Source organism: Microchirus variegatus, assembly GCF_963457635.1.
Source record: "Microchirus variegatus genome assembly, chromosome: 15".
NCBI lineage: Eukaryota > Metazoa > Chordata > Actinopteri > Pleuronectiformes > Soleidae > Microchirus > Microchirus variegatus.
The window spans coordinates 5,919,169-6,063,347 of record NC_139816.1 but is presented as its reverse complement, the minus strand read 5'-3'; the positions used below and the strand labels follow the sequence as shown (position 1 = coordinate 6,063,347).

Here is a 144,179-nt window from a genome sequence, read left to right as displayed (position 1 = left end):
ACGGCCGTGAGAGCTGCCCGGGTGTAAGTGAGTGAGTGAGCGGCCCCCGAGTGGACCTCTTCTCCTTCCCCTCGTTCCTCCGCTAATCCCTTCCATCTCACTCTTCTGTCGCCTGTCATCTCGAGGAGGGGGGCACCATGCTGATCCAGTGGCTGGCCTGCTTCGCCCTCCTGTCGCTGGCCTGGGCTCCGGGCAGCGGGGCCTTCACCACCACCAGGGCTCAGAGCCTGAGGGGTCGCATCCAGAGAGACCGCAGAAACATCCGGCCCAACATCATTCTCATTATGACTGACGACCAGGATGTTGAGCTGGGTAAGGCCTGGCACATGTCCTGGGTTTCCTGGAATTACAGTATATGTAATTCAATTGGTTCCTTATTTACAAAAAATAGTTCACAGTTTTTTTTGTTTTTACATATATATGTTTATTTATGTATGTGCATATATATATATATATATGTCTGTATGTATGTGTATGTATATATGTATGTATTTATGTATGTATGTATATGTATATATATATATACATACATATATATACATATACACATGTATATATGTATATATATATGTATATATGTATATATATACACATGTGTAGAAATACATGTGTGTATATATATATATATATATATATATATATATATATATATATATATATATATATATATACATACATACATACATACATACATGTACATTTATATGTTCTTTTACAGTCCATGCTGTCCTAATCACTGTCTTTGTCTTCATGTGTTCTTCCTCCACACATGAAATATTAACTAGAGGCCATAAGCCCTAAGCTGAATGGCCATCTGGCCTCCTCTTTACTGCTGTATTGTAATTATTCTGCCACTGACAATTCTCTAAAGAAAAGGTGAAGTTTTGACAAATCAATAGTATTTTCCTATTATAAAACCCTATGTAACTTTTTTTACGCCTCTAACGCCGACCTTCATGCCTCGCCCTCCAGGTTCTCTCCAAGTGATGAACAAAACCCGTAAAATCATGGAAGACGGCGGCACGTCTTTCACCAACGCCTTCGTCACCACGCCCATGTGCTGCCCGTCTCGATCCTCCATGTTGACGGGCAAGTACGTCCACAACCACAACACCTACACCAACAACGAGAACTGCTCGTCCCCCTCCTGGCAGCAGCAGCACGAGCCGCGCTCGTTTGCCGTCTACCTCAACAACACCGGCTACAGAACAGGTCAGTGATGCTTTTGGTCGCTCTGGTGTCTTATCAGACCGTGTTTGTGTGTGAGCGATGGGCAGGCGTTGGAGTGGGCAGCTCAGTGGGGTCTCTGTGGGCTTGCAGCATGGCCTGTGGTTTTTGTGCTGATGTGTTGGTTTGCAATTAGCCGTCTCTGGGGCAGACTGGCCTCCTGCCCAGCCTGTCCGAGAATCCTGTGCAGCAGCGAAGCCAGGGGCAAGGGAGGCTCGCAAAGAAACGTTGTACAGTCAGACACAGAGAATTAAGAGCTTCATAAATGAACGAGCAAACAAATTTAAATGTCTGCCAGGTGCCTGAGACTACCTAATGAAATAATGTCTCCTCTTCTCTCTCCTCTGCAGCCTTCTTCGGGAAATATCTCAACGAGTATAATGGCAGCTACATCCCGCCTGGGTGGCGCGAGTGGGTCGGATTGATCAAAAATTCCCGCTTCTATAATTACACCGTGTGTCGGAATGGTTACAAGGAGAAACACGGTGGCGATTATTCCAAGGTATGTGTTTCCCTAAGAGGGAACTGTTAATGCAATCTCTCATTTGTTTCCCATTCGTGACTCAGTGTGAAGACACTTGCCTGTCAAATTACAGGCTCCGCTCACTCATAAATACAGACAGTAAAACACTTCACTTATCACGGTGTCATGATCCAGGCGCACAGGAATTTTCATTTGTGAATTAAAGGGAAAGTGACTTTAGATGGCATCTCCCTTAATTATGATTTAGACGCTGTGAGATTGAAGCGTCTTTGGGCGACGATGATAAATACCACCCTGAACATGCTTTGCCCCCTTCCTCCTCTCCTTCTTTTCTCTTTTTGTGTCACCGTGACATTTTGTTATATGCCATATAATAAAAAAAATCCCGGAGAACTTTCACTTTATCACTGTCAGACTCAGGAGAAGGACACTGGGGTTACACTGTCTTCTTGTGGCCCCTGCTTGGCACCGGTCATCAATCTTCCCCCAAATGTTTTTAGTCGAGCTGTCAGTTTTTGTTTTTGCAGCTCCATGCCAATATCTGTTCATGTAGCATATTCCTGAGTACATGAGGAATCCACACGAGGTGGCTTTAGAGTTTGGATGCATGTCAGCTTTCAGGATAGGCTGCTTGAAAGATGGGCAAACAAATGTTTGGACTGCTGCGCCTCTGCCAACTTGGACTGAGGTGTAACATTACCCACAAGGTGAAGCCTAGGTGTTTACACGGCATGTGTTTTGTCAGCACTTGTGGTTTCACACCAAATGGTTACATTATTTGCTGTTTAGTGACAAAACCCATCAGCCTGCCACCACAAATCCTCCTTTCAGATTCACACTGGGCGACAAGATCATGATGGTCCACACATAGTGCATCTGGCACACCGAGTCATTGTTATTAGACGAGGCACTTACCCAGTGATTTCATCCAATTACATCCCATCTGATTTTCCATCTGTGGGAGGATGAGTTCATCGAGGTTATAGCTTTTGTTTAGTGAGCCATTTAGAATGAGAATATGATCCATTCACTGTTTCTCCTTTTAATTCCATGACATACGACGACCGTCACAGAGACACAAAGCAGCCTGTTTCGCAAGCCAGATTTAATGTTTTTAATAGTGTTTAGTTATCAGGGATTAACTGAAAACCGACAGTCGACCCATATAGGTCTAACATTTCAGAATCACATTTTAATGCCATCCGGAAATGAAAGCACGTGTGAATGTGTCTGTGTTATGTGACGGCCACTTACTAATAATCATCTCCAAATGGTTCTGAGGAAAGTGATACCCCTCAGCTCGCGGACCGTGTCATAGCTGGTGCCCAGGCATTCCCCATGACACTGTCACTTCCCTCTGACCTGCCAGAGGCCTTCGCAGCAGTGCACATGGCAGCGCTTTGCCATGTGCACACAATCACCAGCCTCCATGGGCACGTTACAGCTGCCAGGCCATTAAAGCTGCCCTGGCTATAAAAGCCTATTAATAGAGACAGGATGAATCAGCCAAAGCCACATCTGACATTTCAGGGAAATCACCCTTTACCCTTTCATTCTTAACCTGGCACTCCCTCGTTCATGTTGTATGCCAGGCAACAACAGCCAAAACTGCAGGTAGAACGGTTAACTTGCTAATATAAAAGTTTTGAAATGTCTACAAACTATCTATCTATCTATCTATCTATCTATCTATCTATCTATCTATCTATCTATCTATCTATCTATCTATCTATCTATCTATCTATCTATCTATCTATCTATCTATCTATCTATCTATCTATCTATCTATCTATCTATCTATCTATCTATCTATCAGTCAGTCCATTTCATCCATTCAGTCGTATTCTTCTCACTCACAGAGAGTTCAGGACCTTGTATACCCTCTCACTTCAAATTTGTTTTCCTCAAAGTTAGCGAGGCGTACAGCCTTTTCAGCTTATTGGGTCTGATTTGATTTTGTTTCCTAGTTTGTTTCCTTATCTCCGTGAGTGAATCTGCGGCGAGAGAAAACCAATGAAATCAAATTAGGCTAAATGGGAGAAAGAGAATGGATAGAGGCACTGGGGGGGGGGGGGGGGTTGTGAGCTGTCATAACAACATACCATTTGAGCGCACCAGGCTCCTCTCACCAAGTGGTGTCACATTCAATAGTGCAGAGATTCATTGATGAAGCAACAGCCCATGTACTGTATGCACACACACACACTCACACACACACACCGGCAGGCTGCCAGCTGTTGACTCGACAGATTGGTAGTGTAGTGCACTCAATGGCCCCAGTTCATATCCCCACTGGCCCCTCTCCATTTATTTGAAAATGACTGGACGAAGGAAAACAACATGTCATGTTGATTGGACTGAGAGTGAATTTTATCAAGGCTTGTGTTGTTTTGCAGTCCCACCTTCATTTTTCAGCCTCCTGTAGATTTGCGGAATTCACTCAGGCTTTGCGGCGATTATTCATCACATTGCTTTTTTTGCTCTTTATTCCAGGACTATTTCACAGACTTGATCACCAACGACAGCATCAACTTCTTCCGCATATCGAAGAAGGTGTACCCTCACCGCCCTGTGATGATGGTCATTAGTCACGCCGCTCCTCACGGCCCGGAAGATTCTGCACCTCAGTATTCCGAGCACTTCCCCAACGCTTCTCAGCACATGTAAGTTAAAATGCCTGCTCTCAAGTGCATGGGAATTTAACCCACTTATGACCATGCCTGGATTTATATTGATGTTAGGGCTGTAGAATTGTCAAAAAATGCTCAGTGAGTGAGTTCTTCTGCTCCTTTTTTTTACCAAGATAACTTTCACTTTGGACGGGCGTTCTGCGGAATTCTGGGAGTCCTTGAAGGGCTACCGTAATGACAAGTGCAAAGCTCTAGTTCTCTGCTTTCTGGAATCCATCCATTTCTGCTTGAAGATGCTTTATCGTCCACATGAGGGTCACGCGGGGTTTGCTGTGCCAGTCTCAGCTGACATAGGGCGAAAAGTGGGGTCACACCCTGACAGATCGCCGGTACATTTTCTAGATCTCACAAACGGTCTATAGGAGTTATGGTACGAGAAGAACGCAAGTAAACATTCATGTTCCAAATTTAGATGTTGTATACGGTGGCAATGTAGAAGCTTTCATCTGCTGCTGTGTGGAATTTGTCTTGTTGACATCCAATGAGCCTTTTTTTACGATTCGAGGAACCAAAAAAAGATTACAGCACGAGCAATCTTCAATAATTGGGGTTGCTGAAAACCTGCTGGGGCTGCGTGAAATCAAAATAATTTATTATCCAAGAATAGCTGCAAAAACCTTTCGAGATAGATCAGCACTACCCCCATGCCAAGCTCACAACTCTTCGTCGCTGAGTTGTGGCAGCGTTGCAATACTCCGGTTCATTCCATGGCAACGTGCCCTGCCATCTCTGGGTAGGCACTCCAGCTTGCTCCCAGGGTGCATTACTCCACGAGGCGGAGGGGGGGGGGGGGGGGGGGGGGGCAGGTGGAGGAGGGAGGACGATGTCAAAGAGAAGCAGGAGGTTCAAGGCTGCGAGGCTCTTCAGAGTGTTCCTCTGTCTTGTGCGTTTCCTCTCGTTCTATCCCCACTTAACATTCCCCACTGTCTTGTTTTCTCTGTGTCTGTCACTCCATCTGTGTATCACTGTCTCTTTATCTCTCCCGCTGTGTCTACAGTGTCTGCTCTCGTTTTTTTTTTTTCCCTCATCTCCACTACCCTCCCCTCCTCCCCTCGTGCGTAATTCGCAAAGGACTTCCTGACCCTGTCCATATCAATCAGTCGTTTTTTTTTTTCCCTTCAGCTCCTGCGATGAGAAGAATGCATTGTGTGTTTTGGAACACCCTTTGTGACATTATTAATCTATTTTTACCCCAAGCCCGCGGGTGAAGGGGGTGGAGTTGGGGCCCGAGGGTGACTGAATGGGTTGCCTCAGTGATTTTGTGTAGGTGCAGTGTGTGTGGAATATGTGGAATAGTTAGTGCAGCGGCCCAGGTACTTCAAAACAGATATGGAAAGAGCTTTTTTTTCCCACACTTCCTTCATACATTGTGATTACACTACCGTTCAAAACTTTGGGGTCACTTAGAAATATCCTTATTTTTGAAGGAAAAGCACGTTTTTTCAATGAATATAACATTAAATTAATCGGAAATACACTCTATAGATTGTTAATGTGGTAAACGACTATTCTAGCTGAAAACGTCTGGTTTTTAATGGAATATGTACATAGGTGTATAGAGGCCCATTTCCAGTGTTCCAATGGTACATTGTGTTTGCTAACTAGATTTTCTTTTCATTTTGCAACTCTTTTGATGAATAAAAGTGTGACTTTTAATGGAAAATACAATAAAATTGTATAGGTGACTCCAAACTTTTGAACGGTAGCGTATATTTTTTTTGACATTGTTCCATTTTGAGTTCACGGATTGTAGATCTTTATTTGACCAGTCGTTTTTTTGCAGTAGATCACACATTCAGCTATTGTGTAATGCACAGACTCTGGGAGAGACTGCGTGGCAGTCGAGGAGGAGGAGCTGCCTCCATAAATCAAAGAAGCGTAGGTACTTCTGACAGCGACAATAGCAGGGGGAAGGTTTGATGTTAATGTCATTAACATTCTTTAGTGTAGGTGTTTTTACCCCCTGTTTCTTAGATATAAGTCACCCCCTTCACTTCTTTTAAACACTACAGAGGTTGCGGTTTTTTGACAGTCTCTATCTGCCTAGCAGGGGCGTGAATTGATGGTCTCATCAGGATTCATGTATGTTAAGTTTTAAAATGTCAGGAGGTTTCCTGAGGTGAAGAATGGGCCCTGGGCCTCTGTAGTTCAGGGCTTATACAGAGCACAGGCCACTGACCTGTAGTCGGCGGAAATGAGGGCAGAAGGCAGATCATCAATCATTACGTTACTGTTAATGCTGGTTATTTAGACATAGAATGTGTTTATAAAGCACTTCAAAGGGAATAAAAATCATCAGTTATTGCCATATTAGCACTTTACATTATTTACATATGATTTTGCTTTAAATTGCAACTTTTTTGCAGTATTTGTCTGTGGTATACCTTCCTCCTTTACTTTATAGCTGCTACCACATCTTTAAATCCACAAACAACACGACCTCTCTCCCTGCCATCGCTGTTTATCCTCTCTTGTTATTCCCTCATCTGAAATGACCGTGACCTATTGGGTTTTAGGTCCAGAAGTTGTTGCAAACATGACTTTGGGGCCCATTATTTTTCTTAAGCATGTGCCAACCCTCAAATGACTCGTCTGTGCCAAGAGCGCAGTGGAGCGAGGAGACTCTCGTCTCTGTGTGAGCGGGGGAGAGAGAGATGGTCAGGGAGAGGTGTGGAAAAACAGCAAAGGTGCTGGCTGCTGAGTATTAAGACATTTCCTTCAACAAACAGAGTAGCTATTGATGCGTGTCAGTGGCAGGAGACAACTGTGGCACCTGTTACTGAGCAGTAGCTCGCGAAAAGTAGCAGACAGGTGGTTGTAAATGAGCTTTTCGTCGCTGTTACACACTCTTATTTAGCTCAATGACCATTGTTTCCATCAAACCTTAATACAAATGTCTTTTTTTCATCCTCTTCTGTGCCATCATAGTACCCCCAGCTACAATTATGCCCCAAATATGGACAAACACTGGATCATGCAGTACACAGGCCCCATGAAACCCATCCACATGGAGTTCACCAACTTTCTCCATCGGAAAAGGCTGCAGACGCTCATGTCTGTGGATGACTCCGTGCAAAAGGTATGTTCTTTTAACGCACATTAACGCATGATGCGTTTCCATGACGACTGACTGGAAAAAGACGTGCGTGACGTCATGTTTACGTGACTCCCGATTGTTAAAATAAGTCTCTAAAGTAACGCTAAACTTTAAAAACAGAGGCACACATATGCAGTTACACAGGTACGCTGGTTATTTGTAGCGCTGATCTTTTAATAAACAGACGGCTCCAGTTCGACTGTAGGCACGCTAACGATGCTAAAGGGGCTAACACAGCTAAGTGGTAAATGGTGCCTGGACTCTAGTGCCGTGGGACGTAAACTTGAAGTCACGCACGTCATCGTGGAAATTGACCCTTTGTTAACTGTTGCGTATATACTGTATATTCCTACATTCTTATTTGTACGCTGTATATACATTTCACCCAGGTGTATGAGATGCTGGAGGAAACTGGGGAGCTGGAGAACACTTACATTATTTACACAGCAGACCATGGCTACCACATTGGTCAGTTTGGGTTGGTCAAGGGCAAGTCGATGCCGTACGACTTTGACATCCGCGTGCCGTTCTTCCTGAGAGGACCCAACGTGGAGGCGGGGGCAGTGTGAGTACAAAAATCATTGTCAACAAAAGAGTTGTTGTTCCTCTCTTCACTTGCTCCAGTTGCTTACATTTTCTGTGTGTTGCACTTCTCCAGGAACCCTCATCTGGTGCTGAACATCGACCTCGCTCCTACGATCCTCCACATCGCCGGGCTGGACACCCCTGCTGACATGGATGGCAAGTCCATACTCAAGCTGCTGGAGCAGGACAGGACTGGCAATAGGTCTGTATGAATCGGTCAGGCCGTTGCTGTGTAATCTATATTTTGCACAGTTTGCATTTTATGTGCGTAATTAAAGTTTGGTAATCATCGCTGAGCAAATGCATATGTTCAAAACCAAAATGATTATTTTGACTGCAGCTGTGCATTAAGTGGGTTCAGGGCAATTTGTCATATGTTCTTTGGCTGAGATGAAGTCAGATTCATTTGTTTGTGAATCTGAATCATCCTCATTTCTCCTGCAAACCCGCTATAAAATCATTGTTCTTTACTCTCTGCATGAAAAGGGCGTCGTTGCCGAGCAATATAAGAGAAAAAAGTTGGGTCGGTTTCATTGTTTTGTTAGAAAACATTTCCATAGAAACGGAAAAGCAGTGAGACAATCCATCGAATGCTCAAAGTTTGCAAGCGACGCACCGTCAACGACAGGGTGAGTGCGTATCGGCCATATGAGTTCTATAAACTCGATGTGTTCTGTCTTCCCAGATTCAAACCCAACCGGAAACCCAAAGTCTGGAGAGACACATTCCTGGTGGAAAGGGGGTAAGCTCCACTTCTTTATTCCCTCTCCACACCACAGGCACATCCATGTCACTGCAGAGCATTGTGTGACACAGACTTCAATGAACCAGAAACATTGCCTTGTGCAACACCAACGACGGAGGTTTTTATCCCAATTATTCCTTATCTGACAGACATTTCCTGACCACAGTCACGGTGCAGGAGGTTGAAATATTGTTTGGTGAAGCTGTGACGGCTCACAGTGGAGGCGCTGACACATGTGCAACCATTGTCGTTTCCTCATTTTCAAGAAAAACAAACAGTCTCTGTGTTCTTAAGGGGGTCTTGCATATGTTGACCACATGATCGGGAGCCCTAAACCTGACTCAGCCTTCTGTTTGTGCACCGGGGGGGGGGGGAGACAGGCCAGGATACATTTCAATAACACGGTGAAGCTAGATGCACGCAAAATAAACAAAAGCGAGCCAGGGTTAGGATGATGTTACCTGAGGAATGGCTGCAGGGTTCACACTCGGTCCACTCACAGGACGTGTCACCAGCCCTCCCCGGTGTGGAATGCAGCAGCCACACTACAGCCAAGGCATCTCTGCCCCCACCCCACCCTGAAGACTTCTTTCTGTTTTGTGCACGCAATCGCATACCGTAGATGTCTCTCTCACGAAGCCTGTCAGTTCTTCGTTTAACCTCTCCTCCGCTGCCAGATATGTTGCAGAAAAACGATACCTCCAATCTGACAGCCCCCGCTTTTGTTCACTTAACTTGTTAACCTGCGCTAATGCCAGGGGTAAACTGACAGAAACCTGACAACGCGGCGAGAAATAATACCGTCGAGCTGATCCTCGCGTGACGCAGGTACCCAAAGGCGAGACAATGAGTGAAATGAGATAAATGAGAACGCAGAGAGAGAGACTGAGGCGTTCGTTAAAGGATGACAGATGTGAAAACAGTTACAGTGGTTAAGACCAGATTGTGCTGGCAGCCTGGGTAATGACACTGTATATTACAGTATGTCACGTTCTTTCATACACCCCCCCCCCCCACTTACAAACTATCATTTACTCACAATCCCTGTTTTTTTTTTGTCCTGGCCCCTGCATTTACTTTCCAATTATTTGCTCATTCGCCAGCAACTGCGTCAACATCTGCAGCCGCGTAGCCAAGAGTACAAAAGGAAAGAGCCAGGCAGTCTCCCACTGGCATATGTTTGTGCGATGGCTGCGCCGTGGACCACTGTGTGTGAAATGGAAAGAGTGTGACCTTAGACCTGTCACAGCATTAGCTCTTTTAATCCATTCTGCCATTCATCCACGCTGTTTATATGAGCTGTCTGCTGGTGCACTTGTCTCTTAATGGCGAGATTAGCCTCCACGGACCTTTTTCCTCTGTTGCTCCTGCACAGATGGGGAAGCACAGACGCACACACACACACACACACACACACACACACACACACACACACACACACACACACACACACACACACACACACAGTAGTTAATGTTTTTTTGTACAGTTCTCTCACGGATCATGTGACATGCTCTATGATTTAATATCCCCGCATGGCCTCAGAGAACTGTACCTCTGAGCCTGTGAAATCCTGACTGACAGCTGGGACTGACTGTTTTATTTGAGAATCTTAATCATCCACGTAACGCAGCCATCAGGGACCAACACCAACAGCAACTGTTAGCTCTTTAATCACCCGTGGCTAAAGGCGTGAGACTACAGCCAGGCCAGTGTGTGAACATTGGCTGTTCTCTCCGGGAACAGTGGTGGCAGACGGGAACTGGACAAAACAGCCGCCCCTCTCTTGAAAGGGGACAGGTTGTTCTTTGCTACGTTTGTCGCCGTCATTCTGTCTGTGGGTCACGAGCAGCCAGGCTGCGTTGGCAGGGAGTCGGGGATACAGCAGGGGATAAGGGGGTTGGCGTGGCCTGAGCCAGTACTTGCGGCGGTGGCAGCGGAGAAGGCGACTGGGCAGTTGACAGTGATGCCAAGCCTGAGGTCAAACAGCTTGGAGCTGAAGTCCATGCCCAGACCCCTCTGGCATACATGGATGCTGCATAACCCATCCATTCACTGGCTGCGAGCATGAGACACACACAGTGCTGTGACAGAAAGTACAAAACAGGAAATTAAACAACGCTTAAACGCAGCTTTCTTTTCGTTCAGTATTAACAGTTAAATTGCACGTCGACTCCCTAAATAGGTTTGTTTGTTGATGATGATTTCCTCTTGGTTTCTTCGTGCAGAAAGATCCTGAGGAAGAAGGATGACTCTGTGAACGCTCCACACACCAACAGTCTGCCCAAGTACAAGAAGGTCAAAGAGACCTGCCAGCAGGCCGAGTTCCAGACGGCCTGTGAACAGCCCGGACAGGTAAAACAAACGCACCAATGTGAACACAAGAGAACTTATTATAATATTTCTGCTCGACCATAGTGAACAGAAATAGTGTGGAAAAGTGGAGTCAGTTTTTTCCCTAACAGTAACGAGTACCATTCTTTGAAATCACCTCCATGCTGACTGAGCTGAGCTGTTCTGCAGAATCCTCAGTCCAAGTCTATTTGTCCATAATTGGACCCTCTTTCTTTTTTTTTCCTTCCCCCCACTTTTTTTGCGGTGCATTAATTTGTTGGTGTTTTGCGGCTGCTGCTTTCATCCTTGCCCCCATTAAAATTTTCTGGCAGACCGACATCCAAGTGGTACAGCGGCGCATGGCCTCGGAACAGACGGACCAGAACAATACAAATTGTTACAAGTTTCAGGTAGCGTTAAATGACGGACGAGGGGTTTCAGCTGCGGCTCGCTAATTCAACCCAGATCCATTTTTATGGTCCAAAAAAATGTGTGTTTGTAACAAACGGTGATTAAAGACGGCATTGGGAGAATTCTAGATGAGCTCATCAAGGGATGTTGTCTTCTTGTCGCTGTACTCGATACCAGACGCCGCCACGGGACTGGCATTGTTTTCTTTGTGCTTTATTTAGTGCTGGGCACGCTAACGGCGCTAACGATCACATGCTACGATCACATGTGTGACAATAAAACTAGTGCTAGACACGCAAACGGTGGTTAACGGCGTCAACGTTAACGCACATTAGTGCATTAAAATTAGTCTCTAAACTCACAGGTACGCTGGTTATTTGTAGCGCTGCTCTTCTCTTCTAATAAACAGACTGCTCCAGTTCGACTGTAGGCGTGCTAATGGCGCTAAATGAGCTAAGAGAGCTAACTGGTAAACGGTGACTGGACATGACGTCGTGTGTCTTTTTCCGGTCAGTCGTCAGCCGTGTTTTAATGTCAAGCGTGCGATCGTAGCATGTGGTCCTGAAGACGCAGGTGTTGAAACGCAACCGTGCAAAATTACCGTGCGTGTGTCGTTCAACATCAACATGAAGGATGGGTGTGGTCCAACCCGTGACTGCTGATGTTACGTGTTATCACACGATGGTGATAATAGTATACATTATGGTGTATATATATATATATGTTGCTGCAGTATAGGATTCGGTCACAAATGGCCCTTCTGGTATGATTTATCATGACCACCCAGGGAGCAAACCTTAGACAGGGGAATGTTTCCGACACAATTACAGGGGAAAGCGCTCGATCTCTGTCTTTGTTTCCCTGAGCTCGTTCAGAATATTACAGCATATTTCATCAAGTGTGTAATTTATGCCCTTGAATGCCACCTCACCTCCCTGTCGCTGAAGAACACCCTTGCCCTGCATCTCTGTGGTCAAAGTGCGGCCTTCAACAAGGACGTCCATTCTTGTTTTTCGGAAAGACGTCCTCTGAATACGACGTGGTTCACTCGGTTCAGACAGACCAGTGTTGTGTTGTGTTTTTGTTGCGGTCCTTGAGAATCAATCATGTGCTAACTGTACGGGTTTGTTGTGGGTGCGCCAGATTTACTCACCAGGGACGAGGAACAACCTCTGCTAACGCATGTTTTTGGGGGTGTACGACAGTGTGAGTGTCTTGTGGTTTCCGCTCTTGTTTCAGCTTGCATGGTCATTCATGTCTGCTTGGGTTTCTCATCCGTCTTTGTCCCACCGCTGCTGCGGCGGCGACGTTACTGTTGTGCCTCAAAAACGAGTGGAGAAAAGGCCCTGACGCTCTTAGTCATCGTATGAATGCTCCAAAAGAAACCTGATTTGACTTATTTAAGACCCTTATTCCCACATTCACCGCTGATTCGTTGTGCTCCACTGTGCAGATGTGTCTGCTCCATTTATTCAAGACCGAACCCAGGGCGCTGCTCACAGCAATTAGCCTCAACTTTCCTTTCCTGCTGGGAACGAGTGTTTAGAATGACAGAGGATGGAGGCGAGTGCTCGGATACGTATTTACACAATTTCACTGGTGACGCATTTGGCATCGCCGTGCTCCGTGTGAGAGTGATAGGGGTTTCCACTTTTGTTTTCTAGACACCAGACAGAACCAATTCATCTCATGTGGTCATCTTGGTTTATCTTTCCTGCTTCTTTTGGATGTCATGCTTTCCCACACGCTCAGATTTGTCTGTCAAACGCTTGATTTTCTCGAGGAGTTTCTAAGATCCCGACAAAACCAGAGGCTTTGCTGTGAAACCAGAGATTACAATTTTCACACTGTTAACATCTTTAACACCTATCAGCCATGCCAAGTAAAATCTTGCCATATGGGACTCTCTTTAAAGAAATTAAATGAAGGACACTTTTTAAATCGATTTTCCTTGTTTATTTTTTTCCCTTGCAGAAATGGCACTGCGTGGAAGAGATCACGGGGAAGTGGAGGATACAGAAATGTAAAGGTGGCGTCAAAGATGGCTCCAGTAAAAGGAGTCTGAAACCTCGCAGAAGTTATGACAACAGAGAGAGAGGCTGCGACTGCGGGGAAGGTCTCTTCAAATCCTCCAGGGCGGAACGCCGCTCCCATCGTCAGTTCTCTTCGTCAAATGGCCAACGTACGTCTCTTTAAAAATTATTGTATGAAAATAGAGATGTGAGATTGATGTCTGTGTCCAGTGCGACTTATCAGCCATCTTTAAAACCTGTTACCCATTTGAATGTTTTTTTTCCCTCATTGATGTATTTATACCCTAAAAAGAGACAGATGCACAGAATATGCAAAAGTCCTGCACCAAGTCTTGGAACTTGCTCTGCTCCTAGGATTGTGCTTTCACGCCCTCTAGTGGCGTTTAGAAAAAGGTTCAGTTCTAGCCATGCTGTATATGAAGTAAAAAAAAAAGTATGAGAGAAGCAGTAAAAGTTCAAAGCACTTAACTAATCAATCAATGATGCTAATTTTTTTATTTTAATAGGTTATCGGCCACGTTTTGTCCACACGCGGCCGACCAGGTCTCTGTCTGTGGAGTTCGAAGGTCAGATTTACGACATTGACCTTCAAGCGGACGACCAGTCGGCCGTGCGCCGCCGCGTCATCTCAAAGCGTCACTACAACCAAGAGGGACCGGAGTTTGACCTGGGGACGGACGACGGTTCGGAGGAGATGTTGGCCGACGACACGAACGCCGTGGGATACCCGAACTCTGTGAAGGTCACCCACAAGTAAGAATCAGGGTTTTTCAAGTCTGGTCTGTCAAGTTTTTCCTCGCATTTACGCACAAGGTCTTAACGGTTTGTTTTTTTGCGTTTGTTTTAGGTGTTATATTCTAATGAATGACAGTGTCCACTGTGAAAGAGAGCTGTACCAGTCCTCCAGAGCCTGGAAAGACCACAAGAGCTATGTGGACCAAGAGGTGAAGATACAACTGTGAAATTCAGAGGACTTGTCTAGGGTTTTCTTTTACATACATGTATATATAATTTATATTTTTGGTTTCGTTGTACTAGATCGAAGCACTTCAAGACAAAATCAAAAACCTCAGAGAAGTGAGAGGCCACCTGAAGAGGACACGGCCCGGTGAATGTGACTGTGGAAAGAAGAGGTCAGTTATTCAGATTTAATCTCAAGGAAATCTGTTTTTAATGTAGTCATGTAAAAATGTTGTCTGGTACGTTGTTTTAATCCGTGTTTGTGTCTGCGAACCCAGCTATTACATCAAAGGAGACAGAAACAAGGCAGAGAGAATGAAGGGCAGGAACGATCAGCTTCATCCGTTTAAGTGAGTTTCTCCTCACCTTTGAATTCTAGTTGTCTTCCATTTACTCTAAATGACTCCTGACCATGGATATTAACTCAAAGCATAAATGTCTGCATGGCCACTGCACGTCAGGTTCTCTCTAAACCAGTGCTGCATGTTTGTTTTTGATGTGTCGACGTTTGTGAACCCAGAACACACACACACACACACACACACTGTGTCAGACTCTGTGAATTCTCCAGACACACGGTGTCTGGAAGTGATCGAGTCGCATGGAAAGATGAGGGATGACTCAGCACCGGGGGAAATCAGTCAGTCCCTCAAACACGGCAGGAAACATTGGAAACAGATTATGCCAATACACAGCAGCTATTTTCTTTTTCCCCCCTTGCACTGTCTTTCGTGTGAGGCTGTAATGTCATTGCAGAATAAACACACTGTCATATCCTTATGTGTTCACACAGAGAGGCCACGCAGGAACTAGACGGGAAGACCCAGTTGTACAACGAGATCCGCCGGCGGAAGAAGGAGAGGAAGGAGAAGAAGAGGCAGAGGAAGGGAGACGACTGCAGCCTGCCTGGACTCACGTGCTTCACACACAACAACGACCACTGGCAGACTCCGCCTTTCTGGTCATGTACGTACAGCACGCTCACGTCAAGACACACAATACATTATTTTTGTTTGTTTTTAAAGCATCATGGTCTTTTAAAATTAGAGGTGGGCACTAGGTACTAGGTTACTATGTTTACGTGCCGTGACACCGGAGTCCAGGCACCGTTTAGCAGTTAGCTCCATTAGCTCCGTTAGCTGCGTTAGCTCCTTTAGCGCCGGTTAGCACACGTTTTTTTTCCGGTCAGTCGTCATGGAAACGGCGGCATGCATTGACATTGATGCCGCTAACGTGTTAACGTGCCCACCACTAATTAAAATGGATACACAATGTAGCCTGTCGACTCCACACAACTCTGTATTTCTCAGTATGGTTGTGTGAGATGGATGTCGTTTGACGTCTGAAAATAAACCTCTCGCCTCTGTATACACACGAGCGCTCCCTCGGTCGGGTCCGATGGCCCGTTTGCATTTTGTTGACGAACAAGCAGAGGCTGAAACATACAACAACAAAAATCAGCAGAAGTTACGCACTACAGCTTTAAGAATACATTTGAGAAAAGGAAAATAGGCCTTCATGCCCGCTGTTTTACAATGAAACTTTGACAGAGAAGAGGATGTTATATAGAATAACATTATATAGATGTTATATAGAAGCCTTGCTAGTAAACAGCTCTTTTGGGACATTACTGGTGTCTGTAAAACTGACAAACTCTTAAATCACTGTCCAGTGGGTGGATTCTGTGCGTGCACCAGCTCCAACAACAACACCTACTGGTGCCTGAGAACCATCAACGAGACCCACAACACGCTCTTCTGTGAGTTTTCCACTGGCTTCCTGGAGTACTTTGACCTCAACAGTGACCCCTATCAGGTGGGTGATCGTGTGTGTGTGTTGTCATTCAACCATGTCGCTCTGCTCTCTCTCTCTAAAGAGAAACCATTTTCATTGGCTCCTGCGTTGTGAAACCCAGCCATTAAAAATTCCCTCATTAGTAATTGTGAAGTGTTTTTGTTTTGTGTGTAACTTTATCCTGCTGATTTTTCAGTACTGTATATACACTAAAACGAGGTCTGTGTGCGCCCTGCGTGACTCTGTTTACGTTGCAGCTGACCAACGCGGTGTACTCGGTGGATCGGGAGGTTCTCAACGCGCTCCACGCTCAGCTCATGGAGATGAGGAGCTGTCAGGGGCACAAGCAGTGTAGCCCTCGACCTAAAGGCGCGGAAACAGGTACAACACTCAATCACTACCTTATGATATAAAATCATGAATTAATGGTGGTTCTTGACATTTCTTGATGTTCTTATACTGTGTTTTGAATCTATTCCAGTCTTTCTGGTTCTATGTGTGTGTGTATTTGTGTGTGTGTGTGTTTTTCACATACTGTACCTGCATGCTGCATGTGTTTGGGGGGATTACAGGTGGAGGTGTAGGAGTTATCACCGAGTCTTTGTCTTTGTGTGTCCTTTTGTTGTTGACGTTCCTCATGATGACTCTCGTTGACCCTTCTCTTTCTCAGTCCAGGAATATTTCCCCCTCCTCGTCACACTAAATTGTCAGTACAGTGAAATTACAGCAGATTTTCCCTCCTTTTATGACTCACGTAGTCTTAGAGATGTTATTTGAATGATGCTGTCAGCGCCGCCACATTAACGTTGTGTTAACGACCACTACATGGTCCAATTATCCTCACAGGGCGGGCAGTTCAGTGATGGTTAATAAGTGATAATATGCCACGATGACCTAAGCCTGGTAGTAATGCTGAGCTGTGGCTTTCATTTGTGTGTGTGTGAACTGGCTGCATTGGTTATGCCCTGGGGATTAAAAAAACCCAACAACTTCATGTCTATAATTACCAGAGTGGAGCACGGCGGCGTCCAAGCTGCAACTGAGAAAACTGATAGTGTTTCAGTGTTGTCACGGCGTCACATGTTCAGAAGTTGTTGTTTCTTTTAATCCAGTCCAGTCATAGATTGTTTTTCCTTAAACTCTGGCACAGATTTAGCTGCATCTGTTTGCAGTCTGACTTAAACCAGCATTAATTATCACCTAATGGGATAACACTGTGTTTTATTTTGAAGGGGGGGAAACCCACTTGAGCTCTCCACCTCTAAAAAAACACTTTAATCTCTTTACTCCTCATCTCTCCATCCAGCCCGACCTCCTGAGTTTCTCCTCCTTGTTTTCCCTGCAGTTAAATTCTCCTCATTCCTCTCTCTGATCATCCAATGATTGCATTTCTCCATAGGGAGTAGCAGCTGTGCATGAAGGAACCTCCAATATAAGAATGATCTCACACACACACACACACACACACACACGTCTCCTTGAATCAAAGCATTAACAATGGATTGCTTCTATTTTTCCGATCAGGAGGTAAAGATGGAGGAAGCTATGAGCCACACAGGTATCCATCCAATTTTATTTATCTTCAGTGGCTTTTTTTTTGTTTTGTTTATCTTTAACAAATCTGCATGGCTCCAATTGCCTCATTCCCACTAATAACATCCATGCGCGTGGTGTCGGCGCTTCATCTGATCTGTGGCTGCATGCTGGGGACACGCTAACACGTCAGAGCATTCGTTTTTGTTTTTGTTTGTTTGTTTGTTTGTGGTTTTTTTTTGTCTGCCTTCACCTTCACCTGCTCTCTCTTTCTCTTCTTCAACATGGAATTAGCACTCGGGATATTCTGTGCTGCACATGTCCACCCGCTGTGCTCGATAGTGCAGCGTTTACAGCTAAAGTTGATGCTTTAAAGCTGTTTTGCGTAACTTTTAAAAACAAATAAATGTCTGTTGTTGTCGAGTCAAATCGCTGTCAAATGAGTTGACACAATACTAATGAATCAGTCCCACATGACTCTACCTGTGTTTCTCACTTTGTTGGTGTTTAGATCAGTCTGGCTCGATGAAGGACACGGCATAAAAATTACTTTTTTTTTCGCAGAGACCAAGTGGCAGCAGAAAAATAACATAAGATAAAAACAACAAAATAAAAACAACAAAAGTTACGCACTACAGCTTTAATGTAGCATGGCTAACTAAATAAGAAATGAAGTCATTCATGATGGGAGCTGCTCAAGTTGTGCTTCGACTTGACAAATATCAAGGTGCACGTGAAAGACACTGCATGACACGGCATCATCCCTCCTCCTCATCATCATCTTCATCACACACTGTACATCTACATGAAAAGCTTAAAGGAGCAGTTTGACGTTTTGCCGACAAACCAGATTGTTCACTTTCTCTTTCCCAAAAAGGAAGCTACAAAATAAGAATCTAAACGTTGAACTGCTCCTTTTTAAAATCACCCTCCATGCAATTGTCAGCCATCCCCCATATGTGTAATGCCGCTTTTCCACTACACGGTACCGGCACGCCTCGCCTCAGCACGGCTCGACTCTACACGGTTTGGTTGATTTTCTATTACCGTATAGTTCCTCTTCAAAGTGGGCGGGGTCACCATAGCTCGGCTGCGTGAACCTGCCGTGACTTTGTTGTTTTACACACAAACGAGTGACTTGTAAAGCAGTTGTTTTCAGTGTAACTGAATCATTAGAATCGGTTCATTAAAAAGATTTGTTCAGTCGTTTAATACACCATGCTCTTCTGTTAAATATTGAGAATATTCCTTTGCTAAATGAGATTAACGCTAAAGTTTCCAGCGCTACAAATAACCAGAGTACCTGTGTACTGCGTATATATTTTAACGTTAACGTGCGTTAACGTTGACGCAGTTAACGTGCCCAGCGCTACTGTTTAACTGATCTACAGTTCTCAATCGTGCGGAGATGAGTCGAGTCGTGCCGGTACCATGTTGCGGAAAAGCAACGTCACACAGGCTAGCTGTCACATTAACTCGTGGTAGAAGGGACGCTTGAGTTGCCGTGACCTCTGACTGTTTGACCTCTGTCTCTGGCACATGCTAACCAGGCAACAGCAGCACCGAAAGAGGTCAAAGAGGAGACCGAGCCGCTCCTTCCTGTGAGTCAACGACGAGCCTCTGTCCAAGCTGACTTCTTTTGATCCTCGGGTTTAACTTGACAGACACCAAAAACTGAGCCGGACATAAATTTAGCATTTTGCTTCTCATTTGCTTAATTTCTTTATCTTTTCTACCTGGGGATGCACTGTTCACCGGGGAAGATCACTTTCTTTTCTCTTTTGCTTCTGAGAAATGTGTTGTTTTTTATTTTTTCTGCTGCTCTTTTATTCTTTTATTCCAGGTTTGCCCGACTTGGCATTTCAGTCCAGTTCAAGCCTATCATTTACATTTTTTTTTAAAGCCCATTGTGATTCTCTAATTCTAAGGCAGCATGTGTTTTTGCACTACTCATAGCTTGAGCTTCATGTGGATGCTGTTTATCTAATGCTCCTTATAAGTGTGTGTGCGTTTGTGTGTGTGTGTGTGTGTGTGAGAGTGATAGGTGTGAATAATTAAACATAAAGAATTCATATCTCAAAGTTAGATTAGAGTACAGTAGCTTCATCTTGATGAAAACCTAAAACTGTAACTCTGGGAGCCATGTCTTGTTTTTATTTGTGAGATTTTCCCTTCCAACCACTAGGGGGCTGTATTTCCTTTCATATATTCAGGTGTTGCTGATTGGCAGGAGAACTGTTTTCTACCGTTTTCTTTTTTGATTTATTTATTGGAAATAGAAAAATAAGCGGACATTGGAAGAAAAATAAATCGCTGGTATCATTTCAGACAGAAATCTCTGACAGAAGCAGATTCAAAGAATGCGGCCATCTGCCTAGACAGGTTGGGGTGAAAGGAAATGTTTACAGAACTACAGTCATTTCTACAACAACAATCAACAATCAGCAGCGCCACACTACAGTTGCTATATTTACATTAGCTTAAAACACAATTATATATATTAGCCAAATTGTTGAGCCCTAGCGTGTGTGTGTGTTTGTGTGTGTGTGTGTGTGTGTGTGTGTGTGCTTGTTTAAACGTGATGGAGCTTTGATGCAGAAACAGAGCTTTACTGAATGCTGTGAGTCAGGGTGAAAAAAGGCCTCTGTGTTGTTTCTGCTCCAGCTCTTTACACTCGTCTCTCTCTCTGTTTGGCAGCACACTGCCCGTATGGGACGGACGACAGGGTTAAGCTTCCCAACTTGACGGACGAGGAGGTGAACTGGCAGGGACTGGAGGATCTGTACAGCATCAACGAAAGCCTTTATGAATGTAGGCCTGACTTCAGCACCAGCCCAGACAACTGGGCCAACTTTCAGAAGGATGTAGATAATATGTTTGCACTGCAACACCTTTTTAACGAATTCAACCGAACCCATAAGCTTGACGACTCCACCCTGCCAGAGCTGGGCTCCGGGGCCGGGGGTGGGGGCTTTGAAGAGGGCAGCGGAGGCAACATCTGGCCGGGCATGGCCGCGGAGGCTCACCTCACCACCCCCGCCCCCAGCAAAACACCATCAGCACCACACACAGCCAGGCCTCTGCTGGAGAGCAAACTGGAATCTGTCGCCAACGACCTTCCAGAGAGGGTCAACGAGGCGCCCGTGGCGGCATCATCACCATCATCATCATCATCATCATCAGGTCCGAGGAGAGACGCGGTCGTCTTCCAGCGCGACATGTGGGCGCAGCAGCTGGAGGAGATGGAAGGAGACGCGTTCAGCGGTAACGGACTGACGGAGCTGGAGACGCGGCGCGGCAGCCTGCTGGAGCCCGGGCTGGGTCACGTCGACGCGGCGCGCCCACTTGGTCTCGGCCTGGGCCTGGACCCTGAAGAAGAGGAGGACATTTTTCAGGCGCAGGGCTACCTCCCTCTCTCCCCACAGACGCTGAAGCCCAAGGTGCAGGGCAGCACCACCGGGAGCCCCCCCACCACACAGACTAGCGCCCCGCAGAGTGTCGGGGTAGTACTGCGGGTGCCGCCCCTCACCTCGGACTACGAGGGCAGCGGCTCTCTGCCGCCGCCCTCCAATCGGATGCTCTGAAGCGGAACGCGTGCACCGGCCGGCCAATCAGCCGCTGCTCGCCACAGAGATGCGGCAAACCCGGGAGACGTGCTCGCCGAGAGCTACGGGCGGCGAGTGACGCCACCTCGTGTCAGTCAGAGTTGTGTAATGAGTATTAAAATTGTTTTATTTTTTTACAAGTGCCTACAATTTGAGTCAACAGTGTTATGTTTTGTTTTTCAAATATATATATAAATATATATTTAGAAAAGAGAGAGAGAGAAAAAAAAAGCCTTAATACAGATAAACTTAAAACTGGGAGTTAAAAAATAAATGAGATTCCATTCAGAGAGAACAGTTTTTTTTAGTACGTGTTTTTTAATAAAAAAATAATAGAAAAAGTATGAGTGGTTTTAACAGTTTTGAGCGTTGAACATATTAGTCATTAGTTTAGGTCCAGTTTTTAAAGACACCATTATTCATAAACCTGCTCTATATTACAGGATGATGATTAGGAAACTGACCCCAAATGCACTTTTGACTTTTCCACATTGTAATAATAATAATAATATTGTAATCCTCTGCCCTCCACTGCTTGTGAAAAAAAGGATTAATACAAACGACTACTATCAAAACTGAGAGAGGACCATTTAGATCTTTTTTACAAATAACTTTTTTTTTTTTATAAACGACTAACTCTCCCTCCAGTAGGTGTTTTTTTAAACTTCTGTTTATATGCCAATAAAAGGATCACAACGTTTAGACAATCATTGGATCCGATGAATCGTCCAGATGCAACAGTCCCATCTGAGACTCAGAATAACAGTATAACAACAAAGAAATTTTTTTATTTTTTTCTTAATTTGGCACAATTAAGTGATGAAATGCACCGACTTACTTTGTAGGGTTGCACATTTGGCACCGTGCACGGCGTAATTGAAATTTAAAAAAATCACAAACAAATGCTTTACACAATCACCAGGGGATCAAAAATATTCACCATGTACCATTTTTTATGTCCTTGAATGCCATCTGGAGCTGTGTGATGTAGTGCTTTGATAATCCTTTTCTGCATCTCCAAGACACCACTTCTGGACAGGTTCTGCAAAGGTTCAAGGACACCGAGATGTTTGAGAGCAACTCTGTTTTTTTAGGAAAGCCATGAAGCTATTAAAAAAAATAAATTAAATCCTTTTTTCTCCTTCCCTTTGATGTTTCAGTGTCCAGTTTTGTTCACCACGTTCAGCTGATGAGTGAAAGAATCTGGAGTTATGAAACGACTTTTAACACGTTGTTATTGTTCCTAATGATGCGATCATGAGTCTGACTTTATTTTCATATTTTATGATCATTATATTAACAGCAACTATAACAGTAAGTTAGCTTTATCTGTAAACCACCGATCCAAAATTGGACCAAAAACACTTTTTCAAAAATGTTTTCAGATTTTGGACAACATAGTATAGTATGTCATATAGTGTGGCATAGTATAGTAGGACGTACTACATTGTACAATATGACGTTTTTGTCAAGTTTTGGACCAAAAAAACGTTTTTCAAAAAAATGGTCAGATTTTGGACGACATAGTATAGTATGTCTTTTTTGTCAAACTTTGGACCAATTTTTTTTTTCAAAAAATGGTCACATTATGGACGGCATAGTATAGTAGGACGTACTACAAAGTATTGTATGACGTTTTAGTCAAGCTTTGGACCAAAAAAACGTTTTTCAAAAAAATTGTCAGATTTCGGACGACATAGTATAGTATGTCGTTTTTGTCAAATTTTGGACCAATTTTTTTTTTTTCAAAAAATGGTCACATTATGGACGGCATAGTATAGTAGGACGTACTACATAGTATAGTATGACGTTTTTGTCAAGCTTTGGACCAAAAAAAAGTTTTCAAAAAAATTGTCAGATTTTGGACGACATAGTATAGTATGTCTTTTTTGTCAAACTTTGGACCAATTTTTTTTTCAAAAAAATGGTCACATTATGGACGGCATAGTATAGTAGGACGTACTACAAAGTATTGTATGACGTTTTAGTCAAGCTTTGGACCAAAAAAACGTTTTTAAAAAAATTGGCAGATTTCGGACGACATAGTATTATACTATGTCGTTTTTGTCAAATTTTGGACCTATTTTTTTTTTTTCAAAAAATGGTCACATTATGGACGGCATAGTATAGTATGACGTACTACATAGTATAGTATGACGATTTTGTCAAGCTTTGGACCAAAAAAACGTTTTTCCAAAAAATGGTCAGATTTTGGACGACATAGTATAGTATGTCGTTTTTGTCAAATTTTGGACCAATTTTTTTTTTCAAAATATGGTCACATTATGGACGACATAGTATAGTAGGACGTACTACATAGTATAGTATAACGTTTTTGTCGTTTTGGACCAAAAAAACGTTTTTCCAAAATATGGTCAGACTTTGGACGACATAGTATAGTATGTCGTTTTTGTCAAATTTTGGACCAATTTTTTTTTCAAAAAATGGTCACATTACGGACGGCATAGTATAGTAGGACGTACTACATAGTATAGTATGACGTTTTTGTCAAGCTTTGGACCAAATAAAGTTTTTCAAAAAAATGGTCAGATTTTGGACGACATAGTATAGTATGTCGTTTTTGTCAAATTTTGGACCAATTTTTTTTTTTTTTAAATGGTCACATTATGGACGGCATAGTATAGTAGGACGTACTACATAGTATAGTATGACGTTTTTGTCGTTTTGGACCAAAAAAACGGTTATCCAAATATTGGTCAGATTTTGGACGACATAGTATAGTATGTCGTTTTTGTCAAATTTTGCACCAATTCTTTTTTTTCAAAAAATTGTCACATTATGGACGACATAGTATAGTAAGACGTACTACATAGTATAGTATGACGTTTTTGTCAAGCTTTGGACCAAAAAAACGTTTTCAAAATTTTTTTCAGATTTTGGACGACATAGTATAGTATGTCGTTTTTGTTAAATTTTGGACCTTTTTTTTTTTTTCAAAAAATGGTCACATTATGGACAGCATAGTATAGTAGGTGGACTACATAGTATAGTATGACGTTTTTGTCAAGCTTTGGACCAAAAAAACTTTTTCAAAAAAATGGTCAGATTTTGGACAACATAGTATAGTATGTCGTTTTTGTCAAATTTTGCACCAATTGTTTTTTTCAAAAAATGGTCACATTATGGACGGCATAGTATAGTAGGACGTACTACATAGTATAGTATGACGTTTTAGTCAAGCTTTGGACCAAAAAAACGTTTTTCAAAAAAATGGTCAGATTTTGGACAACATAGTATAGTATGTCGTTTTTGTCAAATTTTGCACCAATTTTTTTTTTCAAAATATTGTCATATTATGGACGACATAGTATAGTTAGACATACTACATAGTATAGTATGACGTTTTTGTCAAGCTTTGGACCAAAGAAACGTTTTCAAAAAAAATGTCAGATTTTGGACGACATAGTATAGTATTTAGTTTTTGTCAAATTTTGCACCAATTTTTTTTTTTCAAAAAATGGTCACATTATGGACGACATAGTATAGTAGGACGTACTACAAACTATTGTATGACGTTTTAGTCAAGCTTTGGACCAAAAAAACTTTTTCAAAAAAATGGTCAGATTTTGGACGACATAGTATACTATGTCGTTTTTGTCAAATTTTGGACCAATTTTTTTTTTCTAAAAATTGTCACATTATGGACGGCATAGTATAGTAGGACGTACTACATAGTATAGTATGACGTTTTTGTCGTTTTGGACCAAAAAAACGTTTTTCCCAAAAATTGTCAGATTTTGGACGACATAGTATAGTATGTCGTTTTTGTCAAATTTTGCACCAATTTTTTTTTTCAAAAAATGGTCACATTATGGACGGCATAGTATAGTAGGACGTACTACAAAGTATTGTATGACGTTTTAGTCAAGCTTTGGACCAAAAAAACGTTTTTCAAAAAAATGGTCAGATTTTGGACGACATACTATGTCGTTTTTGTCAAATTTTGGACCAATTTCTTTTTTTCAAAAAATGGTCACATTATAGACGACATAGTATAGTAGGACGTACTACATAGTATAGTATGACGTTTTTGTCAAGCTTTGGACCAAATAAAGTTTTTCAAAAAAATGGTCCGATTTTGGACGACATAGTATAGTGTGTTGTTTTTGTCAAATTTTGGACCAATTTTTTTTTTTCAAAAAATGGTCACATTATGGACGGCATAGTATAGTAGGTTGACTACATAGTATAGTATGACGTTTTTGTCAAGCTTTGGACCAAAAAAACTTTTTCAAAAAAATGGTCAGATTTTGGACGAGCTAGTATAGTATGTCGTTTTTGTCAAATTTTGCACCAATTGTTTTTTTCAAAAAATGGTCACATTATGGACGGCATAGTATAGTAGGACGTACTACATAGTATAGTATGACGTTTTTGTCAAGCTTTGGACCAAATAAAGTTTTTCAAAAAAATTGTCAGATTTTGGACGACATAGTATAGTATGTTGTTTTTGTCAAATTTTGGACCAAGTTTTTTTTTTCAAAATATGGTCACATTATGGACGACATAGTATAGTTAGACGTACTACATAGTATAGTATGACGTTTTTGTCAAGCTTTGGACCAAAAAAACGTTTTCAAAAAAATTGTCAGATTTTGGACGACATAGTATAGTATGTCGTTTTTGTCAAATTTTGGACCAATTTTTTTTTCAAAAAAATGGTCACATTATGGACGGCATAGTATAGTATGACGTACTACAAAGTATTGTATGACGTTTTAGTGAAGCTTTGGACCAAAAAAACGTTTTTCAAAAAAATGGTCAGATTCTGGACAACATAGTATAGTATGTCGTTTTTGTCAAATTTTGCACCAATTTTTTTTTTCAAAATATGGTCACATTATGGACGACATAGTATAGTTAGACGTACTTCATAGTATAGTATGACGTTTTTGTCAAGCTTTGGACCAAAAAAACGTTTTCAAAAAAATTGTCAGATTTTGGACGACATAGTATAGTATGTTGTTTTGTCAAATTTTGGACCAATTTCTTTTTTTCAAAAAATGGTCACATTATGGACGGCATAGTATAGTAGGACGTACTACATAGTATAGTATGACGTTTTTGTCGTTTTGGACCAAAAAAACGTTTTTCCAAAAAATTGTCAGATTTTGGACGACATAGTATAGTATGTCGTTTTTGTCAAATTTTGCACCAATTTTTTTTTTCAAAAAATGGTCACATTATGGACGGCATAGTATAGTAGGACGTACTACAAAGTATTGGATGACGTTTTAGTCAAGCTTTGGACCAAAAAAAGTTTTTCAAAAAAATGGTCAGATTTTGGACGACATAGTATAGTCGTTTTTGTCAAATTTTGGACCAATTTTTTTTTTTCAAAAAATGGTCACATTATAGACGACATAGTATAGTAGGACGTACTACATAGTATAGTATGACGTTTTTGTCAAGCTTTGGACCAAAAAAACGTTTTTCAAAAAAATGGTCAGATTTAGGACGACATAATATAGTATGTCGTTTTTGTCAAATTTTGGACCAATTTTTTTTCTTCAAAAAATGGTCACATTATGGACGGCATAGTATAGTAGGACGTACAACAAAGTATTGTATGACGTTTTTGTCGTTTTGGACCAAAAAAACTTTTTTCCAAATAATGGTCAGATTTTGGACGACATAGTATATAGTATGTCGTTTTTGTCAAATTTTGCACCAATTTTTTTTTTCAAAAAATGGTCACATTATGGACGGCATAGTATAGTAGGTTGACTACATAGTATAGTATGACGTTTTTGTCAAGCTTTGGACCAAAAAAACTTTTTCAAAAAAATGGTCAGATTTTGGACGACATAGTATAGTATGTCGTTTTTGTCAAATTTTGCACCAATTGTTTTTTTCAAAAAATGGTCACATTATGGACGGCATAGTATAGCAGGACGTACTACATAGTATAGTATGACGTTTTTGTCAAGCTTTGGACCAAATAAAGTTTTTCAAAAAGATGGTCAGATTTTGGACGACATAGTATAGTATGTTTTTTTTGTCAAATTTTGGACCAATTTCTTTTTTTCAAAATATGGTCACATTATGGACGACATAGTATAGTAAGACGTACTACATAGTATTGTATTACGTTTTAGTCAAGCTTTGGACCAAAAAAACGTTTTCAAAAAAATTGTCAGATTTTGGACGACATAGTATATAGTATGTCGTTTTTGTCAAATTTTGGACCAATTTTTTTTTCAAAAAAATGTTCACATTATGGACGGCATAGTATAGTAGGACATACTACAAAGTATTGTATTACGTTTTAGTCAAGCTTTGGACCAAAAAAACGTTTTTCAAAAAAATTGTCAGATTTCGGACGACATAGTATACTATGTCGTTTTTGTCAAATTTTGGACCTATTGTTTTTTTTCAAAAAATGGTCACATTATGGACGGCATAGTATAGTAGGACGTACTACATAGTATAGTATGACGTTTTTGGACCAAAAAAACGTTTTTCCAAATAATGGGCAGATTTTGGACGACATAGTATAGTATGTCGTTTTTGTCAAATTTTGCACCAATTCTTTTTTTTCAAAATATGGTCACATTATGGACGACATAGTATAGTTAGACGTACTACATAGTATAGTATGACGTTTTTGTCAAGCTTTGGACCAAAAAAACGTTTTCAAAAAAAATTTCAGATTTTGGACGACATAGTATAGTATGTCGTTTTTGTCAAATTTTGGACCAAATTTTTTTTTCAAAAAATGGTCACATTATGGACGGCATCGTATAGTAGGACGTACTACATAGTATAGTATGAAGTTTTTGGACCAAAAAAACGTTTTTCCAAATAATGGGCAGATTTTGGACGACATAGTATAGTATGTCGTTTTTGTCAAATTTTGCACCAATTCTTTTTTTTCAAAATATGGTCACATTATGGACGACATAGTATAGTTAGACGTACTACATAGTATAGGATGACGTTTTTGTCAAGCTTTGGACTAAAAAAACGTTTTCAAAAAAAATTTCAGATTTTGGACGACATAGTATAGTATGTCGTTTTTGTCAAATTTTGGACCAAATTTTTTTTTCAAAATATGGTCACATTATGGACGGCATAGTATAGTAGGACGTGCTACATAGTATAGTATGACGTTTTTGTCGTTTTGGACCAAAAAAAGTTTTTCCAAAAAATTGTCAGATTTTGGACGACATAGTATAGTATGTCGTTTTTGTCAAATTTTGCACCAATTTCTTTTTTTTCAAAAAATGGTCACATTATGGACGACATAGTATAGTAGGACGTACTACAAAGTATTGTATGACGTTTTAGTCAAGCTTTGGACCAAAAAAACGTTTTCAAAAAAAATTTCAGATTTTGGACGACACAGTATAGTATGTCGTTTTTGTCAAATTTTGAACCAAAGTTTTTTTTTCAAAAAATGGTCACATTATGGACGGCATAGTATAGTAGGACGTACTACATAGTATAGTATGACATTTTTGTCGTTTTGGACCAAAAAAGGTTTTTCCAAAAAATTGTCAGATTTTGGACGACATAGTATAGTATGTCGTTTTTGTTACATTTTGCACCAATTTCTTTTTTTTCCAAAAAATGGTCACATTATGGACGACATAGTATAGTAGGACGTACTACATAGTATAGTATGACGTTTTTGTCGTTTTGGACCAAAAAACGTTTTTCAAAAAAATTGTCAAATTTCGGACGACATAGTATACTATGTCGTTTTTGTCAAATTCTGGACCTATTGTTTTTTTTCAAAAAATGGTCACATTATGGACGGCATAGTATAGTAGGACGAACTACATAGTATAGTATGACGTTTTTGGACCAAAAAAACGTTTTTCCAAATAATGGGCAGATTTTGGACGACATAGTATAGTATGTCGTTTTTGTCAAATTTTGCACCAATTCTTTTTTTTCAAAATATGGTCACATTATGGACGGCATAGTATAGTAGGACGTGCTACATAGTATAGTATGACGTTTTTGTCAAGCTTTGGACCAAAAAAACGTTTTCAAAAAAAAATTCAGATTTTGGACGACATAGTATAGTATGTCGTTTTTGTCAAATTTTGGACCAATTTTTTTTTTCAAAAAATGGTCACATTATGGACGGCATAGTATAGTAGGACGTGCTACATAGTATAGTATGACGTTTTTGTCGTTTTGGACCAAAAAAGTTTTTCCAAAAAATTGTCAGATTTTGGACGACATAGTATAGTATGTCGTTTTTGTCAAATTTTGCACCAATTCTTTTTTTTCAAAATATGGTCACATTATGGACGACATAGTATAGTTAGACGTACTACATAGTATAGTATGACGTTTTTGTCAAGCTTTGGACCAAAAAAACGTTTTCAAAAAAAATTTCAGATTTTGGACGACATAGTATAGTATGTCGTTTTTGTCAAATTTTGGACCAAATTTTTTTTTCAAAAAATGGTCACATTATGGACAGCATAGTATAGTAGGACGTGCTACATAGTATAGTATGACGTTTTTGTCGTTTTGGACCAAAAAAGTTTTTCCAAAAAATTGTCAGATTTTGGACGACATAGTATAGTATGTCGTTTTTGTCAAATTTTGCACCAATTTCTTTTTTTTCAAAAAATGGTCACATTATGGACGACATAGTATAGTAGGACGTACTACAAAGTATTGTATGACGTTTTAGTCAAGCTTTGGACCAAAAAAACGTTTTCAAAATGTTTTTCAGATTTTGGACGACACAGTATAGTATGTCGTTTTTGTCAACTATACATAGTATAGTATGTCGTTTTTGTTACATTTTGCACCAATTTCTTTTTTTTCAAAAAATGGTCACATTATGGACGACATAGTATAGTAGGACGTACTACAAAGTATTGTATGATGTTTTAGTCAAGCTTTGGACCAAAAAAACTTTTTCAAAAAAATGGTCAGATTTTGGACAACATAGTATAGTAAGACATACTACATAGTATAGTATGACGTTTTTGTCAAGCTTTGGACCAAAAAAACGTTTTTCAAAAAAATGGTCAGATTTTGGACGACATAGTATACTATGTCGTTTTTGTCAAATTTTGGAGCAATTTTTTTTTTCAAAAAATGGTCACATTATGGACGGCATAGTATAGTAGGACGTACTACATAGTATAGTATGACGTTTTTGTCGTTTTGGACCAAAAAAACTTTTTTCAAAAAATTGTCAGATTTCGGACGACATAGTATACTATGTCGTTTTTGTCAAATTTTGGACCTATTTCTTTTTTTCAAAAAATGGTCACATTATGGACGGCATAGTATAGTAGGACGTACTACATAGTATAGTATGACGTTTTTGTCGTTTTGGACCAAAAAACGTTTTTCCAAAAAATTTGCAAATTTTGGACGACATAGTATAGTATGTCGTTTTTGTCAAATTTTGCACCAATTTATTTTTTTCAAAAAATTGTCACATTATGGACGACATAGTACAGTAAGACGTACTACATAGTATAGTATGACGTTTTTGTTAAGCTTTGGACCAAAAAAACCTTTTTCAAAAAAATTGTCAGATTTTGGACGACATAGTATAGTATGTCGTTTTTGTCAAATTTTGGACCAATTTTTTTTTTCAAAAAATGGTCACATTATGGACGACATAGTATAGTAAGACGTACTACATAGTATAGTATGACGTTTTTGTCAAATTTTGGACCAAAAAAACGTTTTTCCAAAAAATTGTCAGATTTTGGACGACATAGTATAGTATGTCGTTTTTGTCAAATTTTGGACCAATTTAGTTTTTTTTTTAAAATGGTCACATTATGGACGACATAGTATAGTAGGACGTACTACAAAGTATTGTATTACGTTTTAGTCAAGCTTTGGACCAAAAAAACGTTTTTCAAAAAAATGGTCAGATTTTGGACGACATAGGCAAGGCAAGGCAAGTTTATTTGTATAGCACCATTCTTACACAAGGCAATTCATAGTGCTTTACAGGCAGGAAATACATTTGAAATTAAAACACAATCAATTAAAAAATCAAGTAAAGAAATTAAAACCATTTAAAACCTCAAACAATTTAAAATCAAGCAGAAATGAGTGTAATATAAAATCATTTGAAATTTAAGCACAATAAATTCAAAAATCAATTATGAAATTAAAACAATTTAAAACATTAAACAATTTAAGATCAACAATTTAAAACATTTAACAACTTAAAATCATGCAAAAAAAATGCAATTTAAAATTATTAAAATCATTAAAAAGGAAAGTTAAAGTGGTTAAAATTAGTAATATTAGAAAGCTGCAGTAAACAATAATGTTTTTAACCCTGATTTAAACAAGCTGACAGTTTGTGCACGCCTCAGGTGTTCAGGGAGCTTGTTCCACAGGTGAGGACCATAGAAGCTAAATGCAGCTTCGCCCTGCTTGGTTCTGACCCTGGGGACGCTGAGTAAACCGGTTCCTGATGACCTGAGGGGTCTGGACGCTTCATAATCAATGAGCAGCTCTGACATGTATTTTGGCCCAAGACCATTCAGCGACTTGTAGACTAGTTGCAGGATTTTAAACCCGATCCTTTGACTCACAGGGAGCCAGTGCAATGATTTAAGGACAGGTGTGAAATGGTCCATTTTCTTACTGTTGGTCAGGACTCTGGCAGCAGCATTCTGGATGAGCTGCAGCTGCTTGATTGATTTTTTACTAAGACCTGTGAAGACACCATTACAATAATCTTACCTACTAAGAATAAATGCATGAACAAGTTTTTCCATGTTCATGCATTTATATTTATATGCAAAAACGGCATAGTATAGTATGTCGTTTTTGTCAAATTTTGGACCAAAAAAACCTTTTTCAAAAAAATGGTCAGATTTTGGACGACATAGTATAGTATGTCGTTTTTGTCAAATTTTGGACCAATTTTTTTTTTCAAAAAATGGTCACATTATGGACGGCATAGTATAGTAGTACGTACTACATAGTATAGTATGACGTTTTTGTCAAGCTTTGGACCAAAAAAACCTTTTTCAAAAAAATTGTCAGATTTTGGATGACATAGTATAGTATGTCGTTTTTGTCAAATTTTGGACCAATTTTTTTTTTCAAAAAATGGTCACATTATGGACGGCATAGTATGGTAGTACGTACTACATAGTATAGTATGACGTCTTTGTCAAGCTTTGGACCAAAAAAACGTTTTCAAAAAAATTGTCAGATTTTGTACGACATAGTATACTATGTCGTTTTTGTCAAATTTTGGACCAATTTTTTTTTTCAAAAAATGGTCACATTATAGACGACATAGTATAGTAGGACGTACTACATAGTATAGTATGACGTTTTTGTCAAGCTTTGGACCAAAAAAACTTTTTCAAAAAAATTGTCAGATTTTGGACGACATAGTATAGTATGTCGTTTTTGTCAAATTTTGGACCAATTTTTTTTTTTTTTTTAAATGGTCACATTATGGAGGGCATAGTATAGTAGGACGTACTACATAGCATAGTATGACGTTTTTGTCAAGCTTTGGACCAAAAAAACCTTTTTCAAAAAAATTGTCAGATTTTGGACGACATAGTATAGTATGTCGTTTTTGTCAAATTTTGGACCAATTTTTTTTTTTTCAAATAATGGTCACATTATGGACGGCATAGTATAGTAGGACGTACTACATAGTATAGTATGACGTTTTTGTCAAGTTTTGGACCAAAAAAACGTTTTTCCCAAAATTGTCAGATTTTGGACGACAGTATAGTATGTCGTTTTTGTCAAATTTTGGACCAATTTGTTTTTTGTCAAAAAATGGTCACATTATAGACGACATAGTATAGTAGGACGTACTACATAGTATAGTATGACGTTTTTGTCAAGCTTTGGACCAAAAAAACGTTTTTCCCAAAAATTGTCAGATTTTGGACGACATAGTATAGTATGTCGTTTTTGTCAAATTTTGCACCTATTGTTTTTTTCAAAAAATTGTCACATTATGGACGGCATAGTATAGTAGGACGTACTACGTAGTATAGTATGACGTTTTTGTTAAGTTTTGGACCAAAAAAACGTTTTTCAAAAAAATGTCAAATTTTGGACGACATAGTATAGTAGGACGTTTTTGTCAAGCTTTGGACCAAAAAAACGTTTTTCAAAAAAATGGTCAGATTTTGGACGACATAGTATAGTATGACGTTTTTGTCAAGTTTTGGACCAATTTTTTTTTTTTAAAAAATGGTCACATTATGGACGGCAAAGTATAGTAGGATGTACTACATAGTATAGTATGACGTTTTTGTCGTTTTGGACCAAAAAAAAGTTTTTCCAAAAAATGGTCAGATTTTGGACGACATAGTATAGTATGACGTTTTTGTCAAGTTTTGGACCAATATTTTTTTTCAAAAAAATGGTCACATTATGGACGGCATAGTATAGTAGGACGTACTACGTAGTATAGTATGACGTTTTTGTTAAGTTTTGGACCAAAAAAACGTTTTTCAAAAAAATGTCAGATTTTGGACGACATAGTATAGTAGGACGTTTTTGTCAAGCTTTGGACCAAAAAAACGTTTTTCAAAAAAATGGTCAGATTTTGGACGACATAGTATAGTATGTCGTTTTTGTCAAATTTTGGACCAATTTTTTTTTTTTTTTTAAATGGTCACATTATGGACGGCATAGTATAGTAGGACGTACTACATAGTATAGTATGACGTTTTTGTCAAGCTTTGGACCAAAAAAACGTTTTTCAAAAAAATGGTCAGATTTTGGACGACATAGTATAGTATGTCGTTTTTGTCAAATTTTGGACCAATTTTTTTTTTTTTTTTAAATGGTCACATTATGGACGGCATAGTATAGTAGGACGTACTACATAGTATAGTATGACGATTTTGTCAAGTTTTGGACCAAAAAAACATTTTTCAAAAAAATGGTCAGATTTTGGACGACATAGTATAGTATGTCGTTTTTGTCAAATTTTGGACCAATGTTTTTTTCAAAAAATTGTCACATTATGGACGGCATAGTATAGTAGGACGTACTACGTAGTATAGTATGACGTTTTTGTTAAGTTTTGGACCAAAAAAGCGTTTTTCAAAAAAATGTCAGATTTTGGACGACATAGTATAGTATGTCGTTTTTGTCAAATTTTGGACGAATTTTTTTTTTTTTTTAAAAATGGTCACATTATGGACGGCATAATATAGTAGGACGTACTACATAGTATAGTATGACGTTTTTGTCAAGTTTTGGACCAAAAAAACGTTTTTCCCAAAAATTGTCAGATTTTGGACAACATAGAAAAGTATGTCGTTTTTGTCAAATTTTGCACCTATTGTTTTTTTCAAAAAATTGTCACATTATGGACGGCATAGTATAGTAGGACGTACTACGTAGTATAGTATGACGTTTTTGTTAAGTTTTGGACCAAAAAAACGTTTTTCAAAGAAATGTCAGATTTTGGACGACATAGTATAGTAGGACGTTTTTGTCAAGCTTTGGACCGAAAAAAACGTTTTTCAAAAAAATGGTCAGATTTTGTACGACATAGTATACTATGTCGTTTTTGTCAAATTTTGGACCAATTTTTTTTTTTTTTTCAAATGGTCACATTATGGACGGCATAGTATAGTATGACGTACTACATAGTATAGTATGACGATTTTGTCAAGTTTTGGACCAAAAAAACGTTTTTCCCAAAAATTGTCAGATTTTGGACAACATAGTATAGTATGTCGTTTTTTGTCAAATTTTGCACCTATTGTTTTTTTCAAAAAATTGTCACATTATGGACGGCATAGTATAGTAGGACGTACTACGTAGTATAGTATGACGTTTTTGTTAAGTTTTGGACCAAAAAAACGTTTTTCAAAGAAATGTCAGATTTTGGACGACATAGTATAGTAGGACGTTTTTGTCAAGCTTTGGACCGAAAAAAACGTTTTTCAAAAAAATGGTCAGATTTTGTACGACATAGTATACTATGTCGTTTTTGTCAAATTTTGGACCAATTTTTTTTTTTTTTTTAAATGGTCACATTATGGACGGCATAGTATAGTATGACGTACTACATAGTATAGTATGACGATTTTGTCAAGTTTTGGACCAAAAAAACATTTTTCAAAAAATGGTCAGATTTTGGACGACATAGTATAGTATGTCGTTTTTGTCAAATTTTGGACCAATTTTTTTTTTCAAAAAATGGTCACATTAGAGACGACATAGTATAGTAGGACGTACTACATAGTATAGTATGACGTTTTTGTCAAGCTTTGGACCAAAAAAACGTTTTTCAAAAAAATGGTCAGATTTTGGACGACATAGTATAGTATGTCGTTTTTGTCACATTTTGCACCAATTTCTTTTTTTTCAAAAAATGGTCACATTATGGACGACATAGTATAGTAGGACGTACTACAAAGTATTGTATGACGTTTTAGTCAAGCTTTGGACCAAAAAAACGTTTTCAAAATGTTTTTCAGATTTTGGACGACACAGTATAGTATGTCGTTTTTGTCAACTATACATAGTATAGTATGTCGTTTTTGTTACATTTTGCACCAATTTCTTTTTTTTCAAAAAATGGTCACATTATGGACGACATAGTATAGTAGGACGTACTACAAAGTATTGTATGACGTTTTAGTCAAGCTTTGGACCAAAAAAACTTTTTCAAAAAAATGGTCAGATTTTGGACAACATAGTATAGTAAGACATACTACATAGTATAGTATGACGTTTTTGTCAAGCTTTGGACCAAAAAAACGTTTTTCAAAAAAATGGTCAGATTTTGGACGACATAGTATACTATGTCGTTTTTGTCAAATTTTGGAGCAATTTTTCTTTTCAAAAAATGGTCACATTATGGACGGCACAGTATAGTAGGACGTACTACATAGTATAGTATGACGTTTTTGTCGTTTTGGACCCAAAAAACTTTTTTCAAAAAATTGTTAGATTTCGGACGACATAGTATACTATGTCGTTTTTGTCAAATTTTGGACCAATTTTTTTTTTTTTTTCAAATGGTCACATTATGGACGGCATAGTATAGTATGACGTACTACATAGTATAGTATGACGATTTTGTCAAGTTTTGGACCAAAAAAACGTTTTTCCCAAAAATTGTCAGATTTTGGACAACATAGTATAGTATGTCGTTTTTGTCAAATTTTGCACCTATTGTTTTTTTCAAAAAATTGTCACATTATGGACGGCATAGTATAGTAGGACGTACTACGTAGTATAGTATGACGTTTTTGTTAAGTTTTGGACCAAAAAAACGTTTTTCAAAGAAATGTCAGATTTTGGACGACATAGTATAGTAGGACGTTTTTGTCAAGCTTTGGACCGAAAAAAACGTTTTTCAAAAAAATGGTCAGATTTTGTACGACATAGTATACTATGTCGTTTTTGTCAAATTTTGGACCAATTTTTTTTTTTTTTTTAAATGGTCACATTATGGACGGCATAGTATAGTATGACGTACTACATAGTATAGTATGACGATTTTGTCAAGTTTTGGACCAAAAAAACATTTTTCAAAAAATGGTCAGATTTTGGACGACATAGTATAGTATGTCGTTTTTGTCAAATTTTGGACCAATTTTTTTTTTCAAAAAATGGTCACATTAGAGACGACATAGTATAGTAGGACGTACTACATAGTATAGTATGACGTTTTTGTCAAGCTTTGGACCAAAAAAACGTTTTTCAAAAAAATGGTCAGATTTTGGACGACATAGTATAGTATGTCGTTTTTGTCACATTTTGCACCAATTTCTTTTTTTTCAAAAAATGGTCACATTATGGACGACATAGTATAGTAGGACGTACTACAAAGTATTGTATGACGTTTTAGTCAAGCTTTGGACCAAAAAAACGTTTTCAAAATGTTTTTCAGATTTTGGACGACACAGTATAGTATGTCGTTTTTGTCAACTATACATAGTATAGTATGTCGTTTTTGTTACATTTTGCACCAATTTCTTTTTTTTCAAAAAATGGTCACATTATGGACGACATAGTATAGTAGGACGTACTACAAAGTATTGTATGACGTTTTAGTCAAGCTTTGGACCAAAAAAACTTTTTCAAAAAAATGGTCAGATTTTGGACAACATAGTATAGTAAGACATACTACATAGTATAGTATGACGTTTTTGTCAAGCTTTGGACCAAAAAAACGTTTTTCAAAAAAATGGTCAGATTTTGGACGACATAGTATACTATGTCGTTTTTGTCAAATTTTGGAGCAATTTTTTTTTTCAAAAAATGGTCACATTATGGACGGCACAGTATAGTAGGACGTACTACATAGTATAGTATGACGTTTTTGTCGTTTTGGACCCAAAAAACTTTTTTCAAAAAATTGTTAGATTTCGGACGACATAGTATACTATGTCGTTTTTGTCAAATTTTGGACCTATTTCTTTTTTTCAAAAAATGGTCACATTATGGACGGCATAGTATAGTAGGACGTACTACATAGTATAGTATGACGTTTTTGTCGTTTTGGACCAAAAAACGTTTTTCCAAAAAATTTGCAAATTTTGGACGACATAGTATAGTATGTCGTTTTTGTCAAATTTTGCACCAATTTATTTTTTTCAAAAAATTGTCACATTATGGACGACATAGTACAGTAAGACGTACTACATAGTATAGTATGACGTTTTTGTTAAGCTTTGGACCAAAAAAACCTTTTTCAAAAAAATTGTCAGATTTTGGACGACATAGTATAGTATGTCGTTTTTGTCAAATTTTGGACCAATTTTTTTTTTCAAAAAATGGTCACATTATGGACGACATAGTATAGTAAGACGTACTACATAGTATAGTATGACGTTTTTGTCGTTTTGGACCAAAAAAACGTTTTTCCAAAAAATTGTCAGATTTTGGACGACATAGTATAGTATGTCGTTTTTGTCAAATTTTGGACCAATTTAGTTTTTTTTTTAAAATGGTCACATTATGGACGACATAGTATAGTAGGACGTACTACAAAGTATTGTATTACGTTTTAGTCAAGCTTTGGACCAAAAAAACGTTTTTCAAAAAAATGGTCAGATTTTGGACGACATAGGCAAGGCAAGGCAAGTTTATTTGTATAGCACCATTCTTACACAAGGCAATTCATAGTGCTTTACAGGCAGGAAATACATTTGAAATTAAAACACAATCAATTAAAAAATCAAGTTAAGAAATTAAAACCATTTAAAACCTCAAACAATTTAAAATCAAGCAGAAATGAGTGTAATATAAAATCATTTGAAATTTAAGCACAATAAATTCAAAAATCAATTATGAAATTAAAAAATTTTAAAACATTAAACAATTTAAGATCAACAATTTAAAACATTTAACAACTTAAAATCATGCAAAAAAAATGCAATTTAAAATTATTAAAATCATTAAAAAGGAAAGTTAAAGTGGTTAAAATTAGTAATATTAGAAAGCTGCAGTAAACAATAATGTTTTTAACCCTGATTTAAACAAGCTGACAGTTTGTGCACGCCTCAGGTGTTCAGGGAGCTTGTTCCACAGGTGAGGACCATAGAAGCTAAATGCAGCTTCGCCCTGCTTGGTTCTGACCCTGGGGACGCTGAGTAAACCGGTTCCTGATGACCTGAGGGGTCTGGACGCTTCATAATCAATGAGCAGCTCTGACATGTATTTTGGCCCAAGACCATTCAGCGACTTGTAGACTAGTTGCAGGATTTTAAACCCGATCCTTTGACTCACAGGGAGCCAGTGCAATGATTTAAGGACAGGTGTGAAATGGTCCATTTTCTTACTGTTGGTCAGGACTCTGGCAGCAGCATTCTGGATGAGCTGCAGCTGCTTGATTGATTTTTTACTAAGACCTGTGAAGACACCATTACAATAATCTTACCTACTAAGAATAAATGCATGAACAAGTTTTTCCATGTTCATGCATTTATATTTATATGCAAAAACGGCATAGTATAGTATGTCGTTTTTGTCAAATTTTGGACCAAAAAAACCTTTTTCAAAAAAATGGTCAGATTTTGGACGACATAGTATAGTATGTCGTTTTTGTCAAATTTTGGACCAATTTTTTTTTTCAAAAAATGGTCACATTATGGACGGCATAGTATAGTAGTACGTACTACATAGTATAGTATGACGTTTTTGTCAAGCTTTGGACCAAAAAAACCTTTTTCAAAAAAATTGTCAGATTTTGGATGACATAGTATAGTATGTCGTTTTTGTCAAATTTTGGACCAATTTTTTTTTTCAAAAAATGGTCACATTATGGACGGCATAGTATAGTAGTACGTACTACATAGTATAGTATGACGTCTTTGTCAAGCTTTGGACCAAAAAAACGTTTTCAAAAAAATTGTCAGATTTTGGACGACATAGTATACTATGTCGTTTTTGTCAAATTTTGGACCAATTTTTTTTTTCAAAAAATGGTCACATTATAGACGACATAGTATAGTAGGACGTACTACATAGTATAGTATGACGTTTTTGTCAAGCTTTGGACCAAAAAAACTTTTTCAAAAAAATTGTCAGATTTTGGACGACATAGTATAGTATGTCGTTTTTGTCAAATTTTGGACCAATTTTTTTTTTTTTTTTAAATGGTCACATTATGGACGGCATAGTATAGTAGGACGTACTACATAGTATAGTATGACGATTTTGTCAAGTTTTGGACCAAAAAAACATTTTTCAAAAAAATGGTCAGATTTTGGACGACATAGTATAGTATGTCGTTTTTGTCAAATTTTGGACCAATTTTTTTTTTTTTTAAATGGTCACATTATGGAGGGCATAGTATAGTAGGACGTACTACATAGCATAGTATGACGTTTTTGTCAAGCTTTGGACCAAAAAAAACTTTTTCAAAAAAATTGTCAGATTTTGGACGACATAGTATAGTATGTCGTTTTTGTCAAATTTTGGACCAATTTTTTTTTTTGCAAATAATGGTCACATTATGGACGGCATAGTATAGTAGGACGTACTACATAGTATAGTATGACGTTTTTGTCAAGCTTTGGACCAAAAAAACGTTTTTCCCAAAAATTGTCAGATTTTGGACGACATAGTATAGTATGTCGTTTTTGTCAAATTTTGCACCTATTGTTTTTTTCAAAAAATTGTCACATTATGGACGGCATAGTATAGTAGGACGTACTACGTAGTATAGTATGACGTTTTTGTTAAGTTTTGGACCAAAAAAACGTTTTCCAAAAAAATGTCAAATTTTGGACGACATAGTATAGTAGGACGTTTTTGTCAAGCTTTGGACCAAAAAAACGTTTTTCAAAAAAATGGTCAGATTTTGGACGACATAGTATAGTATGACGTTTTTGTCAAGTTTTGGACCAATTTTTTTTTTTTTTAAATGGTCACATTATGGACGGCATAGTATAGTAGGATGTACTACATAGTATAGTATGACGTTTTTGTCGTTTTGGACCAAAAAAAAGTTTTTCCAAAAAATGGTCAGATTTTGGACGACATAGTATAGTATGACGTTTTTGTCAAGTTTTGGACCAATATTTTTTTTCAAAAAAATGGTCACATTATGGACGGCATAGTATAGTAGGACGTACTACGTAGTATAGTATGACGTTTTTGTTAAGTTTTGGACCAAAAAAAGTTTTTCAAAAAAATGTCAGATTTTGGACGACATAGTATAGTAGGACGTTTTTGTCAAGCTTTGGACCAAAAAAACGTTTTTTTAAAAAATGGTCAGTTTTTGGACGACATAGTATAGTATTTCGTTTTTGTCAAATTTTGGACCAATTTTTTTTTTTTTTTTAAATGGTCACATTATGGACGGCATAGTATAGTAGGACGTACTACATAGTATAGTATGACGATTTTGTCAAGTTTTGGACCAAAAAAACTTTTTTCAAAAAAATGGTCAGATTTTGGACGACATAGTATAGTATGTTGTTTTTGTCAAATTTTGGACCAATTGTTTTTTTTCAAAAAATGGTCACATTATAGACGACATAGTATAGTAGGACATACTACATAGTATAGTATGACGTTTTTGTCAAGCTTTGGACCAAAAAAACGTTTTTCAAAAAAATGGTCAGATTTTGGACGACATAGTATAGTATGTCGTTTTTGTCAAATTTTGGACCAATTTTTTTTTTTTTTTAAATGGTCACATTATGGACGGCATAGTATAGTAGGACGTACTACATAGTATAGTATGACGTTTTTGTCAAGCTTTGGACCAAAAAAACGTTTTTCAAAAAAATGGTCAGATTTTGGACGACATAGTATAGTATGTCGTTTTTGTCAAATTTTGGACCAATTTTTTATTTCAAAAAAATGGTTACATTATGGACGGCATAGTATAGTAGGACGTACTACGTAGTATAGTATGACGTTTTTGTTAAGTTTTGGACCAAAAAAGCGTTTTTCAAAAAAATGGTCAGATTTTGGACGACATAGTATAGTATGTCGTTTTTGTCAAATTTTGGACCAATGTTTTTTTCAAAAAATTGTCACATTATGGACGGCATAGTATAGTAGGACGTACTACGTAGTATAGTATGACGTTTTTGTTAAGTTTTGGACCAAAAAAGCGTTTTTCAAAAAAATGTCAGATTTTGGACGACATAGTATAGTATGTCGTTTTTGTCAAATTTTGGACCAATTTTTTTTTTTTTAAATGGTCACATTATGGACGGCATAGTATAGTAGGACGTACTACATAGTATAGTATGACGTTTTTGTCAAGCTTTGGACCAAAAAAACGTTTTTCAAAAAAATGGTCAGATTTTGGACGACATAGTATAGTATGTCGTTTTTGTCAAATTTTGGACAAATTTTTTTTTTTTTTAAAAATGGTCACATTATGGACGGCATAATATAGTAGGACGTACTACATAGTATAGTATGACGTTGTTGTCAAGTTTTGGACCAAAAAAACGTTTTTCCCAAAAATTGTCAGATTTTGGACAACATAGTATAGTATGTCGTTTTTGTCAAATTTTGCACCTATTGTTTTTTTCAAAAAATTGTCACATTATGGACGGCATAGTATAGTAGGACGTACTACGTAGTATAGTATGACGTTTTTGTTAAGTTTTGGACCAAAAAAACGTTTTTCAAAGAAATGTCAGATTTTGGACGACATAGTATAGTAGGACGTTTTTGTCAAGCTTTGGACCGAAAAAAACGTTTTTCAAAAAAATGGTCAGATTTTGTACGACATAGTATACTATGTCGTTTTTGTCAAATTCTGGACCAATTTTTTTTTTTTTTTTAAATGGTCACATTATGGACGGCATAGTATAGTATGACGTACTACATAGTATAGTATGACGATTTTGTCAAGTTTTGGACCAAAAAAACGTTTTTCCCAAAAATTGTCAGATTTTGGACAACATAGTATAGTATGTCGTTTTTGTCAAATTTTGCACCTATTGTTTTTTCAAAAAATTGTCACATTATGGACGGCATAGTATAGTAGGACGTACTACGTAGTATAGTATGACGTTTTTGTTAAGTTTTGGACCAAAAAAACGTTTTTCAAAGAAATGTTAGATTTTGGACGACATAGTATAGTAGGACGTTTTTGTCAAGCTTTGGACCGAAAAAAACGTTTTTCAAAAAAATGGTCAGATTTTGTACGACATAGTATACTATGTCGTTTTTGTCAAATTTTGGACCAATTTTTTTTTTTTTTTTAAATGGTCACATTATGGACGGCATAGTATAGTATGACGTACTACATAGTATAGTATGACGATTTTGTCAAGTTTTGGACCAAAAAAACATTTTTCAAAAAATGGTCAGATTTTGGACGACATAGTATAGTATGTCGTTTTTGTCAAATTTTGGACCAATTTTTTTTTTCAAAAAATGGTCACATTAGAGACGACATAGTATAGTAGGACGTACTACATAGTATAGTATGACGTTTTTGTCAAGCTTTGGACCAAAAAAACGTTTTTCAAAAAAATGGTCAGATTTTGGACGACATAGTATAGTATGTCGTTTTTGTCAAATTTTGGACTAATTTTTTTTTTTTTTTTTAAATGGTCACATTATGGACGGCATAGTATAGTAGGACGTACTACATAGTATAGTATGACGATTTTGTCAAGTTTTGGACCAAAAAAACCTTTTTCAAAAAAATTGTCAGATTTTGGACGACATAGTATAGTATGTCGTTTTTGTCAAATTTTGGACCAATGTTTTTTTCAAAAAATGGTCACATTATGGACGGCATAGTATAGTAGGACGTACTACGTAGTATAGTATGACGTTTTTGTTAAGTTTTGGACCAAAAAAGCGTTTTTCAAAAAAATGTCAGATTTTGGACGACATAGTATAATATGTCGTTTTTGTCAAATTTTGGACCAATTTTTTTTTTTTTTAATATGGTCACATTATGGACGGCATAGTATAGTAGGACGTACTACGTAGTATAGTATGAAGTTTTTGTTAAGCTTTGGACCAAAAAAGCGTTTTTCAAAAAAATGGTCAGATTTTGAACGACATAGTATAATATGTCGTTTTTGTCAAATTTTGGACCAATGTTTTTTTCAAAAAATGGTCACATTATGGACGGCATAGTATAGTAGGACGTACTACGTAGTATAGTATGACGTTTTTGTTAAGTTTTGGACCAAAAAAGCGTTTTTCAAAAAAATGTCAGATTTTGGACGACATAGTATAGTATGTCGTTTTTGTCAAATTTTGGACCAATTTTTTTTTTCAAAAAATGGTCACATTATGGACGGCATAGTATAGTAGGATGTACTACATAGTATAGTATGTCGTTTTTGTCAAATTTTGGACCAATTTTTTTTTGTCAAAAAATGGTCACATTATAGACGACATAGTATAGTAGGACGTACTACATAGTATAGTATGACGTTTTTGTCAAGCTTTGGACCAAAAAAACTTTTTTTTAAAAATGGTCAGATTTTGGACAACATAGTATTATATGTCGTTTTTGTCAAATTTTGGACCAATTTTTTTTTTGTCAAAAAATGGTCACATTATGGACGGCATAGTATAGTAGGACGTACTACATAGTATAGTATGACGTTTTTGTCAAGTTTTGGACCAAAAAACGTTTTTCCCAAAAATTGTCAGATTTTGGACGACATAGTATAATATGTCGTTTTTGTCAAATTTTGCACCTATTGTTTTTTTCAAAAAATTGTCACATTATGGACGGCATAGTATAGTAGGACGTACTACGTAGTATTGTATGACGTTTTTGTTAAGTTTTGGACCAAAAAAACGTTTTTCAAAAAAATGTCAGATTTTGGACGACATAGTATAGTAGGACGTTTTTGTCAAGCTTTGGACCAAAAAAACGTTTTTCAAAAAATGGTCAGATTTTGGACGACATAGTATACTATGTCGTTTTTGTCAAATTTTGGACCAATTTTTTTTTTTTTTAAATGGTCACATTATGGACGGCATAGTATAGTAGGATGTACTACATAGTATAGTATGACGTTTTTGTCGTTTTGGACCAAAAAAAAGTTCTTCCAAAAAATGGTCAGATTTTGGACGACATAGTATAGTATGTCGTTTTTGTCAAGTTTTGGACCAATATTTTTTTTCAAAAAAAAATTGTCACATTATCGACGGCATAGTATAGTAGGACGTTTTTGTCAAGTTTTGGACCAAAAAATCGTTTTTCAAAAAAATAATCAGATTTTGGACGACAAAATGTATCATTTTGGACCAACATTTTCTTTTTTTTTAATTTTGGAAGACATATTGTAGTATGACGTTTTTGTGAATGACAATTAACAAAAATTAACAAAATGTCCCTTCAGTTTAACAAAAAAAATAGCCCCTCCATATAATTCTTGGTCAACAAATATATCAATATCTCATTGCTTAATGAGAGAGATGGCATATTGTGTCTGTCGCTAAGGCTCTGAACTTTGGCACAAATGGTGTGATGGCCAGGCAGAGACACTGATACAAGTCTTCGTTTGTGAGTCCACTGCAGTACTTGTTCTTTTCCACGTTTATTGTTGAGAATGCATTGAATGAGTCACAGCTGTTGGTTGAGCCAAACATTGTCGGAATGTGAAGTGCCATCTTCTTCAGCAGAGGGAAATTAGCTGCAGTTACTATCTTTGTCCAGAAGGTGGTAATGCTATACCAAGTCTCTTTCAATGCAATGTTTTGTTGAAAAAAGTCATTGTGTAGTAAGGTGTCCAAAATGAGACAAAAAAGTCATTGTGTAGTAAGGTGTCCAAAATGAGACAAAAAAGTCATAGTATAGTAAAGCGCCCAAAAGGAGACAAAAAAGTCATAGTATGGTCAGGTGTCCAAAATGAGACAAAAAAAAGTCCAAGTATAGTAAGGTGTCCAAAATTAGACAAAAAAGTCATAGTATGGTCAGGTGTCCAAAATGAGACAAAAAAAAGTCACAGTATAGTAAGGTGTCCAAAATTAGACAAAAAAGTCATAGTATGGTCAGGTGTCGAAAATGAGACAAAAAATGTTAAGTATAGTAAGGGGTCCAAAATGAGACAAAAAAGTCACAGTAAAGTCAGGTGTCCAAAATGAGACAAAAAAAAGTCACAGTATAGTAAGGTGTCCAAAATTAGAAAAAAAAGTCATAGTATGGTCAGGTGTCGAAAATGAGACAAAAAATGTTAAGTATAGTAAGGGGTCCAAAATGAGACAAAAAAGTCATAGTATAGTCAGGTGTCCAAAATGAGACAAAAAATGTTAAGTATAGTAAGGGGTCCAAAATGAGACAAAAAAGTCACAGTATAGTCAGGTGTCCAAAATGAGACAAAAAAGTCATAGTATAGTCAGGTGTCCAAAATGAGAAAAAAAGTCATAGTATGGTCAGGCGCCAAAAATGAGACAAAAAAGTAATAGTATGGTAATGTGTCCAAAATGAGACAAAAAATTCATCATATAGTAAGGCGTCCAAAATGAGACAAAAAAGTCATAGTATGGTCAGGTGTCCAAAGTGAGACAAAAAAGTCATAGTATGGTCAGGTGTCCAAATTAAAGACAAAAAATCATAGTATGGTCAGGTGTCCAGAATGAGACAAAAAAGTCATAGTATGGTCAGGTGTCCAAAATGAGGCAAAAAAGTCATAGTATGGTCAGGTGTCCAAAATGAGACAAAAAAGTCATAGTATAGTAAAGCGCCCAAAAGGAGACAAAAAAGTCATAGTATGGTCAGGTGTCCAAAATGAGACAAAAAAAAGTCCAAGTATAGTCAGGTGTCCAAAATTAGACAAAAAAGTCATAGTATGGTCAGGTGTCCAAAATGAGACAAAAAAAAGTCACAGTATAGTAAGGTGTCCAAAATTAGACAAAAAAGTCATAGTATGGTCAGGTGTCGAAAATGAGACAAAAAATGTTAAGTATAGTAAGGGGTCCAAAATGAGACAAAAAAGTCACAGTAAAGTCAGGTGTCCAAAATGAGACAAAAAAGTCACAGTATAGTCAGGTGTCCAAAATGAGACAAAAAAGTCATAGTATAGTCAGGTGTCCAAAATGAGAAAAAAAGTCATAGTATGGTCAGGCGCCAAAAATGAGACAAAAAAGTAATAGTATGGTAATGTGTCCAAAATGAGACAAAAAATTCATCATATAGTAAGGCGTCCAAAATGAGACAAAAAAGTCATAGTATGGTCAGGTGTCCAAAATGAGACAAAAAAGTCATAGTATGGTCAGGTGTCCAAAATTAAAGACAAAAAATCATAGTATGGTCAGGTGTCCAGAATGAGACAAAAAAGTCATAGTATGGTCAGGTGTCCAAAATGAGGCAAAAAAGTCATAGTATGGTCAGGTGTCCAAAATGAGACAAAAAAGTCATAGTATGGTCAGGTGTCCAAAATGAGGCAAAAAAGTCATAGTATGGTCAGGCGTCCAAAATGAGACAAAAAAGCCATCGTGTAGTAAGGTGTCCAAAATGAGACAAAAAAGTCATAGTATGGTAATGTGTCCAAAATGAGACAAAAAAGTAATAGTATGGTCGTGTCCAAAATGAGACAAAAAATTCATCATATAGGAAGGCGTCCAAAATGAGACAAAAAAGTCATAGTATGGTTGGTCAGGTGTCCAAAATGAGACAAAAAAGTAATAGTATGGTCAGGTGTCCAAAATGAGACAAAAAAGTCATAGTATGGTCAGGTGTCCAAAATGATACAAAAAAGTCATAGTGTAGTAAGGTCTCCAAAATGAGACAAAAAAGTCATAGTATGGTCAGGTGTCCAAAATGAGACAAAAAAGTCATAGTGTAGTAAGGCGTCCAAAATGAGGCAAAAAAGTCATAGTATGGTCAGGTGTCCAAAATGAGACAAAAAAGTCATAGTATGGTCAGGTGTCCAAAATGAGACAAAAAAGTCATAGTATGGTCAGGCGTCCAAAATGAGACAAAAAAGTCACAGTAAAGTCAGGTGTCCAAAATGAGAAAAAAAAGTCATAGTATGGTCAGGTGTCCAAAATGATACAAAAAAGTCATAGTGTAGTAAGGTGTCCAAAATGAGACAAAAAAGTCATAGTATGGTCAGGTGTCCAAAATGAGACAAAAAAGTCATAGTGTAGTAAGGCGTCCAAAATGAGGCAAAAAAGTCATAGTATGGTCAGGTGTCCAAAATGAGACAAAAAAGTCATAGTATGGTCAGGTGTCCAAAATGAGACAAAAAAGTCATAGTATGGTCAGGTGTCCAAAATGAGACAAAAAAGTCATAGTATGGTCAGGCGTCCAAAATGAGACAAAAAAGTCATAGTGTAGTAAGGCGTCCAAAATGAGAAAAAAAAGTCATAGTATAGTCAGGTGTCCAAAATGAGACAAAAAATGTTAAGTATAGTAAGGGGTCCAAAATAAGACAAAAAAGTCACAGTATAGTCAGGTGTCCAAAATGAGAAAAAAAGTCATAGTATGGTCAGGCGCCAAAAATGCGACAAAAAAGTAATAGTATGGTCAGTTGTCCAAAATGAGACAAAAAATTCATCATATAGTAAGGCGTCCAAAATGAGACAAAAAAGTCATAGTATGGTCAGGTGTCCAAAATGAGACAAAAAAGTCATAGTATGGTCAGGTGTCCAAAATTAAAGACAAAAAAGTCATAGTATGGTCAGGTGTCCAGAATGAGACAAAAAAGTCATAGTATGGTAATGTGTCCAAAATGAGACAAAAAATTCATCATATAGTAAGGCGTCCAAAATGAGACAAAAAAGTCATAGTATGGTCAGGTGTCCAAAATGAGACAAAAAAGTCATAGTATGGTCAGGTGTCCAAAATGAGACAAAAAAGTCATAGTATGGTCAGGTGGCCAAAATGAGACAAAAAAGTCATAGTATGGTCAGGTGTCCAAAATGAGACAAAAAATTCATCATATAGTAAGGCGTCCAAAATGAGACAAAAAAGTCATAGTATGGTCAGGTGTCCAAAATGAGACAAAAAAGTCATAGTATGGTCAGGTGTCCAAAATGAGACAAAAAAGTCATAGTATGGTCAGGTGTCCAAAATGAGACAAAAAAGTCATAGTATGGTCAGGTGGCCAAAATGAGACAAAAAAGTCATAGTATGGTCAGGTGTCCAAAATGAGACAAAAAATTCATCATATAGTAAGGCGTCCAAAATGAGACAAAAAAGTCATAGTATGGTCAGGTGTCCAAAATGAGACAAAAAAGTCATAGTATGGTCAGGTGTCCAAAATGAGACAAAAAAGTCATAGTATGGTCAGGTGTCCAAAATGAGGCAAAAAAGTCATAGTATGGTCAGGTGTCCAAAATGAGACAAAAAAGTCATAGTATGGTAATGTGTCCAAAATGAGACAAGAAATTCATCATATAGTAAGGCGTCCAAAATGAGACAAAAAAGTCATAGTATGGTCAGGTGTCCAAAATGAGGCAAAAAAAGTCATAGTATGGTCAGGTGTCCAAAATGAGGCAAAAAAAGTCATAGTATGGTCAGGTGTCCAAAATGAGACAAAAAAGTCATAGTATGGTCAGGTGTCCAAAATGAAGCAAAAAAGTCATAGTATGGTCAGGTGTCCAAAATGCGACAAAAAAGTCATAGTATGGTCAGGCGTCCAAAATGAGACAAAAAAGCCATAGTGTAGTAAGGTGTCCAAAATGAGACAAAAAAAGTCCAAGTATAGCAAGGCGTCCAAAATGAGACAAAAAAGTCTTAGTATGGTTGGTCAGGTCTCAAATGAGACAAAAAAGTCATAGTATGGTAATGTGTCCAAAATGAGACAAAAAAGTCATAGTATGGTCAGGTGTCCAAAATGAGACAAAACATTCATCATATAGTAAGGCGTCCAAAATGAGACAAAAAAGTCATAGTATGGTTGGTCAGGTGTCCAAAATGAGACAAAAAAGTAATAGTATGGTCAGGTGTCCAAAATGAGACAAAAAAGTCATAGTATGGTCAGGTGTCCAAAATTAGGCAAAAAAGTCATAGTATGGTCAGGTGTCCAAAATGAGGCAAAAAAAGTCATAGTATGGTCAGGTGTCCAAAATGAGGCAAAAAAAGTCATAGTATGGTCAGGTGTCCAAAATGAGACAAAAAAGTCATAGTATGGTCAGGTGTCCAAAATGAAGCAAAAAAGTCATAGTATGGTCAGGTGTCCAAAATGCGACAAAAAAGTCATAGTATGGTCAGGCGTCCAAAATGAGACAAAAAAGCCATAGTGTAGTAAGGTGTCCAAAATGAGACAAAAAAAGTCCAAGTATAGTAAGGCGTCCAAAATGAGACAAAAAAGTCTTAGTATGGTTGGTCAGGTCTCAAATGAGACAAAAAAGTCATAGTATGGTAATGTGTCCAAAATGAGACAAAAAAGTCATAGTATGGTCAGGTGTCCAAAATGAGACAAAACATTCATCATATAGTAAGGCGTCCAAAATGAGACAAAAAAGTCATAGTATGGTTGGTCAGGTGTCCAAAATGAGACAAAAAAGTAATAGTATGGTCAGGTGTCCAAAATGAGACAAAAAAGTCATAGTATGGTCAGGTGTCCAAAATTAGGCAAAAAAGTCATAGTATGGTCAGGTGTCCAAAATGAGACAAAAAAGTCATAGTATGGTCAGGTGTCAAAAATGAGGCAAAAAAGTCATAGTATGGTCAGGTGTCCAAAATGAGACAAAAAAGTCATAGTATGGTCAGGCGTCCAAAATGAGACAAAAAAGTCACAGTAAAGTCAGGTGTCCAAAATGAGACAAAAAAGTCATAGTATGGTCAGGTGTCCAAAATGAGACAAAAAAGTCATAGCATGGTCAGGTGTCCAAAATGAGACAAAAAATTCATCATATAGTAAGGTGTCCAAAATGAGACAAAAAAGTTGCAGTAAAGTCAGGTGTCCAAAATGAGACAAAAAAGTCATAGTATAGTCAGGTGTCCAAAATGAGACAAAAAATTCATCATATAGTAAGGCGTCCAAAATGAGACAAAAAAGTCATAGTATGGTCAGGTGTCCAAAATGAGACAAAAAAGTCATAGCATGGTCAGGTGTCCAAAATGAGACAAAAAAAGTCATAGTATGGTCAGGTGTCCAAAATGAGACAAAAAAAGTCATAGTATGGTAATGTGTCCAAAATGAGACAAAAAAGTCATAGTATGGTCAGGTGTCCAAAATGAGACAAAAAAGTCATAGCATGGTCAGGTGTCCAAAATGAGACAAAAAATTCATCATATAGTAAGGCGTCCAAAATGAGACAAAAAAGTCATAGTATGGTCAGGTGTCCAAAATGAGGCAAAAAAGTCATAGCATGGTCAGGTGTCAAAAATGAGGCAAAAAAGTCATAGTTTGGTCAGGCGTCCAAAATGAGACAAAAAAGTCACAGTAAAGTCAGGTGTCCAAAATGAGACAAAAAAGTCATAGTATGGTCAGGTGTCCAAAATGAGACAAAAAAGTCATAGCATGGTCAGGTGTCCAAAATGAGACAAAAAATTCATCATATAGTAAGGTGTCCAAAATGAGACAAAAAAGTCGCAGTAAAGTCAGGTGTCCAAAATGAGACAAAAAAGTCATAGTATAGTCAGGTGTCCAAAATGAGACAAAAAATTCATCATATAGTAAGGCGTCCAAAATGAGACAAAAAAGTCATAGTATGGTCAGGTGTCCAAAATGAGACAAAAAAGTCATAGCATGGTCAGGTGTCCAAAATGAGACAAAAAAAGTAATAGTATGGTCAGGTGTCCAAAATGAGACAAAAAAAAGTCATAGTATGGTAATGTGTCCAAAATGAGACAAAAAAGTCATAGTATGGTCAGGTGTCCAAAATGAGACAAAAATTCATCATATAGTAAGGCGTCCAAAATGAGACAAAAAAGTCACAGTAAAGTCAGGTGTCCAAAATGAGACAAAAAGTCATAGTATAGTCAGGTGTCCAAAATGAGACAAAAAATTCATCATATAGTAAGGCGTCCAAAATGAGACAAAAAAGTCATAGTATGGTCAGGTGTCCAAAATGAGGCAAAAAAGTAATAGTATGGTCAAGTGTCCAAAATGAGACAAAAAAGTCACAGTATAGTCAGGTGTCCAAAATGAGACAAAAAAGTCATAGTATGGTCATGTGTCCAAAATGAGACAAAAAAGTCACAGTATAGTCAGGTGTCCAAAATGAAAAAAAAAGTCATAGTATGGTCAGGCATCCAAAATGAGACAAAAAAGTCATAGTATAGTAATGTGTCCAAAATTTGACAAAAAAGTCATAGTGTAGTAAGGCGTCCAAAATGAGACAAAAAAGTCATAGTATGGTAATGTGTCCAAAATGAGACAAAAAAGTAATAGTATGGTAATGTGTCCAAAATGAGACAAAAAATTCATCATATAGGAAGGCGTCCAAAATGAGACAAAAAAGTCATAGTATGGTTGGTCAGGTGTCCAAAATGAGACAAAAAAGTAATAGTATGGTCAGGTGTCCAAAATGAGACAAAAAAGTCATAGTATGGTCAGGTGTCCAAAATGATACAAAAAAGTCATAGTGTAGTAAGGTGTCCAAAATGAGACAAAAAAGTCATAGTATGGTCAGGTGTCCAAAATGAGACAAAAAAGTCATAGTGTAGTAAGGCGTCCAAAATGAGGCAAAAAAGTCATAGTATGGTCAGGTGTCCAAAATGAGACAAAAAAGTCATAGTATGGTCAGGTGTCCAAAATGAGACAAAAAAGTCATAGTATGGTCAGGCGTCCAAAATGAGACAAAAAAGTCACAGTAAAGTCAGGTGTCCAAAATGAGAAAAAAAAGTCATAGTATGGTCAGGTGTCCAAAATGATACAAAAAAGTCATAGTGTAGTAAGGTGTCCAAAATGAGACAAAAAAGTCATAGTATGGTCAGGTGTCCAAAATGAGACAAAAAAGTCATAGTGTAGTAAGGCGTCCAAAATGAGGCAAAAAAGTCATAGTATGGTCAGGTGTCCAAAATGAGACAAAAAAGTCATAGTATGGTCAGATGTCCAAAATGAGACAAAAAAGTCATAGTATGGTCAGGTGTCCAAAATGAGACAAAAAAGTCATAGTATGGTCAGGTGTCCAAAATGAGACAAAAAAGTCATAGTATGGTCAGGCGTCCAAAATGAGACAAAAAAGTCACAGTAAAGTCAGGTGTCCAAAATGAGAAAAAAAAGTCATAGTATGGTCAGGTGTCCAAAATGATACAAAAAAGTCATAGTGTAGTAAGGTGTCCAAAATGAGACAAAAAAGTCATAGTATGGTCAGGTGTCCAAAATGAGACAAAAAAGTCATAGTGTAGTAAGGCGTCCAAAATGAGGCAAAAAAGTCATAGTATGGTCAGGTGTCCAAAATGAGACAAAAAAGTCATAGTATGGTCAGGTGTCCAAAATGAGACAAAAAAGTCATAGTATGGTCAGGTGTCCAAAATGAGACAAAAAAGTCATAGTATGGTCAGGCGTCCAAAATGAGACAAAAAAGTCATAGTGTAGTAAGGCGTCCAAAATGAGAAAAAAAAGTCATAGTATAGTCAGGTGTCCAAAATGAGACAAAAAATGTTAAGTATAGTAAGGGGTCCAAAATAAGACAAAAAAGTCACAGTATAGTCAGGTGTCCAAAATGAGAAAAAAAGTCATAGTATGGTCAGGCGCCAAAAATGCGACAAAAAAGTAATAGTATGGTCAGTTGTCCAAAATGAGACAAAAAATTCATCATATAGTAAGGCGTCCAAAATGAGACAAAAAAGTCATAGTATGGTCAGGTGTCCAAAATGAGACAAAAAAGTCATAGTATGGTCAGGTGTCCAAAATAAAAGACAAAAAAGTCATAGTATGGTCAGGTGTCCAGAATGAGACAAAAAAGTCATAGTATGGTAATGTGTCCAAAATGAGACAAAAAATTCATCATATAGTAAGGCGTCCAAAATGAGACAAAAAAGTCATAGTATGGTCAGGTGTCCAAAATGAGACAAAAAAGTCATAGTATGGTCAGGTGTCCAAAATGAGACAAAAAAGTCATAGTATGGTCAGGTGGCCAAAATGAGACAAAAAAGTCATAGTATGGTCAGGTGTCCAAAATGAGACAAAAAATTCATCATATAGTAAGGCGTCCAAAATGAGACAAAAAAGTCATAGTATGGTCAGGTGTCCAAAATGAGACAAAAAAGTCATAGTATGGTCAGGTGTCCAAAATGAGACAAAAAAGTCATAGTATGGTCAGGTGTCCAAAATGAGACAAAAAAGTCATAGTATGGTCAGGTGGCCAAAATGAGACAAAAAAGTCATAGTATGGTCAGGTGTCCAAAATGAGACAAAAAATTCATCATATAGTAAGGCGTCCAAAATGAGACAAAAAAGTCATAGTATGGTCAGGTGTCCAAAATGAGACAAAAAAGTCATAGTATGGTCAGGTGTCCAAAATGAGACAAAAAAGTCATAGTATGGTCAGGTGTCCAAAATGAGGCAAAAAAGTCATAGTATGGTCAGGTGTCCAAAATGAGACAAAAAAGTCATAGTATGGTAATGTGTCCAAAATGAGACAAGAAATTCATCATATAGTAAGGCGTCCAAAATGAGACAAAAAAGTCATAGTATGGTCAGGTGTCCAAAATGAGGCAAAAAAAGTCATAGTATGGTCAGGTGTCCAAAATGAGGCAAAAAAAGTCATAGTATGGTCAGGTGTCCAAAATGAGACAAAAAAGTCATAGTATGGTCAGGTGTCCAAAATGAAGCAAAAAAGTCATAGTATGGTCAGGTGTCCAAAATGCGACAAAAAAGTCATAGTATGGTCAGGCGTCCAAAATGAGACAAAAAAGCCATAGTGTAGTAAGGTGTCCAAAATGAGACAAAAAAAGTCCAAGTATAGTAAGGCGTCCAAAATGAGACAAAAAAGTCTTAGTATGGTTGGTCAGGTCTCAAATGAGACAAAAAAGTCATAGTATGGTAATGTGTCCAAAATGAGACAAAAAAGTCATAGTATGGTCAGGTGTCCAAAATGAGACAAAACATTCATCATATAGTAAGGCGTCCAAAATGAGACAAAAAAGTCATAGTATGGTTGGTCAGGTGTCCAAAATGAGACAAAAAAGTAATAGTATGGTCAGGTGTCCAAAATGAGACAAAAAAGTCATAGTATGGTCAGGTGTCCAAAATTAGGCAAAAAAGTCATAGTATGGTCAGGTGTCCAAAATGAGACAAAAAAGTCATAGTATGGTCAGGTGTCAAAAATGAGGCAAAAAAGTCATAGTATGGTCAGGTGTCCAAAATGAGACAAAAAAGTCATAGTATGGTCAGGCGTCCAAAATGAGACAAAAAAGTCACAGTAAAGTCAGGTGTCCAAAATGAGACAAAAAAGTCATAGTATGGTCAGGTGTCCAAAATGAGACAAAAAAGTCATAGCATGGTCAGGTGTCCAAAATGAGACAAAAAATTCATCATATAGTAAGGTGTCCAAAATGAGACAAAAAAGTTGCAGTAAAGTCAGGTGTCCAAAATGAGACAAAAAAGTCATAGTATAGTCAGGTGTCCAAAATGAGACAAAAAATTCATCATATAGTAAGGCGTCCAAAATGAGACAAAAAAGTCATAGTATGGTCAGGTGTCCAAAATGAGACAAAAAAGTCATAGCATGGTCAGGTGTCCAAAATGAGACAAAAAAAGTCATAGTATGGTCAGGTGTCCAAAATGAGACAAAAAAAGTCATAGTATGGTAATGTGTCCAAAATGAGACAAAAAAGTCATAGTATGGTCAGGTGTCCAAAATGAGACAAAAAAGTCATAGCATGGTCAGGTGTCCAAAATGAGACAAAAAATTCATCATATAGTAAGGCGTCCAAAATGAGACAAAAAAGTCATAGTATGGTCAGGTGTCCAAAATGAGGCAAAAAAGTCATAGCATGGTCAGGTGTCAAAAATGAGGCAAAAAAGTCATAGTTTGGTCAGGCGTCCAAAATGAGACAAAAAAGTCACAGTAAAGTCAGGTGTCCAAAATGAGACAAAAAAGTCATAGTATGGTCAGGTGTCCAAAATGAGACAAAAAAGTCATAGCATGGTCAGGTGTCCAAAATGAGACAAAAAATTCATCATATAGTAAGGTGTCCAAAATGAGACAAAAAAGTCGCAGTAAAGTCAGGTGTCCAAAATGAGACAAAAAAGTCATAGTATAGTCAGGTGTCCAAAATGAGACAAAAAATTCATCATATAGTAAGGCGTCCAAAATGAGACAAAAAAGTCATAGTATGGTCAGGTGTCCAAAATGAGACAAAAAAGTCATAGCATGGTCAGGTGTCCAAAATGAGACAAAAAAAGTAATAGTATGGTCAGGTGTCCAAAATGAGACAAAAAAAAGTCATAGTATGGTAATGTGTCCAAAATGAGACAAAAAAGTCATAGTATGGTCAGGTGTCCAAAATGAGACAAAAATTCATCATATAGTAAGGCGTCCAAAATGAGACAAAAAAGTCACAGTAAAGTCAGGTGTCCAAAATGAGACAAAAAGTCATAGTATAGTCAGGTGTCCAAAATGAGACAAAAAATTCATCATATAGTAAGGCGTCCAAAATGAGACAAAAAAGTCATAGTATGGTCAGGTGTCCAAAATGAGGCAAAAAAGTAATAGTATGGTCAGGTGTCCAAAATGAGACAAAAAAGTCACAGTATAGTCAGGTGTCCAAAATGAGACAAAAAAGTCATAGTATGGTCATGTGTCCAAAATGAGACAAAAAAGTCACAGTATAGTCAGGTGTCCAAAATGAAAAAAAAAGTCATAGTATGGTCAGGCATCCAAAATGAGACAAAAAAGTCATAGTATAGTAATGTGTCCAAAATTTGACAAAAAAGTCATAGTGTAGTAAGGCGTCCAAAATGAGACAAAAAAGTCATAGTATGGTAATGTGTCCAAAATGAGACAAAAAAGTAATAGTATGGTAATGTGTCCAAAATGAGACAAAAAATTCATCATATAGGAAGGCGTCCAAAATGAGACAAAAAAGTCATAGTATGGTTGGTCAGGTGTCCAAAATGAGACAAAAAAGTAATAGTATGGTCAGGTGTCCAAAATGAGACAAAAAAGTCATAGTATGGTCAGGTGTCCAAAATGATACAAAAAAGTCATAGTGTAGTAAGGTGTCCAAAATGAGACAAAAAAGTCATAGTATGGTCAGGTGTCCAAAATGAGACAAAAAAGTCATAGTGTAGTAAGGCGTCCAAAATGAGGCAAAAAAGTCATAGTATGGTCAGGTGTCCAAAATGAGACAAAAAAGTCATAGTATGGTCAGGTGTCCAAAATGAGACAAAAAAGTCATAGTATGGTCAGGCGTCCAAAATGAGACAAAAAAGTCACAGTAAAGTCAGGTGTCCAAAATGAGAAAAAAAAGTCATAGTATGGTCAGGTGTCCAAAATGATACAAAAAAGTCATAGTGTAGTAAGGTGTCCAAAATGAGACAAAAAAGTCATAGTATGGTCAGGTGTCCAAAATGAGACAAAAAAGTCATAGTGTAGTAAGGCGTCCAAAATGAGGCAAAAAAGTCATAGTATGGTCAGGTGTCCAAAATGAGACAAAAAAGTCATAGTATGGTCAGATGTCCAAAATGAGACAAAAAAGTCATAGTATGGTCAGGTGTCCAAAATGAGACAAAAAAGTCATAGTATGGTCAGGTGTCCAGAATGAGACAAAAAAGTCATAGTATGGTAATGTGTCCAAAATGAGACAAAAAATTCATCATATAGTAAGGCGTCCAAAATGAGACAAAAAAGTCATAGTATGGTCAGGTGTCCAAAATGAGACAAAAAAGTCATAGTATGGTCAGGTGTCCAAAATGAGAAAAAAAAGTCATAGTATAGTCAGGTGTCCAAAATGAGACAAAAAATGTTAAGTATAGTAAGGGGTCCAAAATAAGACAAAAAAGTCACAGTATAGTCAGGTGTCCAAAATGAGAAAAAAAGTCATAGTATGGTCAGGCGCCAAAAATGCGACAAAAAAGTAATAGTATGGTCAGGTGTCCAAAATGAGACAAAAAATTCATCATATAGTAAGGCGTCCAAAATGAGACAAAAAAGTCATAGTATGGTCAGGTGTCCAAAATGAGACAAAAAAGTCATAGTTTGGTCAGGTGTCCAAAATTAAAGACAAAAAAGTCATAGTATGGTCAGGTGTCCAGAATGAGACAAAAAAGTCATAGTATGGTAATGTGTCCAAAATGAGACAAAAAATTCATCATATAGTAAGGCGTCCAAAATGAGACAAAAAAGTCATAGTATGGTCAGGTGTCCAAAATGAGACAAAAAAGTCATAGTATGGTCAGGTGTCCAAAATGAGACAAAAAAGTCATAGTATGGTCAGGTGGCCAAAATGAGACAAAAAAGTCATAGTATGGTCAGGTGTCCAAAATGAGACAAAAAATTCATCATATAGTAAGGCGTCCAAAATGAGACAAAAAAGTCATAGTATGGTCAGGTGTCCAAAATGAGACAAAAAAGTCATAGTATGGTCAGGTGTCCAAAATGAGACAAAAAAGTCATAGTATGGTCAGGTGTCCAAAATGAGGCAAAAAAGTCATAGTATGGTCAGGCGTCCAAAATGAGACAAAAAAGTCATAGTATGGTAATGTGTCCAAAATGAGACAAGAAATTCATCATATAGTAAGGCGTCCAAAATGAGACAAAAAAGTCATAGTATGGTCAGGTGTCCAAAATGAGGCAAAAAAAGTCATAGTATGGTCAGGTGTCCAAAATGAGACAAAAAAGTCATAGTATGGTCAGGTGTCCAAAATGAGGCAAAAAAGTCATAGTATGGTCAGGTGTCCAAAATGCGACAAAAAAGTCATAGTATGGTCAGGCGTCCAAAATGAGACAAAAAAGCCATAGTGTAGTAAGGTGTCCAAAATGAGACAAAAAAAGTCCAAGTATAGTAAGGCGTCCAAAATGAGACAAAAAAGTCTTAGTATGGTTGGTCAGGTCTCAAATGAGACAAAAAAGTCATAGTATGGTAATGTGTCCAAAATGAGACAAAAAAGTCATAGTATGGTCAGGTGTCCAAAATGAGACAAAACATTCATCATATAGTAAGGCGTCCAAAATGAGACAAAAAAGTCATAGTATGGTTGGTCAGGTGTCCAAAATGAGACAAAAAAGTAATAGTATGGTCAGGTGTCCAAAATGAGACAAAAAAGTCATAGTATGGTCAGGTGTCCAAAATTAGGCAAAAAAGTCATAGTATGGTCAGGTGTCCAAAATGAGACAAAAAAGTCATAGTATGGTCAGGTGTCAAAAATGAGGCAAAAAAGTCATAGTATGGTCAGGTGTCCAAAATGAGACAAAAAAGTCATAGTATGGTCAGGCGTCCAAAATGAGACAAAAAAGTCACAGTAAAGTCAGGTGTCCAAAATGAGACAAAAAAGTCATAGTATGGTCAGGTGTCCAAAATGATACAAAAAAGTCATAGTGTAGTAAGGTGTCCAAAATGAGACAAAAAAGTCATAGTATGGTCAGGTGTCCAAAATGAGACAAAAAAGTCACAGTATGGTCAGGTGTCCAAAATGAGGCAAAAAAGTCATAGCATGGTCAGGTGTCAAAAATGAGGCAAAAAAGTCATAGTATGGTCAGGCGTCCAAAATGAGACAAAAAAGTCACAGTAAAGTCAGGTGTCCAAAATGAGACAAAAAAGTCATAGTATGGTCAGGTGTCCAAAATGAGACAAAAAAGTCATAGCATGGTCAGGTGTCCAAAATGAGACAAAAAATTCATCATATAGTAAGGTGTCCAAAATGAGACAAAAAAGTCGCAGTAAAGTCAGGTGTCCAAAATGAGACAAAAAAGTCATAGTATAGTCAGGTGTCCAAAATGAGACAAAAAATTCATCATATAGTAAGGCGTCCAAAATGAGACAAAAAAGTCATAGTATGGTCAGGTGTCCAAAATGAGACAAAAAAGTCATAGCATGGTCAGGTGTCCAAAATGAGACAAAAAAAGTAATAGTATGGTCAGGTGTCCAAAATGAGACAAAAAAAAGTCATAGTATGGTAATGTGTCCAAAATGAGACAAAAAAGTCATAGTATGGTCAGGTGTCCAAAATGAGACAAAAATTCATCATATAGTAAGGCGTCCAAAATGAGACAAAAAAGTCACAGTAAAGTCAGGTGTCCAAAATGAGACAAAAAGTCATAGTATAGTCAGGTGTCCAAAATGAGACAAAAAATTCATCATATAGTAAGGCGTCCAAAATGAGACAAAAAAGTCATAGTATGGTCAGGTGTCCAAAATGAGGCAAAAAAGTAATAGTATGGTCAGGTGTCCAAAATGAGACAAAAAAGTCACAGTATAGTCAGGTGTCCAAAATGAGACAAAAAAGTCATAGTATGGTCATGTGTCCAAAATGAGACAAAAAAGTCACAGTATAGTCAGGTGTCCAAAATGAAAAAAAAAGTCATAGTATGGTCAGGCATCCAAAATGAGACAAAAAAGTCATAGTATAGTAATGTGTCCAAAATTTGACAAAAAAGTCATAGTGTAGTAAGGCGTCCAAAATGAGACAAAAAAGTCATAGTATGGTCAGGTGTCCAAAATTAGACAAAAAATTCATTATATAGTAAGGTGTCCAAAATGAGACAAAAAAGTCATAGTATGGTCAGGTGTCCAAAATGAGACAAAAAAGTCATCATATAGTAAGGTGTCCAAAATGAGACAAAAGTCAAACTAAGCTCTGTGACTGTTCATGTCTGAGTGTTGTGTGTCCGTTGTCGCCCTCTAGTGGCAAAGGCAACCACCATTTCAGTAAAGTCACGTGATTTCCGAGAAAAGGAGCGACGGGGCTGAAGGCAGAGGAACACATACACACACACCCCTACACACACACACACACACACACACACTGGAGCAGCAGCAGCAGCAGCGTCGTCAGTTCTGTTTGCAGAAGAAGAAACTCAGGTAAACGAAACTTAAAAAAACAACTTCCGTTATTTCACATGTTTATATTTGTGTGTGTGTTTGATATTTTTAATCATGTCTGTAAAAACAGCTGTATGTGTGTGTGTGTGTGTGTGTGTGTGTGTGTGTGTGTGTGTACTTATAAACCAGACTCCATTTTAAAACTATGTCAAATTTGGAAACAAAACAAATGCGTTAAAATCTCGCGACACGAACTCGTTTAACTGTAATTGGCTGCGCGTGCTCATTCAGAACTCTGTTTTAAACATGTTTTAATCACGTGAATAAAGTCGACAGAAGAATTTTGTGGGAACATCTGTGGATAAAGAGAGTGTGTTTAAGTCACGAGACATTTGTTTGTTTATGTTTGTTTGTCAACAGATTGGACAGAGTTATGTCTGCAGGACGGATGCGGTGCACGCGCCGACTCAGAGCCTGGATAGTCGAACAGGTGTGTGTGTGTGTGTGTGTGTGTGTGTGCTTGTGTGTGTTTTCTGTCAAAAACACTAAGGACTAAGATTGGAGGTGTGGTTATGGTTAGGGTTAGGGTTAGTTACTAACTGGTTATGGCTACTAACTGGTTATGGTTAAGGTTAGCGTTAGTTACTAACTGGTTGTGGTTAAGGCTAGCGTCAGTTACTTACTGGTTGTGGTTAAGTTTAGCGTTAGTTACTGACTGGTTATGATTAAGGCTAGCTTTAGTTACTAACTGGTTGTGGTTAAGGCTAGCTTTAGTTACTAACTGGTTGTGGTTAAGGTTAGCGTTAGTTACTAACTGGTTATGGTTAAGGTTAGCATCAGTTACTAACTGGTTATGGTTAGCGTCAGTTACTAACTGGTTATGGTTAAGGTTAGCATCAGTTACTAACTGGTTATGGTTAGCGTTAGTTACCAACTGGTTATGGTTAGCGTTAGTTACTAACTGGTTGTGGTTAAGGTTAGCGTCAGTTATTTACTGGTTGTGGTTAGGGTTAGCGTTAGTTACTAACCGGCTGTGGTTAAGGTTAGCGTTAGTTACTAACTGGTTATGGTTAAGGTTAGCTTTAGTTACCAACTGGTTATGGTTAAGGTTAGCTTTAGTTACAAACTGGTTATCGTTAAGGCTTTGTTTAGTTTGTTCAAATGAATGGAGTCCTGACAAGAATAGCTGCACAAACCTCTCTCTCTCTCTGTGTGTGTGTTGCAAACTGGAGGGAGGAGGGAATATGGGAGGAAGGGAAACGATAAACGAGGGAGGAGGAGAAGGAAAGGGAAACAGAGATAACACATGCACAAGTAAAAACATTAAAGGGTTAGTTCAGGGTTGTTGTTGTTTTTTAAAGTAATGCTTTTACGAGTTTGTGACCCACGGTCTCTGAAAATATGGCTGATTTTTATCCAAATAAAATCTACGTCAGTTTCAGTCTACGATATCTTAGGGACATGTTCACGTCTTTATTTCACTGACAGACTTTTACAGCAGGAAACTGAAGTTTATAAACCACTCACTCTCCCACACCAAACCTCATAGAGAAAATCAGTGATTTTAACATCACAGCACACAGGAGTTCACAGGAGTTGTTGATCCACTGCTGCCTCCATCACTAAGTTCAAATGTCTTATTATGTCAATTCGGCATTCATAATTCTTTGTTCAGATGTATTTTAGTAACACAAAACTGACCACACGAGGCAGCAGTGGACCAGCAGCTCCTGTGTCCCCGTGAGCTAAAATCACTGATTTTCTCTATGGGGTTTGGTGTGGGAGAGTGAGTGGTTTACAAACTTCAGTTTCCTGTTGGAAAAATCTGTTTAACAGTGAAATAAAGACGTGAACATGTTCTTAAGATATCGTAGACTTAAACTGACGTAGATTTTATTGTTGTCTTTTGTTAAGTAGATACAAATCAGCCATATTTTCAGTGACAGTGAGTCACAAAGTTGTTATTGTTAAAGCATTCTTTTGAACTTAATGGTTTTAATTGTGCATGTGTCATCTCTGTTTCCCTTTCCTCCCTCCCTCCTTTCCTTTCCTCACACGTTCCCTCCTCCCTTCACACACACACACACACACACACACACACAGGTTTGTGCAGCTATTCTTCTCAGGACTCCATTCATTTGAACAGACCAAACAAAGCCTTAATCATAACCACAATTCAAACAGGTGTTTTATAGTTGAAGGATTAAATCTGAAATAAATAAAAAAAAGTCTCAGGTGTTCTTTTCCATCGTTTCCTTTATTTAAATAATCTGTTTTAAGACAATATGAATGTATTTATTCTATTCATTTGCTGTTTTTGTCTGAGAAAAACTGCCCAGATTTAATTTGATCTAATTTTTAGCATCAAACAAACATTCTCTGTGTTTTTTTACAGGTCAGCAGTGGGAAATATCCCGGCCTGGTTTGGGACGACGAGGCTAAAACGATGTTCCGTATCCCGTGGAAACACGCGGGGAAGCAGGACTTCAGAAAAGACGAGGACGCCGCCATCTTCAAGGTCCACACGCCTGACCCTGTTTCCTGACCTCGTTCAGTGACCAGCGCTGAGAAATCATCCCGTCCTTGAACACAACATGTGTTTTTGTTCCTCCCCGCAGGCGTGGGCGGAGTTTAAAGGGAAGCTGACAGACGGGAGTCAGGATAACCCCGCCTCCTGGAAGACACGCCTACGCTGTGCGCTCAACAAGAGTCCAGAGTTTGAGGAAGTGATGGAGCGAGCTCAGCTGGACATTTCTGAGCCATACAAGGTTTATCGTCTGGTTCCTGTCAGTGAGCAGGGTAAGACACACACACACACACATTACATTTAAAGGGACAGTTCGCGTGTTTCAAAGTTGTTTCACGATTTTAGCTTCTTAGGGCGAGAATTTCCCGATTTTTTTTTTTTCAATGAAAATTTCATATCTATAAAGTCTGATTTAGTGATTATTTTATTTCGTTTTTTAACACATTTGGTCAATTTTATGGAGAAAATGAACGAAAAATTCAGTTTTTTTGCGATTTTAGCTACTTAGGGCAAGAATTTCCCCCAAAAAATGTATTCCCCTTTAATAATTTAACATTTAATATCAACCATTTTATGTACATTTTCAGTAAATCGATGGACATTTGGACAATTTTAGAAAAAAAAGAAAAACCACAAAATTAAGATTTTTGCGATTTTAGCTTGTTCGGCGAGAATTCCTTTTTTCTCATTGAGTTTTACATTTAACATTTATCACCTGTGAGATACTAAAAAAATACTTTAGTTTCCAGTAAATCAAAGGACATTTGGACAATTTTATGGAGAAAATGTAAACAAAAATTCAGATTTTTATTTTTGTGATTTTAGCTTCTTAGGGCAAGAATTTCCCCAAAAAATGTCTCCCCCTTTAATAATTTAACATTAAATATAAATAATTGTATTTACATGTTCAGTAAATCAATGAACATTTGAACAATTTTAGAAAAAAAACCATACAAAATTAAGATTTTTTTCGATTTTAGCTTGCTCAGCGAGAATTCCATTTTTCTCATAGTTTTACATTTAACATCTATCACCTGTGAGATACTAAACATGTTTTAGCTTTCAGTAAATCAAAGGACTTTTGGACAATTCCTGGAGGAAAAGTTTTAAACAATAACAATTTTTTGTGAGTTTAGCTTTTTAGGGCAGAACTTAACTGATTTCATGTTTTTTTTCCCTCTCTCATATAATTATAATAATAATAAAAATACATGATCCATCAGGTCTGATAAAGTGACATTTTAAAATTGAGTTTTCAGTAAATTGACGGACATTTGGACAATTTCATGGAAACAAAAGAAGTAAAAACTAATGTCAGAATTTCCTGATTTTTTTTGCTCCGATATACTGAAAATAAATCTTTACATTTTTCAGTGCATTTTTAGACATTTGGACAATGGTGACATTGACAAACATTAAAGTTTGGGAAAATTTTGCACCTTTTGTTTTGGGAGCCAAAGAAAATCCCCTGTGACCCATCTGTGGGTCCACGAGCCAGTGTTTGGGAACCACCGCTTTGAATGATGGAGTACTGTGGGAAAAACAAGTGTTAGTATAGTCTAGTTACCAACACAACAACATCCTGTTGTTGACAACACACAAACACACACACCTTTATATTTCGTGTGTGTGGGAGCAGCTGGAACCAAGTATGTGTTTGTTCTCGTTCACTGTTGTGTAACGAAAATTAATTTGTGTTTGTGTTGTTGTGGATTATTAAAAACCTCTTTTATTGATCGGTGTCATTTCAGGTCAGGTTTGTTTGACACAGATTTATAACAAACATCATCTCAGAGCTTTTTACACAATAACAATGATATCAGTGTTTCTCCCTGAGGAAAAACACACACTTAACAGCAACACACACACACGCACGCACGCACACACACGATTAACAGCAACACACACACACACACACACACTTAACAGCCACACACACACACACACACACACTTAACAGCTACACACACACACACACACTTAACAGCCACACACACACACACACACACACACACACACACACACACACACACACACACACACACACACACACACACACACACACACACACACACACACACACACACACACACACACACACACACACACACACACACACACACACACACACACACACACACACACACACACACACACACACACACACACACACACACACACACTACATGATAACAATAACATCCAGAATTATTTCACAGTGTTTCTCCCCCAGGAAAAATACACACTTAACAGCAACACACACACATTTAACAGCATCACACACACACTTAACAGCAACACACACACATTTAACAGCAACACACACACACACTTAACAGCAACACACACACACATAACAGCAACACACACACACATTTAACAGCAGCACACACACATTTAACAGCAGCACACACACATATTTAACAGCAACACACACACACACACGAGACCGGTGAATCATCATCAGGATAAAAACAGTTTAAATTGTTTCATCATGTTTTTGTACCAACTTCACTTCCTGTTTCCTCACTGCTGTTGATGCTGCTGTAGGCACCTCCCTGTATCTAATCTCTCTAATGTGTTTTTACCTTTGTGATGTTGAGGTTTATAAGTTTTATAAGACGACAGGGTCAAAGGTCAAAGTTCAACTCTGACTCTGTTTCACTACAGTCTGCCACCGCATCAGTTTAAATACTTAAATCTCCTTAAAAAAACTAAAGAAATGCAGGATTGTGAGTTATTTGAAGGATAATCTGAGATCTGTTTGTTTGTGTCTGTTCAGGGTTGTTACTTCCTGTGAAGAAGAGCAGAGAGAAAAGTGTGAGGAAGTCAAAGAAGAGGAGGAGGAGCAGCAGCAGCGAGTCAGAGAGCGACGACGTGAGTCAAGTCAAGCAGATAAAGACGGAGGAGGTCACGTCTCAGACGGTGAGTCAGCTGACCACATATTACACATTCTGCCTGAGCTCGTCTCACTGTGTATAAAAGACATCTGAGATTTTAACATTTTTAACATTAACAACACGCAGGAGTTGTCGATCCACTGCTGCCTCCATCACTGAGTTCATGTGTGTTATTTTGTCAATTCGGCATTTGAAATTCTTTGCATAGATTAACCTCAGTGACACAAACTGACCACATGAGGCAGCAGTGGACCAGCAGCTCCTGTGTCCCCATTAACTAAAATCACTGGTTTTCTCTATGAGGTTTGGTGTGGGAGAGTGAGTCCATCTCAAAACAATCGTGATTAACCACCTGTAGATTTAGAATGTGTTTCAAATTGTATTTTTAAATGTGTCTGGACGTTAAACTGCACGGCTGAAGAAGCTAAAAACTCCTTCTCTTTGCTGTGTTTGTCAGTGCGTGGATGACACGCAGCTGCAGAGCAACGTCACCGTGCAGACGGAGGAGCCTGTTCTCCACAGCACCACCATCATCCAGAGACACCGTGAGTTCACCGACACACACACAGTCACACTCATGCAGGGAGGAAAATATGATACACAACACGTGCATAACAGAGTCTTATATACACAATATGTGGGAAATGAGCGGAAATCTAAAAACTCATAATCAAAATGACTGGGTTTCTGTATGACCTCGTTCCAGTCGGCAGAGGTGGAAAGTAACGAAATTCATTTACTCAAGTTACTGTATTAAATACTTTTTTTGTGTATTTTGTATTTTTTAAGTACAATTTAAAATCAGGATTTTGTATTTTACTTGAGTACGTATTGACTCAAGTGTTGTACTTAGTTCCTCTATAAATCCTATCCGTTACTGAGTAAAAATAAACATTCAGCACAATGAAGACCTACAGGGGGAAAACATACAGCAGAACCAGACCAATGACCATGTGATTAGCACCAGCACTGGCCCGTGAACATAGAGGGCGTGGCCAAAAGTGACGTCATGTCCTGTGTCGCGCCGGGCGCATGAGCTCCAAAATAGTTTTGGATTTCTGACCCCTTGTCATATTTCTACTACCCTCACACCCCACGCAAAGTAACTAAGTAACTTTTACTTAAAGAACATTTCAAATGAACTACTTTTTACTTCTACTTGAGTACATTTTTAAATGACTACTTTTACTTCTACTTCAGTAACATTTCATCAAAGTATTGGTACTTTTACTTGAGTACAATATTTTAGTACTTTTTCCACCTCTGCCACTTGGTGACCTGGATTCTTCAGGTTATCTTTTATTTATTTATTTATTGTTTATTTGTTTTTGCTCTGCAGCGGTCGACGAGCTCAGACTGGATGTGCGAATCGAGGAGAACGTCCCCGTTCAAGAAAATGGTAATAAAGACGATAGTGTTTATTATATTATTTCTTCTCTTCAGTAACAACTGTGTGTATTTGTCTGTAGGAGGCTTTTTTTAATATAGGTGAGAGTTCGGGTTATATTTGATTGTGGTTTTGACTCATAACAGCTTGCTAAAATCAGTTTTTCCTGGTTTTTAACCACTATAATCTTTTATTTCGAAAGTAAAGACATGTTTCCCGCCTCTCCGTCTCCAGTCCAGGACTCCTTCAACGTGGTGGTTCACTACTTAGGACAGGAAGTCCTCAAGCGTCACATACAAGGAACAGACGTGAGGATAAAGTACCTTCCGTCCTCGCTCGTCCCCCCGACGCCGGCCGTCCTGAAGGACAGGTTTCCACGCATCCACCTGCCGGAGCCTCCGTCCTCGCTGCCGGCCGGCGAGGAGCTGCAGGGTCTGCTCACGCTGCTGCCCTTCATGGAGAAAGGCGTGGTGCTGACCTCCACGCAGAAGGGCGTGTACGCCAAGAGGTACTGCCAGGGGCGGGTCTTCTGGACGGGGCCGCACACGACCACGCCGGGCGCGCACAAGATGGAGAGAAACAACGAGCCAGTGCTGCTGTTCAGCAGGGACGTCTTCAAACAACGTGAGTCAGGTCCTCCATGAACCACAGCTCATTTAACACCACGGAGGAAGATGTGGTTTTTGAAACCTGGTGACAAAGAAACATGAACTTCATCATCAGATTTAAACATAAACGCCCATTTTGAAGCAAAGCATCTCAAATAACTCATGGAATGTTGATGTGGTTTCACGTCTCACGCTTGTTTTTCTCATGTGTTGTGTGCGCTCAGAGCTGGATCACTACTGCGCTAACAGCGGCGAGCCTCCACAGTGCAGCGTCACTCTGTGTTTTGGAGAAGAACTGTGCAACGACGAGGACCCGTCCAAGAAACTCATCATTGTCCAGGTAAAACGACTGGAGATGATTATGTCATCATATATAACTGAAACTTTGAAACTCTCTTTATTATATTACTTATTCTATTTACTATTTATTATTAAATATTTATTGTTGAATATTTTACTGGAAACTATATAATTCTCTAAATTTGTGGATCTACAACATGTGGAAGTTCATAAAGATAATATTTCAGCCATTTTTTAAATTAAAATTGATATAATTATCCCATTTTTTTTTTTACATAATTTAAAGTTTGATTCCATAGAAATTTTAATTTTTAAAACATTGATTAATTCTTTTTTAAATAATAATTTTGTATTTTCTTTCTTTAAGAAAACAGAAGGTTTAGCTGAATATTGATATTTAATCATTTAAAGGCCTCATATTTCATCGCAAAATTTTCTAGTTATCTTAATATTATTATCTCCAATTTATTTTTTATTAAATTAACACATTATTAATGTGATGTTTACAGATGTAAACCTAAAACATTTATGGATACATGCAGCCTTTGTCTTTTAACGTTTATAATGTAATTATTACGTTCTTTTCACTTAATTTAGCGTTTGATTCCATAAAAACTTTAATTTTACCAGAAAACTCCACGTTTACCTGCGTCTTCCTCTGTGCGCAGATCACATTTCCGTGGGCGGAGCTTCAGGTGGCACAAGCCCAGTCCTTCTTCGACTTCTTCCAGACTCTGGCCGGTCAGTCTCCGCTCGGGGAAATCACCCTCAACCTGGTGGCCGTGCCGCCACAGACGCTGGAGACTGTCGTCAGCTGAGGGACTAAACTCCACCCACCACCACCACCACCCAGTGAAAACGGGGACCATCTTAAAGCCAGGCGATAACAGATGAGCCGATACCGTACTCTGGACAAGTATCAGTCCAATAAGTGCCAAAAAAATTCCAAAATTATGGACGAATCGGCATCAAACTGATACCGTGTACCCATGTGATACTGGACAAAATTACAATTCAGTGACTGATGAGCCGATATGATACTCGATATCGGTCTCCTCCATCATCTGAAACTTGGTATCAGTATTGGCCTGATATTGGCCAAAATCGCAGATTGAGATCGAGTCAGTTTGATATTTGGTACCATTATTGGCCCGATACTGGCCAAAATCTCCAATGATGGGAGCCAATACGATACAAAGTACTGGTATAGGCCCGATACTGGCCAAAATCGCAGATTGAGATTGAGTCAGTATGATATTTTCTACCGATACTGGCCAACATCAATGATTAAAGATGAGCTACTACGAGACTCAATATTAGTATCGATCCAATGTTGGCTAAAATCTCCGATTCAGGACAAGCCGATACGATATGTACTACCACTATTGGTCCAATACCAACCAAAATCACTGAAAATGAGCCACTATACTAGTGAATTTTGGTAATGGTCCAATATATATCCAGTAGGGTAAGGGTTAGTAGGGTCCAGTATCATTCTACTGCGATATCGTTCTGCTGCTGAAGAAAAGTCTTCAATAAGCACAAGACGCCTTGTTTTTTAAATGGCTGCTTCGTTGAAAAGTTTTTTAAAGAAAGGCCCACACTGGAGTCATATCAGTATCTATATCGGACACAAAAACTTAGCACGGCTCCACCTCGCTCGTCTCTGATGCCCGTCATGTGACCAAATCATCTCATCAAGTTTGAAATAGACAGTAGTTTGTGAGGTTATTATATATTTAGAAACCGCTCAGCACTAAACAAATGGACGGCACTTACAAAAAAAAGACGATAAAGAGCTAAAAAAAGTGAACTTCCGTTTCCTGGAAGTGGATTTCTTCGTTGGTGTTTGACTGAGACACTACATGAAAAACAAACACTGAGGCGTCGTCGACACTCTTAAAAAAAAAATAAAATAATGTGACCGTAAATGTTTTTTTTCCTCAAAGTTTGTGGCGCCAAAGAAACAAAACATTGGACTGTTTTTGTTTGGGAACCACAGCTTTTAAACCACTGTGTTCATGTTTTAGCACTATAGAAACCTTTACCTGTTCAAATATTCATAAAAGATCTATAAAATTAAAGGGATACACATCGTTAGTTATAGCTGCAATAAAATAACATAGTATTTCAGTATAACCTCCAAAAAAAAGCATCTTTAGAGTTTTATTCTGTAATCTACGTCTTCATATATTCACATCTAGGGCTGCAACTGTTACTATTCATTTATTAATTACTCATCATTTTGATGAATTGGTTTCTTAAATGGGAAATAAAATCATATTTCTTTAAAACAACTCACCGATGAGTCAGGCTGTGATACCAGCTCTTTAGTTGCAGCTCTGCTCACACAAATCAAAGTCAATCTCTCAAAAATTAAGTTTACTTACTAATAATGTACGACCGCGTCGACGAAACAGGCACGATCGCAGATTTCCTGCCAAGTACGAGCTAAATTTTAGTTTAGTTGCACATTAATTGTGACATTTTGAATGTTTTTCCACCGTTGAAAAAAAAAAAATGGGTTGAAGGACGACAGACGTCACAGATGTAGTTGTAAATATTCTGTTATTTAAGCGTGTTCTATGTCATATACATGTTCATTTGACAAAATGCATTAAAAATAAAAAGTGTTCAACACGTTTGTGATGTCGGGGGTTACTTTTCCACATCGTGTCGGGGTCAGAACATAAATAAAAATCCGGCTCAAACCGGTCCTACAGTCTAGATGTTCCCGTTGGCCGGCGACGCCAGCTCCGCTATCTTGGTGTTCAGTTTCTGATTGGTCCAGTCCTTAGTGATGTCATCCAGGTGGCAGTCAAAGTCCACCAGTGTCATGTGATCGTTGGCCTCCAGCATCTGAGCGGCGATGGCCCGAGTCTCCTCCCACTGCCTCAGCATGATCCTGAACAAGACGGGAGGACAGACGCGTTAGTGACGCCGTCATCTGCGTGTCCTTAAACGGACAGTGTTCCATCTCACTGATATGCAAATTCATGTGTAGAACATGTATGTTAGTAAAGGGATAATTCAGACTCTTCCACACCAAAGTCCATAGAGAAAATCAGTGATTTTAGCAGCCGTGTTTTCACTAAAGTTGTCCTTAGAGATATGTTGGGAGTAGTAACAGAGGACGTTTCTTACGTGTGTTTGTCTTTGAGCGTCCATCTTGAGTCTTTGCGCTCGTACATGACGATGGGAGGAACCCGATAGTCTGGAGACATCTTACTGCCGTCAAGCTGCGACGTGAAATACGCAGACAAATATTGATGATGTCCAGAATTATGATGAAGACAGGATTAATTACAAAAAAGTCACAGCAACATTTGTCATCAGACTCCCTGATTTGTCAGCTTCTTATCACACGTATACGTTTGTCACATGAACCAAAGAAACAGGGAAGATTCAACTCACCATTAATAAAACTGCATTGTCAAACTGCTCGGCGATTTTATCAGCTACCTTCAGCGCACACGGCGTCGGACTGAACACACGGGGAGACGTGAGCGGGAAAAGAAAAATGGCAGAAATGTTTTCTTTGGTGACCAACATGTGGATATATCCGTCCACTTGAAATACAGACGTAAATCATTCAGAAAATGTTGTTTAAAGGTGCATTATGTAATAAATCTAAAGCAACTGGTCATCAAATCCTCCTAATATGTCACAGAGACTCAGGAATAATGTTCATATAACAAACTGAACTCACCAACAACAACAGTACAGACAAAATATTTGCATTAAAAAAAATATTTTGCAGACTGCAAATCATGTTTATGTTTTGGAATCATGTTTTGGCATGTGGCGCCACCTACCGCCGTCTACCAATCATTGCAGTCAGTAGAGTCTCAGCTGCCGAGCAACCACGGGTTGCCAGTTACGTCAGAATACGAAACCTTAAAGACCTCGGTATTTTGAATTTAAATGTAGTAAGTGTTTTTGGCCACATTCTTACATATGGCACCTTTAAAGCTAATATTAAAATGGGGCTGAAGGAGAGAAATCAGCTGCTGGATAAACTCACTTGCTGTCTGATACACAGGCATTAGCTTGATAATATCCCACAATCCTCTGCTGCGTCTGTGAACACCACACGTCCACCTGAAACAGACAGTTTTATCATTTATCTACACAAAGCTCCTGGGCACAGTTTATACGTACCTTATATAAAACTGATTTAAAAACCGACATATTCATGTTGTTTTTTGTGATTAAAAAACCGAGTTGAGACCCAGTGACATGTTTACCTGTGTGAGAGCCAGCTGAGTGATGGGAGCCAGCGGCAGGTGCGAGTGAAGCAGCGGCACACAGTCCGTGACGCACACAGCGCCACCTGCCGGGCCGGACGACAGCAGCAGCCCGTTGATGCTGCACCGTGGAAACAGAGAGGCGTGAAGGTACATCTTCACGAAGGCCCGACAGGAGAGCTCCACTTCACCCATGACCAAACCGCTGAGTGGACACAAACACGACAGCTAACAGCACAAGCAACATGTACATTAATATTTTTCCGCTTAGACGGATATAAATGATATAAAAATAAATACAAATAGAGAAGAAGCGCATCCGTTAGCTTGTATTTTTACAGCTGAATGCTAGCCGGCTGTTGCCAGGAGTGTTAGCTTTAGCATACGAGCTAAACGTAGCAGCGCTTAATTAATCTCACCTGAAGAAGGAAAATAAGCAAAGGCCGGCGTCGAAGCTTCGAGAAGCAACTGTGGGATTGACTCGATTTAAAATCCGACACTTTACAGCCGTTTTAAAGACGTTCTCAGAGCAGATTTAGCGGCTAACTCTGTCACTCAGCTGTTTCATTTACTGAAGCGTCTGAAAGGCCACTTCCGGTCACGCCCACACGTCTTAAATCTCTTCCGTGATTGGGTGAGACGTCGATGCATTGACATCAGATTCGAGCAGCGACAATGTCAATCATTTTTAAGTCGGCCTTCTTCACTTTCGGGTGTTTTGTTTACAACAGCGCTTCCTCTGGTGGCGAGGATGTATAAAAGTATGTTTAAAGAATAAAATAAAATGGGTTTAATTTAGAAGAAATTAAGTTTAAATACTGAAATAAATAATTGAAAATTATGTAAACTGTAAAGAGGTAGAATTTGTTTATTCGATTTGTATATACATTTTTAGTGGTCAAATGTTGCTTTATAACTAGGGATACATTTGATTTTGATTCAGAAACATGACATTAATTGGGTCATACTAAATAAAAAAAAATAAAAAATGACCAAAATGAACTTATGGTGTAAAATTATGTTTTCATTTTTTTTAAACATAATTGGTTATTTGGAGTCACAAGGGGGATGCTTTTTTATTATAAAGGATTACATGGGTTTTAATTCACACATAAGTGAAAGAAGTGTCTTTCATATTCATAATGTGGGATATATTCGTTTTAAATTTGGTAAAAATTATCCTCATTATATTATATTACTGCAATAAACATTTTAAGACATACATTTCAGTTACAACAAATACATGTGGTGTCCAGCAGATGTCCCTGTTTTACCACAACTTGAAAAGTTTGTTACAAATCACTTAAGATATAAATTTTAAATCCACTTTTTTCTGTTGTTCAGGGAGTTTCTTTCTCTGCACACACAAGGAAAGGTCAGCGTGAGGTCACCAGAAGCTTTCTTATCTACAGAATGGAACAGGGCCCCTTTATCTTGAGCAGTAACCGTAGCAACCAAGGTTGATCCAGGGAGTTTTATAGATAACAGACGAAGGAGGCTCGAGAAACTTTCTTGGAAATATGCTAACAATCCCTTTTATTTTCAGGAAACGGTCCAGGGACGTTGATTTAGGTGAGACGCGAGCGCAACGTTTGGATTAGTTCCATATGATCACAACGTTATTCAAGGTTAAAGAGCACTTTACCAGGGACAGCTGAGATTTAGGGGTGGCACTGCAGCTCGTCTCTGTGAAGATGACTCTCTCTCCTGCAGCTCTGACGTTTCCCCACCACCACGTAACGTCCAGACATATGCACACAAAAGGGAAAAAAATGACAAGTTTATTTCCTTTAATAAATAACAGTCAGTTATATATATATATTTACAAGGTAGAAATTGTGCCTCATAGTGGTTTTTAATGTCTTCAATAAGAGAAAACTGCATTTATTCTTAATAGTCTTAAATTCAGCGTAGCTGGAAAAATGTGGTTATATTTGAAGGCTGAATTTTGCATTACACCACGCCTGAGGCTGAACCTGCTCACCATACTGTTGGTATTTGGTCTTTAAGTGTATTTGAACACAGTTGAAATACAATAAAACTCTGTCTTTATGTTCAGGATCGTTTACCTCGTCGTTTCTTTATTGCTCTTCACTCTGTGGCCTCGTCATCTCTCTCAGATGAGGGAGCAGCACCGTCATGTTTGCTTTGTCAGTTCTTTTTAAATGTTCTGCATATTCTTTTTTTTTCTTTTTTTTAATTGCTTGTTAGAAACCAAACAAATATCACTTTGGCACAAAACTGAACGTCATTGGAATTTTTATCCTGATGCGTTTTGAAAATTTGCAGGAAATTACTTAATGAATTATTAAAATGACACCAAGACACTGTAAATAGGGGAAGATATACTTTAAACTGGAATACTTCCTCTGGATGATTTATTATATTTGTTATTTCTAGTCCCTAGATCTCCCCTTCTCAGCTTTTGCTTTGATCTTATTTGACTATCTACGGGTATTTATACTTTTGTTGCACTGATGGTTTTATGTGATTTATTTAGGTATTTTAAATTGAATTTTATTGTTTTTGTTTTCATTTCATTTACTTATTTATTTTTCTTAACACCTTCCACCCTGTTCGGGACTTTTTCTTTCTTTAAGATTTATATGTATGCATATATATATGTTTAGATTTTATTTTAATTAATTATTATTTTTGGGGTAAAGACAGTCATGAGCTACCTGAAATTATTTTGCTTATGGGAATTATGCTGGTTTTTGAACGTGCATACAATACGTATGGTTTATTTTGTGTGTCCAAACTCCGTGTTTTGTACGTGTTTACGTCCCGTTTCTCACTCAATTTTGATAAAAATAATTAAAAAAAAGTATTAAAAAAAAATGACACCAAGGGCTGTAGTACATATTATGCTAGACCTGTATGTGGTGCTGTAGCATTATTCAAATAAGAGATGGGATGACGAAAACCAGGACGACTAAGAAAAGTAATCCAAAACGCAAAAAGAATGAAGATTAGCATAAGAGAGCTAGGACTAGGACACTGTTGCCTACGCTAAGTTCCACAGTCAAAACGCTGCGTTAACTGGACCAGGCAAGCATCAACTGAGACGAGTCTCAGATGCTACGATACTTCAACAGCTCAAGTTCCACACAGACCCAAGACCCACATTTCCCCTTTAAGCTGTTACTTTAGCAAAAACAGCTTCAAAGCTTTACATCAGTTTGATGCAATGCAACTCAAACCCATTTTGTAACAGCATGTGCTTTTAAGTCAGAAAAAAAGTCAGAGCAGAGCGCCACAGGGTGTTTTCATATCAAGATTCTCAGGCAATTCAATTAAAGTTAGTTTTTTTATTTAATGACAGATGCATTGCTCAGCTGAAAGCAGTCTCTGAAGCATCCATGAACCAGCACCTGAAAGAGAACAGAGGAAATGTCAAAGCTTTGTCAATTAGTCAAGAACAACAATGTACTCCCTGCCCTTTGACCACCACAGTCATACAGATGCTTGCAAATGTGCCAGAGATAACTCACCATTTGAGTCACGCCCGAGATTTAGGATGAGCATGACATTTGGTTTTAAAGACTGAACTGCTGTGATGAGTAATGGAAAGGCTGAAGTTGCTCGTTCCAGATCTTGTTGGGCTGCTTGGGGGGCGAAATGCTGGCTGCATGGTGCAGTAGTGCGACATGGGGCTTCTGCTGGTGGGGCTACTCGTCCAAAGACACAGGGCTCTGGGGACGATGCCTCTGCGACTGTCGATGGACCTGCTTGGGTGGTGAGTTTGCAAACTCTGGCAGCTGTGGGAATGGCTGCGTCTCCAAGAGTGGCGGCGTCTCTGGGAATCCCGGCAGAGCTGGGAATTGCGGCAGCGCTGGGAATTGCGGCAGCACCATTAACCTTGAAAAGTCGTTTTGCCGCCAAGGCCTTTGCCAGGAAGCCGGCTGCTGGGGCGGGGAAGCAGAGTTCTGGGGACTCTGGGCCGGTTGCTGGGGAGGGGCCGCCTGCTTCTGCGGACGCTGGGCCGCCTGCTTGGGAGGGGACGCCGGCTTCTGCGGGCGCTGGGCCACCTGCTTGGGAGGGGACGCCGGCTTCTGCGGGCGCTGGGCCACCTGCTTGGGAGGGGACGCCGGCTTCTGCGGGCGCTGGGCCACCTGCTTGGGAGGGGACGCCGGCTTCTGCGGGCGCTGGGCCACCTGCTTGGGAGGGGACGCCGGCTTCTGCGGGCGCTGGGCCACCTGCTTGGGAGGGGACGCCGGCTTCTGCGGGCGCTGGGCCACCTGCTTGGGAGGGGACGCCGGCTTCTGCGGGCGCTGGGCCACCTGCTTGGGAGGGGACGCCGGCTTCTGCGGGCGCTGGGCCACCTGCTTGGGAGGGGACGCCGGCTTCTGCGGGCGCTGGGCCACCTGCTTGGGAGGGGACGCCGGCTTCTGCGGGCGCTGGGCCACCTGCTGGGGAGGGGGAGCCGGCTTCTGCGGCTGTAGGGGTGGGTAGGCAGACCACTGAGGAAGCTGTGACTGTTTGGCGAACCACCATGGATTGTGGGCCTGCTGTTGAGGCACCTGGGCCTGCTGTTGAGGCACCTGGGCCTGCTGTTGAGGCACCTGGGCCTGCTGTTGAGGCACCTGGGCCTGCTGTTGAGGCACCTGGGCCTGCTGTTGAGGCACCTGGGCCTGCTGTTGAGGCACCTGGGCCTGCTGTTGAGGCACCTGCGCCTGCTGTTGAGGCACCTGCGCCTGCTGTTGAGGCACCTGCGCCTGCTGTTGAGGCACCTGCGCCTGCTGTTGAGGCACCTGCGCCTGCTGTTGAGGCACCTGGGCCTGCTGTTGAGGCACCTGGGCCTGCTGTTGAGGCACCTGGGCCTGCTGTTGAGGCACCTGGGCCTGCTGTTGAGGCACCTGCGCCTGCTGTTGAGGCACCTGCGCCTGCTGTTGAGGCACCTGCGCCTGCTGTTGAGGCACCTGCGCCTGCTGTTGAGGCACCTGCGCCTGCTGTTGAGGCACCTGCGCCTGCTGTTGAGGCACCTGCGCCTGCTGTGGAGGCACCTGCGCCTGCTGTGGAGGCACCTGGGCCTGCTGTTGAGGCACCTGGGGCCGCTGTTGAGGCACCTGGGGCCGCTGTTGAGGCACCTGGGGCCACTGTTGGTTGTTTGGCACCGGAGGTACCCGTTGCCCTTGTGGCAGCTGGTTGGGGGGACTTGAATCCAATGAAAATGGCCAATAAACTGATACTGGCACATCGCTCTTCTGCTTCTGCATAGATCCAAAACTGTAAGCTGTTTAAAAAAACAACACATATTAATCAATGCATTTTACCAACTAAACGATTTTAAAACTTTAAAAACGCACTTACCATCTGATAGATGTCTGCCTACAGCAAGCATGGACAACAGCACCCATCTATAAGATACATCAGGTTAACATGCACTTCACTTGTAGCATAAAAACAACAATCAGCTAAAACTCACCTTAAGAGAAAACCCATAGTTTGAGCCAGTTGCAGTTCAGTGAAGCAGCAAAAATCACTCCTCTCAGCTTCAGTCAAACCACAGAGCTGAACCTGACTGGAGGTGATGAGTGTGTGAGGTCATTGTGGAGCTCTTTTAACATCTCCTCTCTCTGATGTCCTCATGGACACAGGTGTGTGAGTGTCATTAAAGGCAGGTGTGCACAGTTAAACTAACATGAGCGCTGCACTTAACTGAACACCCAGGAAAAATGCTGCCATCAGTTATTTCAGCACTGGAACGACTCCTCTTTTCAATCAAGGTCAGGAAAAATAATCACTTCATCATGCATTCTGAATGTCAGAAAAAAAAACATATATTAAGAGTGGAATGTGATATATGCAGGTATATTTAATATGATATAGCACAATTTTATTAATATAAAGGAGAAGGACATGAAGGAAGGAAATGAATAAAAATGTTTATTTTCTTCTAAGTATTAATAAAAAATGGGGAAAGCAATGATTTAAAAACAATATAATTATATAAACAATAAATGGTGCATTTATATGGAGGACCATACCTGACATATCAATAAATAAATAAATAAATGTAGGTGAACAGAAATGTAGAAATAAATATAAAGCATTTATTTATGCATTTCTATATTTATTTATTTCTGTATTTATTTATTTATGTATTTATTTATTTCTGTATTTATTTATGCATTTATTGGTGCATTTATTTATTTATTCCTGTATTTATTTATGCATTTATTTATGTATTTATTTATTTATGCATTTATTTATTTATTTATTTATTTATTTCTTGATATGTCAGGTATGGTCCTCCATACATTCATTGTTTGATTATAATATAATATAATATAGTATAATATAATATAATATAATATAATATAATATAATATAATATAATATAATATAATATAATATAATATAATATAATATAATATAATACAATAAAAGGTAGTTTCTTAATGACCATCCAAAAGACTACATTTCCCGTCGTCATCCATGTTATGAAATGCTTATGCAACTTCCGGAAGTGCCATTTCAAAATAAGAGCACCGTAGCGTCTTGTCTCGCAGCGCTCGTATTGAAACAGAAGCAGAAAAGTGGTTCACACTCCCCGGTGTGTCGTGTTTCCTGTGCAAGATGTGGCCGTGTTTCAGTGCGACCTGAGTGGGAGGGAGTCAGTAGTGAATGAACGGTCGCCTCCTGGCAGCAGGTACACCTCGCACCGCCGCGATGAGGTTCCAACTGGCCGGAGCTGTGCTGCTGTCGGCGGCCGCCTACTACGTCTACCTGCCGCTGCCGAGCGGCGTGTGCGAGCCGTGGAAGCTGATGCTGCTGGACGCGGTGTTCCGGACCTTCATGCAGGCGGTGAGAGCGGAGGGATGCGGGCGGGGAGAGAGGACAGAGGGTGGCGGGCAGGTAGACGAGAGGGACACGGCTGTGACTGTAGAGACAACCAGAGAAGAAGAAGAAGACGAGGAGGAGGAAGAAGAAGAAGAGTTTGTATAAGTTCGATCATGGAGGTTATAACAACAACACGTCACAGTGATGATGTCACTACTGTAGAGTTCACTTTAGTTGTTCACAGACTTAATGTATAGATGATATTAATGTATATATTTATATTATAACATCTCACTTTACTACTATACTCTACTATAGAATACTCTTCATTTACACTGTACTGTGGCCCAGTGTACTTTACCATATGTTGACTAAATTATACTATACTATACTCTAACTAGACAATACTACTAAACTATTTACTACAACTACTGTTGTATAGTATACAATAGTATATACACAATATATTACTGCTGCCTGACTATACTATACTTCACTACATTATGCTATACAGCATTATACTTTTACCTGACTATGCAATCATATAATATACTAAATACTGCAGTAATAATAGTAATATACTATACCATACTATAATATACCTGGCTATACTATACTATAGTAACACAGTGTACTATTATCTGACTCTACTAAAATATACTATATTGAATTAAACTGTACACTGCACTTTTTCAAGGAAGTATACTATTACCTAACTGTACTATACTATAGTGTACTATTACCTGATTATACTATATTGAATTAAACTGCACACTGCACTATTTCAATGAAGTATACTATTACCTAACTGTACTGTACTATACTATAGTATACGATTACATGATTTTACTATATTGAATTAAACTGCACACTGCACTATTTCAATGAAGTATACTATTGCCTAACTGTACTGTACTATATTATCCTATATCCTATACTATACTATAGTGTACTATTAAATGATTATACTATAATATAAGTTATACACTTACACACTTAGAAGTAGTTAGAACATGATAAAATTAAGTAAAGTGTAGGTATTGTGTTTGTATGACAATGATGATGAGATCAGGGGATCGTGACCTTTGACCTGTAACTGATTAGTGGCTTTGTACCATCACACTGTTCTATTTTGTGCTTCTTTTAATTCTGCAGTTAAAACACACACACACACACACACACACACACACACACACACACACACACACACACACACACACACACACACACAGGACAGGTTTTTCAAGTCCTGATGAGAGTTTCTCCTCCACCTCATCTCATTATTTCCAACACAATGTCAGGGAGCGGCTTCACTAATATACAGTGATTCAAGTCAAACAAGTCGTCATAACCCTTAAATATCTCAAATGTCAGCACAGCCCGTGTTTTGTTTTGTGTCACCCGGTGACAAAGACATTTCTTGAAATGCCATGTTTACGTAACACCCTCATACCTCCTCAGAAAGCCTCGTGACAATTTTCTTGTTTTTAACCGTAGTACGTAATTTTTAAATATATCGGGAATCGTGTTTTGTTTTCCTGTCACCCGGCGACATTTTTTTTTTTTTGGCGTATTCTTGAGGCAGCGTTTTAGCGCCACACACAGGCCGGACACGTACTACAGCATTTAGATTAATTTCTCGGGGAGGGTTTCTTGAATATTAGGTTCACGTAAAACTACCCAAGAACGAAAAATATCGCGTATATTTCCGTGTGAATAAAGTCTTTGTTGATGACCGTTAAAAAATTGCAACTTTCCTCTCATACCTCCTCAGAAAGCCTTTTTTTTAAACGTATTTCCAGCGTTACAGCACCGCATACAGGCCTGACACATGTACTACAGCATTTAGAGTCATTTTGGGGGAGGGTTTCTTGAACATGAAGTTTACGTAAACATTTTCAAGAACGATAAAGAAAAAGATCGTACAGGGAAAGATCTGTCTCTGTGTGGTTAAGGACTTATTCGATGACCATTTAACAAAATCACGTTTTTTCCCGTCGTAACTACTCACAAAGCTTTGTGACTTTTGTTTTTCTTTTTAACCGTAGTACGTAACTTTTAAATACCGCAAATGTCAGTATAGCCCGTGTTTTGATTTCGTGTGTCACCCGGCGACATTCTAGTTTTGGCGTATTTCTGCGGCATGCGTTGCAGCACCACATACAGGCCTGACACATGTACTACAGCATTAAGAGTCATTTTGGGGAAGGGTTTCTTGAACATGAAGTTAACGTAAAAATTTCAAGAACGATAAAAAAAAAAGATCGTACAGGGAGAGTTCTGTTTCTGTATGGTTACGGACTTAGTCGCTGACAATTTTACAAAATCGTCATACCTACTCACAAAGCTTTGTGACTTTTGTTTTTCTTTTTAACCGTAGTACGTAACTTTTAAATACCGCAAATGTCAGTATAGCCGTGTTTTGATTTCGTGTGTCACCCGGCGACATTCTAGTTTTGGCGTATTTCTGCGGCAGCGTTACAGCACCACATACAGGCCTGACACATGTACTACAGCATTAAGAGTCATTTTGGGGAAGGGTTTCTTGAACATGAAGTTAACGTAAAAATTTCAAGAACGATAAAAAAAAAAGATCGTACAGGGAGAGTTCTGTTTCTGTATGGTTACGGACTTAGTCGCTGACAATTTTACAAAATCGTCATACCTACTCACAAAGCTTTGTGACTTTTGTTTTTCTTTTTAACCGTAGTACGTAACTTTTAAATATCGCAAATGTCAGTATAGCCGTGTTTTGATTTCGTGTGTCACCCGGCGACATTCTAGTTTTGGCGTATTTCTGCGGCAGCGTTACAGCACCACATACAGGCCTGACACATGTACTACAGCATTAAGAGTCATTTTGGGGAAGGGTTTCTTGAACATGAAGTTAACGTAAAAATTTCAAGAACTATAAAGAAAAAAATCGTAAAGAGCTTTGTGACTTTCGTTTTTCTTTTTAACCGTAGTACGTAACTTTTAAATATCGCAAATGTCAGTATAGCCTGTGGTTGGATTTCGTGTCACCCGGCGACATTCCATTTTGCCGTATCTGTGGCAGTGTCGCAGCGCCACATACAGGCCTGGCGCATGTACTACAGCATTCAGATTACATAATTTTTTTAGGGGTTCTTGTACTTTTATTTTTACGTAAAAAGAAAAAAAGGTCTTATTTGATGACCATTTAAAAAAAAAAAAAAACTAAATTTAAGCTAAATATCTAAGAAAATAGCTAAATATGGTAATTATCGTAATGTTTGTGCGGTTATTTGTTCCAGAGCGATGTGGCTCACACGCTGGGCCTCTGCCACCGCGTCCACCTGCTCAACAACTTGGTTTCCTGGGTCGAGGACATCGACGCTCGCTCCTGCGCCGCCGTTCACGTTAACGACCGCAAGCTGGGGGGCGTGTCTACAAGAGTCTTCCAGCCAAAGGGCGGGGAAATGCTGAAAAGGGGAGTCATCTATTTCCACGGAGGCGGGTGGGCCCTCGGCAGCGGCCGGATGAGATCCTACGACCGCCTTTGCCGCAACATGGCGAAGGCTCTGGACGCCGTCATCATGTCTGTGGAGTAAGTCTCGTCATGTCACGTTACAACGAATGAAAGTTTAATTAGACGGAAGAAACTCGATATTGAAGCTGGCGGAGCTTTAATATTTAATTCATTATCTCTGTTAATTAAAGGCCCAGTGTGATGAAATTAGTGCCACATAGAAGTGAAAATGCAGATCGCAAAAACATTGGCAGAGGAAGTTAATGAAAATAATTCATTTTATATTTATATTTTAATATTACAGCACAATTCTGTTGATTTGTCAAACTCAAGGCCCGGGGGCCAGATGTGGCCCGCCACGTCATTTTATGTGGCCCGTGAGTGATTAATTGGTCTTAAAAATCTTTGTTAAAATAGGTCTATTCTGCTTTAAGGCGTGCGTTAACCATAAACTACATTTCCCACAATGCATGGCGATGGCGTTACCCGCAATGTGACGGCATCACCATCGCGGACCAGGTTACATCTACAATGCATCATATTTGTAACTTGAATACGATACAGAACGTTATTTAGCAATATGTTATGGAGTAGTTACCTTTATTTAACACTATATTTGGTTACATTCAGTAACATTTATATTTAAGTGAAAATGAGTTTGAAATGCCCTAAATTACACATACTGGATCTTAAATTCGAGTAAACGACATCCTGTATTGACATTATTGTCAGGATTTAAACATTTACAAATAAACTTTGTGTATGACAGAATCATTTATTGTTCTTTTATTGCTTTTGTAGTAACCTTCTCGAGCAAAAACAGAATATAATCATTGTTTTAAGTCAAGTTAGAAGACATTTGAATTAGAAATTACCCAAGTGTTAAATCAATTATCATAATTATTGCTGATTAATTATTGCTTTAAATATGTGTCTCCTCCTGTGATGTCTTGTTGCCATAGTTACCGGCTCGCTCCAGACGCCGTGTTCCCAGATCAGTTCAACGATGCGTTGGCGGCGTCGTGGGACTTCCTGTCCCCCGAGGTGTTGGCGTGGTACAGCATCGACCCGGAGCGGCTCTGTGTGTCCGGGGACAGCGCTGGCGGGAACCTGGCTGCTGCCGTGGCTCAGGAGGTGAACAAAACAAACGCACACCTCGCTGTATCTTTGGTGCGAGAGAGTGAGTGCTTTACAGACAAAGTCCATAGAGAAAATCAGTGATTTTAGCTCACGGCGACACAGGAGCTGCTGGTCCTCTGCTGCCTCGTGTGGTCACTTTGTGTCACTGAGGTGAATCTGGACGAAGAAATCACAAATTTGAACTCACTGATGGAGGCAGCAGTGGATCAACAACTCCTGTGTGCTGTGATGTTAAAATCACTGATTTTCTCTATGGGGTTTGGTGTGGGAGAGTGAGTGGTTAAGCAACTAGCATCTAAAGTAGAACCAGTGCATGACATGTCACGTGATCGATGCGTCCACAGCTCAGCTCAGATGAAAGCCTCACTGTGAAGTTCAAGCTCCAGGCGTTGATCTACCCGGTGCTGCAGGCGCTCGACTTCCACACGGCGTCTTACCAGCAGAACCAGGCCGTGCCCATCCTCTACAGGCCGTACATGGCCCAGTTCTGGCTGCAGTACCTGGGCGGCGACTCCTCCCTGGAGCCCCTCCTCCTCGCCAACAACCACAGCTCGCTGGACGAGGCGGCCATCGACGCCGACACCCGCTCCCGACTGGACTGGACCACTCTGCTGCCGCCCGAGCGCAGGAAGCACTTCACGCCAGTCGTCGTCAAGGGAACGGGCTCGCCGCCGGGGCTGGCGGGCGAGCTGCTGGCGGCGCTGACGGACGCGAGGGCGGCGCCGCTGCTGGCGGAGCGGAGGACGCTGGCCCGGACGCCGAAGGCGTACGTGATGACGTGCGAGTTCGACGTCCTCCGGGACGACGGGCTCATGTACGCGAGGCGTCTGCAGGACGCCGGCGTCCCGGTGACCAGCGACCACTACGAGGACGGTTTCCACGGCTGCATGGTGTTCGCGTCACTGCCGATGAAGTCCGACGTCGGACAGAGGAGCTTAAACAACTACATCCAGTGGTTAGACCAGAATCTGTAGCGCCTTTAATTATCACTAATGTAAATATAGATATTTAAAAATAGAAAAAATTCTGAGACAAAAAGTCAAAATTCTGACTTTAATTTCAGAAGTGAGGCTGTTTTACTTTTTTTTTTTTTACATTTGGCCCCAATCCTCTTCCATAGTGGTGTGTGTGCGCAGGCTAATGACGCATAATGTCTTTTATTTATACTTGAAAATCATCACTTAAGGCCAAATCAGTAATGAAGTCGTGAAAAAAAGAAAATAAAATTAGTAAACATAGCGACGCCCGGGAAGAGCAGTTCTAATATTAAAGTGGTCGTTCGGGTTTTTTCTTTGTTTTGTTTTAAAGTGTGGTTGAATAAGGAGCAGCTCATCACATGAGGATGAGTTCAGGAGAATCCTCAAAGCTTTCACATGTCGTTAAATCATGATTCAGTATCTGCTTCTAAATCCTGGTTTTAAAGCAGGGGCCTCAAACTCACAATGACCGAGGGGGCAGTGAACTCATCGTCTGGTCAGGAACAGAAACCACAAAATCAACATCAATTTCACTTAAAAAGTCACTTAATAATTCATTGTTTCTAACACATGTAAATATACTTCATTTAACGTTTAAAAAGCCAAGGAAATAAATTATTTCTTATGAAATGAAAGATCCCCAACACCAAACCCCATAGAGAAAATCTGCATTTTTAGCTCACAGGGAAACAGGAGCTGCTGGTCCACTGCTGCCTCGTGTGGTCACTTTGTGTCACTGAGGTTAATCTGAAGAAATAATATCAAACACCGAAGTGACAAAATAAGACATTTGAACTCAGTGATGGAGGCAGCAGTGGATCAATACCTGTGTTAACTGTGATGTTAAAATCGCTGATTTTCTCTATGGGATTTGGTGTGGGAGAGTGAGTGTAGAAAACTCATCACTGAGTTTGTGTCAGTGCCTCAAACAACCACACTAAAAAAAAACAAGCCTGAATTATGCATTTAAACACAAGATCGAGGCGTTAAAAGCAGCAGATTTCACGTTAAACTGATTATTTAAGCATTTCAATAAAAATGTTAAAAAAAAAAAAAAGGTGGGATAAAACCAAAGAAAAAGGTGTTTCTGGAAATAAAAACAGTAAATATATACATATATATTATATATAAAATCCAGGGATGTAATGTCTAGAACTTAAAAAAAAATATATAAATATATATAAAACAAAAAACTAACTACTGATCTGTAAACTGTGACTCTGTGACTCTCTAACCCCTGCCAACAGTTTTATAAGCAAAACAAAAACTAGAGAAAATTTCATGTTTAAAATATAAAATTTTGCATTTTTTGTTTTCAAAATTCCTTATTTGGCTGTTTTTGTTTTTAGAATTCCTTCATTTTGCTTTTTTGCTTTTTAAAATCACCTCATTTTACTTTTTTTTTTTTGTTGGTTTGTTTTTACCCAGAATATACCATACGTATTGTTGTTGGATTCTGACACTGAAAGAAATGTAAAAAATTGCGAAATACTCGCAAGATTAATTTCATCAGATGAATTCCAGCGGAGACAAATCCAAAGAAAAAGGTTCACGTCTGTTTTTATGTGATTATTTATTCAGAGATTAATAATATTTTGGTTTCACTCGTACAAACATCTGAGCGCGGCGTAATATTATTTAACCACTTGTTCATTTTCAGGGATTATCAACAGCTTTTAAGTTATTTTCTATAATCTGAGCCTTTCTTGAAGAAAAAAATAATCTCCTCAAAAAAAAAAAACACAAACAAACAAACAATGTCTTTCTGTGAAAACGGTCAAAAAACAAGAAGATAATCTACGATAGAATATGTCACATACGACCGATTAATCTGATTTAAGTTTAAAATGATCTTCAGCATTTATTTTGTCATGATCCACTGAAGCAGAGAAGTTTGTGTGTGTGTGTGTGTGTGTTTGTGTGTAGTTAAAGTGTGTCAGAGTTCACAGCTGTGCAGACTCACTGGATTGTGCAACACTCTACTGTATGTTTGAAACAGTCCTTCACTCTGTCACGACGATGATGATGAAACACATGAATCACTGTTTCAACAAACTGTCTCTAATAGACTCTCATGTTTCCACCACCATCACCACCTCTTAAAGGGACAGTTCATGCTTTTACTTAAGTGTGTGGACGTTTGCTCTGAGTGAGAACACGGCTGCCAGGTTTTTAGCCTCGCAAAATGAAAGTTTGTCTCCCTCACTCTCCCACACCAAACCCCATAGAGAAAATCAGTGATTTTAGCCCACAGGGACACAGGAGCTGCTGGTCTACTGCTGCCTCGTGTGGTCACTTTGTGTCACTGAGGTTAATCTGAACAAAGAATTTCAAACACAGAAGTCACAAAATAACACATTTGAACTTAGTGATGGAGGCAGCAGTGGATCAACAACTCCTGTGTGCTGTGATTTAAAATCACTGATTTTCTCTATGGGGTTTGGTGTGGGAGAGTGAGTTTAAAGGCGCCATATGTAAGAATGTGGCCAAAAACGGTTACTACAATCAAATTAAAATTTCTGACGTAACTGGCAACCTGTGTTAGCTCGGCAGCCGAGACTCTACTGACTGCAATGATTGGTAGACGGCGGTAGGTGGCGCCACATGCCAAAACATGATTTCAAAACATAAACATGATTTGCAGTCTGCAAAATATTTTTTTTAATGTGAATATTTTGTCTGTACTGTTGTTATTCCTGACATAGGTTTTTATTAGGTTAGCCATTTGTCATGTTTTTATTAAATCAATGTTTTTTATGCCAGAAAACTGAAGACTACTCACTCTCCTGCACCAAAGCCCATTGAGAAAAGCAGTGATTTTACGTCATGGGCACACAGGAGTTGTTGATTCACTGTTGCCTCATCAGTAACTTCACGTGTTATTTTTCAGAAATCTGCATTTAAAATTCTTTCTTCAGATTAAGCTCAATGACACAAACTGACCACACGAGGCAGCAGTAGACCAGCAGCTGCTGTGTCCCCGTGAGCTAAAATCACTGATTTTCTCTATGGGGTTTGGTGTGGGAGAGTGAGTGGTTTTACAAACTTCAGTTTCCTGTCGTAAAAGTCTGTCTAACAGTGAAGATAAAGACGTGAACGTGTTCTTAAAACACCGTGGACTTAAACCGACTGATTTTGAATATGGTTTAGTTGCTGGCGTCTCCACTGGCAGCCATGTTTCCAAAAGAGTCAAAAACTGGAACTATCACTTTAAATAAAACTGGACCAAGTCTATTGCAACACACCCACACACACACACACACACACACATGGGGGGGGTTGGCTCTTAGTCCAAATGGCTGCGAGCCAAGTGTAAATCTGCGTGTCGCTGATTACGACGCAGTTTCACATCACTCAATGAAAGAGTCCACTGCAGGTTCTAATGTTCTCTCCTTTGTTTCAAGGTCTGTTTATTCTGCAGAGAAAAACCTCACCACATGCTTCATGTGTACATTAAAATAAGTTATTTGTGGATTTAAACTGTGGAGAAAGACTTGAATGTTTCTCACTTGCTGCTGCAGCTTCAAAGCTGTGTGTGAAACGATGCGTCCAACGGCTTTATATTGGATAAATAAGGTTTTAATAGACACTGGGGTTTAGTTACAGGTTGTTAACGCACTAAACTGAGCCCAGATGTTATTTTTCTGCGGCTCAATATTAATCCCATCACTTAGCGTTCAGTTGTGGTGATGACTGTTTGTATGTCGGGAGTGGAATCACAAGATATTCATGTCTTTCTTGTTTTATTTTCCCAAAATGTCCCATATGTTCTATATTATTACAGTGTGTGTGTTAAAGTGCTGGTGTTGGTGTGTCCGTTTGTCTGTGATTGCAACAGCAGAGGGTGGACTTTTTTTGTTTTTACAATTAATTTGATCTATTTTACTTGATTAATTGTGAAAATAAATCAATGTTTTGTCCATAAAATGTTGAGAAATAATGTAAAATGTTGATTTTGGTTAACATTTTAAGCTAAAACTTAATTTCATGCACATACAGTAATTAATTCTCCCATCTGTGGGTCCCGATCTTGTGTTTGGGAACCATCAATTTACAGGATTTATACTGACAAATTAATTCAATAAATTAGCTAAATTAGCAATTCCATACTTTTGTTTCTGACATTTTTTGCTCGCTAGCGCCATCCACTGTTCAGATCAAAGACAGGCGTTCCATTCATTTTTAGTAGACGGATAGAATGATATATGTCATATACGTCTATCTATGCTAGCTAGAAATATATTTACTAAGCCATTTGCTAGCTAGCTATCAAAGGTATCTATCTCAGCTAGTTAGCTATCTATGTATGCTAGCTAAAAAGCTAGACATATCTCTATCTATGCTAGTAAGCGATCTATCTAAGCTAGCTAGCTAGAAATATATACATATATACATATATATATATATATATTTATGACAGAAAAAGTTGAATATATAGTTGTTGAAACTGGCTGAAAAAAGCAGGAGACGACACATAAATAATGGAACTACTGGGAAAACAAATCAGCATTTTAAACTGATAATAATAATATAGTCGTATGTTGACACCATAGTATTTTATAAATGTTGGGGATTTTGTCAGGTTTTTTAAAAAAAATTTTAGAACTTTTTTTTTTTTTTTTTTAACATTTAACATTTGCAGTCATACATTTCGTCACAGATAAAACTTTTGATGGTACAGTAAGGTCCACGAGTAAGTCCATAGAAAAGTTGGATTTTGTCAAGTTTAAAGGTGCATTATGTAATAAATCTAAAGCAACTGACCATAAAATCCTCCTAATATGTCACAGAGACTCAGGAATAATGTTCATATAACAAACTGAACTCACCAACAACAACAGTACAGACAAAATATTTGCATTAAAAATATATTTTGCAGACTGCAAATCATGTTTATGTTTTGAAATCATGTTTTGGCATGTGGCGCCACCTACCGCCGTCTACCAATCATTGCAGTCAGTAGAGTCTCAGCTGCCGAGCGAACCACGGGTTGCCAGTTACGTCAGAAAATGAAACCTAAAAGACCTCAGTATTTTGAATTTGAACGTAGTTTTTGGCCACATTCTTACATATGGCACATTTAAAGCACTATAAACATGTTTTAAGTGTTAATTATTAAAAACAACTGTTGAGTTTTCTCACATTTAATTCATCATGAAATCATGATTGATTGTGAGAAATTTATGAAAAAAGTGGTGACGTGAGAAATGTCGGTTTATCACGTATAAACTGCACATCGCGTGGCGAATGACGTGCAGACGTGATTTTTTTCACGTGTTGCACAGATACACGCTCGATGAAGGTCACATGATCAATAAAACATGAATCTTCTCAAACGGCGGATCATAAAAAAAAATGCATTTTCTGCTAAAATGTTGCCACGTGTGTGTATGTGTGTGTATGTATGTGTGTGTGTGTGTTAGATGATGGGAGGCTGTCACCGCGGCAACGAAATTCCTTCTCTGCTGTAATAACTCATCAATAACTGTGTCCTGTTTAGGATTCTTTAATAAGAGGAGAATGTATTTTTAAAGGCCTCGTGACTGTTTCTGCACACTGTTAAACATTCAAGTTTATTGTTTTGTGATTTATTTATATTAAAAATAGTTTTTTTTTGTTTAATTTACTGTCACGCATGTAAGTTTGAACAGAAATAAACGGAATCACCATCTATTATTAACAAAAAGTGTAACTTGTTGATTTATTTTATATTTACTTTTTATATTTACCAATGTTGTAATACCTTTTTAAACAATTTTAAATGATGAATTTTATGTTTTTATATGTATATTTTTACACAATAATGTCTTGTTTCCAATCAAATTATGGCCTGTGTTTCTTATTATTTTATTAGTCACAATTTTCAGTTTGTCATTATTAATACTTTATAAGAAGAAAATAGAATAACAATAACAGTAGAATAAAAGTATTTGTGAAGTACTTTATTATTTCTTTATAATTAATTGTTATTAATTATTCATAATTATTTATTTTCATTTTAAGGTGATGTAACTAAGATATTATGGTATCACATATATATACATATATTGTAGTATTTATTGTATTCATTTATATTTAGTTAATTATTACCTATTTATTTTTTTTAGTTTATTTTTATTTAGTTTTAATTCATATACATATACACACAAAATAAAGTTAAGTTATCAGAGTTTCTATATTACTATATTCCATTTTATTACATTACTATACTACACTATTAAAATTAAAAAAACAATATAGTGTTAATTTTATTAAGAAAATATATATAACAAAAAAATGGTTAGTTTAGTTTCTATAATAGGAGTTTAATATTTTTAGTTATATAATATTATTGTGAACAGTTTAAATGCACTTATGTAGATTCATATATTTATTATAACATGTTTTTGATTTTTACAAAGAAATTCACAGAAGGTGGCGCCAGATCCTCCCGGTGATCAACATCAGCCTGGACTCAGTAAATCAGCCGTTCTGAGTATGTGTACTTATTATTTATCACATGAATCATGTGCCTTTTATTCCTCCTCTCCTTGTTTTTATCTCAAAGTTTTATGAACATCATGAAACTTTAACGGTATCTCTTTGAGTCGGAGCATTAAAGGAAAGTGGCGACGTGTAAATCCATCAGAAGTCTGAGCGTTTGTCAGGGATTTATGCCTCTGATCTGAGATAGTGGACGCTAATAAAACCATGATTCTCTCCATCTGTCAACCTGCTGCTGATGCTCTTTACCTCTTTAAAGTGCTGCTGCTCTCTCCTCTGCTCTTCGTCCTTCTTCACCTCTTTTTGCTCTTTCATCTCATCGCTCTTCAAGTCAAAACCTGCAAAAACTAAACACAAACCGAGCGTTTTATTCATTTGATTTCAATTAGACGGGACACAGCACAGCTTTATATTGTGATTATTTTCTCAACTAAAGGAGGAAATTAATTTTTGTTTTGTTAAAAGAATGTGAACAAATCTATCTATCTATCTATCTATCTATCTATCTATCTATCTATCTATCTATCTATCTATCTATCTATCTATCTATCTATCTATCTATCTATCTATCTATCTATCTATCTATCTATCTATCTATCTATCTATCTATCTATCTATCTATCTATCTATCTATCTATCTAAGCTTAATGTTAGCTAAAATAAGACATTGCTAGCTAAGAGAAGACATTTCTATCCATCTATCTGTCTATGTTTAAGAGGTCAGTTACATACATTTATATCAATATTTACTGTATATAAAACTATTGATTTTATTCTCTGATTTATTTATCTGTCCATCTAGCATAGTTTTATCTATCTATCTATCTATCTATCTATCTATCTATCTATCTATCTATCTATCTATCTATCTATCTATCTATCTATCTATCTATCTATCTATCTATCTATCTATCTATCTATCTATACTGTACATACAACTATGGATTTACTTTTCTATCACAGTTAAAGAGATAGATAACCTTTCTAGCTTGCTAGCTAACATACGTTGATAGATAGCTTACTAGCATAGATAGACATGTATACTTTTAGCTAGAGATCGATAGCATAGATATCTATCTATCTTTTTAGATAGATAGATAGATAGATAGATAGATAGATAGATAGATAGATAGATAGATAGATAGATAGATAGATAGATAGATAGATAGATAGATAGATAGATAGATAGATAGATAGAAATTTCTTCTCTTAGCTAGCAATGTCTTATTTTAGCTAGCATTAAGCTAACATAGATAGATAGATAGATAGATAGATAGATAGATAGATAGATAGATAGATAGATAGATAGATAGATAGATAGATAGATAGATAGATAGATAGATAGATAGATAGATAGATAGATAGATAGATAGATAGATAGATAGATAGATAGATAGATAAAACTATGCTAGATGGACAGATAATAAAAAGTAAATATGTAATGTATTATTATATACACATATGTGTTACAGGGATATGGAGACATTTCTTATTTAATATATTCTGTGTTTACGGAACACTTTAACAGAACAACAAAGACTCCCTCTGTCCCTCACAGCAGAGCAGAAACCTTCGTCCCTCCATAAATTTGTCCACAGATCAGTCGTTGGATCAGTTCAGGGAAAACAATTCAAAACAGAACAATGTCACAACAAACGCTGTCACATCTCATTTGACCAACGGGACACAGATTTGAAAGATAAAAGCTGTTTTCTTCTTCCATCGTGAACCAGTCAATCTCAAAAAGGGTAATCTCCTGAAATCTGGAAAAGCTGTTCTGTCATTTTGACCAGATTACACGTTTCATGCTGGAAATAATAAATAAAAGATATATTATTGTTTAATTTACTGCTGACGCAACAAAAATATATGTTAAACTGAACGGACAAATCAAACATTATTGATCATACAATGATAATTATTCATGAGTTTGTAATCGTAAAGCAGCGTTAATTCACATTATATTCTTGATTATTCAGAAAACAACGAGATGTTTTGTCCAGAAAATGACAACATCCTCAAATTAATAAAGAGATTCAAATTTACTAAAGAAAAATATTTGTCAGAAATCGAAACATATAATGGAATTTCTGCTTGATGAGGTTTATAATAAGCACTAATACTTCTTTAATACTGAGCTTTGTGTTTGTACAAAGCTATAATGACGTTTTAAGCCGTTATCATTAGCAAAATTAACAATTAATGTACTCTGTAAACGTTAGGATTTCCTGAATTTCATACGTTGACACTCTGGTTAAACATTGTTGTGACCACACAGTGTGAAAGAGCGTCTTTGTGTGAAACTGTGAAAACAAAGCAAACATAAATCAGGAGTGGTGTGCAGTGAACTGTGTCTACTGTACGTGATCGTTATCTTAAAGTGACAGCACAGGAAATATGTGTGTGTGTGTGTGTGTGTGTGTGTGTGTGTGTGTGTGTGTGTGTGTGTGTGTGTTTGGTACAAAGGGGCCCAACAGCTCATATTTTGCCCCTGGCTTGACTGTTAGGTTCTTTAGGTTTCATTTGCATGTTTCCATGAAACAGCACAGATGGGATTTTTTAGAAAAAGATGACTTCATGCTGGTTTTTCTTCATGTCTTCGGTTTGATTTTAAAATTTGAGGCTATGATTGACAGGTATGAGTTCAACACATGTCGGGAAATTAAAAGCAGAGACGCGTCTTCCACGCTAACTGTTATATTTATATATTATCAAGGACTGTTGGTCATCTGTCCAATTAAACCTTTAAAATTGCATCCTTTACTGGGTTTTTATGACACAATAATTGTAATATTATCACCTTTTCTTTCTTTTTTTCAAATGTTGCACCTGGCAAATTTTTCCATTTGCCAAAACGAATAAAAAACTAAACTAAAACTAAGCATTCACAACAATAAAAACTAGCAAACCTACTATAAAAACTACTTAAAACTAGTAAAACAAGTAAATAAAAACTAATATAACCTTGATGGTATTGTCTTATGCTGGTGATTTCTGTACTAATTTATACTGTTTTGTTTAAGACTTTATTTTAGGATTTTCTTGCATAGAATTTCCATATTTTACTGATATTAATCTGCACTAAGAAGTTTTTTTAAGCTTTTTGCAGATATGTGTTGTTATGATGTTGGTCAATAATGGCTAACAATGGTTAATGATGTAAAACAATAGCTAACAATGTAAAACTATGGCTAACAATGTAAAACAATAGCTAACAATGTAAAACAACAGCTAACGATGTAAAACAATAGCTAACAATGTAAAACAATAGCTAACAATAGTTAATGATGTAAAACAATGGCTGACAATGTAAAACAACAGCTAACGATGTAAAACAATAGCTAACAATAGTTAATGATGTAAAACAATGGCTCACAATGTAAATCAATGGCTAACAATTGCTAACATTGGCTCACGATGTAAAACAATGGCCAACAATGGCTAACGATGTAAAACAATAGCTAACAATGGCCAACAATGGCCAACAATGGCTAACGATGTAAAACAATAGCTAACAATAGTTAATGATGTAAAACAATGGCTCACAATGTAAATCAATGGCTAACAATTGCTAACATTGGCTCACGATGTAAAACAATGGCCAACAATGGCTAACGATGTAAAACAATAGCTAACAATGGCCAACAATGGCCAACAATGGCTAACGATGTAAAACAATAGCTAACAATGGCCAACAATGGCCAACACTGGCTCGACTGACATATTTATGTGTCCACGCTTTCCCCCCCGACTTCTCAACTGGAACGCGGAGAACTGGGAAGCGATTTTTCAGAAATAAATGGAAGGCAACATAGTGTATGTGGTTGTGGCTGTAAAAACACAGACGACTGAATTATGCGTCTTTACCAAAAAAAATTAAGACGAAGACGTGAACGCTAATTTAACACTTTCACGCTGGTGAAAAAACGCTTCACTCCCGGGATTAAGCAGATTATTTACAGTGGGAATGTGTTAATGCAGAGTTTTGTGCATGTGTGTGACCCAGTGAAGGCCTGACTTCCTCCCCTCTGCCCCCTGCTGCTGCTCCTGCTGCTGCTCCTTAATCACCGGGTGCGCACACACACACACACACACACGCACACACACACGATCATTTCTAAGAAAAACAGAGTGAAAACATTTCGGTGAGAGCGTGAAAGGAAAGTCTGAGCGACGGGGAAATTCATGAGGGAGAATGTTATCACTGAGACTAAAGGTCATATTGTTCCCTTCTTCCTGAGAGAGAGAGAGAGAGAGAGAGAGAGAGAGAGAGAGAGAGAGAGAGAGAGAGAGAGAGAGAGAGAGAGAGAGAGAGAGAGAGAGAGAGAAGGGAGTGTACTGCAATTTGGATAAGGGAGGAGGGCGAGAGAGGGAGGGTGAGAATGTAGAAAAAGAGGGAGAGAGAGAAAGAGGGGGGACAGAGAATGATTGGTAGGGAGGAAAAGAAAATCACAACGTGGGCCTCACACACACACACACACACACACACACACACACACACACACACACACACACACACACACACACACACACACACAGACTAAACAAAGTCTTATCACTAACCTTAACCATAACAACAACACAAATCTTAGTCCTGAGCAGACACATGAGGTTCTGCCTCATTAGGACCAGGTTTTGGTCTCCATGAGGACTACTGGTCCTGACAAGGTCAGTGTTTCTGACAGAAGAGGTCCTAAAGAGGCAACAAACACAAGAACAAACACATTTTCTCACACAGCCACTCACAGATATACGACCTTCGCTAGCTCATTAGCTTAAGTCCAGTTCTAACCCTTGAACCAGGTCTAAAGTTGGTGTATATGTTCTTTGGTCCTCACAAAGACATACAAACAAACAAGAAAACACACACAGACTAAACAAAGTCTTATCACTAACCTTAACCATAACAACATATCAAATCTTAGTCCTAAACTCAGACATGAGGTGCTGCCTCATTAGGTTTTGGTCTCCATTAGGACTATTGGTCCTGACAAGGTCAGTGTTTCTGACAGAAGAGGTCCTAAAAAGGCAATAAATACAAGAACACACACATATTCTCACACAGCATCCTTACTGAGGACACTCAGATATACGACCTTTGCTAGCTCCTTAGCCTAAGTCTAGTTCTAACCCTTGAACCAGGTCTAAAGTCGGTGTATATGTTCTTTGGTCCTCACAAAGAGATACACCAACAAGAACACACACACACGTAGCTATTCAAATCTTAGTCCTAAACTCAGACATAAGGTTCTGCCTCATTAGGACCAGGTTTTGGTCTCCATAAGGACTACTGGTCCTCACAAGGTCAGTGTTTCTGACAGAAGAGGTCCTAAAGAGGCAACAAAAACAAGAAGGACCTTCGTTAGCTCCTTAGCCTAAGTCTAGTTCTAACCCTTGAACCAGGTCTAAATTTGGTGTGTATGTACTTTGGTCCTCACAAAGACATGAGGTTCTGCCTCATTAGGACCAGGTTTTGGTCTCATGAGGACTACAGACAGACGGCACACACACACACACACACACACACTCCACAGCGTGGACATTACCGTCCTCTCTCTACTGTCACTCTCTTCTGTCTCGTGGTCTTTGCGGCTCAGTCACATGACCACGGTCCAGCTGTGAGGGGGCGTGTCCAGCGGTGAGGGGGCGTGTCCAGCGGTGAGGGGGCGTGTCCTCACGTGTCCACGCGGCGTTGGACGTCGCTGTCGTGTTTGGAACAGGAAACAGAAGAGTGTGTGAGCCCACGATGACGTTCAAACCAAAACACTTTCAGCTTCTCTGGCAGAGAAACTGTGGTGGAAGAAAAAATACAAAATCTGATGAAGAAAACGTGTTTGTTTTTTTTTTGTTTTGTTATGGATGTTGATTTTTTTAACGTAGACAACGACTCTGTCATCTGGAGGAGAAATTGAAAAAGTCTTGGGCGAGTCGTGCATAATACAAAACATTTCCTACTTCAAACAGAAGATCATAACGAGGTTTTACATCTTTAATGTAGAAAAAGAACGATGTTAATCAAGTCCAACTATTTCAGCAGTCTTCATATTTAAAATATCAACAACAGTGAACGACCTTCAGACTGATTCAAGCAGCTGCTCCAGGTTCTTAGGAAAAAACACTTAAACTTAATTTAAAAGTGATTTTAACCAAACTTTTCCAACTATTTCAGACACATTTTGAAGCTATGACAAAAAAATATTGGTATTTATTTGATCCATATTGTATTACATCACGTTGTTTTCATTTTACTTACTATTTTAACCAAATCCTGTTTTTTTTAATTTATATATATATATTTTTTAATTCTATTAATAAAGATATAATATATACAATACACGATAGATCAATAATAAGAAAAGTAAACAAATGAAAATATGGTGCACTGTGTAAAGACTTCAGCGTTTATGATGATAATAAACTGTTCCTTTCAAAGTAAAAGTCTTTTTATGAGCGCTAATTGAGACAAATTTTCATTTTAAAGTGATTTTAACTTAACTCTTCTAACATTATAAGTCCTTATATACATTTTTTAACCAAAAACATTTTAATGAATTTGATCCATATTGTATTAAGTATATGTTAAGTAAGATTTTTTGCCTAATACTGTTTTATAACGTATATATTTACCCTATTTTTTAAGACTTTTTAATTATTTGTAGGCCTTTTACCTCTTTAAGGCACTCTTATTATTGTATTTATTTTATGCTGTGTAGCTTTTGTGTTTTTTAAGCTTCCTTAAATCTCTCTAAATGTCTTAAAGGTGAATTATTTTCTTCCCTCCAATTTTATTAGTGTGTTTTTATGTATTATTGAGGCTTAGTTGTGTTCCACTGTTTAATCTAATCTTATTTTTTACAGTTTATTTCATAGGGACAAAAACAGTAAACATGATGATTAAAATACACAATAGAATAATAAGAAAAACGTTAGCATATAAAAATATGGTCCACTGTGTAAACAGACTGGAGTGATGATTCTCATAAACTAAACTCAACGTGTCAGTAAAGTCTGTTTTTTTTACGAGCGTTTTCGTCTGCTGGAGAGAAAAGACTCTCAATTTACGTCTGCTGCTAATTCAGGAGCTGCAGGAAGTGAAGTGAAGAGAAATGAAGGCCGAGGTCGAGGAGGCGACGCAACGAGTCTCCGGAGATTCACCGCGTCGAGTCCAATCACAGAAAACACGCTGGCGAACGCCAGGCGCGTCATCAATCAGTGAAGAAGAAGAGTTTCTGTACAAACACGTGTGAAAACACAACTGACGCTCACACTGTTTGTTTTTCCAAATACGAGGAGAGGACGTCGGCCATTTTTCACTTAAAAACGACTTTAATATCACATCGTTCATCATGTTTGTGGAGGTAATTGCTCAGTGTGGAGGGAGCAGCACTTTACCGCTCATACTAATGCTAACGCGCTAACGTCTCACAGTTATGGACTCAAGAGGGACGTGAAATTATAGCAAACTAACTCGTTTCCTTTTAATTAAGATTAAAACGAGCACTTTTTTGACTGTTTTCACAGCTTCTCCCTGAATCTGCAGCCGTTTTAGAGACGAATGGAGAAAACAGACTTACATTCAAACAAGTGGAGGCGCTCCCCTGGTGGCCGCTCAGGAGAATACAGCTGTCAGTTATGTCCATTATTATTCTTTGGCTTCAGTGTGGAGAGCCATCATGTCCTCCATCATGTTGTCCATCATGTCCTCCATCATGTTGTCCATCATGTCCTCCATCATGTTGTCCATCATGTCCTCCATCATGTTGTCCATCATGTCCTCCATCATGTCCTCCATCATGTTGTCCATCATGTCATCCATCATGTTGTCCATCATGTCCTCCATCATGTTGTCCATCATGTTGTCCATCATGTCCTCCATCATGTTGTCCATAATGTTGTCCATCATGTTGTCCATCATGTCCCATGTCCTCCATCATGTTGTCCATCATGTCCTCCATCATGTTGTCCATCATGTTGTCCATCATGTCACCATCATGTTGTCCATCATGTCTTCCATCGTGTCCTCCATCATGTTGTCCATCATGGTGTCCATAATGTCCTCATCATGTTGTCCATCGTGTCCTCCATCATTTTGTCCATCATATTCTCCGTCATGCCCTCCATCATTTTGTCCATCGTGTCCTCCATCATTTTGCTGTAATGCTGTAACCATGACAACAAAACTCCTCCAACATAAACAAGCTGCTGTGAAACCTCAGCATTTTTCGATCCCAGTGTCTGAATCTGACCAAACCACATTAATGAGCGTTACCACGACGACGGAGGCTCTCAGCGCCTTCACGTACGTACATGTTTACGTTTAAAGCCGCAGTACGTTCAACTGTTTCTGTGACTGATGCTGGGTTTGTGACAGAAGACGAGAACGTGAAGACTGGGGAGTCCATCTTCACCTTCATCATTTTCATCTTCATCATCATCATGTTCATCATCATCATCTTCATTATGTTCATCATCATCATCATCATCATCATCATGTGACTGTGTACAGCAACAGATCAAAGGTTTGTGAAGTATGTGGAGAGTGATGTTCACTTATGACCAGACAGAAGACACACACTCACACACACATGCACTCTCTCTTTCACACACTCACATGCACGTGCACACTCTCTCTCACACACACACACACACACACACTCACTCACATGCACACTCTCTCCCTCTCACACGTGCACTCTCTCTCTCACACACACACACACACACACACTCACTCACATGCACACTCTCTCCCTCTCACACGTGCACTCTCTCTCACACACACACTCACTCACATGCACTCTCTCCTTGTCTCACACGTGCACTCTCTCTCTCACTTGTGCACTCTCTCTCACACACTCACATGCACATGCACTCTCTCCCTCTCTCATACACACATAGACACACCCATGCACATGCACTCTCTCACACACCTGCACTCTCTCTCTCACACACACACTCACTCACATGCACTCTCTCCATCACTCACACGTGCACTCTCTCTCATACACACACACATGCACATGCACTCTCTCCCTCTCTCACACGCGCACTCTCTCTCACACACACTCACATGCACGTGCACTCTCTCTCACACACAAACTCACATGCACGTGCACTCTCTCCGTCTCTCACACATGCACTCTCTCTCACACACACCCATGCACATGCACTCTCTCACACGTGCACTCTCTCTCCCACACACACACTCACATGCACACGCACTCTCTCTCACACGCACACACTCTCACTCACATGCATGTGCACTCTCTGTCACATGCACACTCTCTCCCGCTCTCTCTCTCTCTCTCTCTCTCGCTCTCTCTCTCTCTCTCTCTCTCACACACACACACACACACACACACCTGGTCATACTTTAGAAATAACACACACACATATGTAATTGTATCTGGTGTGGTGGGAGTCGCCCTCTCTCTCTCACTCGCTCTCGTCCTCCCTCTCTCTCTTCTCGATCGCCCACTTCACTCTGACCTCATGATTCCTGAAATGAAATGAAGCAGTGAGAGAGAGAGAGAGAAGCCTCAGACCTCAGCACTGTGTCACACACACACACACACACACACACACACACACACACACACACACACACACACACACACACACACACACACACACACACACACACACACACACACACACACACACACACACACACACACACACACACACACACACACACACACACACACACACACACACACACACACACAGAGTGAGAGGAGCCAAAAAAAAGTTAGGAAACGTTGGAAAGTCCCCAAAAGTTTCCCTTCAGCTCATTGGTCAGTTCTCAGGTTTCTGGCGTGTCCATTGGTCGACTTCACCCTCCTCTCTGTTCTCGAGGTGTGTGTGCGCGCGCGTGCGTGTGTGTGTGCGTGTGTGCGTGCGTGCGTGCGTGTGACGTGGGTAAACTTAGACTTTGAACATATTAGTTTAACAGTTTTGATAATTCAGAGTTAATATTGTTCTACAAACATCAGAAATAGTTAGTGTTTACACAGTTAATCTAATCTAAATGAAGCAAACACATATAGAGACGTACGGTTCAGTCCTTATCTTTGGGTTTACTTTTGGATTTATTAAAGGGACATTTCCGGTATTTGTATGAGGCTTTGACACCTTCAGCTTCAGACAATGAGGCTCATTCACGGAGATTTAAGCCACTTCACAAGATATGATATTTTAAGAACACGTCTTTATCTCAATGTTAGACAGACTTTGTGAACCACTCACTCTCCCACACCAAACCCCATGGAGAAAATCAGTGATTTAAACATCACAGCACACAGGAATTGTTGATCCACTGCTGCCTCCGTCAGTGAGTTCAAATGTCTTATTTTTTTTAATTCGGCATTTGAATATCTTCGTTCATATTTACCTCAGTGACACAAAGTGACCACACGAGGCAGCAGTAGACCAGCAGCTCCTGTGTCGCTGTGCGCTAAAATCACTGATTTTCTCTATGGACTTTGGTGTGGGAGGGGAATTTTTTTTTGGCAACTTAAGAAAAGACTCACCTCATAAAATCTACATCATCTTAAGTCTATGATGTCTTAAGAACATGTTTATGTCTTTATCTCACTGTTTGACAGACTTTTTCAACAGGAAACTGAAGTTTGTAAACCACTCACTCTCCCACACCAAACCCCATTGAGAAAATCAGTGATTTTAGCTCACGGGGACACAGGAGCTGCTGGTCTACTGCTGCCTCGTGTGGTCACTTTGTGTCACTGAGGTAAATCTGAGCAAATAATTTCAAATGCCGAATTGACAAAATAAGACATTTGAACTTAGTGATGGAGGCAGCAGTGGATCAACAACTCCTGTGAACTCCTGTGTCTCTGTGATGTTAAAATCACTGGTTTTCTCTATGGGGTTTGGTGTGGGAGAGTGAGTGGTTTAGTTTTAAATAACTCAAAACTTCTAAGAATTATTAACACTTTAAAAAAGAAGAAGCACATAATCGTCAACTATATATTGAAGAGAGATTTTTTCATTTACAGTGAAACTGTAAACAATAACCACTGACGACTGACTGTGATTTATAGAAAAACTCCAGAGCTTCTTTCTTTCTGCTGCGTTTTTTTTTTTTTTTTTTTCATTTAATTTTTTTGGCTCACAGCACAAACCCCTGGCACCGGAAAAGAAAATTCTGGCCTGGTTTTCAAATACTTAGATTGAAATAAAGTTTCTATTCCTGGCCTCCTGTTGTGCTGAGGTTCTGGTTCCTGGGCCAAAGCTGTAATGGGAACATTTGGAATAATTAGACCACGACAGTCAAACTGTGTTTTTATAGCAAACAGAGCAGCTCAGGGTCACGTTCAGATTTGATAATATCTGGTTCCTTTTAGTTCTTTCACATAATCACAGTTGTATTGACAGTAAAACTGGACTGACTTTATCTTTTATGAGCATTGATTATTCTGGGACCGAGGCTGGCGTCAATTATGACAATATCCATTTGTCACAGCGGCCATTTTGGCTCTGGGTCCTGGACCAGATTCCTGATTTCCTGATAATATTGTTTTTCCAGAATCTTGATGATTGATTTCAATATTTTACACGGGTAACAATAATAAAAAGAATATATATGCGATATCATTTTATGTAATTTTGAGCTTTATGTTAAGTTAATACTTCATTATTTATTCAAAAATAATATGTGGGAAAAAAAACCCAGAACATTTTGTCTGCGGGTCCAGATTTTCCTGATAACGTTGTTAATCCACTTTCTGTGATTAATCTCATGATTTACACGTGTAATTCTACCTTCCGTGACATGAAAACAAGTTATAACTCAATAACAATATATGTCGCAATCACATTCTTCAACATCAGGCTGAGGTAAACAAGCTGTTTCTCAGAAATGTGATAAATGTTGCGAAATAACTCAAACTTTTCTTTTTCATCCAGTTTATTTCATACGATTTAGTTTTGTTCTGAGTTTTTGTCGTCAATGTTTAGATTATATGCTATTTTTGGGTAAAACGAAGAATAAGTCTTTACTTTTTAGTAATTTTGTGAAGAATCATTTCGGCTCCAGGTCCAGATGTTCCTGATAAATATTGTGATAATATCGTATCATGACTTAATTATCGGGATAATACCGTGACTTAAATATTGTGATAACATATGTTGACGTTAATATCATGATTATATCGTATCGTGACTTAATTATTGTGTAAATATTGTGAATTAAACTCTGTGATAATATCGTATCATGACTTAAATATCGTGATAATATCATACTGTAACTTAAATATTGTGATCCTATCATACTGTGAATTAAATATCGTGAGAATATTATGTCATGACTTAAATATCAGTATAATATCGTGACTCAAATATTGTGATATCGTATTGTGACTTAAATATCCTGATAATATCGTAACGTGACTTGAATATTGTGATAATATAGCACCTTGACTTAAATATCGTAATAATATCGTATTGTGACTTAAATATCGTGACAATATCGTATCATGACTTAATTGTCAGTATAATATCATGACTTAAATATTGTGATAATATCGTATTTTGACGTAAATATCATGATTATATCGTATCGTTACTTAAATATTGTGAGTTAAATATCGTGATAATATAGTACCTTGACTTAAATATCGTCATAATATCGTATTGTGAATTAAATATCGTGATAATATCGTATCATGACTTAAATATCGGTATAATATTGTGACTTAAATATTCTGATAATATATATAATTATATATAATAATAATAATAATAATAATATAATATTTTGTGGACATTTTCCTCACAGTGGACATTTTGGCTCCATGAAAACAAGAACAAGCTATAAATCAGTAACAATATAAGTCACAATCAAATTGTGGTCAATATCAGTTCCAGGGAATATTTTTCAACAATCAGTCTTGGCCAATCCTTAAATAATTACGGCTTATTTCTTACTTATGTAAGGTTTTTTTCTCAGAAATCTAATAAATGAGGCTAAATCATAAAAACTATTGTCTTTCAACCACTTTATTCTGATGCAATTGAGGTTTTTCTTTTCTTATTTTTGTGGAAAACTGACCCTCAGTGACGCAATAGTTTTTTTTTTTTTTAATAAAGTCCCTCAGTGGCTGAGCAAAGTGAAAAGTTTAGAATGAGGGACAAAGACTCGTCATATTTCACGGCGGACATTTTGGCTCTGGGTCCAGATGTTCCTGATAACGTTGTTATTCCAGAGTCTCTGTGATTAATCTTGTGATTTAGACGTGTTGATTTTCCTTTTTTGTGACGCGTCCTGACTTAGTCTGCTGACAAAACAGCAGACGTTAATAATGCGGCGAATTAAAACGTAAAGTTTTGCGAAGGAAACTGAGCGGAATTATCGGTGCCAAAGGCCTGAGATTAAGAGATTTAGAAGAAGGACAAAGAAGCTGAGAGACAAACAGAGTGAGACAGAGAGAGGAGGGAGTGGACTCTGCGGGGGAGTCGGTCAAGCTCTCCTCGTCCTTGTAACGCTGTCAAAAGTTGGCCGACGTTCAGGAACACACACTCACGGGGAGTGTGTTAGTGTGTTTGAGCCTGTGGAGAACGCACTGTGGGGCCTGAAATCCTTTCTACATGGGATTAAAATCTGATCCCTGGACAAACGACTGGTCCTCGGGGGGAGGGGGGAGGTGGACAGATTAAAATCAGGTTCTGGTTCAAGGTTGAGGTGAAACATGTAACAGTTGTGGTTGAGATCTTCAGGGAGTTCATGTGAAGTCAGTGGAGGTCAAGAAAAAGAAGAAAAATCAGGTTTAATTGGTGAAACGTGAGGACGTCTCACGTATCCTCAGGTCCACCGCGCGGACGCTCACCGAGGCGTTTACCCCCCGCAGCCCCTGAAGACACACCGCCACTGCAGCCCAGTGAAACCTAAGCAGAGTGTGTGTGTGTGTGTGTGTGTGTGTGTGTGTGTGTGTGTGTGTGTGTGTGTGTGTGTGTGTGTGTGTGTGTGTGTGTGTGTGTGTGTGTGTGTGTGTGTGTGTGTGTGTGTGTGTGTCCCGGGGGGTTTTCTGGGGCGTAGGAGCCAGATTGAGGCCAGATGTTGCAGATGCAGGAACGAGCCAAACAGGCCCAGGATCCATTTATAGGCTCAGACTAAAAGTGCACAACAATACACGGATAATAACAAAAAAAGACGGGTTATTACGACACTGAGCTTCACACCACAGGGGGAAAAAACGTTGTGCAAAACCTCAAAATGTCAAAAAAGAAAGAAAGAAAATCCTCCCTTCTCGGCTTCTAAAGTTCCCGGTTTGAACAGGTTTGAACAAGTTCAGGACGAGAAGACTTCTTCAGACGTCATTTTAGACGTCTTTCATGTCCACACTGGCAACAATCTATCAAGCAGAGGCAGGAACATCTCAGAGGTACGTTTGACACTTTCTGAGAACGACTGCGCGCCCAGTGCTGACATCCAATAATATCAATATAACGGATCTATGAGGATAAGCAGGGGCCCTAAGCTGATTTAAATATTGTGATAATATCGTGAATTAAATATTGTGATAATATTGTTGATTAAATATTGTGATAATATTGTGAATTAAATATTGTCATAATATTGTGAATTAAGTATCGTGATAATATTGTGAATTAAATTTCGTGATAATATTGTGAATTAAATATCGTGATAATATTGTGAATTAAATATCGTGATAATATTGTGAATTAAATATCGTGATAATATTGTGAATTAAGTATCGTGATAATATTGTGAATGAAATATCGTGATAATATTGTGAATTAAGTATTCTGATAATATTGTGAATTAAGTATCGTGATAATATTGTGAATTAAATATCGTCATAATATTGTTGATTAAATATCGTGACAATATTGTGAATTAAATATCGTGATAATATTGTGAATTAAATATCGTGATAATATTGTGAATTAAGTATCGTGATAATATTGTGAATGAAATATCGTGATAATATTGTGAATTAAGTATCGTGATAATATTGTGAATTAAATATCGTGATAATATTGTGAATTAAATATCGTGATAATATTGTGAATTAAATATCGTGATAATATTGTGAATTAAATATCGTGATAATATTGTGAATTAAGTATCGTGATAATATTGTGAATTAAATATCGTGATAATATTGTGAATTAAGTATTCTGATAATATTGTGAATTAAATATCGTGAATTAAATATTGTGATAATATTGTGAATGAAATATCGTGATAATATCATATCATGACTTAAATATCGTGATAATATTGTGATTTGAATATTGTGATAATATCTTATCATGACTTAAATATCAGGATAATATTGTACATTAAATATCATGATAATATGGTATAATTACTTAAATATTGTGATAATATTGTGAAATAAATGTTGTGATAATAATGTGGATTAAATATTGTGATAATATTGTGAATTAAATATTCTCATAATATCATAGCATGACTTAATTATCAGGATAATATTGTGAGTTAAATATCAGGAAAATATTGTAAATTAAATATCGTGATAATTTCGTATCATGACTTAAATCATGACTAAAATATCAGGATAATATTGCGAATTAAATTTCATGATAATGTTGGGAAATAAATATCATGATAATATCGTACCGTGACATATCGTGATAATAATGTGACTTAAATATCATGATAATATTGTGAATTAAATATCGTGATAATATTGTGAATTAAATATATTGATAATATTGTGAATTAAAAATCGTGATAATATTGTGATAATATCGCATCATGACTTAAATATCGTGATAATACTGTGAATTAAATATTGTGATAATATTGTGAATTAAAAATCGTGATAATATTGTGATAATATCGCATCATGACTTAAATATCAGAATAATATTGTGAATTAAATGTAACATTATTAACATGAATGCCGTCATTTTTTTTCAACAGGAAGTGACCAGTTTTGACAGGAAGTAGCCGTAGTTCGCACATCTGGTTGAAAGCGCATGGTCGTCATGACAACCTTTTGTTACTTGCCTCCACGTCATCAAATTCCTTTTTCTTCCTTATCAGTGACGTAAACTGCAGCTTCACGCCCTTTTCTTTTCTTTTCTTTTCTTTTTCACAGTTAAAGATCAACTCTATGAAACAATGTGGACGTTTATTTTCCAACAGAGCGTGAGGACAAAAGTCCTCGTAAGGACACTTGATAACGAGTACAAAAACTTTCTCTCAAACGCTCTCTTTTTCTCCTCACAGATGTTTTTCCTGACATCTTCAATCACTGCTGTTAGTTTTCAGACAAATGATTTTCTAAAAAGCCGCTCGTGTCCATGAAAGTGTATTTTCTTACTCACCTCAGCTCAGGCAGCTGATGGACGCACGCAGTACAACGACGATGACGATGATGATGATGATGATGATGATGATGATGATGATGATGAGACCTGGAGCCAAAACAGATAAAACTGTGGAAATAAATGTCTGGAACATCGGTGAATGTTTTTTTTTTCCTCTTTCATTTAAACATCCTGACATCTTGAGTACATGTGGCGGTGGCAAAACAAGGCCTTTGAAGGAGCTGAATTTATGTTTCTCCCCTTAAAGAAAAACCTTTGGACATAATAACCTAAATCAGGGAGCTGCCGCTCGGTGAGAGAACATGGATAACTTCATGTCACGGAGGTGGAGATGAGGTTAAAAAATAACAGAGAGGATGATTTAAAATGTGCTTACACACAAGGAATTAACACATTATCAACACAACTAACCAGCCTGGAAACAAAAACTGCTGGTCCACTGCTGCCTCGTGTGGTCACTTTGTGTCACTGTGGTTAATCTGAACTAAGGATTTTAGATGCGGAATTGATAAAACAACACATTTGAACTTAGTGACGGCAGCAACAGTGGATCAATAACTCATGTGTGCTGTGATGTAAAATCACTGATTTTCTCTATGGGGTTTGGTGTGTGAGAAACATGGCGTCACAAGAAGGCTAATCTAAAGTACAAATATAAGCTTTAATCTTAAACATTAACATTAACTCATACAAACATACTTTTATTATAAAAGATTTCATTTCTGCAAATCCCTTTTGTGTAAATGTTACACTCAGCACCTTTGGGACATTTTTGTGCACACTTTTCTTAACCTTCACATCACGTCTATTTTTGTATTTTCTTTTACAATATTTGATTTTTTTATTGTATTGTATATAACTCATATATCTAAAGGAGTGTAACAATATTATTTTTGCAGATTCCGATATATATTTATGTACGTTTTTTTTTAACTGCAGAGGTCATTTCTGTCGTGAAATGAACGTAATATTTTTCATACTAAACATAGCTGTAGAGGGCGCTATCATACAAGTGAATGAGATAGCAGCTTATTTAGCTAGTTTTAGTCCGTATTTTGCCGATATCCGATAATATTACTTTAAAGCCAATATTGTCCTATTCCGATATCACACTGCTATTATAGTGTTTCTCTATTACATTAATGATTAAAGGCGCCATATGTAAGAATGTGGCCAAAAATGGTTACTACATTCAAATTCAAAATACAGAGGTCTTTTAGGTTTCGTTTTCTGATGTAACTGGCAACCACGTGTTTCGCTCGGCAGCTGAGACTCTACTGACTGCAATGATTGGTAGACGGCGGTAGGTGGCGCCACATGCCAAAACATGATTTCAAAACATAAGCATCATTTTCAGTCTGCAAAATAATTTTTTTAATGCAAATATTTTGTCTGTACTGTTGTTGTTGGTGAGTTCAGTTTGTTATATGAACATTATTCCTGAGTCTCTGTGACATATTAGGAGGGTTTTATGGCCAGTTGCTTTAGATTTATTACATAATGTACCTTTAAAAGCGGGTTTTATGTGGATTTTTTTCATCTTTTACTTTAATTTTGAAACTTTACTGGAGCAGCTGATGTTGCTGCTGGTGTGAAAGGTGTTGTTCGTGGTCTCTCAGATCCACAGCTGTGATATGAACCTTCACAATAAACTATGGAAGCTAATCTGTGTTTTTGCAGCGTGAATATGAAACAATCATCTCAGCAGGAGAAATTCAAGAAAGAAAAAAAAAAGGCGCTTGTTCTTCAGGTCGGCCCCGCCCCCTCCTCCTCCTCCTCCTGTGAACAGGGACTGGGAGGGTAAGAAGTGAAGGAGCAGCTCCTGCCATTGTTCTCGGTCTGGAAGTCCGGGTTCGGGTTCGGGGCTGGAGGCTGGAGACGGGACGGCGCTGCTCGGGGAACCGGACGGCGCTCTGTCGTTATGACGGGCTCCGGTCCGAAGCTCGGGCTCCTGCTGCTGCTGGCGGTTCTGCTGCAGACCGTGGTCGTCACCATCACCGTGCTGCACTTCACCACGGCTCTCAAATCGGTAAGAAAAACGCACACAAGTTCGGCGGCGGTGACGCGCGGCGAAAGGCTTTTACGCATGGCGCAGCGCGCGGTTGCGGCGCTGGTTTTCAGCCGCACGCACATGAAATGCAGCGTGAACGGACCTTGAACGCATCACTGTCATGAACACGGACTCTTGGTGTCAGAAAAGTGATTGTTGACAGATTTGGAGGAAAAGTGGTTCCCCCGTTGATTTGGCGCAGTGGTCAGCGCCAAAACACACAAACAAATCCAGATTTAGTTTCATATTCTCACCGCGCCTGCACGATACGAATCTTTATCGATAATAAACTTTCGTTTTAACCCTTAAAATTGTAGTTGTATACTTTTTATGTTGAAATTAACTTCTATAAACAGAAATAGCAGGTAAAATATTAAAAGTCGTTGCATTATATGTTGTGTTTGTGCAATATTTTAACATTATGTCAACATAAAGTTAACCTCTGTTACACTAGCAGTGAATAAAGTGATATTGCAGTAGCACACCTTAAAAATGGGGAAATTGTTGCTTTGTCAGTGCAAAAACAACTAAAAACACGATTAAAATCTACTAAATTTGACTTGAAATAATCCCAGTTACATTTCAAATTTATAAAAACATTAAATGCAATGAAGATTTTTTTTTTATCTCCTCTGAAATGAGACAAGGAAGTGAAAAGCAGCTGTTATTGTGTGTGTTTATCAGGAAGTGTGTGTGTGTGTGTGTGTGTGTGTGTGTGTGTTTACAGGAATCAGTCATTAATCCACACGAGTGGTGATTTTCACAGAAGTGAAACACAAACACAGTCACGGCGGTGGGAATTTGTATCGACTCAGCGGCAATTCGTTAAAGTGTAACACAGCGCTTTACGACGCGATAAAAGTCGATTTTAGAGACGCTCGCTTCGTCATGAAGTGGAAAAAACTGGGAATTTACGTTTAAAGATACAATATGCAACATTTCTGCTTTAAAATCCCACTTTTTTTTTCTCGTATCCAATACCGATATTGCAATCTTTAAATATTCGAAATAACTTAGCTGTTACGGCTAGGAGGTTAGCTCAAGCTATGTAACAATTATTGTTTTACGGATATTACGTTTATATACATTTTTGACCAATACCGCGCATGGTATCAGCTCATCCCGAAGATTCACGCTCTGCTACGTTGCTCTTGATAGTGTGAATGAGTGAATGGGTGAATAGCAACACTGCAGTGTAGCGCAGCTTTGAGTGTTTTTATCATTATTTATCTTTAAAAACCCAAGAGAAATGTGTATTTCTATTAAAGTTAGTGGACTGTTTTAACGCAAGCCGCCTGTTAATGACGTCAACGTCTTTATAAACGATAAAACTTCCAAATGCTCAAAAAATGCCCGCATGGCGCGTTTTGTTTGGTCTTTTCTTTGTATTTTACGACTTTTCACTTGGATTTTCTGCATGTTTTATTGATGTGTAAGTTACGTACTACAGCTTTAAAACCATGTTGATGTGATAAAAGGTCATTTACAGGCATTTCTTGCCTTCTACTTAAATGAAAACGGGATTTACTTTCAAGGAAGAAAAAAAAAGGGGGGGGGACTGTAAAAATTACCTCCACGAGGCCGCAGGAGTCTTTTGAGAGGACGTTAAATCAGTGATGTCACCGTCGGATGACGTCTCTTTGACCTTTTGTCTCCGCGCAGATGAAGGAGACGTTTGCCAGGAGCAGCGTTTCCTGTCTGACGGGCGTCGACCTGCAGAGCATCACCGTCGTGCGAGGAGATCCGTGCTGGCAGGTCACACAGCAGCTACACCTGCTCATCGAGAAGGTAACGACAAGCAACAGTTAAGCACCCCGACGTGACCTTTTGACCTTTAAAACAAACTGCAATATGTCACGACCTCTTTCGCTCACTGTTAGGCCGACTTTTCCAACAGGAAACTGAAGCTCGTAAAGCACTCACGCCGCCACACCAAACCCCATAGAGAAAATCAGTGATTTTAGCTCACAGGGACACAGGAGGTGCTGGTCTACTGCTGCCTCGTGTGGTCACTTTGTGTCACTGAGGTTAATCTGAACAGAGGATTTCAAAAGCCGAATTGACAAAATAACACATTTGAAGTTAGTGATGGAGGCAGCAGTGGATCAACAACTCCTGTGAACTCCTGTGTGCTGTGATGTTAAAATCACTGGTTTTCTCTATGAGGTTTAGTGTGGGAGAGAATTTGAACAGTGAGATAAAGACGTGGACAGTTATTTTCCTTGTTTTTAACAAAAACACACTTAAAAAAACCTGATCCATGACTTCAAAAACATAATTTCTCACGTAGAGTCGCGACAAACAACTTCAGGAACGTGTCCAAACATCAGGAAACTGAAGTTTATAAACCGCTCACTCTCCCACACCAAACCCCATAGAGAAAAACAGTGATTTTAACATCACAGCACACAGGAGTTCACAGGAGTTGTTGATCCACTGCTGCCTCCATCACTAAGTTCAAATGTGTTATTTTGTCAATTCGGCTTTTGAAATCCTTTAGATTAACCTCAGTGACACAAAGTGACCACACGAGGCAGCAGTAGACCAGCAGCTCCTGTGTCCCCGTGAGCTAAAATCAGTGATTTTCTCTATGGGGTTTGGTGTGGGAGAGTGAGCGGTTTACAAAGGTCAGTTTCCAAACACGTGAACATGTTCTTAAGGTATCATAGATTTAATCTGACGTAAATTTTATGAGGTGAATCTGTTTTTAAGTGCGTCAGTACCTCATACAAAAACAAACAAAAGGAGCAGAGGTTGGGTTTGTACAGTCATCTATCATCAAACAATCAGAGTTGAAAACGTTGGCAGACGTCAGGTATTCAGAAAACCCGTTCCACAGGTGAAGAGCAGTGAAACTGAAAGCTTCTCTTTGCTGGGTTTTTGATGCGGAGGAAAAACAAACACACTCGGCGAAACAGATGAAACCATGAAGCGCTTCACAGAAGTGGACTGGTCTCACACACAGGAAGCTGCTGCTGTCAGTGAGGACGAGTCTGCGTGGAACAAAACATGAAAACTGTGAAATGAATGTCATCTCACGGAAATGAAAGAGAGGATGTTTTGGGTTATTCTGCTTTAGATTCGCCTGTCGCTCACTGTACCCTGACATTTTAGAGCCTCGCACATAAAACACGTTTAAAAACACAACAGTCTCCTTACTGAAAACAGCAAGATAAACAAATACGAAACACAATTAATGTTTAAATAAAGAAATGTTCCAATTGGGAAGAGGGGGGGGAAAAAACATCGCAAACATATCTTGGGCTAACCATTGTTAGCAAAGCCTTACACAATATTTCTCACACACAAACAACAAAGTAGCGACAGATACAAATTTAATTTTGTACATTGTAAAATGCTAATGTTGCTAAAGTGATGATGTTCTGCCCCCTGGTGGTCTGCTAGGTCGTCCTCGACTCACACATAATATGTCGCGGTGTGATGATCGGTGATAGTGGTGGCTATAGGAGGTTAGCAGAGCCGTGTTTGTAGTGTCTAAGCATGTAGCAAGAGTAGCTAATGTTGCTAAAGTGATGACGTTCTGCCCCCTGGTGGTCAGAATCACACATATCACATGAATGACAGTGGGCGGGTCCGATGATTGGTGATAGTTGTGGTTATCGGAGGTTACAAGAGCCGTGTTTGTAGTGTCTAAGCATGTAGCAAGAGTAGCTAATGTTGCTAAAGTGATGATGTTCTGCCCCCCTTGGTCGGACTCACACATGTCTCGTGAATGACAGTGGGCGGGTCCGATGCGTGGTGCTGGAGGTAGCTATCAGTGGTTAGCTTTCATTGCTAAGCATGTAGCAAGAGTTGCTAATCTTGCTAAAGTGATGATGTTCTGACCCCTGGTGGTCAGAATCTTGGTGTTGGATGTAGCTATCAGTGGTTAGCTTCCCTGGCTAACAACTTAGTAAGAATTGTTAACGAGAACAACCTTTCCTTGGAGCTCAGATTGAGTTAAATTCATAAAAACATGATTTATTTCACGTAACATTTGCGTAAACATGTTTTGTTTGGCTCCGTCGCTAACTCTATCTGGGAAAGTTGAACTTTTCTCGACTTCTAACGACGTGTTGTTGGCGTAAACGTTGATTCCTGACTTTATTGACGCTTAATGGTTTCTCCTTCGGGACCAGAAGCAGTTGTCTGAGGTTTTTTTTTTTTTTTAATAGTTATGAGATTTCTTTTTTCATTTTTTTTGTAGCTGAAGATAACGACGTGCTTCACGGATTAAATCAGTGTTTTTTTTTTTGATGGGATTTAATGACTCAGTGATTATTTGGCTGAGTTTTCTCTCGGAGTCTGTGCTTCATCAAAAACTAAAATCCCCCACCCACTGCAGACGTGACCCACACCCACACACACACACACACACACGCACACACACACACACGAAGCAGCCAACAAACTCAACTACAAAGCCGTTTTTATTGATATTATACATTTTTGCAGTGACATAATCACACTGTTTTCTCACATCTGTTGTTTTTTTTAAAAAACTTAATTATGATCTCAGTTTATAAACGTACTCCAGCGATTACGCTGTGTCATGCGACAGGTGGGACTATTTTAAATATTTAAACATGTTTCAACAGCCAAATTCTGTTCTTTTTTTTTTTTAATTTACAAATATTTTTCCTCTAATATTTGTATTTACCAACTATGTTATGAACTAAGCATTTTATTTTTTTCAGTGTAAATTAACTCTGAATTAAGTCTATTATCAAGTCTGCTGCAGTATTTAAATTGATTTTAACGTAACTAACTGAGAACATTTAAGTGTAACTTTCACTTTGATTTAACTTAAGTAACATTTGTGTCACCAAATTTGGTATTTTCTGAGTTAACAACTTCCTGTTTTCCTCTTAAGTTAATGTGAGTATAAGATTAACTAAAAAAAATAGTTTTAGATTTTTTTATTTGGTCAAATATGTTGGCTTTTTTCAGTAAAACTAAATTCAAACACATTTTCTTTTAGTTTTAATGAACTTTGTTTGATGCTAATGCTAATTCTTTGCAGTCACTTTATTAGTCTGTCCAAACCTATTCCTTCTGTTTTTAACTTAATCTTGGAATAACTTAACAAACTATTTCAACAAATCCACTTTGAATTGCAAATCTGAAATAGTTATTATTTATTCATTGACTTATTTAAAGTTCAAATCATTCGTTTTAAGGACTACAGTTGGTGAGAAACGATCACATCACTTTGTTTTCATATGAATCTTAACTAATTTCTGGAGTAAAATAAAAGCCAGACTTTATCATTTAATGTCAAACACGAGTTTGTGGACTTTAAATTAAACACCAGCGCGAGGAAGTGATGACAGCGAGGACGTCTGAGGACGCACTGGGTCCACATTAGTGGTCAGACTCATGGGTAAATTAATAATAATAAAGTTGTCATTATTATTACTAGTATTATTATTCTAACTGTTATGGTTATGAGGCACTTCCTGTTCCTGGGAGTCTCAGGAGAAGAGTGAAATGAAATGATCCACATCAGTGTCAGCGGACGCACAATGAGCTCCTTCATGGTCCGATGTGATTCTGAGGAGTTTAATCAGCGCAGGAATGCATTCACCTGCTCTCTCACACACACACACACACACACACACACACACACACACACACACACACACACACACACACACACACACACACACACACACACACACACACACACACACACACACACACACACACACACACACACACACACACACACACACACACACACACACAGAGTACTCACTGCTCTGTTTTCGTTCCCGTCTCCTGGTCGTCTTCCTCCTCCGCTGACTTTGCTGTTTTCTGTAACAACAGCGGTTGTTTTGTCGTGTGACTCAGCAGATTGATTAAATCAACACACACACACACACACACACACACACACACACACACACACACACACACACGGTTTGTCTCCTTGGAGCCGTACTCAACACAACAAAGTTTGAAAACAAATTCTACGTCCACGTCAAAACACTGGAGTTGACTCACAGGAGAGCGACTTCTCACGTAGAGTCGCAGCAAACGACTTCAGGAACGTGTCCAAACATCAGGAAACTGAAGTTTATAAACCGCTCACTCTCCCACACCAAACCCCATAGAGAAAAACAGTGATTTTAACATCACAGCACACAGGAGTTCACAGGAGTTGTTGATCCACTGCTGCCTCCATCACTTAGTTCAAATGTCTTATTTTGTCAATTCGGCTTTTGAAAGCCTTTGTTCAGATTAACCTCAGTGACACAAAGTGACCACACGAGGCAGCAGTGGACCAGCAGCTCCTGTGTCACTGTGAGCTAAAATCACTGGTTTTCTCTATGGGGTTTGGTGTAGGAGAGTGAGTAGCTTAGAAACGTCAGTTTCCTTTTGGAAAACAGTGAGATTCATGTTTAAAGTTATGATTACATAACAGGATACATTAACAAATAATTAAAAGTGTCCTCTTTTGTTTTGTCTTCAGTCACTGTCTCAAAGTTACCAGCGGCAAATCTCCTCGGCGGTGAAAGGTGAGGACAAAAACAAACCAATCATCTTATATTTTGTACTTTTTTCTCCTGCATGACTTAGTTCATGTGTGTTTTTTTTGTGTGTTTGTTTGTCCGTCACAGGTGAAGTGTCTCGCGTGTTGCCCACACTTGTGATGGAGGACAGCGCTTCGCCTCGCCCCAAAGTGGGCGCCCACGTCACCGGCAGCTTCCTGCCCAAGCTGCCGCGTGAGGGAGGAGGTGAGTTCACAAACAAACAAACAAACAAAACTAATTATAAAGTATGTATATAAAGTAATTTTGACAAAATTGTATAAAATATTAGTTAGCCTTTCTTATTAATGAACTTATAACAATATAATTAAGACATAATGTTAAACTTTTCAGTGTAAACTTGCACTTAAACCTTTTTTATTTAATTTAAGTTAATTTATAGAATTTTCACACGTACAGTAAGAAAACTTATATTTTTTTGTGTGTTCATCAGCTCCCTCGACACAAATACTATAAAATGCAGCCTAAATATTAAGATTTTGACTAAAATTAAAGGTTCTTTTAGATTAAATTCACTAGAACTGCAACTCCTGATTATTTCTCTGTCGTTTGGTTATTAAAAATGTTATTTAATTAAATGAAACCTGTAAAAATAGTTCAGTTTTAATGATTTCTTTTGTTCTGTGGAGCAAAGAAATCAGATAATTTAAGAAGCTGAACCATGTGAAAACTCAAAGCTGCAGATGAATTTAGTGTCTTTAGTAATTCTCCTCTGTCGCCTCGTTGCCATGACGACCCCTCAGTTTCTGTGTTTGTTGATGTTTGTTTTTCCCTCTCACAGTTTCAGTGTCGGCCGGGCTTCGCGTCCAGGGTCAGAAGATCTCGTGGTGGGAGGGGCAGAAGGGGCTGGCGTTCCTGCAGGACATGCAGCTGGTGGACGGCGAGCTGGTCGTCCCACAGCCGGGACTCTACTACGTTTACGCACAGACGTATTTCAGACACACGCACGCTCTGGAGGAGGAGGAAGAGGAGGAAGAGGAGGAGGAGGATGACGGCAGCGAGGACAGAGGGAGGCTGCTGCTGCAGTACATCTACAAGAAGGTGGGAGTTCTTTTAATGAATAAAAGAAGGTTTGATGGAAACAAAAACCTGGTTTCTGGTTGTTGCTTTTTTTAGATCATGCCTAAAAAGAGATTAACATAAGTAAATATGTAAAATAGTACAAAGAAAACAGCGTTTTATAAACGTACAAATATCCACTGTCCAACTGTCCAGTGTTGTTATGACACAAGTTGTCCACTAGAGCGCACCTATGAGCCCAAGTTTAACGACAAAATTTGTATTTTACTCTTTTCTAGTGAAAAATGTATTAAATTTAATTAAAATTGACCTAAATGCTTTTTGAAATAATAACTTCGACGTCTTTAAATTTTATTTATATAAATAGTGCAATTTTGGATTTTTAAAAACTGCGACACACTGACGTTTATTAGATGAAACGGTTTGTTTTAAATGTGTTATTTTACAGAAAAGTGAAGATAGTGAAGTTTTTTTGCAGTGAATTAAAAGTTAAGTGTGTTTTAAAGTCTCAAAACTTTATATATATTTGTCATCTTTTGGTTTTTATGACAAATTAAGTTGCACTTAATTAAGTTTTAGTGACTTACCCAGGGTTTCTGAGAACAAAATTGCCTATTATGACTATTAAATTACTATTTTAGTGCTTTTTGTATAACCACTGTGATATATATGTGTGAATAAAGTATTTTTTGTAAAAGCATAATTAAATTATTATTCAGATTAATCTCGCTCACCTCCCGTCTTCATCTCTGCAGGTGAGCTTGTACCCGGTTCCCTTCCTGCTGATGAAGACCAGCCGGACCTCCTGCTGGTCCCGCGGCTCCCAGTTCTCTCTGCACTCCGCCCACCAGGGGGGGCTGTTCCCGCTCAACGCCGGCGACCACCTGTTCGTCACCGTGACGAACGCCTCAGCCGTGGACATGGACGAGAAGAGCAGCTTCTTCGGTGCTTTTCTCATCAGTTGAGGGAGTCGGACGACGGCGACGGACTCTGGGTAAAAGTCGCGATCCTGCGACGTTTTTGCGACGTTTCACAGACTTCTTCTCCGACTTCTTCTCTGACTGCACTTGTAAAGTGACAAAGAGAAAAAATGTCAGGTTGGTTTTGGAATCACAACACTGGTTTTTGTCTGTGGAGGAGGAGGAGGACGTGAAAAACTATCTGTAACTATCAAACCTCTGACACTGTCGCACGGTGGAGGCTTCAACTGAAACACTTTTGTTGACATTAATATGAAATATTGCAGCACAAGCACTAGACAAATAAGTCCTTAAATTATGTTTTTAAAGTCTTGGATCAGGTTTTTTTTGTGTTCAAGTGTGGTTTTGTGAAAACAAGGGGAAAAAAACTGTCCACGTCTTTATCTCACTGTTCAGCTTCTCTCCTCACACCAAACCTCATAGAGAAAATCAGTGATTTTAACATCACAGCAACACAGGAGTTCACAGGAGTTGTTGATCCACTTCTGCCTCCATCACCAAGTCCAAATGTCTTATTTTGTCAATTCGGCTTTTGAAATCCTTTGTTCAGATTAACCTCAGTGACACAAAGTGACCACACGGGGCAGCAGTAGACCAGCAGCTCCTGTATCTCCCCGTGAGCTAAAATCACTGGTTTTCTCTATGGGGTTTGGTGTGGGAGAGTAAACAGTGCATAAACTTGAGTTTCCTGTTAGAAAAGTGTGTCCAACAGTGAAATAAAGACGTGAACATGTTATTAAGATACTTCAGACTTAAACAGATGTAGATTTTATGAGCGTGAGTCTTTTGTAAAGTGGCTAAAATCTGTTTTTTTATTTTTCTTCCTTGTGTCCTCGCTGAGAGTATAAGCCTCGTAAAACCACACTAAAAAAAACCCTCAACTCAACTACCCCTTTAAAACGTGGAGCACATCATATAAATGGAGCACTCAAACAAGACGGTTCTCCTCTCTGGTCTCTGGCAGCCTGAGGCTTTAAAACTCCACTGAGTGCTCATCACTCACGAGGATCTGCTCTTTAAAGCGTCAGAGATGGATCGTCTTTTTTGTTCCCGGCAAGATTCGACTTAACGCGTTCATTTCTCACATTTGAAACGTACACATGTGAGCAATGTGTGAGCTCAACATATGGTCGTATTCACACGATCATGACGGAGCTCTGTGTGTGTGTGTGTGTGTGTGTGTGCAGAATCCTAACCCTGAACACCTGAACGTTCACTTTTTTTACAACAGATTTAAACAGACTTTTTAATGATGTTTGTTTATAAAAAATGTTCCCGTGTGTAAGAATTAGTGGGAAAAAGGTCTAAATTCTGAGATTTAAGTCAGAATTTGGAAGAAAAGAGTCAAAATTTTGAGATTAAAGTTGGTATTTGGAGAAAAAAAAGTCTGAATTCTGAGATTTAAATCGGAATTTGGAAGAAAATTCTAAATGTTGAGATTAAAGTCAGTATTTGGAGGGGAAGAAGTCAGAATTCTGAGATTTAAGTCAGTATTTGGAGGGAAAAAGTGAATTCTGAGATTTAAGTCAGAATTCTTAGGGAAAAAAAAATCAGAATTCTGAGATCTAAGTAGGAATTTGGAGGAAAAAGAAATTTAAATCACAATTTGGGGATTTAAGTCAGAATTTGGAAGAAAAAAGTCAACATTTTGAGATTAAAGTCAGAATTTGGGAGAAAAAAGTCAAAATGTTGAAATTAAAGTCAGTATTTGGAGGAAAAAAAGTCAGAATTCTGAGATTTAAATCGGAATTTAGAGGAAAAAGTCAGAATTCGGAGATTTACATTGAAATTTGGAAGAAAAAAGTAAAAATTCTGAGATTTAAGTCAGAATTTGGGAGAAAAAAGTCAAAATGTTGAAATTAAAGTCAGTATTTGGAGGAAAAAAAGTCAGAATTCTGAGATTTAAATCGGAATTTAGAGGAAAAAGTCAGAATTCGGAGATTTACATTGAAATTTGGAAGAAAAAAGTAAAAATTCTGAGATTTAAGTCAGAATTTGGGAGAAAAAAGTCAAAATGTTGAAATTAAAGTCAGTATTTGGAGGAAAAAAAGTCAGAATTCTGAGATTTAAGTTGGACTTTGGAGAAAAAAGTCAGAATTCTGAGATTTAAGTAGAATTCAGGGATTTCAAATCGGAATTTGGAGGAAAAATCCAGAAATCTGAAACTTAAGTCAGAATTTGGAGAATGAACTTTTTATTTATGAATGTTTCTAAAAAAAAAAAAAAAATGTTCCAGTGTGTAAGAATTAGTGACATCTGGTGGTGAGACTGCAGATTAAAACGAATACACTCAGTTTCCCAAAGCCTACCAGGGAACTACGGTGGCCTTCACAGACCATAAAGGACGCTGTTCTTCACACTGACTGGTTCAATGCTGTAGAAACACGGCCCTTGTCTGAAGTACATTTGAAAGTCTGTGTATGTTTAAATTCATGTTTCTCTTTTTAAAAAGTGTAGCATCCACAAACAAACAAAAACGCTGCATCAAATCCACATAAAAACAGAAAAATAAGCGGACTGTACCGTTAATTCAGCAGCGTCCATGTGGAAAAACAGGGACGTCCATCTGCGGAGGAGTCATCTTTGTCATCCTGAGTGTGAAACACAACCTGAAGAAGAATCTGCGCGAGTTCAATCGAAATCAACAAAAACAAACTAAAGCTTTATTTTTTTTACTGTGTAGATTTTTAAAAAACAACAATGTGAATGTAAATATGAGTTTGTGTAAATATGTGAAATAAAGACACTGTTCAACTAAATGTCCTCAGCTGGTTCCTCCTGATTCTCTTCACTTCACTTCATTCACCTTTAAAAAAAAAAAAAAAAATCATTAATATAGAACAAACAGATTTAAGATTTAAGTTTGTGCATAATTTATGGTACGGAAAACCCACCTGTGAATGAAACAAAATAAAAATAAGACGGAATTCTGAGATTGAAGTCTAAATTCTGGGTTAAAAAAGTCTAAATTCTGAAATTTAAGTCGGAATTTAGAGGAAAAAAGTCTAAATTCTGAAATTTAAGTTGGAATTTGGAGAACAAAAGTCAGAATTCTGAGATTGAACTCCAAATTTGGGGGAGTAGAAATTCTGAAATTTAAGTTGGAATTTCATTTAGAGAAAAAAGTCATCATTCTGAGATTTAAGTCGGAATTCAGAGGGAAAAAGTCTAAATTCTGAGATTTGATTCAGAATTAAGAGAATAAAAAAGGCAAAAATCTGAAAAAAAAAAAAAAGAATAAGCCAGAATTCTGGGACTTAAATTTAAGTCAGAATTTTGACGACCAAAGGCAGAATTTCCCCTGAAGACTAAATCACAGAATTCTGTCTTTGAGGAAAAACAACAGCAAACAACAGAAATCTCATATTAAGTGAGAATTCTGACTTTAATCTTTAAATTCTGTCTTTTTAGTTTTAAAAATATAAAAGTCTATCCTCAGGTGAGAGTGTAAAGACAGTAAAACACAGATGAAGTAAACTCCAGTTTCACATTTACATGGATGTTCTGCCCCCTGCTGGTGAATATCAAACCGTGCAACATGTCGCTCCATGCTGCTGCTGTTGCTGCCCTCTAGTGTCCAACTTCAGCACTTACATGACAAAAAACCTGCAGGAGAAGAAAACAGAAAACAGGAAGAAGGAAAACAACAACAACAACAAAATAATCACACAAGACTTTTGAGTAAGTTTTTGTTTTTCTTTCTTTTTTGTGGAAATATGTTACAGTTATATTACAGGTATTTAAATGCCCCGAGGGAGAACAAAAACCGTCTGGAGACACGAGGAACTGAACCGAGACACAAAGAGTCCAGAGTGGATCAACGGGCGGAGCGAGGACCAACTGAAGCCCCGACGTGTCGGGAAAACGTCCAATAAATACTGCAATTGTTCCTTTAAGAGAGGACAGAACTGGAGGAACCTGAAGGCTTCTTCAGTTCTCTGTGGTGATTTTCTTTTGTTTTGTTTTAGCAGCTTCCACAAACCAAACACTTGTGCGAGGACAGGAAACGAGGACGCAACCAGAGATTTTCACAATAAGGTTCGGAAAATTCATATTAAATTGAAAAATGTGTCAAAACAAATAAATATGTTATTTTTCCCGCCTAAATCCGAGCGTACAATTGAAGAAATCTAACTGACTATTAGGTCCTTTCAGTTTAAAGGGACACTTCATGTTTTTTTGAGACCACAACAGACGCTCTCTTTAAATCTACACCTGCCTCAGTCTAAGATCTCTCCAGATTAGTCACTTAATTTGGATTTTTATGACAGGAAAATTAAGTTTGCATCACTTTGTAAACCATTTTGCTTCCATTTTGCACAGACTCTTCCACACCAAACTCCATAGAGAAAATCAACAGTTTCAGCATCACAGCACACAGGAGTCGTCGATCCACCGCCGCCTCCATCAGTGAGTTAAGAATGTGTTGTTTTGTCAATTCGGCGTTTGAAATCCTTTGTTCAAATTCACCACAGTGACACAAAGTGACCACACGAGGCAGCAGTAGACCAGCAGCTCATGTGTCCCCGTGAGCTAAAATCGCTGATTTTCTCTATGGGGTTTGGTGTGGGAGAGTGAGTGTTTTACAAACTTCAGTTTCCTGTCGAAAAAGTCTGTCTAACAGCGAAGATAAGGACGTGAACGTGTTCTTAAGATATCGTAGACTTAAACTGACGTGGATTTTATGCAGTTATTCTTTTTCGTTAGGTGGATAAAGCGTCTCAAAATGTCTCCCTTTAAGATCAGTTTGCCGTTGGTTGAAAGATTGCAGAATCCAAACGTCCTGTGTGAAAATACTCTGGTTGAAGGCTCGTCGTTCCTGCGTCACATTCCAACGCAACTAATTAAAAAACGTCTTGAATGAAAACTGGTGAGTCCATGTAGAAAAGTTCTTTCTTTTATATAAATTACACCGTTCTCTGATGATGATGATGATGATGACGACGACGTCTCAGTTCCTGCTAATCACGTTTATCTCCAAACAACAGCGTCCCCCTCACACACACACACACACTCTCACACACACGCACGCAGACACAGTTGCGACTTAGCTACACAACATGCTCTACACATTATTACAGAAGAGAACAGAAACAGACAGAAACGCTACACGTCCTCTCTCCGGCGCCGCGGCGCGGTGCAGATCCGGGCGATGGACGGAGGGCGCCGACCTCAGCTTCAGCTGGTGACCCTCATGACCCGCCTGTCAACGTAGCTGCCTTTGTTCTAGCTCCGCCCCCCTGCAGCGCCCCCCCCCCCCCCCCCCCGGCACGATCCGACGGATGACGCCCGGTGGGCTGAGGGCGGCGAGGTGGGGAGGGGAGGGGGGAATGTGCGCGACAACCAACCAGAGGAAGGGGGCGGGAGCTCAGCAGTCAAAGCGCATCTCCAGTGAATCGTCAAAGGCTCTGCTGTCGTGCCCCGCCCCTGACAGGAAGGCGGCCGTGACGGGCGCACCCGTCGCCGTGGTGACGTTGAGGAGGGTGCCGCCGGGGGAGCTGGTGGCCGGGCTGCGCAGCGCCGCGGCGGTGATGCTGGTGAGGTTGATTCCCAGCGTGAGTCGCGTTTGTTCGAGGGCTTTCTCCGGCACGGCGAACGCCTCCAGCTTCTTCTCTCCGTTCGCCATGTAGGAGTTCTGACAGCCGCGGCAGATACAGTCCAGACACGCCTACAAAACAACAACACAACAAACTCATAATCCAGTGTTCTCTCATCATCCTCCTCATCCTCACTTACGGCACTTTTCCACTGTGGTTTTTTTTGTAATTAAAACAAATGTCTGTGATCTTCCAGCTTCAAACTGCTCAATATTTTCTGACATTTAAAGGTGCATTGTGTAATAAACCTAAAGCAACTGTCCATAAAATCCTCCTAATATGTCACAGAGACTCAGGAATAATGTTCATATAACAAACTGAACTCACCAACAACAACAGTACAGACAAAATATTTTGCAGACTGCAAATCATGTTTATGTTTTGAAATCATGTTTTGGCATGTGGCGCCACCCACCACCGTCTACCAATCATTGCAGTCAACCACGGGTTGCCAGTTACGTCAGAATACGAAACCTAAAAGACCTCGGTATTTTGAATTTGAATGTAGTAACTGTTTTTGCCCACATTCTTACATATGGCACCTTTAATTGACAGAATAAGTCTTTTATTAATGAAGAGTTGTCCTCACCTTGCGGTTGGAGTAGCAGGGGCAGCGCTGCCCCCTGCAGGTCAACACAGACGGGTTCTGTGTGGCTCGGCCACACTTGCAGCCCTTCTTCTCCACGGGTTTCTTGTACAGCGGCTTGGATGGGCTGGGCGGGTGAGTCAGCGGGTGGGGATGCGGGTGCTGGGGCACGCGGTCGCGGGGCTGTGGGCGGGGCTTGTTGGGGCCCCCCTGCCTGGCCTTGGTGTACGCCTTCTTTGCGGCCCCGTGATGTTCCACAGTCTTTTTCAGGGCCTTGTTGGAGACGAGGACCGCCTTCCCCACTTTGGGTGGACCGCCATTGGGTACGGGGGCCAGGTGAGGGTGGGGCGGGGCTACAGGAAATATGGGCTCCTGTTTGGTGGTGGTGGCAGCAGAGTTGGGGTAGTGGCGGGGAGGGCTATTGGGACCGAGCGGCGTAACTTGTAAGAGGCTTGAGATGGGAAGGGCCTGCACCTTCTCGCTGTCGCTTTCCGAGCGGGAGCGCTTGCGGTGGCAGCGCGGCGGATGGCACGGGACCACGGTGGAGGGCTGAGGCGGAGGCTGCAGCGAGGGCTGTGGGTGAGAGTGCAGGGGGTGGGGGCTGTTCTCCGGGGGGAGGGAGGGGATGAGGCGGGACAAGTCCGGGCCGGACGGACAGAGAGGTCCGTTGAGGGTGGACTGAGGTACAGAGGGGGGGCAGTCGGGCTCAGGCGAGGGGTCGGGGTCTGTGTCCGTATCCAGAGTTCTGAGCACCTCCTCCACGCTCAACAGCAACGGCCCTCCACCGTGTTTCAGCTCGTCCCCGAACGCGCTGATGTCGCAAAGCCCCGCCTCCCCGCTCCCCGCGACGCTCACACACACCGGAATCTCTGCCGAAAAACTCTCCTGCTTCGCGACGCATCCGCCCGTGTCTATGGTGACGGGCTGCAGAGAGTCCGAACTGACCAGGCCGTTACAATCGTGCAGTCCGTTGATGCTCACCGGGCTCAGCTCCTCCCCCTTGATCTCCTTTATCAGGGGAGCTTCGACCACGTCGGAGGTAGACGCCATCTGCGACAGCACCGCCGAGTCGGAAACATCCTCCGCCTCCGGTTCGCTCTCGGCCAGCGCCAGGCCCTCGTTGAGGACGGCCTGGAGGTCGGGGGAGTTGCCGGCGGCGTTGGCGATGTGCGATGCGAGCGGCGACTGCGTGATGTAGAGGCAGAGCTTCCTGTAACAGTGGACGAGCAGCGAGAGCTGCCGGTTCTCCTCGAAGCGGGAATAGTCCTTGCACCAGCTGCACGAGGGCTTCAGCTGCATCCTCTGACCTTTACAGCCTCGACACACGTAGTGTTGACATGACGAGTCGGTGGGAGCGATGGGGTCCTGCAGCAGGTTTCCTGAAAACAACAACAGAGGAAAAACAACATTAAAAAGGCACAGTATGTAAGAAATGTACTGTTTTACAGGGTAAAAATTAGGATATTCTACGGTATTAGTCATAGAATATTCTTAACTCTGAGCTAAGAAAATAAGCTAATGAGATGCATTCAAAGATCTGAGTAAATTTGCGGGATCTACACGGCAATGAGCTCAGAGGAACAGCTGCAAGATGCATTCAAGGAACCTTGTAAAATTCATCACTTCTACAAATACACATGAAGTTGATGTACCACAAATAATACACTGTTTAACATTTTTCTTAAACAACTCATTGATCATTTGTACCATAAATAACGTAGTGATTGGAGCAGAAGTATTTCTTTAAAGTATGGTTCTAGAGTTAGAACAAAAAAAAATATTTCCATAATCGATTAATCTAGCAGTTATTTTCTCGATTAATCAAGTACTTGTTTACAAATTTTTGTTTTGTCCACAAACCAAAATAAATCAGTTATAATGATTTATTTGTGATATGGAGAAAATAACAAGAAAATATTCACATTAAAGAAGCTGAAAAATCTGACAAACTTTGTTTAATTACAAATTAAAACCCTCAAACCGATGAATTTGACAACAAACAAAAAAAAAGCAAATTCCTTCCAGTTTATACCTACAGATGACTTGGTGTACCTCTACGTGCAGTACCTGTTTTAAACACTGGTTGTCACTGTTTTTTCCACATATTTTCCCTTTGACACATGACAAATTTCACAGGAACAGTGCAGATCAGCTGACACTGATGATTAACTCACAGGACCCAGGAAAGGCAGCAGCGTTCGCCAAGAGCAATAAAAATTCATATCCAGTTCAATTCTTCCGCATGATTTAACACGTTTATTTTTAGGACCATTAGAAACCACAGCTTCCTGAGGAGACACATTCATTCTTATAAACCTGAGCGCAGCGTGGCGACTCGCCAGAGCCACTGACAACCGCTCATTCAGAGGCGCTTCCTTAGCAACGCTCGTCGCCAAGGAGTGCAGCTGCAGATGCTCCATTCAGAGGAAACAAGCCACCCTCCTGACTCTGTGATGCCTCATCAACCCACCACACAACCACCGAGTGTCTTCACTGGACCTGTTCATGCTCATCTATTATTTATGTTGTATTATCTGAGAGTGGATCACCTTTACCTCACAGCAAGACACAGAAACGTGCAACTACACATCGGGATTTTAATTATTACTGGTATATTCAGCCTTTTATATTCAGTGGCACACACCAAGACATTAAAGGGTCGGTGCATTCGTTTTTTGATGAACTGTTTCATGTGTTGAATAAATTACATTTTATAGAAAATACTGTGTGTAAACACTGATCCACATTTTTTTTTATGTTTAAATAACTCTGCAATTAATTGTAAAATAATGTTAATAATGTCACAGTCAATAATTGTTTGCATTATTTGTTATCAGCAAGCAGCTCCATTATAAAAGATGGAGGAAAAAAGGTAAATCGGCTGAATATATGGGCCAAAACCATTTGGCATCTTCCACAGAAAACGTACAGGACGACCTCTAAAAACCATGCATTATAAACTGTGCCAACTAAATCACATTTGATGTTTATTTAGTAGAGAAAAAAACTTGACCTACAGCCAAATAAATGTTGTTTACTTAGAGATGAGCCTGACTGCTGTACATAACACTGTTTATTTTCTTAATTGTAATAATAATAATATAATAATAAATAATGTGGTATACTTATATATTTTAAAGAAATATAAATACAACATATTCTAGCACGTTTTAGTGATAATGTATGAGAACAATTTAATCTATTTAAAGTTCATTAAGAGAAATAAATTGGTCTCCAACATAATAAACAGAGAAACGCCCCACTGCTGCTGAGCTGCACACAGAGGGGGGTGTGTCATGGTGGGTGGAGCCGAGACCGATGGTGCGTTCACTGCGCCACGGAATCTCCGCCATCACGTGTGATAAACAGGATTTAGGACCATAAAGGACAGAAGGAAACACATAATTCATGTATTTTACACTCGTTAAGTTTTATCAGGTTAAATATATAAACAAAAAACGCCCAAATGACTCAAAAATGAGTTGAGTTTGTTACCAAATAATTAGAGTGGAAAAAGGAAAATCATTTATTTATTATTACGTTTAGCCAAGACTGTAAGCTTGCTATACAACATCAGTTTTATTACGAGAAGCACAAGAAATGCAAACCATGTTTAATATTTATTATATTTATATGTATATATTAAAAACATATTGATTAAATGGTTGGTTTCACTGATTAAAATTGACGATACAGTCATTTCCGATAGTCCTTGAAAGCAGCATTATTTAAAGGCTCGCTCCTCCTGGGAGCACAGATGACAACAACACACAAAACAACAACACACGCCTATTATCGAATAAATTATAAATAATAAAGACATTTATGAATAAATGCATAAATGAATAAGAATCAGAGGGAAGCTCACCGCAGACCAGGCAGGACAGGGACTGGCGGAAGAAGGGTAGCAGCTTGCAGAGCTCCGCCAGAGCCCGCGGGTCTCGGGGGTCGCACTGCAGCACGGAGCGACTCACGGACACGTAGAGAGCGGTCGCATTCACCGGGTTCATCTCAGCTGCCTGGCCCCGGAAGGGAGCTCCAGTCCGGGCCGGACCGGTCCGTGAAAAAGACTTACTGATACCGTTAACACACTACAGCCACCCAATAATAATAATAATAAAGTAATGCGAAGTAAAAACGACTGCTTCTCTGAGGGGAGTCTGGACTAACATAGATGGCTGTGAGGGTGTCACTTTCCCGTGGGTGAATCCCACACATGTGCACACAGAGGCTCCCACTCACCCACCCCGGTCACATCCTCAGCGTCTCCCGGCTCTGGAAGCACCGCTCCCCCCGGTGATGATGACGATGACGATGGTGGTGGGTCCGTTTATGCATAAAAACGTCGCTTTATCCAATGGGATTCAGTTTGTTTCCACATTAAAAACACATGGAGCCTTTCCCTGGTTACATACAGCTGGTGAAATAAGCAGCAGGTCCCAGATTCAAACACGGGCTTTCGTGCCAAAGTAGTCCCCTCTGCAAAGCTCTGTCCCCGGGTAGCCCATACTCCACATGCATGCTCGTCCTCGGTGGGTCTCACGTCGCTCCAGAGCTGCTATCGCACGGTGCATTTATTATCATCCTGCAGCGCTGCATTAGTGTCTCCGGTGTGTTTTGGCGGCGCAACCCCGGCAGCCTCGTCACACCGCTCTGTTATTGTTCATGGCGGCTCGAAAACAAAACAGGCCCCGGTGGCACAAAAAAGCCTCCGCGCTGGCGATAAAAAGTGCCCGTCAGTGTGGACGGGTATATAAGAAGGTGAAGAAAAGGTAGTGGAAAGAAAAATAATTCCAAAGCGCCGACGTTTCTCTGGGTGTGGAGAAAAATAATCCTGCTGAAGCCTCGGGCTCGCGTGAGAGAGCTCACCGCTTGAGGTGCACCGGGGAGCCGGCTACACAAGCAAGGCCGCTCCGCTCTGTCCTCGGGATTAACGGGGCTCCGCCGCTGTCGCTGCTCGCCTCGGCGGGAAAGTATCACGAAAAGCCGAGGACTCGGCGCGTTAAATGAGCAAATTAAGTCCTCCAGTAGCTTTCAAAGCAGCATTCCTCTTCCGGAGGAGCAGCGAAGACCGAGGGTGAATTAAATCCCTATCCGTTTACCTTGCTATCATTAGCCGCAGAGCATTCTTCATACCTCCCGTCGCTTTCCCAGACACAAACAAGGGGGGCGCTGTTGTCCAAATCTCGCGAGAACACACGACGCGGTTCATTTGAAAATCGGTCCACATATTATTATTATTATAAAATTACCACTTAAATTAATGCATAATCCATTAAAAATAACGTATAATTAAAAAATAATAATAAAAAGAAAAATAATAAAGCCTTCATTTTATACTATTTATATTGTTCTGTCTAGTTTTACTTATTTATGTATGGTAATTTCTTAAAATGTACTCAAATTTTAATTTAACCTGACTTCCTGGAACCTTTTTCTTCCTCTTGGTACATGTTTGTTATTCACCAAAGATAAAGATCAGGACACAGGAGTTGAAGACTCATGATTCTTTGGTAATTCTCCAGATTATCTGTAAAAAAAAAACAGCTGAAGTCACAATGACAGTAAAACTGGAAAACATGTGTGATGTAATCACACTGATAATGACTGACGATTAATGTGTGTGTGTGTGTGCGTGTGTATGTCTGTGTGTGTGTCTGTGTGTCGCTGACAGGAGCTGGTGATAAAAATAAAGTTTTGATGCAGTTTTAGTTAAAAAACTTTTTCTACCCAGTTAATAATTGGCATTTAAAAGCATCAATTGTAATTTAAATCACCTGTAACGCCTCCATTTGCTGATAAAGACATAGGCACAGTAATATATAGTGTGTATAAATATATAAATAGTACATATATGTGAGTATTTCTGTTGCAGCCTCATTCCACATGTGTGAGTAGCAGCTTGTCACAGCATCATGACTGTTTCCTGAGGTGACTATGGAAACAGAGGAGGTTAAAAATAGTGGTGTGGTCAGTCTGAGTGTTTATTCTCTGAGTTTGGGTGATTCCCCCTTCACACACACACATATGCAGTGTGAAGGAAACATGAGCTGTTCTCAAAGTCTACTCCCTTGAAATGATTAATAATCAGCCATGACAGTGACAGTGAGGTCAATGAAGCAGCCAGTAGATATTCTGTTGTTATTGATCAAACACAAGTTTGTATCCATCAGCTGGAAAACACATTGATCTTGAGGACACAATAAAATAATAATAAAAAAAAGATTTTAGCCACTTTTATACAGGAAACTGAAGTTTGTGTTAAACCGCTCACTCTCCCACACCAAACCCCATAGAGAAAATCAGTGATTTTCGCTCACAGTGACACAGGAGCTGCTGGTCTACTGCTGCCTCGTGTGGTCACTTTGTGTCACTGAGGTGAATCTGAATGAATAATTTAAAACACAGAATTTCCTAAATACCACATTTGAGTTTATTGATGGAGGCAGTAATGGATCAACAACTCCTGTGTGCTGTGATGTAAAAATCTATGATTCTCTCTATGGGGTTTGGTGTGGGAGAGTGCACGGTTTAACACAAACTTCAGTTTCCTGTCTAAAAGAGTTCATCCAGCTGTAAGATAAACAGTCAAACAGGTCCACTGTGTAATATTTGTGACACCTTATGTTATTTTTTTCGAATTGTTAAACAAACAAAACATCATTTTCTATTATTTGATTTAAAATATATACACAGAAATCTTGACAAAAAGGTAACCGTGACCCATCTGTGGTGTGTGTGTGTGTGTGTGTGTGTGTGTGTGTGTGTGTGTGTGTGTGTGTGTGTGTGTGTGTGTGTGAAGGTGATTTCCATTCCAGAAACGTTGCTCATGACAACAGCGGTTCCTCTTTTCCTCAGCTGTATAAAAACACCATCACAGCTGGTGACAATCACTTAACTCTGAGTTCTTTCCTGATCCTGATCCTGATCCTGATCCTGATCCAGATCCACACAGTGCTGATGAAGATGTGGACCAGTCTGAGTCTGAGCCGCTGGATTTTTCTGCTCACCTTGGCCGTGATCATGTTCGTCTCTGCGTCACATGGTAACGACGATTCTTTATTCTTAAAATGCAGCCTGTGAGACAAAAACATAGATATTGATAATTTCTCTAAGTAAAAATTACAAATTTGGTCATTGTTCATTTCTATGACATGATAATTATACATTGAAGTAATTTAAATGTATTAATCAAGACAGTTATCAGGAGATTAATCAGTGCAATTCATCTCTGTAACTGTTTTTGTCTTTAACGTGACACTAAAGTGTTACATTTAACATAATTAAACTATTTTCATCTCAAAATTACACTAAATGGCGTTAAATTGAACACTTTAACACTGAAAAAATTATTAAACAATTTTGCGTTCAAATTAAATGAAATCCCATGTATGTATCAATGTATTTGACTCTTTTTCTGCTCATTTTAAACTAAAAGCTTAAATATATTACTTATTAAAATAACTTGGTTTTAACATCATTTACCTCAGTATTAGTCAAATTATTACAATGATGTGACTATAATGGAATGTAAGGCGTTATTATTTTTTTAATATTAACCATTTATTTGTACACACTACAGAAAATGCTTGATGATGATTTATCTGCTCCATTTTTATTTATTTCCAATATTAAAAGTTTCCATTTCCTTATTTGGAGATCCTCTAATCTATTCTCTGTGTGTGTGTGTGTGTGTGTGTGTGTGTGTGTGTGTGTGTGTGTGTGTGTGTGTGTGTGTGTGTGTGTGTGTGTGTGTGTGTGTGTGATCCAGTGGACGCCGCAGTCCCGATCATAAACCTTTCCTGTTGTCGCAGCTTCAGATCCAGCTTTGTCCCCAAAGTGAAAGCGTGTTACGAACAGAAGCCGCGACACGACTGTGACGTTCACGCCTTCCTGTGAGTATAATCTGTGAATATAATCTGTGAGTATGATCTATGAGTATAATCTGTGAGTATAATCTGTGAGTATAATCTGTGAGTATAATCTGTGAATATAATCTGTGAGTATAATCTATGAATATAATCTGTGAATATAATCTGTGAGTATAATCTATGAATATAATCTGTGAATATAATCTGTGAGTATAATCTATGAGTTTAATCTGTGAATATAATCTGTGAGTATAATCTATGAGTATAATCTGTGAATATAATCTGTGAGTATAATCTGTGAGTATAATCTGTGAATATAATCTGTGAGTATAATCTATGAATATAATCTGTGAATATAATCTGTGAGTATAATCTATGAGTTTAATCTGTGAATATAATCTGTGAGTATAATCTGAGTATAATCTGTGAATATAATCTGTGAATATAATATGCAAGTATAATCTGTAATTATCTTTATTTATATAATATAAACTAAGGTCCGTGACATTTACACTATAGTCAGATGACACACACTCAGTGTTTGGTTGAGGTGAGAGGTCACACTCACCTGAGGGCAGAGGTCAGGTGTGCGGTGACTGTTTTGATAACGAGTGTTTTCTGTTTCCAGGATCTTAACAAAGAGGAACAAAATCATGTGTGTCCGTCCAGCTGCTCCGTGGCTCCAGGACAAGATAAAGGTTAGAATCAGCCAAAAAAACTACAGTATCAGAATTAAAGTCTGTTTGTGTTCATCTTACACTAAAAGCAACATTTTTAATCATTATTCCAGAGTGTAATCAACTCTTTTCTTGTTGAATAAATATGTATATGTTTGTATATGTGTTTGAACTAAAATTAGCTGTTCTTTGATAAATATTTATTATAACTTCGACAAAAACACAGATAGAGTATTTTATTTATACATAAAAACATTGATTATTGTACATCCTGATTTTTAATCTGAAATGTGTCTGACTGACTCTATCCCTGTTTCCCAGGGTGGATTATACTGCCCCCCTGTGGTGTCACTGGGATAACGTCCGGAGAGGATAATGTGAAATGACCAGTGACCAAAACTACAACAGGAGATTCTATATATGTTATACTATTTATTCCTTTTACATGACTATTTAAAGATTAACTTATTATTTTTATATTATTTCATTGAACCGTGCAGCTACAGTGTATTTTGTGGCAGCAGTTTGTGAAGTTTTAAAGGCACAGTTTGTCCTTTTTGTAAGTGGAACAACAAACAATAACAATAAAAGCTGATGAAATGTGAAAATCATGAATAAATAATCTTCTTTTGACACACACAGTTTTTCTGCTTAAGTCTACAATATCTATCAGCGATTTTAGCTCACACGGACACAGGAGCTGCTGGTCTACTGCTGCCTCGTGTGGTCACTTTGTGTCACTGAGGGAAATCTGAACATATCATTTTAAAAGCTGAATTCACTAAATAAGACATTTGAACTTAGCGTTGGAGACAGCAGTGGATCAACAACTCCTGTGAATTCCTGTGTGCTGTGATGTTAAAATCACTGATTTTCTCTATGGGGTTTGGTGTGGGAGAGTGAGTGATTTACAAACTTCAGTTTCCTGTTGGAAAAGTCTGTCTAACAGTGAGATAAAGACGTGAACATGTTCTTAAGACATCATAGACTCAGGTGAGCCTTTTGTGCAGTGGCTTTAATCAGATTTTCCTTGTGTATTCAGATGGTTTAGTCAGCACACACACCCGTGGTGGAAACATCTGTTGTTTCTTTATATATACTATTATTTACTGTCATGCTCAACATTCATACTGTTACCTATTCTGGACGCTGACGTCTGTCTCTGTCACCCTCACACTCTTTCCACTTTGTTTCATGTTTCCTTATTTGTGAAAAAAGACACGTTGGCTGCAGCTTCTGCTGTCACCACATGGTGGCGACAAAGCTGTGAAGACCCACAGGCCTCTCCTGGAGGTACAGTCAGACAGAGAATATACATGTGCAGAAATAAAGTGAGTGTGCTGCAAACCTTAAAAACATTCATGAGTAGATGATCACGTCCTGGATGAATGGATGAAAATACAAACTCGTAATATAATAGGCTATAAGACACGTGTGTCAAACTCAAGGCCCGGGGCCCAGATGTGGCCCGCCACGTCATTTTATGTGGCCCCGCGAGTGATCAATTGGTCTTAAAAACCTGTGTTAAAATAGGTCTATGCTGCGTTGACCATAAACTACATTTCCCACAATGCATGGCGATTGCGTTACCCGCAAAGTGACGGCATCCCGCCACTAGATCGCAGCGTATCATTGAATATGCATCATGCGACGAGTGAAATTGAATAAGTAATAAATACAGAAAGTTATTTATCAATATGTTACAGAGTAGTTACCTTTATTTTACATTATATTTTGTGACATTTAGTTACATTTATTCTGTATGACATTTACATCTGACCCTTTGAGGGTAACCATGATGCTGATGTGGCCCTCAGTGAAAAAGAGTTTGACACCCCTGCTGTAAGAGATTAAACTAAACCACTCACTCTCCCACACCAAAGCCCATGGAAAAAACTGTGATTTTGAGTTGTTGATCCACTGCTGCCTCCATCACTAAGTTCAAATGTGCTATTTTGTTAATTCTGTCTTTAAAATCCTTCGTCCAGATTAACCTCAGTGACACAAAGTGACCACACGAGGCAGCAGTGGACCAGCAGCTCCTGTGTCCCCCGCGAGCTAAAATCATTGATTTTCTCTATTGGGTTTGGTGTGGGAGTGGTAAACATACTTTTATAAGAAATAAAAAATGATGAAAGAAATTAAAATAAAATAAAAGGAATAGAATAGTCAAGATGAGTATATAATATACAGTAATGTGCAGTATAGTTTACAGTTTTAAGTGAAGTGTCCCCCTTGGAAAAATACAGAAGTTGTTTTTTTTTTTTTTTAACCATCGTTTCACCACATCCTGAGCAGCAGGGACACGACAATCATGACACAGCAGGTGTTCTGATGGAAACATGAGTAAGACACCCAGAGCTGATCTGGACATGAACCGCGGAAGAATTAAAGTAATGATGAGCGTGCGGCACATGACCCAGTCACCGCAACGAAACTCTCTGGTTTGGCATAATTACTTCTCCATTCTGGTGTCGGGGTGTTGGAGATTCTTGAATCAGACACTGACGACGCAGGAAGTAATTCGAGGGTTTCATGGAAGCGTTTTTCTGCAACTAATACCAAGAGGTGCACGTCAGAGGTCTCAGCTGATATTGTCATTGGTGTTAAAGGTCAATTTAAATGTTTAGAGACGTGTTTCAAGCTTTCCTAAAAGTGTAATTAGTCGAGGAAACAGCCTGAAACAGATTTTAGCCACTTAACAAAAGACTCACATCATGAAATCCACGTCGGTTTAAGTCTCACTCTCCCACACCAAACCACATAGAGAAAACCAGTGATTTTAACATCACAGCACACAGGAGTTCACAGGAGTTGTTGATCCACTGCTGCCTCCATCACTAAGTTCAAATGTCTTATTTTGTCACTTCGGCTTTTAAAATCCTTCGTTCAGACTTCCCTCAGTGACACGAAGTGACCACACGAGGCAGCAGCGGACCAGCAGCTCCTGTGTCCCCAGGAGCTAAAATTGCTGATTTTCTCAATGGACTTTGGTGTGGGAGACACATATCTAATATATTTGTATATTTATATATTATATATTTCTGTATATTTTATTAGATGTGTCTAATAAAATATACATTCACTCTCCCACACCAAAGTCCATAGAGAAAATCAGTGATTTTAGCTCACGGTGACACAGGAGCTGCTGGTCTGCTGCCTCGTGTGGTCACTTTGTGTCACTGCGCTAAATCTGAATGACAGATTTTAAAAGCCAAAGTCTGCAAAATAACACATTTAAACGTGCTGATGTTGGCAGCAGTGGATCGACAACTCCTGTGTGCTGTGATGTGATGTTAAATCACAACACAACAGTGTGAGCGTGTAGAAAAAGGGAGAAAAGAAGTGATTAATAACGTAGTATAATGTTAACAAGAGAAGGCTATAATGTCAATAAGTTGGCCATATTTCACACTTGAAACCCCCAAAATGGCGGCGCGTAGCGCTGTTTGGTCTATCGTGTCTAGTTACCAGCCGAAATGTAAAGTCCAGGTCTTAAAGTCAGTATCAGAGGGAAAGAACAGAATTGGAAAATGTCTAAAATGTCTAAAAATAACTTTCTTTAAAAATCAGGAACTTCTTGAGGAAGGAAATAAAGGTTTCTCCATTCGAGAAGCTCTCAGTTTTCTTTTCACTGTGTTTGCCCGTCAGACTGATCGTGTCTCTGTTCATGCCTGTGAGCTGTCTGGAACACATTTCTCATAATACAATCAGCAAACATGTGGCAGTGGGGGGGGATTTTAGTTAAGAAAAGTGATTACTAATCAACACATTGAGTGTTCATGCATCAGTTCTGCAGCTGAAGTCAACCACACACAACGGAAACACACTTGATGTGTGAACATGTGGGCTTCTCCTTCATATCTGCACAATCAGACGACAGAGTTTTCACTTTGAAGCTCAGGTCTGTCCATCTTCTGCCTCATTAGTTGAAAACATCGTCTGATCAATGTCAATGAATAAAGTGATCTGGGGAAACTCTTCCAGTTTCCTCTGTGAAGTCAATCAGGAGGTAAAAGTACACTGGATAACCACCAGGGGGCAGCCAAAATAACTCAGTTTCAATGATTTATTACCTTTCACTCAGTACGTTTACATGCACAGTTTCATCGAGCCGGAGTTCGAGTATACATGCAGAGGAGAGAATTTATGTGTACGTGCACGTCTGTAGGTGGCGCTGTAACTCTGGCTCTTGTGGTTGCCATGTTGGCTGAAGAAAGACGCCACCGCCACCACCGCCGCTACGTTTATAGGTCGTCTAATTCTACTTCCGGGTCAAAGACCCGAAACACTGGTCGTCAGGGAAAGACACTTTTCTTTTCTGTCGCCCAATCATCTGTTGCGGTCTTGACTGACGGACCGTACCATTTTATTCTGGTACTCCAAGGGAAGGGTGCCAAAGAATGGAACAATAGGGGCTGCTTATTTTGGTACGATTCCTAATGGAAACGCAAAAAAGAAAAATGCACCGTAGTGAACCAAACTCAACCAAACTCAACCAAACTCAACCGTTCCACTTGGTGGAAACAAGGCTTTAGGCTGCCAACATGGCGGTTCACAGAAACTGTCATGTGAGTCATGAGCACCTTTCAAGACAACCTTGAATAAGCAGTTAAGACAAAGTAAAGCAGCTCCTGCTTTAAGTTTAAAGTTTGAAAATGCGACAAACATTAAATGTGTTTATATGTTTAACAAAATGAAGAGAAAGGAAACAGGAAACAGAAAGTAGAGGATTGCATCAGGCGAGAAAAGAAGAAGTTTGTCACTTAACACCAAAAAAAAACTTTCTTTATAAATCTTTTGCTATTTTTAGATTCTTTAAGTGATTTTCACCAGAGGAATCTTCTGTATCCTTGCACTATCTCTGCTGCAGAATAAGAGGAAATGGACAGAGAGACGTCACCTCCTGGGCACTGTGCTGATGGCGAGCGATAAACGAGTTATTACGTGGAAACCTGCGTCTTCACGTCGATCTCTTCTGCAGAAGAAGACGACGAGGGTGTGGCACTCTGTGAAGCGGATGCTATAGGTTGGTGCTAAACTGGGTTTAAACGAGAATTTCACACCATTTGTGGGATGAGATGCTGTTTCAGATAAAAAGAATATCGCCATCATCATTAGATGACTTCACTGTTTGACACAAATTTGGGTTAAATTCCCCAGTAGCTGCTGCCACTGAGATTAAAATAAACCCAAGTGTCCTTCATACTTTCCATTTGCTCTCAAACTGTTGAAAATACTGATGTAAATTCCGGCGCATGAGAGCTACTTAAAAAACTGCTGGGGACACAGCGTGTTGAGCGAATGAGATGCATTCATGAAACCTCGTAAATTCCACCACTTTTGCAAACTCACATTACTACGAACCAAATGGTTGTTGCTGCTGCTGCCACCTAGTGGTAATAGATGCGCCACACATTTGGTCAATCGTTGAAAGTAAAAAGATTTGTTTCTATAAATCGTCACGTTAACTGCGCGATTGAGCGAAACAGAGAAGAATGTCATCCTTTCTGGTCTGTGAAGGCCACCGTAGTTTAACTTTTCTGCTTGTTACTGCAGTAGTTTGGAATTTAATCTCCCACAGACTCAATCATCTGTGGTTAGTAACACATGGGGCGGAGGCTCACAGGTTCATGTGACATCACTGCGGTTCTTTAGGTCACATTTCCCAGAAAAGTGAACTCCTGTCACTTTAATATTGACTTTATTATTTACTCTTTAAATTAAAAAAGAAATGGATAAAACTATATTTACATTTAAGCATTTAGCAGATGCTGTTATCCAAAGGGAAGAAGAAGATTGATTGACTGAAGATGGACACGGTTGTTCAGGTAGCGCTCGCTAGGTCGTACCACCAGCACGAAAAGGGTCTGGATTGTGTTGTGCGGGGTGTTGCCACCGCCGGGCGACAATCGTTTGATGAAGGGAGTCGTCGAGGGGTAACTTAAGGCTTTATGAGAGCGTTTAAGTGGGAGGGATCAGACCCATGAAGCACTTTGTTTTTCTCCGTCAACGCTGGTTTTTCGCCGTCCTCGTAAACGCTATATCACGACTGAGATTGAAATCTGACAAGTCCAGGGTATTCATGTTCAAGTGAACGCCGGTGCACACATCCAAAACACTGACAAACCTACCAAGGTGTAGCAGAGCTAGCTAGCGGCTATTTGCCGGGTGCTTCGAGAGAGTTTGCCCGTCATGTAGCCGCTAGCTAGTTAGCTAACTGCTGTCATAAATCCTCAGTTATTTTCTGACATTGGCAATCAAAGCGCAACGGTCCTTTGGATGTATATCAAACCAACATATTCCAACGCATTTCGACATTGTAACGTGCTTATTTGCGAAAACATATTACAACGAATTCGCAAAGCATCATGGGTAATTTCATCTTCCACTTCGTTTTAAGCCCGCATCAGAGCTCACTACATTTTGAGGGTTGATTATAAGGGCAAAGTCGCACTCCCCCTTGGGGTTAGGGTTAGCTAACCCGTTAACCCTAACCCACCCTACCCTAACCCTTTCCCTAAACCACCCCCCTACATGTGAACGCGCAACATTTTAAGGTTAGGGCAAAGATGTAGGGTTAGGTGAGGTATTGGGACAGGGCCTAAGACTTTTACCACTTGACCGACCCCCACCGATTAATGGAGAATCGACAGATTAATTGATTATGAAAGTAATCGTTTAATTTGTGTGACTGGTTTATAACACTGTTGTTGACTGACAGAACACTGTTGTAATATGTCCATGACCTCAGACTCATGAGGGATTCCTGTCGCCGCCACCAACGCAGAATCATTCGGAAAAAGCTTCTTTCCAAATGAAACCCGCTGATGAAAGTGCTTAACTGACGGTCACTTCTTGGAAGTCCCCGGAATTCAGCCTCTCATTCACAAAGATGAGAGAGGGGGGAGGAAGATGACGAACCACTTCTGTTTTTTGAGTCCTTATATTGTGGGATTTCTTCAGACCGTCCATCAGATCAGCGAGCTCTCTGGAGGAAGAAGAAGACGAGCAGAAATCTAATTTATTCACTATTTATATTAATTTATCGTCCTGTTTGAAAAATGGTCAGCTGCTTAATCGTGTTCAGGAGTGCGCTGGTCGCCGTCGTCCTGCTTGCTTTGCTGGATTGTGGAGCTCAATGTAAGTTTCCATGTTTGATGAACAAGGTGCAGTTTGGTGATGTGTGTTTTTCTCTTTTAAACCTCTGTGATGATAACTGTGATAACCTTTGACCCGAGCAGCTGTGCCACAGAAGATAACGCCCTGCTGTAGAAGAGTCTCCACGCAGCCCATCACTGAGCCCATCACAGGCTTCATCTTCAAGGAAACACCTGCACCATGTGTCACAGCTGTCATGTGAGTATGATCAGAAGAAAGTTTGAAATCAGGGGGTTAATAGCATTTATAAAGTAGTTTAGATATTTATTTTTATAATGAAACTAAGCCAGTTAAGTCAGTAAGCTCAGATGAAATGAGATAAAGAAAGATAAGTTAAGATTAAATGAGATACAGTAAGATACGTTAAGATGAGATATAGAAAGATAAGTAAAGATTAAATGAGATATAGAAAGATAAGTTAAGATTAAATTAGATATAGAAAGATAAGTTAAGATTAAATGAGATACAGTAAGATAAGTTAAGATTAAATGAGATACAGTAAGATAAGTTAAGATTAAATGAGATATAGTAAGATAAGTTAAGATTAAATGAGATATAGTAAGATAAGTTAAGATAGATACAGTAAAATAAGTTAAAAATAAATGAAATAGAAATAAAACTTAAAGTTTTTAACATTGTTGTTTTTCTTTCCTCAGCTTCTTCACAAAGTCTGGTTATCACTGCTCGATGCACAAAGCCCCGTGGGTCAGACAGAAGATTTCTGAATTCATGTGAGTTTATTTCGTTCTTTCTTTCTTTCTTTCTTTCAGTCGTTGGTTAAATCACGTTAAATCTTTTCTCTCCTGAACTCCTTCACTCACATGTTCTCTCTGGTGTCTTCTTTCCTCACAGGAAAGCGAAAGCTCGGATCACTCCTCCTCCAAAGGTCTCCCTCCTCTCCATCATCACAACCTCCTCCACTCCCTCCTCTTCCTCCACACCCCCCACCTCCTCCACTGTCCCCTCCTCCTCCTCTTCCTCCTCCACTCTCGCCTCCTCCTCCTCCTCCACACCCCCCACCTCCTCCACTCCCTCCTCCTCCTTCACTCTCCTGTCCAAATCTGCTGATGTCACTTCACATGTGAGCAGCAGCAGCATCAGCAGCAGCAGCAGCATCAGCAGCAGCATCAGCAGCAGCAGCAGCAGCAGCATCATCAGTGAACAGCCCTGAATCAAACACTACAGCCTCGACACTGAGTCGACGAAAGAACACTTTTCCGGAGAAATTATTACAAATGTTTAAATGTCTACTTTTGTGTGATGAGTCAAAAATATTTATTAGTTTAATTTAATTGAGCTGGAGCTGACAGGAGTATGAACATATTTATTAGAAAGTGAATGTTTATTGTTAATATGCAGTAACAATCCACTCATTTGTTGAAGAAATTTTTCAGTTATTTATTCATTCGAAACATTGTGATTTAAGCAAATATGAAAAAGTATTGGTTGGAAATAAAAACAAAAAAATGCACCTAAGTCTTAACTAAGTGTTTCTCTGTTTGATTGTGTGACTGTATCTTCACTCATCGAGCTCAGGGTCAAATATGACAACTGCTGCAAAAGTAGCCAATCAGCAGGCAGCCTGAGGCCCACCACACCACAGATTAGCATTTTGATTGCACGTTATACTTATTTCTTTTGAGCGTACGTTATACTTATTTCAAAAGCACAATTTAGTAAATTGAGCGTAAGTTATACTTGTTTGTTTTGAGTGTACTTCAAACCTATTTCTAAACCACAAATTATACCCATTTGTGGCCACATATTAGTAAATTGAGCATATGTTATACCCATTTCTTTTGAGTGTTTTTATACCTATTTCAAAACCACAAATTAGTAAATTTAGCATAAGTTATACATATTTCTTTTGAGTGTACTTTATACCTATTTCAAAACAACAATTACCCATTTCGTGGTCACAAATTAGTAAATTGAGCGTACCTTATACCCATTTCTTTTGAGAGTACGTCATACCTATTTTGTGACCCCAATTTGTCGCCGTGAATTAGTATTTTGTTTGAAATTTCTATTTTGTGGCGAAGAATTCATCATTTGAGGCATGTTATAAATATTTCACGGCCACAGTTTTTCTGTCAGTTTCATCACGTCATTCACTTTAATAACTAAAACACTGCTCTGACTTTTCACCATTGTTGCTTCTCTTTAATGAAACTACGACAGATACAACACATACCAAGTGAATGTGAATGGTCATGTGATTGAAGCTTCCTGGTTGAATATGACTTATTTTTTGAAAATAATGACCAACATGACATGAAAATCCTGTTGTGTGTCACATCACATCAGTCACATCCTCCCATCTTTGTGAGTTTCAGTCCCTGTGGTTGGTGAATGTTTCTCAGTCTCTAATAAACGCTGACATCAGTTTGTTTCTGTGCTACACATCACATGGTTCTGCCGAAACCATGAAATCAGGAAGTGGCTGAGTTGCTGCCTGTCTGCCTCACGTTTGGTTCAGTCCGCTCATATTGAAATGTCTTGAAATGTGACAATAAAAATGAACATTCAGTTCCTTCTTTTCATTTCCTGCTACAATTATATTTCTGACATTTTCTTGTATTATTCACAGTATCTGTATTGTTTTATTTGTATTTGACTTATTTTATTCTTTTTAACCGAACCCTGTGTTTTAACTTAAATTCCACCATTTATTTATATTTTTATGTCATTTCTTTCAAGATTTTTTTTTTTTAATGAACAAAACAATCAACATGGAGAAAGTTAGCAGGTTCAAGCTAACACCAAAGCCTTAATAAACAAATCCATCTGATTAGTATCAACATGGAGGAAGTTAGCATGGTTCAAGCTAACACCAAAGCCTTAATAAACAAATCCATCTGATTAGTATCAACATGGAGGAAGTTAGCATGGTTCAAGCTAACACCAAAGCCTTAATAAACAAATCCATCTGATTAGTATCAACATGGAGGAAGTTAGCATGGTTCAAGCTAACACCAAAGCCTTGAAAAAATATCCATTTGGTACGAAAATCGAGGAAGCTAGCAAGTTAAAGCTAACGCCAAAACCTTCATAAACAAATCCATCTGATTAGTATCAACATGGAGGAAGTTAGCATGGTTCAAGCTAACACCAAAGCCTTGAAAAAACATCCATTTAGTATCAAAATGGAGGAAGCTAGCAGGTTAAAGCTAACGCCAAATCCTTCATAAACAAAACATGAAAACAGGAAGTGGCTGAGCTGCTGCCTGTCTGCCTCACGTTTGGTTCAGTCCGCTCATATTGAAATATCTTGAAATGTGACAATAAAAATGTGTTGAATTTGTGACAAACATTCAGTTCCTTCTTTTCATTTCCTGCTACAATTATATTTCTGACATTTTCTTGTATCCACAGTATCTGTATTGTTTTATATGACTTTATTTGTATTTGACTTATTGCTCTTTTTAACCGAACCCTGTGTTTTAACTTAAATTCCACCATTTATTTATATTTTTAATCTCATTTCAAAACAAACCACTGGTCACACACCGGTGGAAAAAACAGCAGCATCATTTTTCACACACACACAGGTTGTTTCCAGGACTTCTGTGACAGAGAAGATGGTGGTTTGAATTTGCTCAGAGGTCTACAAACATGATCTAATGAGGGGCGGAGGTGTGACAGTCCTGTTACCGCACACACACACACACATACAGGGACTGGCGTCATCAGTACCACCCACCACCAAAGGTGTTGATCGTGATGATCTTACCGATAAA

At 38.8% G+C, this 144,179-nt stretch overlaps 6 protein-coding genes across 8 annotated transcripts; 4 read left to right on the top strand and 2 right to left on the bottom strand.

Moving 5' to 3' along the window:
• Window positions 1-137: 137 nt before the first annotated feature.
• sulf1 (sulfatase 1) lies at window positions 138-21,477 on the top strand (the record flags this gene model as incomplete). Of its 2 annotated transcripts, XM_083901607.1 has the most annotated exons (19): window positions 138-312; window positions 973-1,212; window positions 1,578-1,729; window positions 4,205-4,374; window positions 7,330-7,480; window positions 7,888-8,063; window positions 8,157-8,285; window positions 8,769-8,825; window positions 11,057-11,183; window positions 13,548-13,755; window positions 14,113-14,359; window positions 14,454-14,550; window positions 14,645-14,739; window positions 14,845-14,916; window positions 15,360-15,532; window positions 16,239-16,381; window positions 16,618-16,741; window positions 17,885-17,918; window positions 20,591-20,728. In XM_083901607.1, the coding sequence occupies 19 exons, from the start codon at window positions 138-140 to the stop codon at window positions 20,622-20,624; spliced, it is 2,604 nt and encodes an 867-aa protein (XP_083757733.1). The 2 variants fall into 2 exon arrangements, with proteins under 2 accessions (XP_083757733.1, XP_083757732.1); XM_083901606.1 differs by lacking the exon at window positions 17,885-17,918 and having other exon boundaries at window positions 20,591-21,477.
• A 39,269-nt stretch (window positions 21,478-60,746) lies between these two features.
• On the top strand, window positions 60,747-69,312 carry irf9 (interferon regulatory factor 9). The gene is made up of 10 exons (XM_083901608.1): window positions 60,747-60,796; window positions 61,178-61,247; window positions 63,153-63,275; window positions 63,376-63,556; window positions 66,067-66,209; window positions 66,642-66,729; window positions 67,524-67,583; window positions 67,806-68,195; window positions 68,404-68,519; window positions 69,148-69,312. The coding sequence occupies exons 2-10, from the start codon at window positions 61,191-61,193 to the stop codon at window positions 69,295-69,297; spliced, it is 1,308 nt and encodes a 435-aa protein (XP_083757734.1). The 5' UTR covers window positions 60,747-60,796; window positions 61,178-61,190; the 3' UTR covers window positions 69,298-69,312.
• Window positions 69,313-71,201: 1,889 nt separating this feature from the next.
• Window positions 71,202-73,257, bottom strand: emc9 (ER membrane protein complex subunit 9). Of its 2 annotated transcripts, none has more exons than XM_083901612.1 (6): window positions 73,146-73,257; window positions 72,727-72,954; window positions 72,504-72,580; window positions 71,894-71,963; window positions 71,624-71,718; window positions 71,202-71,384 (listed from the first exon to the last, which is right to left on the bottom strand). In XM_083901612.1, exons 2-6 carry the CDS (start codon window positions 72,919-72,921, stop codon window positions 71,204-71,206), a joined length of 618 nt encoding a protein of 205 aa, XP_083757738.1. In that variant the 5' UTR covers window positions 72,922-72,954; window positions 73,146-73,257; the 3' UTR covers window positions 71,202-71,203. The 2 variants fall into 2 exon arrangements, with proteins under 2 accessions (XP_083757738.1, XP_083757737.1); XM_083901611.1 differs by having other exon boundaries at window positions 72,727-72,931; window positions 73,146-73,238.
• A 6,144-nt stretch (window positions 73,258-79,401) lies between these two features.
• Window positions 79,402-85,116, top strand: LOC310937366 (neutral cholesterol ester hydrolase 1-like; the record flags this gene model as incomplete). Its single annotated transcript, XM_083901610.1, has 4 exons — window positions 79,402-79,536; window positions 82,788-83,080; window positions 83,965-84,136; window positions 84,487-85,116. 4 exons carry the CDS (start codon window positions 79,402-79,404, stop codon window positions 85,114-85,116), a joined length of 1,230 nt encoding a protein of 409 aa, XP_083757736.1.
• A 24,748-nt stretch (window positions 85,117-109,864) lies between these two features.
• tnfsf10 (TNF superfamily member 10) lies at window positions 109,865-118,532 on the top strand (the record flags this gene model as incomplete). Its single annotated transcript, XM_083901301.1, has 6 exons — window positions 109,865-109,972; window positions 111,656-111,781; window positions 116,469-116,514; window positions 116,617-116,733; window positions 117,329-117,588; window positions 118,323-118,532. The coding sequence occupies 6 exons, from the start codon at window positions 109,865-109,867 to the stop codon at window positions 118,530-118,532; spliced, it is 867 nt and encodes a 288-aa protein (XP_083757427.1).
• Window positions 118,533-123,878: 5,346 nt separating this feature from the next.
• Window positions 123,879-129,071, bottom strand: msl2b (MSL complex subunit 2b). The gene is made up of 3 exons (XM_083902049.1): window positions 128,599-129,071; window positions 124,734-126,109; window positions 123,879-124,215 (listed from the first exon to the last, which is right to left on the bottom strand). The coding sequence occupies exons 1-3, from the start codon at window positions 128,738-128,740 to the stop codon at window positions 123,916-123,918; spliced, it is 1,818 nt and encodes a 605-aa protein (XP_083758175.1). The 5' UTR covers window positions 128,741-129,071; the 3' UTR covers window positions 123,879-123,915.
• Window positions 129,072-144,179: the final 15,108 nt, after the last annotated feature.

Excerpts from the sequence above, each read along its gene's own strand:
- irf9 (XM_083901608.1), top strand. The coding sequence starts at position 61,191 with ATGTCTGCAGGACGGATGCGGTGCACGCGCCGACTCAGAGCCTGGATA. Across the intron at positions 66,730-67,523 it reads CACCATCATCCAGAGACACC|CGGTCGACGAGCTCAGACTG; the intron begins GTGAGTTCACCG and ends TTTGCTCTGCAG. Across the intron at positions 67,584-67,805 it reads CGTCCCCGTTCAAGAAAATG|TCCAGGACTCCTTCAACGTG; the intron begins GTAATAAAGACG and ends CTCCGTCTCCAG.
- emc9 (XM_083901612.1), bottom strand. The coding sequence starts at position 72,921 with ATGGGTGAAGTGGAGCTCTCCTGTCGGGCCTTCGTGAAGATGTACCTT. Across the intron at positions 71,964-72,503 it reads GCCTGTGTATCAGACAGCAA|TCCGACGCCGTGTGCGCTGA; the intron begins GTGAGTTTATCC and ends CCGTGTGTTCAG. Across the intron at positions 71,385-71,623 it reads ACGCTCAAAGACAAACACAC|GATCATGCTGAGGCAGTGGG; the intron begins GTAAGAAACGTC and ends CGTCTTGTTCAG.
- msl2b (XM_083902049.1), bottom strand. The coding sequence starts at position 128,740 with ATGAACCCGGTGAATGCGACCGCTCTCTACGTGTCCGTGAGTCGCTCC. Across the intron at positions 126,110-128,598 it reads CCTGTCCTGCCTGGTCTGCG|GAAACCTGCTGCAGGACCCC; the intron begins GTGAGCTTCCCT and ends TGTTGTTTTCAG. Across the intron at positions 124,216-124,733 it reads CCTGCTACTCCAACCGCAAG|GCGTGTCTGGACTGTATCTG; the intron begins GTGAGGACAACT and ends GTTGTTTTGTAG.